The sequence below is a fragment of the Coenobita brevimanus genome, chromosome 53 (genome assembly GCF_032717465.1).
Source record: "Coenobita brevimanus isolate Jiangsu-jjx chromosome 53, ASM3271746v2, whole genome shotgun sequence".
In the NCBI taxonomy this organism is placed as follows: domain Eukaryota; kingdom Metazoa; phylum Arthropoda; class Malacostraca; order Decapoda; family Coenobitidae; genus Coenobita; species Coenobita brevimanus.
The window spans coordinates 38,850,732-38,994,910 of record NC_137006.1 but is presented as its reverse complement, the minus strand read 5'-3'; the positions used below and the strand labels follow the sequence as shown (position 1 = coordinate 38,994,910).

At 43.0% G+C, this 144,179-nt stretch overlaps 1 protein-coding gene across 1 annotated transcript; it reads right to left on the bottom strand.

Annotated features, from left to right (window-relative positions):
• Nucleotides 1-28,944: 28,944 nt before the first annotated feature.
• LOC145400662 (uncharacterized) lies at nt 28,945-134,915 on the bottom strand. The gene is made up of 8 exons (XM_080273096.1): nt 134,814-134,915; nt 120,438-120,561; nt 109,596-109,733; nt 104,237-104,345; nt 83,935-84,041; nt 79,541-79,669; nt 63,195-63,428; nt 28,945-31,308 (listed from the first exon to the last, which is right to left on the bottom strand). The coding sequence occupies exons 2-8, from the start codon at nt 120,549-120,551 to the stop codon at nt 30,277-30,279; spliced, it is 1,863 nt and encodes a 620-aa protein (XP_080129222.1). The 5' UTR covers nt 120,552-120,561; nt 134,814-134,915; the 3' UTR covers nt 28,945-30,276.
• Between the last annotated feature and the right edge of the window lie 9,264 nt (nt 134,916-144,179).

Here is a 144,179-nt window from a genome sequence, read left to right as displayed (position 1 = left end):
TTTAAGAGTGCTGTGGTGGGGCATGCAGAAGAGGTGTGTGGTGTGAGACGTGTGGGTGGTGGTGTAAGAAAAGGAAGTGAATGGTGGTGCGAGGAAGTAAGTATGGCTGTGGCTGAGAAGAGACGTGCATGTGAAGTGTGGCTGCAGAGGAAGGATGAGATGTCATATGAAAAAGGTATAAGGAGAAGAGGAATAGAGCGAGAAGGGCTGTGCGTGATGCTAAAGTGGCAGCAGATGAGAGGTGGGGTAGGCGGCTGACAGAGAATTTTCAACAGAATAGGAAAATGTTTTGGAAGGAGGTGAAAAGGGTGCGAAAGGGAGAGTCTGGGAAGGAAGAACGAGTAAAAGCAGAGGATGGAAGGATGTTAATTGAGATGGATGCAGTAAGGAAGAGATGGGCAGAGTATTTTGAAAGATTGTTAAATGTAGAGGAGGAAAGAGTGGCTGAGATTGGGGCGGATGGAAGGGTGCAAGGAATAAATGTGTTGGGAGAGTTGAATGATTCTTTGATCACGAAGGAGGAAGTGGAGAAGGCAGTAAAGGAGATGAAAACAGGGAAAGCTGCAGGTATGGATGGGTGTGCTGTGGAATGCCTGAAGGGTGGTGGAGTGACTATTGTTGACTGGTTAGTAAGATTGTTGAATGTGTGCTTTGAGAAAGGTATGGTGCCAATTGACTGGGCAAGTGCTTGTGTGGTCCCGTTGTATAAAGGCAAGGGTGATAAGTATGAATGTACTAGCTTTAGGGGTATAAGTCTGTTGAGTGTTGTAGGTAAGGTGTATGGTAGAGTGTTAATTATGAGAGTTAGAGAGGGTACAGAGGGAGTGATTGGTGATGAGCAGTGTGGCTTTAGGAGAGGGAGGGGATGCGTTGATCAGGTGTTTGCTGTGAGACAAGTGTGTGAAAAGTATTTAGCGAAAGGCAAGGATGTGTTTTGGGCATTTATGGATTCAGAGAAAGCGTATGATAGAATTGATAGGGAGGCTTTGTGGACTGTTTTAAGATTGTATGGACTTGATGGTAGGTTACTAAAAGGGGTGAAAAGTTTTTATGTAAATAGTAGAGCGTGTGTAAGAGTGGGAAATGCTGTGAGTGATTGGTTTCCCGTGAGAGTGGGGCTGCGACAGGGATGTATGATGTCACCTTGGTTGTTTAATATTTACATGGATGGTGTTGTAAGGGAGGTGAATGCAAGAGTTTTAGGTGGAGGTCTGAGTCTGGTGAATGTTGATGGTGGAGAGTGGAATCTGAAGCAGCTGCTGTTTGCAGATGATACTGCACTGGTGACTGATTCAGAGGAGAGATTGAGACAGTTGGTAGAGGAGTTTGGAAGGGTGTGTGAAAGGAGGAAATTGAAAGTAAATGAGAATAAGAGTAAAGTGATGAAGTGTACGAGGTTGATAGATGGTAGGGGGATGAATATAGTTTTGAATGGCGAGTTGCTTGAGGAGGTAGATTGTTTTAAATATCTAGGGTCACATGTTGCTGTGGATGGAAGAATAGATGCAGAAGTGAAGTTTAGAATAAATGAAGTAGGAAAGGTGCTGGGAGGAATGAAAAAAGTGTTTAAATGTCGTTCGCTTAGAATGGATGTAAAGAGAAGGCTGTATGTGGGTGTTGTGGTACCAACTGCGTTATATGGGGCTGAAACATGGAATATGGGTGTAGCAGAGAGGAAAAGTTTGAATGTAATGGAGATGAGGTGTCTGAGGAGTATGTGTGGAGTGACGCGTATGGATTGGGTGCGAAATGATGAAGTGCGAAGGAGAACTGGAGTTGTTCGAGAGATGGCTGGTAGAGTTGAGCAGAGGGTGTTGCGATGGTTTGGGCATATGGAGAGAATGGATAATGAGCGATTGGTGAAAAAGATAACTAGATCTGATGTGAGAGGTGTAAGGCTGAGAGGAAGACCACGAATAGGATGGATGGACAGTGTGAAGAGAGCACTGGATGCGAGAGGGATGTCTGTTGAGCAAGGAAGAGTGGCTGTGCGTGACAGAAATAAATGGAGAGAAATTTTGAATGAATAAGTGATGACGCAGCCCTGAGGGGATATTCTCCCGCATTTGGTCTGATCAGCTAGTCAGGTCAGGTGCGGGTAAGGGGATGGGTCTGTTATGATGTGGCAGGGGTAAACCAGTTCTGCTGTCGGGCCCTGCTGCGGATGTCACTGATTGCATTGCGCAGTTGACCCTTGTGCAGTGTGGTGCGGTGAAGATCTGTCTGTTCTCCCCTTTGGGGCTAAGATGCGAATGAATGTGTTTGAATGGATGAGTAAATGGGGAGTATATCGTCCTGTCTCGGCTACCTCCCTTTCCTTGGGGGAAGCAGCCTAGGTATATAGATAGATAGATAGATAGTATAAGTTAGTATAAGCTAGTATTGTAAGTGTAATCTTAGGTAATATTATATAGTCTGTACAGTTCATTTAACCAGTAAATCTTATATTTAAGTCCAGTCTTAGTTGATATTCATAATATGAACATGACACTGATATTGATAGCATTAAGTCAGGTATTAATGTGAGTATGATTAAATGTTAACCCTCTTGTGCACGATAAGTTTCAGGAAGTTTTCCGGCGCACGACTTTTTCTGCGAGGCCGCCGGGCCCGGCTGCCCGCGCACGGCAAATTACACGTATTCTCTCCTTATTTTCGCCACCCAAACATCAATATACTGCCATGAAACCTATGTCATCTTATTTGTCGATGTTTGTTCTAGCTGAAAAGCACCACAAAAAAACAGGAAAACACGAATAAAACAACATTAGGGGGCAGTGAATAAACATTTTCCTACGTCACGTTCACTTCCCAACATCACCATTCGAATGTATTCCATCATACAGGAAAATGTTATTAGAAGTTTTGATAGAGAATTTAATCAACTTTCTAAAGAGATAAATCCAGTTGTGATACGATTTGCAGTTTTCGAGAAAATACCCTAAAAGTGAAAGCCATTTTTGAAAAAAAATTCAAGGAGCTCAAATTCTGACATTTTCTCGCACGTTATGTTTTTATTGCATAATATTATGCAGAATTTCACCAGCTTTCTAATGACCTAAAAATTATTTCGATACGCCTCAAAGTTTTCGAGTAAATCGCCAAAAACGACTGGGAACTCACGTCCGTACGTCACTTTCGTGATGTTCGCATAGCATACGCAATATTCCCGCCTACGTAACAACGACTTCTTATCATAGATATTACATTGTTATGTCTTGTACATACGTAGAATTTACTGCTCTTTATCATGGTTCTCACAGGAAATCGATACGTCCAATAGTTTTCGAGTAATTGGCCCACAAAGTGAGATTACTCCTTCGAGCGCTTCCGACTTTACCGCTAGCGAGGAACAAAACCAAGTCTGTTTCCCCAACTTTTCCAACAGAAAATGCTCCCAAAGGCATATATTTTGCAAATGAACATACGTAGAATTTACTGCTCTTTATCATGGTTTGTACAGGAAATCGATATGTCCAATAGTTTTCGAGTAATTGGCCGACAAAGTGAGATTACTCCTCCGAGCGCTTTCGAGTTTACTGTTAGCGAGGAAAAAACCAAGTCTGTTCCCCCAACTTTTCCAACAGAAAATGCTCCCAAAGGCTTATATTCTGCATATGAACATACGTAGAATTTACTGCACTTTATCATGGTTTTTACAGAAAGTTGATACGCCCATAAGTTTTCGAGTAATAGGACGACAAAGGTAGATTACTCTTCCGGTCGGTACCTACTTTTACCGCAAGCGAAGAAAAATATATATATATTTTTTCCCCCTTTGCCTAAAGACTATGCTCTCTAAGTTTTTTTTTTTTTTTTTTTTTATGTACTGACCGTAAAATCTTCCAAGGTTGTTTTTTATGGTTGTAACCTACTACACATGAACACTATTTTTTCCAAGTTACTGGTAATGAAGCTTTACATTCTGTCATATGTGTAATATGTAGGAGAAGACGGTTATTTGCCTGAAAATTATAGGAGTAATGATAATAGGTCAATATACATATCAACAAAATTTGGAGAATTCACTTCCTCCAGGAGTGTTGCTTGAGTTGTAGGACCTTGTGGGACTGGAAGATGAGGAGGTATGTAGTATGTGTGTGTGTGTGTGTGTGTGTGTGTGTGTGTGTGTGTGTGTCTGTGTTAGTGTGTGTGTACGTGTGATAGTATGTCTGTGAGTGTCTGTGTTAGTGTGTGTGTTTGTTAGTGTGTGTGTGTGTGTGTGTGTGTTCTTACCTAATTCTTACCTAATTGTATCTTTACAGGAATGAGTCAAGCTCGTACTGTCCCGTGTCTTAAACCATATTTATTGTACATATCCTTAAATTTGTGAATTGTTTTGGCACACACTATTTCATTCGGTAGTGCATTCCATTGATCAATTGCTCTGTTTGGGAAACTGAATTTCCTTACGTCTTTATCACCTCTCTTCTTATGCAGTTTTTTGCAGTGTCCTCTTGCTGATGCTTCTCCATATGTTAAGTAATCATTTATGTCTATTTTCTCCTTCCCTGATATGCACTTATAAAGCATTATCATGTCACCTCTTTTCCTTCTCTCCTGTAGTGTTGGTAGATTCAGTTTATTTAGTCTTTCTTCGTTGTTTAGGTCCCTTAAGCTTGGTATCCATCTTGTAGCGGCCCTTTGAACTTTTTCAATCTTGTCTATGTGTTTTTTGAGATGATGACTCCAGACTACTGATGCATATTCCAGGGCTGGTCTAATGAATGATGTTATTATCCTTCTTAGCATGTCTTCATTTATGTATGTCAATGCTATTCTCATATTTGCAAACAGTGTATACATGTTCCGTACCTTCTCGCTGATGTGGTCAGCCGGCGATAGTCTGTTATTAATAATCACACCTAGGTCTTTCTCTCTTTCTGATGTGTATAGGGTTTTATTTCCTAACTTATAATCCCAATCAGGTCTTTTTCCACTTTTACCATACTTGATTACATGACACTTGTCCACATTGAATTCCATTTGCCATGTACTACTCCATTCATGAAGTTTATTTAATTCTTCTTGTAGCTCTTTACAAGAGTCTGTGTTAGTAATTCTCCTTTTGTATTTTTGCATCATCTGCAAACATATTCAGATAGCTCTCATTTCCAGTGTTACTGTTTATATCATTTATATAAACCAAAAACATGATTGGTGCCAGCACTGAACCCTGTGGTACTCCACTAGTCACTTCTTTCCATGATGAGTAGTTTCCTCTTAATACTGTTCTCATTTCTCTTTTTATGAGAAAGTCTTGCATCCAACAAAACAGTTTGCCTCGAATTCCTCCATGATGGTACAGTTTCCATAAAAGTCTTTGGTGTGGTACTGTGTCAAAAGCTTTCTTGATATCTAAATAGATACTGTCCACCCATCCTTCCCTTTCCTGTATTATGTTTGTTACTCTGTCATAGTAGCTCAACAGATTAGTAACATATGATTTTCCTTTTCTGAAACCAAACTGTCTTCCTGTTATCATACTGTGTTCTTCTAGATGATTTACCCAAGCTTTTCTTATAAGTTTTTCTAATACCTTGCTTACAACACTGGTCAGTGATACTGGTCGGTAGTTGAGTGGATTTTGTCTATTTCCTTTCTTGAATAAGGGGACAATATTTGCTTTTTTCCAAATATCAGGTAGTTTACCTTGATCAAGGATTTCTTGAAAATTAAAAATAATGGTTTACTTAACTCCTTTGCACATTCTCGTAGTACCCAACATGAAATTTCATCAGGACCACTTGGTTTTCCCCTGTCTAACCTACTTAACTCCTCCTGTATTACTTTTTCTGCTATTTGTATATCTGGTAGTATGTGTGGACATGCATATTCCACATAATCCCTCTCAAAATTTTTTTCTTCTGTAAAAACTAATTGGAAATTCTTATTTAGTGCTTCACAAATGGAGGGACAGGTTGACGAATGAAGAAGTGAAGGAACGTTGTGGAGTAGATGTGGATGTGGTTGAAAAGATTAGGAGAAATACACTGAGGTGGTTTGGACATGTGGAGAGAATGGAGAATGAAAGACTGACTAAGAGGGTGTATGTAGGTGAGGTGGAGGGAGGGAGAGGGAGGGGTAGACCGAGGATGAGGTGGAGGGATGGAGTTGAGAGGTATATGATGGAGGGGGGGGGTGAGTTGGGGGGAGGGGAGTCAAATGGTGGGTGACAGAGTGACTTGGAGGCGTTTTGTCTGCGGCCACCCTTTGCGGGATTAGGGCGTCGGGCTATAGATAGATAGATAGACAAATATCTTTCTCTTGTGTACAAGTGATTCCCTCGTCCGTAATGGATTGTATTATATCTTTTACTTTAGTTTTGCTTCTGATGTAGCTGTAAAACAGCTTTGGTTGATCACTACTTTTATATATTATATCCTCCTCAAACTGTTTTTGGGCTTCCCTCCATATTCTTGTAAAATCGTTTCTTGCCTGTTTGTAATTATTATACGCCCTTTCACTATTGTGCCTTCTGTATCTATTCCACAACAAATCTCTTCTTTCTTTACATTTTTTACATTCTGTATTGAACCATTTCTGTATTTTCTTATCTGCTTCTTTGTGCTGTGGGATGTACTTCTGGACTCCTATTTCATAAAATTCACAAAAATTTTTATATACAGCATTTAAATCTTGTCCTCTAAGCTCATTTTCCCAATCAACTTCTAAGAAATACTTCTTTAGGTCTTGATAATTTCCCTTTTTATAGTTTAGGCTCTTTTTGTAACTGTCATTGCTGTTAACTATGTCATATGCTATCCTGAAGTTATAATTTAGTACTGCATGATCGCTTTTGCCGAGTGGAGGGTGATATATTAAACTGTCAATATCATTTTCTTGCCTAGTAAATATTAGATCTAGTATTGAAGGTACATCAAGTCCTCTTTTTCTGGTGGTTTCCCTCACATGTTGCGTTAGGAAAAACTCTTGCACGAGATCCAGGAGCTTTTGGTCCCAACAGCTTTCTTGGCTAATTATATCTAGAGTATTCCAATTTATATTTGTATTAAAATCCCCAGTTAGTATAATTCTTTCAGTATCATTTTCTTGCCCAGTAAATATTAGATCTAGCATTGAAGGTACATCAAGTCCTCTTTCTCTGGTGGTTTCCCTCACATGTTGCGTTAGGAAAAACTCTTGGACGAGATCCAGGAGCTTTTGGTCCCAACAGCTTTCTTGGCTAATTATATCTAGAGTATTCCAATTTATATTTGTATTAAAATTCCCAGTTAGTATAATTCTTTCCGATTTCTCTTCCATTTTATGTAGTAATGATCTTAAACTCTGAATTGTACACTCTGCCAGGTCCTCATATTCATCTCTTTCCCATGTGTTTGATCTGGGTGGCATGTACAAATTGGCTACAATTACTTTCCCTTCAGATGTGTTGATCTCTACTGCAATCAGTTCTACTTGTGATGGTATATCTAGTTTTATTTCATTGACTTTTAGATTTTTCTTAGTTAATATTATAATTCCTCCTCCTGTTTTTAAATTTCTGTCTCTTCTCCATATATTGTATTCCTCTAAGTTTAGTATGCCATTGGATATCTTTGGTGTTAATTTTGTTTCAGTTAGGCATATTATTTGTGGTTCATTTTCTCTGACATAATCATTCATCTCTAGTAATTTAGATACCATTCCATCCACATTTGATTACATCAACTTTATCATCTTCTTTATATACTTGTCATGACATGGTTTTACTACCTTCCTCCTTTTTATTCCCTCCTGTTTGTGTACCACTTTCGTACCTGCAATCCTATTACTTTGCAAAAAAAATTTCTTCTTCTCCTCTTCTGATCTTCCCTCATTTTTTTGTTTTTGTTTCCTCCCGTTTCTCTTTCAGTAATTCCAGTTCCTCTTGTGTTAGGCATCTTTTTATCCATACATTTTTGAACTCCTCTTTTTCCATAAGATTCTTTGCATTTTTTAGTATCTCTTCCACAGTGTTTACACTCTGGAAAGTCACCTTTAGAGGTCTTGTCTTGCTTTTCTCGTATTTCCCTAACCTTTTGTGTTCCTCTGTCTTTACTACAGATTTCCTCTGATACTTCTTTCAGTAAGCTCATTACATTTGCCATCTCCTTTTTGTCTCTTATGATCTTGTTTTTTACTTCTTCCTCTTGTATACCAGTGATTACTATAAATTTGTTTATATCTACTGAATCTCTGACTACCTTTGGATTGTTTTGGATTATTCTTTTCACTTCCTGTTTAATGCTTTTTTCCTCCACCCTTGTTTCTAAGTCTTTCTTTACTTTCACCATTTCAGCATACGTGGTTTCCACATCATTTTTGTAGCTTTGCACAGCTTCATTCGCCTGTGTTATCTTCTCCTCAATATCACTGCTCTGGTCTATAAGACTGCTTACTTGCCTAATTGTGTCTGTGTCATTTTTTAACTCTTCCAATACGCTCTCGTGATTGACTATTGTACTTGCCATTTCACTAATTTTCTTCCTAAGTGTACTCAATTCCACGGTTAGTTCACTGATGGTTGTGTCTTTCTTGTTGGCCTCCCTTCCTAGTTTTTCTATTTCTTCCTTTTGCAAGTGTATCTGCTTCTTTCTTTCATCAATTTCATTTTTGAAAGCCATTTCTAGTTTGTGTACACGTTCAACCAGTCTATTGTGAGTCTCCACTTCAACCAGTTCTTGGTAGAAATCATCGTTTTGCTTTTTACCTTTATCCCTTTTCTTTTCCAAATTTGCTTTACTAAAGTATGTATCCATTTTGCAATACTAAAAGCACAGAGTATGTACTTACATTCCCCGTGCTGCTGTAGTCTAAACAAACCTCAGCTGACTCTGCGCATTCTTTCGTCTTGGTTCTCTTTTCTGTTTGAACAAGTCTTGTTTAAACTTTTTTTTTTTCTTTTAATAATGAAAAATCATTTAGTCTAACCAGGTACAGAGCTTGACTCATACAAAAATACTAATTTAGGTAATGCCACTGGCCGTGTTGGTTCGGTACGGAGCGCCGATATCGCACGTCGATTGACTCCCTGTGTGTGTGTGTGTCTGTGTTAGTGTGTTCTTACCTAAATGTTCCTACCTAATTGTATCTTTACAGGAATGAGTCAAGCTCGTACTGTCCTGTGTCTTAAACCATATTTATTGTACATATCCTTAAATTTGTGAATTGTTTTGGCACACACTATTTCATTCGGTAGTGCATTCCATTGGTCCATTGCTCTGTTTGGGAAACTGAATTTCCTTACGTCTTTATCACCTCTCTTCTTATGCAGTTTTTTGCAGTGTCCTCTTGCTGATGCTTCTCCATATGTTAAGTAATATTTATGTCTATTTTCTCCTTTCCTGATATGCACTTATATAGCATTATCATGTCACCTCTTTTCCTTCTCTCCTGTAGTGTTGGTAGATTCAGTTTATTTAGTCTTTCTTCGTAGCTTAGGTCCCTTAAGCTTGGTATCCATCTTGTAGCGGCCCTTTGAACTTTTTCAATCTTGTCTATATGCTTTTTGAGATGAGGACTCTAGACTACTGATGCATATTCCAGGGTTGGTCTAATGAATGATGTTATTATCCTTCTTAGCATGTCTTCATTTATGTATGTAAATGCTATTCTCATATTTGCAAGCAGTGTATACATGTTCCGTACCTTCTCGCTGATGTGGTCAGCCGGAGATAGTCTGTTATTGATAATCACACCTAGGTCTTTCTCTCTTTCTGATGTGTATAGGGTTTTATTTCCTAACTTATAATCCTAATCAGGTCTTTTTCCACTTTTACCAAACTTGATTACATGACACTTGTCCACATTGAATTCCATTTGCCATGTACTACTCCATTCATGAAGTTTATTTAATTCTTCTTGTAGCTCTTTACAAGAGTCTGTGTTAGTAATTCTCCTTTGTATTTTTGCATCATCTGCAAACATATTCAGATAGCTCTCATTTCCAGTGTTACTGTTTACATCATTTATATACACTAAAAACATGATTGGTGCCAGCACTGAACCCTGTGGTACTCCACTAGTCACTTCTTTCCATGATGAGTAGTTTCCTCTTAGTAGTCTCCTCATTTCTCTTTTTATGAGAAAGTCTTGCATCCAACAAAACAGTTTCCCTTGAATTCCTCCTTGATGGTACAGTTTCCATAAAAGTCTTTGGTGTGGTACTGTGTCAAAAGCTTTCTTGAAATCTAAATAGATACTGTCCACCCATCCTTCCCTTTCCTGTGTTGTGTTTGTTACTCTGTCATAGTAGCTCAACAGATTATAGTCTGACAAATCTAAACATAGGGTTTGGGTGGAGTCACCCCCTCCCTACACTAATGCCATGTTTCCTAACCCTACGATGTATAGCGCCTGTGGTTTGTGTAGTAGGAATGATACATAAACATAACTCATACTAATACAACTGTAATGAAAGTGCTGACATGTATCAAGGAAGAATAAAACTATTCTGCATACTATATTATACGATAATAGAGAAACGTGGCATAAAAATTTGGCAGTGTTGCTCTAAAAATGTTCTAATTATTATTTACTTCCCCAACACTTCTAACATTGCTAATTAATTTAGCAAGTATAATTGCAAGAAAATTTGAAGGGATAAAAGTGGGAAGAGGCGATCCTTTCATAATTAAAATAAATATATCAAACAGCTCTGGGGTGGCAGCACTCACGCGACACGTGTTTGTGTGTACGCTATGGGAGGTCACCAACCCCCTACAGGATTTAGGCCTATTGGGGAAACCTCTATAAAAAAAACGCGCCGTGACTTTTACCTCAAGGGTGGTGCGGAAATAAAGTCAAAATTGTAATCCATACATAAAAATGGAAGTAAAAAACCATGGATGACACATAACAAAATCTAGAGAGAGAGAGAGATAGAGAGAGAGAGAGAGAGATAATAATAATAATAATAATAAAACTTTATTTCCACTAAACAGTGGGTATTCTTATACATTATACAGTAGTACAGCATACAGTATGAAAGTTCTATACACAATATAATACAAGTTGATACATATGGTGGAGAATAGTGACAGAGAGGTAAATGGTTTAAAAGGTGTGGGGACACTTAGGTTAAAAATAGATTAATTAAGGGATTTAGGAACGAAGGCAGTGGGAAGGATTAAGACAGATGGGATTGTAAGATTAGGGAGTTTGAGCAATAGGGTAGAATGTATGCTCTCAATAAAAGTATAGCAATTATCAACGGCTAATTATTATACAGGTGTTGATGGTGGGGGTCTATATTTATAGGAGGTGTTGGTGGTGGAGGTATAGCGGGTGTTGTTGATGGGGGTGTTGTTGGGGGTAGGGGTATAGGGGGTGTTGGTGGCAGGGGTATAGGGGGTATTAGAAAAACGGAGATCACAAGAGGGAAACAGTGTCAAGGTCATCGCTGATGGAGAGGTCAGCTCGGAAACGTGGCAACAGTGCAGGGAGGGGGTGACTCCACCAAAACCCTACGTTTAGATTTCTCAGACTATAGTAACACATGATTTTCCTTTTCTGAAACCAAACTGTCTTCCTGTTATCATACTGTGTTCTAGATGATTTACCCAAGCTTTTCTTATAAGTTTTTCTAATACCTTGCTTACAACACTGGTCAGTGATACTGGTCGGTAGTTGAGTGGATTTTGTCTATTTCCTTTCTTGAATAAGGGGACAATATTTGCTTTTTTCCAAATATCAGGTAGTTTACCTTAACTCAAGGATTTCTTGAAAATTAAAAATAATGGTTTACTTAACTCCTTTGCACATTCTCGTAATACCAAACATGAAATTTCATCAGGACCACTTGCTTTTCCTCTGTCTAATCTACTTAACTCCTCCTGTATTACTTTTTGTGCTATTTGTATATCTGGTAGTATGTGTGGACATGCGTGTTCCACATAGCCCCCCTCAAAAATTTTTTTTCTGTAAAAACTAATTGGAAATTCTTACTTAGTGCTTCACAAATATCTTTCTCTTGTGTATAAGTGATTCCCTCGTCCATAATGGATTGTATTATATCTTTTACTTTGGTTTTGCTTCTGATATAGCTGTAAAACAGCTTTGGTTGATCACTACTTTTATTTATTATATCCTCCTCAAACTGTTTTTGGGCTTCCCTCCTTATTCTTGTATAGTCGTTTCTTGCCTGTTTCTAATTATTATACGCCCTTTCACTATTGTGTCTTCTGTATCTATTCCACAACAAATCTCTTCCTTCTTTTGATTTTTTACATTCTGTAATGAACCATTTCTGTATTTTCTTATCTGCTTCTTTGTGCTGTGGGATGTACTTCTGGACTCCTATTTCATAAAATTCACAAAATTTTTTATATACAGCATTTAAATCTTGTCCTCTAAGCTCATTTTCCCAATCAACTTCTAAGAAATACTTCTTTGGGTCTTGATAATTTCCCTTTTTATAGTTCAGGCTCTTTTTGTAACTGTCATTGCTGTTTACTATGTCATATGCTATCCTGAAGTTATAATTTAGTACTGCATGATCGCTTTTGCCGAGTGGAGGGTGATATATTAAACTGTTAATATAATTTTCTTGCCTAGTAAATATTAGATCTAGCACTGAAGGTACATCAAGTCCTCTTTTTCTGGTGGTTTCCCTCACATGTTGCGTTAAGAAAAACTCTTGTACGATATCCAGGAGATTTTGGTCCCAACAGCTTTCTTGGCTATTTGTATCTAGAGTATTCCAATTTATATTTGTATTAAAATCCCCAGTTAGTATAATTCTTTCCAATTTCTCTTCCATTTTATGTAGCAATGATCTTATACTCTGAATTGTACTCTCTGCCAGATCCTCATATTCGTCTCTTTCCCATGTGTTTGATCTGGGTGGCATGTACAAATTGGCTACAATTACTTTACCTTCAGATGTGTCGATCTCTACTGCAATCAATTCTACTTGTGATGGTATATCTAGTTTTATTTCCTTGACTTTTAGATTTTTCATAGTTAATATTATAATTCCTCCTCCTTTTTTTAAATATCTGTCTCTTCTCCATATATTGTATTCCTCTAAGTTTAGTATGTCATTGGATATCCTTGGTATTAATTTTGTTTCAGTTAAGCATATTGTTTTTGGTTCATTTTCTCTGACATAATCATTCCTCTCTAGTAATTTAGATACCATTCCATCCACATTTGAGTACATCAACTTTATCATCTTGTTTATATACTAGGTCATGACATGGTTCTACTACCTTCCTCCTTTTTCTTCCATCCTATTTGTGTACCACTTTCGTACCTGCAATCCTATTACTTTGTAAAAAAAATTTCTTCTTCTCCTCTTCTGATCTTCCCTCATTTTTTGTTTTTGCTTCGTCCCTTTTCTCTTTCAGTAATTCCAGTTCCTCTTGTGTTAGGCATCTTTTTATCCATACATTTCTGAACTCCTCTTTTTCCATAAGATTCTTTGCATTTTTTAGTATCTCTTCCACGGTGTTTACACTCTGGAAAGTTACCTTTAGAGGTCTTGTCTTGTTTTTCTCGTATTTCCCTAACCTTTTGTTTTCCTCAATGTCTTTACTACAGATTTCCTCTGATACTTCTTTCAGTAAGCTCATTACATTTGCCATCTCCTTTTTGTCTCATGTGATCTTGTTTTTAACTTCTTCCTCTTCTGTACCAGTGATTACTATTGATTTGTTTATCTCTACTGAATCTCTGACTAACTTTGGATTGTTTTGGATTCTTTTCACTTCCTTTTTAATGCTTTTTTCCTCCACCCTTGTTTCTAAGTCTTTCTTTACTTTCACCATTTCAGCATACGTGGTTTCTACATCATTTTTGTAGCTCTGCACAGCTTCATTCACCTGTGTTATCTTCTCCTCAATATCACTGCTTTGGTCCATAAGACTGCTTGCTTGCCTAATTGTCTCTGTGTCATTTTTGAACTCTTCCATAACACTCTCATGATTGACTACAGTACTTGCCATTTCACTCACTTTCTTCCTAAGCGTACTCAGTTCCACTGTTAGTTCACTGATGGTTGTGTCTTTCTTATTGGCCTCCCTTCCTAGTTTTTCTATCTCTTCCTTTTGCAAGTGCATTTGCTTCTTTATTTCATCAATTTCATTTTTGAAAGCCATTTCTAGTTTGTGTGTAAGTGTGTGTGTGTGTGTGTGTGTGTGTGTGTGTGTGTGTGTGTGTGTGAGTATCTGTGCTAGTGTGTGTGTGTGTGTGTGTGTGTGTGTGTGTGAATATCTGTGCTAGTGTGTGTGTTAGTGTGTTTGTGTGTGTGTGAGTGTGTGTGTGGGTCTGTGTTAGTGTGTGTGTAGTTGTTGTAGTGTGTGTGTGAGTGTGTGTGTGAGTGTGTGTGTGTGTGTGTGTGTGTGTTAGTGTGTGTGTGTGTTAGTGTGTGTGTGTGTTAGTGTGTGTGTGTGTTAGTGTGTGTGTGTGTGTGTGTGTGTGTGTGTGTGAATGTGTGTACACTGCACTAGGGAATACTTCGCTCAGCATGGAACCGTTCGAAGCAATCACCCACGCACAGTGCCACATCACAAACAGGACACATGTGACTTGTGTCCCTCCTGATCTTCGCCAGGGAACACAGGGTGCACTGCAGCCTCCTCCGGTTGGGGATCCTCTCCCATTGGTGGCCCAATGTCTTATCCAGCCGCACTCTGTCATCGATGAAATGACGACGTTTGGCTGGACGTCCTCCTGGCGTTCCCTGGTCCTGTTGTCCTGGAGGTGCAGCTGCAGGCCCGGGCATTGCAGTGGCAGCAGGTTCTCCCGACTGACCAGGAACCGGTGAAGGTTCTCTCAGCACATGTGCTGATCCTGCAGGCAAATATGGTGCTGACTCCTGTCCTGGCCCTCCTCCTGAAGATGGTGGTGTTGGTGCAGGAGCCAGTGGTGACGGCACCTGTGCTGATGCCGCAGTAGGTGCCACAGGTGCTTGATGTCCTGCTGGCAATCGGGTTGGAAGGTCAGGGGCATGGTGAATGATGTGCCCTGATGCAGGCCATTCTGCTTCATCAAAGTAGAGGAGCTTGTCCACTATCTCCTCCACGAATTCAAGCAGACTGACTGACCCACGTGAGCACTTCTTGTACAGGGCGAACGTGTTGAAAGTGGCCATGTGGATAAAGTAGGTGATCCTGGTCCATTTCACGGTCCGCCGCTGGATGGGATAGTATTGGACCATCTGTTCGAAGTGGTCCATCCCACCCATGTGTCGATTATAGTCATCCACCATGACGGGCTTGTCCACGGTCTTCTGGACATACAGTAGGTTGTCCTTTCGTCAGGAGCCCTGGTCTTCCTTCGAACCTGCTTCTGGATGATGCTTGTGTTGTGGAAGATGGAGACCATGTTGACAATGCGCTTGTCCCTCCACAACACCATCACATTGTCCTTGTGTATCTCTGTCATGCCCCCCATTGGCAGGTTCATGGTCCTGGCAATGTCCTGCAGCTGCTTTGGTGCTCCTCTTGCCAGGCGTAGGTTCCCACACATGTAGGTTCCTGCACTGAAGAGGCGTTTGCACAGGGATACGGAGTTATAATAGTTGTCCATGTAAACTCTGTATCCCTGATCCTTCAGCGGTTCTACGAGGCTCCACACGGTGGTCTCCAGTGCCCTCTTCTGCCCTGTATACACCTCAAAATTCCAGATGTAACCCGAGGAAGCCTTAGCCAGGATATACAGTTTGATGGAATACTTTGAGGGTGTCACTGGGAGCTTAGGCGCCCCTTCCACGGCAGGGAGCCCTCGTCCAGGCTGAGGTTCTCCTCGGGTAAGTAGGTGTTCTGGAACCGCTGAAGGAGGTACTCCATCACCGTGCGAACCCTGATGAGCCGGTCTTCATTCTCCTGGGGTATCGCAAGTGAATTGAACGCATGGAAGTGTTTCAGGATCGCCCTGAAAAGCCTTCCACTCATCATTTGTGTAAAGAGGGGGTAGTTGTGGAGGCGAGATCTCATCCAGTAGTGCCGGATACTTGAGAGATTCAACACCCCCATGAAAAAGTAAAGCCCCAGGAACTTGGCCATCTCCTCTTCATTGCAGATGAACCATGCGTCCAACGCAGTCCCCAGGAATGACGCGTAGCTGTTGGTCTCGTGGGTGAAATATGTCAACAACTCCCTCATGAGGAACAGCTGGAAGAACTGGAGAGGCATTGTTGGCGGATCCACCTTCATTCCTGGGGATCCTGTGAAGGGCCCATTAGCTGGTGTGAAAGGGCCACTGCTCCATCCTGGATCCATTGCGGCAACACCTCCCGCAGTGGTGGCAGTGGGTCGGTGTATCAACACCCTTGTTCCTCTTCGGACACCCCTTGGCCGCCCCCCATAGCCGGGCCGTGGACCACACCGGCCTCGTTGAGGTGGTGAGGGTTCCGATAATGAGGAGGACGACACTGTCTCCTGCTGCTGGAAAACGTCGGGGAGGATGAACGCTGTTAGAGAAAGCACCCTTGTCGACTGGGCAGGGGACGATGACGCATTTGCCTCCTGCACCAGTTGCGCCATAGACAATGCGCGCCGTGCAGGGGCCAGTGTCGTGTAACTAGGCCCTGCTTCCGGTGACATAGGCTCGGCCATGGGGGAACTAGAGGCTTGAGGTGGAGAGACCACGATGGCTGTAAGAGAGAGAGGTCCAAGCCAAGGCGATGTCTGTCGTCCAAGTGAAGACGATGATTGGGCCGATAGTACTGAAACTGGTGGTGGTGGTATCTGCTCCCATCGTTCTTCAAGTGTGGGCAATGCCGCCCAAGGGGAATCCTCCTGGACATCGTCCCATTCCTCCTCACTTGGAACATCGTTCAGCTCATCCTCTACTTCGCTCTCAGTCTCCTCCTCAAATAGAACCTTTTGCCACTGGTCAGAAGACAGACCTTTCTTCTCCGTCTTGGCAAGCAATGACACAGAAAGTCAAGTATGAGCTTTTTAGGTTCTCTGCCGAAAAAAAAGAGATATTATTCACTGTCACGCAACACCTTCCATTGAGAGTAGCACTACACACTTTCTGTACAGCAACTTGCTGCACCTTTTACGAACAGTTCACATAAAGGATAACTTTTCAGTGTCTTTTCACGGTCTCATAACTGTTCACTGGCGTCCGTGGGTGTGTGCCATATATATATATATATATATATATATATATATAAAAGGTTCCTCCAAACATGATATACTCTCTCTCACACACACACACACACACACACACACACACACACACACACACACAAATATATAAAATATATATATATATATATATATATATGTAATATTTTTTTTTTCAGCCCTTCTTCCCCTAAGTTTCACGACACACATAATATACTCCCTCACAATATCTGAAGGTTCCCCCACACATGATATACTCCCTCACACACACACACACACATATATATATATATATATATATATATATATATATATATATACAGACATATTTTCCCCTCCTTCCCCAAACGTTCCCCCAACACAAGATACAATATTTTCCACGAACACTCGTGGCACATATCGCAAACATTTTAGGTAAGAACCATAAATTTCAACAATTGTTTTAGAAAGGTACACTACCTGTCCACTGACGTCCGTGGTTGCCCGGCGTTGCAAGGTACAGTACCTGTTCAATGATGTCCCTCGTTCCTTGGCATCATTACCTTTCACAGCACACCTGGCGCTAAAACACCTACGCTATGCACCTAAACGAACACTTGCGGCACAGTTCGCGTATACTTTACATAAAGTATAATTTATCACTAAATGTCAGACCAAGGTACAGTACCTGTTCAATGACGTCCCTCGTTCCTTGGCATCGTTACCTTTCACAGCACACCTGCCGCTAAAGTATTGCTCACCTACGCTATGCACCTAAAGAAACACTCGTGGCACGGTTCACGTATATTTTACATAAAGTATAATTTATCACTAAATGTCAGACCAAGGTACAGTACCTGTTCAATGACGTCCCTCGTTCCTTGGCATCGTTACCTTTCACAGCACACCTGCCGCTAAAGTATCACTCACCTACGCTATGCACCTAAACGAACACTTGTGGCACAGTTCACGTATATTTTACATGAAGTATAATTTATCACTAAATGTCAGACCAAGGTACAGTACCTGTTCAATGACGTCCCTCATTCCTTGGCATCATTACCTTTCACAGCACACCTGCCGCTAAAGTATTGCTCACCTACGCTACACACCATAATTTATGCCATCATGAGGATATGTGGCACATTTCACTTACACTTCACACAATATCATACACAAATACATGACTACCACAATGATTTCACCCTAACCTCCGCAATTATTCCCTTCCTTACTACGGTTCAGTGTGACTGTGATGCAGCATCCTTCGCCGGGAGAGTACGATGCAACTCTGTTGCATTGGCACACACCACACTCCTTCACGAACACCTGCAGCATGTTTGACATATATTTCACACAATTCCATGTGCATTTTCACTATCAGAATCACAATAATTCCATCCCTAAACACCCCTAATTCTCCCTTCCCGACTATAAAAACTGTACGTGATGCCTGCTTCATTCCACACTATGGTTCATGGCATCCATAACGCACTAGTTCCATAATTTCACCAAGCCAGCCACAATATCTTTCACACAAAATACAGTTTAGGCATTGGCTTCATTATATACGTATTTGTAATCACGCCACAGGGCCTTGGGGAGGGTGAGGTGAAATCCTGCAACAGTGAACATGCACATTGCCTCAAAGCCTAATGATGGATAACGGACACAATTCCTTTTTGTGACATACCGGTATATCTATGTTCCATCGACAATATCACATACAAATATGCTCACAAATATTGGATTATCACACTGAGTCCATAGGGGCTTCGGCTCGGGCAGGAGGAGAGAATTAGTAGGAGTTTAAAGGAACAGTACACATGACGCAACCTCACCACCTGGCTGCTTGGAAGAGACTGAGGTTTATCACTACATGCTGGGCCCCATGAGGCAGCTCAGTGTTGCCAATGCCTTACCATTGGAAAGCGCTGCACTCGCTACGACATGTCAAAATTTGATGCAAATCCCCCATAAACTTAATTTTTGGCGAATTTTTTGGTGCTTAGAAACGCGATTCGAGTGACTGAACATCTTTAGAACAATCCACATGAAACGCTAATCGCGTGACCCTGTGAGGGTTAAACATGTGAACCAGCACTGGCCAACAAAGACGTGCAACCACAAAATTTTAGTAGGGATTAAAAATAGCGAATGTCTTCCTTTATATTCTAATCTAGAGATTTACCTGCCGAAATTAAAAGATTTCCCCTTTTGTACTATGCAGTAGTGAATTGAAAATGTCTGAAGTAAGAATATTGAAGATAGTCATTTGTGAAGTGCGAAATTCATGTTATTGAAACATGTTTACAGTCAAGTAGGCATATAACTGGACGTGGGTAATAAAACTATTTGAATTCCTAATTGATTTGGCTTCATTATGATAGTAGTTCCTGGATGCATATCACAAAAATTTCAACATCGCAAGTCATTTACCTACGTATGTTAACCCCTACACCGCGGGCATGTTTACTGATGTTTTGCGTGTGCCGCAGGGTTATTCGGGCTCCGACAGACTCTCAAAAAATATTTGCCAAAAATCAGTTATTAGTCCTACAATATTAAAATTAAATAAGCTTATGGCACATACCTTCAGCTTTCTCCTGAAATGTTTGTTGAGCCTTCGTCAGTTACCGTAGGACTTGTGGAGACCTCTGAAATTGGGTAACGAAGTCTCCACTTTACACTTCCCGACAACCCGTAATATGATTATCACAGCCAGATATTAACACTATAAACACTACTCTATGATTTTCAAGTAGTTTGGGATCCATACTCCAAAAAAAAAAGAACAACTGTGAAAGCAATGAAAATTATGAGCGCGTCTGTCGCACTTGCGCTAGTTCGCTCTTGGTATTCTGTCATTTATTATTCATAAAACCCCTCACACTTTATATTTCTATTACTATATAACACTTATATATATCTACAGTCTTTATCCATAAGTTTCCTTCAGTAGTATTAGTTTATTGTCACTGTAGGGATTCAATTTCTTTCAGTAAAATACGTAGCATTCACTTTTTCGTCCTGTATACTAGCATTGAGAGTGAATGTCACTTTCATCTTCACTCTCATAACTCATAGTATTCAGACATGTTAGAGTGAAACTTTCACTTTCATTACTCCTAGGGTATATACTCGTATTCTTATAATACTACTCATTTACATTTCTATTTACATTCTCTATTTTATTTACGTTATTTACATTTCTATTTTATTTTCACTGTGTTATGCACTGTCACTTGAAGTAACTTATAAAACTATTTTCCATTGTTCACGTATATTTACATTCATTACTTTCACTTGCTGTTTACACATTATATACACATTATTTACAATTCCACTTGCACTGTTTTACTCAATAGAAAGATCGTAGTCACTCTTTTATCAATTGTCAGCCCTTTACCTCCTTCCACACGAGGTTTAGTAGGGGGTAAAGGTCACAGGGCCCTTTGCATGGGGGTGAAAAAGTCCCTGAAGTCAGCAAGAGGAAACAGACGTACCTCCACTTCGGGAGATGAGAGTAAACTGATAAGGGAGGGCCGGGTGGAGGCCTACTTAGGGGATATTCAGTACTACCAATGTTAGCTCTTGAAACAGCTATGTATAGCACTGAAATGATTGGCAGGAAATCTAGCCAATACATTATAAATTAGGTAGTTCCAGGTGAATGTAAATATCACTTAGGCTTCTCCCTTCCCTCCTTATATGTATATTTATTACGAAAATAGATTGTACGGCATATTTCAAGGGGAAAAAACAGTGAAAATTAGCGAACGAGTGCACCTGAGGTGTTGTCAGGTGATAATTAGCCAATTCCAGGTGTATGGCACTCTCACTTACCTTATTTCTTTCTTGTATATATTATTTGGTATAAGAATAGGGCATAGGGCTTATTTCAATGGATGAAATCAGTGAAAAATTCCAGGGAAGATTTACTTAGCGTAGCACGGCCGGGCAGGTGAGAGGATAGGGTAATGGAGGGGGGGTAGGGAGGGGAGTCAAGAATGGGGAGAAATGGCTAAATTGTCAACAATGGATGGGAGTACAGATGAGATTAGGAGTGCTGACTAGTGTTGGACATTGGCAGTACTGATAGATGATACAAGCCCCCACTTGGAAGCCCGGGTGAATTCAAAATAACACAGAATCACAAAAGCGACGCCCCGCAGTATGATCCCTTGCTCCCAAGCATCACGAAAGTGACGCCCCACGGTTAAGGGGTTAAGTGCAAACCTATCTTTTGTATTCTTTAAAGATCCAAGTGAGTCGAAAATATTACACAGTAATTAGTTAAAGTTTTAGCTGATTCCCGGACACTCTCTTGGTTTAGTATAAAAAGGCACAAGGTGGCGACAACTGCCAGACCACCACTTCTCTTCAACGTTGCAGATAGGTGTCGAACTCTCATCCTCCCCCCCCTCCCCTGTGTAATAAGTCATCATATACGTTCGTGAATTAACTTGGTCATATTTTCCCATGATCCCTCTTGTACTGATTAACGAGACCGCCGCTTCTCTTCAACATTGCAGATTGTCCCTTTCAAACCACTGCCAGCGCCTCATACAATCACTCCCCCCCACCTTTTTCCTAGTTCACGTAGCTTATTTAAATAACGAATACAATAATCCCTCCACTATCCGATGTAATAGAGCCAAAGGCATGTCCGGAAAGTGGGCCCCAGCCTCCTGGACTTGTACCTATGGACTCATACCTAGCCTGACTCAGAAAAACACCTATACAAATCCCTACTGGACATGCATAGCACCTATTTAAACCTATTTAAGACCATTTTCACACCAATAATGGACATAAAGCATGAAATAACTGAAAAGGAACCAAAGAATGAGGAATTAGAAGTGACTGTACCTCAGCCAGGGTACTTACAGCACGTCAGTGGCCGCCTTCTCTAAGGCTTTGCCAGTGGTGAAAAAGCTCCTGAAGCACGTACAATAGTCTCGTGTTGTCTATCTATCTATCTATCTATAGCCCGACGCCCTAATCCCAAAGGGTGGCTGCAGATAAAACGCCTCCAAGTTGCAATCATTTCTACTTGTGATGGTATATCTAGTTTTACTTCATTGACTTAGATTTTTCTTAGTTAATATTATAATTCCTCCTTCTTTTTTTTTAAGTTTCTGTCTCTTCTCCATATATTGTATTCCTCTAAGTTTAATATGTCATTGGACATCCTTGGTGTTAATTTTGTTTCAGTTAGGCATATTATATGTGGTTCATTTTCTCTGACATAATCATTCATCTCTAGTAATTTAGATACCATTCCATCCACATTTGAGTACATCAACTTTATCATCTTGTTTATATACTTGTCATGACATGGTTCTACTACCTTCCTCCTTTTTATTCCCTCCTGTTTGTGTACCACTTTCGTACCTGCAATCCTATTACTTTGTAAAAAATGTGTTCTTCTCTTCTGATCTTCCCTCATTTTTTGTTTTTACTTCCTCCCTCTTCTCTTTCAGTAATTCCAGTTCCTCTTGTGTTAGGCATTTTTTTATCCATACGTTTTTGAACTCCTCTTTTTCCATAAGATTCTTTGCATTGTTTAGTATCTCCTCCACAGTGTTTACACTCTGGAAGGTTACCTTTAGAGGTCTTGTCTTGCTTTTCTCGTATTTACCTAACTATTATGCTGGTGTTTTTAAGGCGACTTCTCGTCCTAAAAACACTAGCGACTGAAGCGGGGTCCTCTTTCTTGACCGGAAGTAAAGCACCAACAAAGGAGCAGGACATAAAAGCCAGGCAGTATACCTTAACACATCAATTACCTTAATTCTAACCGTAACAATACAACACAGAGTGATATTTGAGATACAGGGGAACAGAGACACAGAGTTAATATTCAGCACCACAAAATATAGTTACACTCAGTACACACTACAATGTTCATACAGGGATATCTTGAATTATATATGGTATTGTCTATGTGTCACTTTTAAGCAGGATATACACTGAACGGATCACAAAGGGGATAAACAAGATTGGGAGTCCGTAGGGAAAATATTACTATAAATAAGGTAGGGTGCGGATAGCGACACTTGACACAGTCACTTTGTCACGGCGACACTCACACTCAGGCTTTTGACGGACCCGCGCACCCTTACCTTATGCGTTCACAGAAAGTTCTCTTACTGGGGGGACTTGGATAATTACTCTAAGGTTCATTCTCTGTCCTGTCGACACTGAGTTCTTGTGGACTATTATTAACTACACTGTTCTTCACTTAGTCACTGTTCACTGTTCTTTTCTCCGATTTGTTCTTGACACAAGGGGAGTCACTATTTTCCTATATCTCCTGGGTAATATTCACTCCGGGACAAGGGCGTGAGAGTAGAGCCCTAGGGGGACCCGGCCTGTAGAGGGCAAGGGATTACCCGTAGGGGTGTCACTGCCCGGGTCACACTCGTCGATGGGGTGCAGGGAGGCTCTCCCGTCTGGGGGCCTCGACCTGATAGGTGGCCCTCGAGTAGGGGCCGCGTCGGTGTGGTGCAGGGAGGCCCTCTCGTCTGGGGGCCTCGACCTGAATGGTGGCCCTCGGGACTGGGGCCGAACAGCCGGAGTAGTCGGGCCTGTCGTCTTTGGCTCCGTGGAGTAAGGGAGCCAGGATTGCCTTTGTCGGGAGCTGGAGGGTCTGGCCTGGGTGTCCTGGGACTGCAGGCACCAAGGGGGAGAGGCGCCGTCAGGGCTGGGCTGCGGCAGCTTCTCCTTCGGGACTCGGGCAGTAACAAGGAACTCCCGGGCGTGGGCAGTAGGTCCGATATCGGGCCTTGCCACCACTCTAGCGTCACCTCCGGGGCTATATTCCCGGGTGGTGACGAAGGGCTCCCACAGGGGAAAGAGGCTGGAGAAGGACTCACGTCACTCGTGCCCTCTCTAGTACGTCCTGAGGCCCCAGCCTTGGGTCGCCTTACCCTGGTACGTACGTTGGCTGTAGCCGTGAACTTGCCCGGCGTACAAGGAGCAACTGAAGGGCGTACAAGGCCGCCCCTTCCCCGCCATGTATAGAGACCGTCGGCGCGGTGTTGCTCCCGTAGTAGGGGACAAGCTGGAGTGAGGGGCACTGAGGCCACACTCTCTCCAGTACGAACTGAAACTGCCTTCAGGGGCTTCTCTACCCTGGTACGTGTCCCGGCCGAAGCCGGGTGCCTACCCATCTTACCAAGAGCAACTGAAGGGCGTACAAGGCCGCTCCTTCCCCGCCACATATAAAGACCGTCGGAGCGGTGTTGCTCCCGTAGTAGGGAAAAGCTACACGTACGGTAGCAGGGGCTCTTTACCCTGGTCTGTACTCTGGCTGTAGCCGGAAGCTGATCTGTCCGACCAGAAGCAACTGAAGGGCGTACAAGGCCGCTCCTTCCCCGCCACGTATAGAGACTGTTGGCGCGGTGTTGCTCCTGAAGGGGAGAACAGCAAGAGAGGGATGCAGTGGGGCAACTCTCTCTTTCTGGTGTACTAAGGCCGGAGCCTTGGGTCGCCTTACCCTTGTACACTTTCTTAGGCCGTAGCCTTGGGCCTCCTGCCCTTGGGCCTCCTGCCCTACAGGGTGTAACATTTGCCATCAATACGGTGTTACCTGGGACTGAATCTTGTTCAGTCCCACCCCTATTCTGACGACGGTTGTTCTGCCCGCAAGGTAGTTGCCTTTCCCTGGTCACCTGGTGTTGGGGCAGTTGCGGGGAACAAGGGCCCAAGACCGTAGTGTCCTGGTGACCCTCTTGATTGGGGTCACTAACTCCACCGTTGTGTCCTCCTGGGGTGGTGGTGCGGTGGTGGCCCGGTGGTGGGGTGGGAGGTCCGGCGGCGGGCACGGCGGGCATTTTACTAACTTTTGTGTTCCTCTATATCTTTACTACAGATTTCCCCTGATACTTCCTTCAGTAAGCTCATTACATTTGCCATCTCCTTTTTGTCTCTTGTGAACTTGTTTTTTACTTCTTCCTCTTCTGTACCAGTGATTACTATAGATTTGTTGATATCTACTGAATCTCTGACTAACTTTGGGTTGTTTTGGATTTTTCTTTTCACTTCCTTTTTAATGCTTTTTTCCTCTACCCTTGTTTCTAAGTCTTTCTTTACTTTCACCATTTCAGCATACATGGTTTCCACATCATTTTTGTAGCATTGCACGGCTTCATTCACCTGTGTTATCTTCTCAATATCACTGCTCTGGTCTATCAGACTGCTTACTTGCCTAATTGTCTCCGTATCATTTTTGAACTCTTCCATAATACTCTCGTGATTGACTACTGTACTTGCCATTTCACTCATTTTCTTCCTAAGTGTACTCGGTTCCACTGTTAGTTCACTGATGGTTGTGTCTCTTGTTGGCCTCCCTTCCTAGTTTTTCTGTTTCTTCTTTTTACAAGTGCATCTGCTTCTTTATTTCATCAATTTCATTTTTGAAAGCCATCTCCAGTTTGTGTACACGTTCAACCAGTCTGTTGTCTCCACTTCAACCAGTTCTTGGTAATCATCATCATCTTGCTTTCTACCTTTATCCCTTTTCTTTTCCAAATTTGCTTTACTAAAGTATGTGTCCATTTTGCAATACTAAAAGCACAGAGTACTTACTGTACATTCCCTGGGGCAGTTGTAGTCTAAACAAACCTCAGCTGACTGAGCGTATTCTTTCGCCACTCGGTCCTCTTTTCTGTTTGAACAAGTCTTGTTTAAATCTTATTTTTTTTTAAATAATAAAAAATCATTTAGTCTAACTGGAACAGAGCTTGACTCATATATACTAATTTAGGTAATGCCACTGGCCGTGCTGGCTCGGTATGGAGTGTTTTCGGCGCACGTCTGTTCTCCTTGACTCCTTGTAATTCACCGGGTCGGTCAGGATCACTTGATGGTCGTGATCGTCAGCTTTTACCCTCCCGGAAGGGAGCTGAGAGCTCATATAGTCCGATCTAAGGGCAAGGCTGTGACCTTCACACACCCGTCCCCTTGCTCAAGGGGGACAGTAACCACCCACTTTATCAGTGAAACTTTTCGCAATCTGAGCGAGGCGCGAACTCCCGTCTACCAGATGGCAAGCGAGAACACTACCACTGCGCCAGCGAACGGTGTGTGTGTGTGTGTGTTTGTGTGTGTGTGTGTTATGAAAAAATCTAAAAGTGATTAAAGTATTAGTTTTTGAGAAGAATGAATAGGGATGCTGAATAAGAGAATATAAGTGCCTCTGAACATCTTGGTAATATGATACACAAAGGCAGAAATTTAGAGGATGACGTTCATTGAATTTGGCTATCTGCTATCTTGTTTTTGTTTTCTCTTGTTGGGAACAAATTGCAGGCTCCTGGCCTTTGGTTCCTTCATTCCTGCATTAAAAAAAAAAAAAAAAAAAAAAAAAAAAAAAACGGAAGAAAGGTTCCAGGTTCACACACAGCAGTGGTAAAGAACTGGGAAACATGCACGCAAATAATCAAGTTGTTGCATGAGTTTTGTGATTTTCACTCTAATGTTTGGATGTAGAGCTCGGAATTTGTTGGTGGGTGGAAAAATCAAGGATAAGAGGAATGGAAATTAGTTATCAGAGAGGAGTATGTGATATGGAGACAAAGAAAAATGAAGTGATGGTACACTGCGTTGCTGATGTGAAGGTACTTAAAAGCATTATGAGTATCTCAAAATGGTGTATATGAGCAAGTTGGGAAACAGGATGATATGAAGGAATGGGGCGAAGTACAGGCCTCCCTTGTTATCGGCGGGGGTTACGTTCTTACAATGCTATAGATATGCAAAACTTGTCAATACAGATTTTCTAATGGATGCCATTATATATTCATTATAGAATTCTTACAATCACTCATGTTGTTTTAACATGATTTTAATGCGGTAATTAAATATGCATTTCCAGTATACATATACTACCACCATAGGCCTGTCCCATCTGCAATGAATACTTGCTCTGTTACACACACTAAAAATATTGCTATTTATTCAAAGAAAAGATGAAACGTGCAGGTGGATATAAGTAAAGCCGAAACCAAGCAACTAGTTTACGTCATATAAGGAGAAAGCCTGGCACTGCCAGCATGAATATTTGAGTACAGACTCAACACAAGAAACTAAAGGCACTAAGGAGAGTTTGTTTTGAGAAGAGCAAGTGAGATGTGCAGATCATACAAGCAGAGCTGAAAGCAGACAACTACTTTCTGTAATACAACTGAGACAGGCTGGCACTGCCTACATGAATATTTGTATAATCCATCCATCCATCATCCAATCCTATGCTGCCCCATGAGGAGCATAGAAGCCTAGGGCTAGGAAAGTTGTTTCTGACATTTGAGATGAGAGTGACCAGCCACACTCATTGCTGAATGGCATTACGTTAGCAATAAACCCTAACCACCTCTTGGATATAAACCTGCACAGGCTTAATCCGATTGCGCCACCTTAATTACCCGCTAAACCACCAGGTGCCAAAATCTGGTTATATGGTTACCACCCAGTGCGGTAAATGGTTTCCTGGTGTACAGGAAACCATTTGGCCTGTCATTCAGTGTAGAGTCACCCACAGGCAAAAGGAAGAGGAAAGAGTGAAGGAAAGAAAGACAGAAGAGGGAGTGTGAAGTCACCTGTAGGCAGAAGAAAGAATGAAGGAGAGACAGAAGAGGAAAGAAGGATGAGAGGAAAAGGCAAACATCCAAAGCAGCACTATTTCGAGTGGATGGTGAGTGAACCCCACCTACCACTAAACATTTTATGTTTTCCCCAGAAGGACTACAGGCACTCAGAATATTTTGTTACTCATTAAAAGGGAGGGTGAAATGAATACAGTTGTTGAAAATGAGGAAAGCCAAGTGCAGGAGATCAATGGGGGAAGATGCTGTGACGTCTACTGGAATGAGCGGAATAATACTGTTTTTCTCTTGTATGCCTTGGAAATGCTGTAGTTAACAATTCATGCCCCCCCCCCCCCCAAAATGTCTACAATTGAAACCAGACATCCATCCATCCATCTATCCATCATCCAATCCTATGCTGCCCCATGAGGAACATAGGAGCCTGGGGCTGGGCAAGTTGGTCCTGACATTTAAGATGAGAGTGACCAGCTTCACTCATCCCACATTGGAATTACGTGAGCAATAACCCCAACCACCCATTGGATATAAACCTTCGCTGCTTCAATCTGACCGGAGTGCCGCAATTACCCACTAAACCACCAGGTGCCACAATTTGGCTGCACGGCTACCACCCTGCACAGTAAATGGTTTCCTGGTGTACAGGAAACCATTTGGCTTGTCACTCAGTGTAGTCACCCACAGGCAGAAGGAAGAGGAAAATATGATGGAAAGAAAGACAAAAGGGGGAGTGTAAAGTCACCTGTAGGCAGAAGGACGAGGAAAGAACAAAGTAAAGAAAAACATAAGAAAAAAGAAGGAAAGGAGGAAGGAGAGGAAAGGGCAGACACTCGAAAGCAGCACTACATCGAGTGAGTGGATGGTGAGCGCCCCCACCTACCAGACATACACACACACATAATATATATCATGTTCATACGAAGGAAGTACTGTACATGAGTGAGTGGGAGTGCTAAATGGCAAGGTCAACCTGATGATGGAGGTCAGAGTAATACAGGTGATTTGTTGGTGGCCCATCCTTCCTGGAATGGGGATTCTGGCTATAGGAAGACAGACAGACTTTGCTGTTAATGCACCCTGTGGGCTAAAATTAATTAAGGATAACAAATAATTGGGTTGCTTTTTTTTTCTCTCTCTCTACCTTGTACTGTACTTGGTTTACAACAATCCCTGGGAATAATGACTGAGAATCTTTAATGAATAGTTTGGTGGTTATGTTAAGGCTCAACACACTAATAATGACATATTTTTTATTTTATTTTTTAAATTAAATGAACAGATCACTGAATTGGCTGTTATCCTGTTTTTGTCTTTTCTTGGTGTGAACAATCTGGCAAGCTCCTGGCTGTTGGGCCCTTCTTTCTTGAATTAAAAACTCTAAACCAACTTATTCTTCTTGGTAGAGATTTGTCTAAATAATGTGAGTTAGAATCAGACTTCATTAGCCTGTTCACTCAGAGGTATCTTAATAAAGTTGCATAAATTCATTTGAAGGTAGCAAGACCCAAGGAGTTAAGTACAGTATGATAATGAATTATGACTGTACTGATCAGCCAAAAATAACTGTTTATGGTCAGTTCAAGTGAGCACCATCACTTAAAACTGTGCACTTACAGTGTCTCTCTCTACCATGGAGTTCTCCAAAACAGAAACCATAGAGATCCCTATCAAACTATACAAACCAAAAGGTATTAATACGACTGGTAACAGTCAATCCCACACTATAGTCCTTCCAAAATAACAAGATCGTTTGGGCGTTGTCCCTCACGGGAATTCCCCTTCGCGCGACGCTGCCAAATCCGTACCAAAACACACCTCTCTGTCTCATGTCAGCTATTTACCACTCCTAAATGAAATTTATTTACAGTATATGTATATATAATTCTCCATTAAGGCTATATAGTGCAAGGAAATATCTATTGTTTTTAAAAATAACAATGACTTTTTATAAATACCCAAACACTTGACAACATTGCTTTCCAACGCTGTCACGCTTGTAGGTGAGTCAGTGAGGGTAGGTCAGGTGTCAATCCGCAGGTCACTTTCTCTGACCGCCATTAAACGATAACCTCCTACCCCTACTACTCGCCCTCGTCTGCTCCACAGTTGAGAAAAAGAACTTATTTATGGCGTAAATAAGTATTCTTTTTAGAAAAGAAGGGAAACAGAGGACCTATAATTCATAAAACCGTATAAACTTTTTACAGAAATAAGTCTCCATAAAATGTTGATTTTATATGCAGAGAGAGAGAGAGAGAGAGAGAGAGAGAGAAAGAGAGAGCTGGGAGTGAGGGTTGTCCCTTGAAGTTTGTCTCTAATCCAATAATTGACCCAGTACAAACTGTGGCAACGTCGCACGTAGGGGAATTCCCGTGAGGGACAACGCCCAAACGATCTTGATATTTTGAAAGGACTATAACCTCATCAAAATGTAGGGGCTTGACTCAAGGCTACAGTAGTACAGTACAAATGACAGATGACCAGCCAGTTCCCTTGATGACACTACATGTATGGTTAACCCTCAGTCACCTCCTGGATACTATGCCTATGCACATGGCTACACCACCCTCTCACTGGGATGCTCTAGCTACCTGATCACCAGGTGCGTCTTTCCATCAGACTTCATCCTACGCTGTTCTAGGAACCTTGAGTGGCATTTTCCTCTTAGGTGTTTTCTGTCCCAGGCCAGGAGTGAACACTTTCCGTTTAGGAGGAATCTTGGCTGATCCTAACTTAGTTTTCCTTGCCACTGGACTGTTCTTGGAAACTGGGGTGTGAGGACTGCTGATTTTCTTTCCACTTAAAGTCTTTGGTGATTTCTTGGAGGATTTTCCAGGCTTACTGGGTGACTGTTTGGGGGTTTGTTTCAAAGATTTACCAGACTGTTTGGGAGTACTATCAATACTATCATCATGTTTGCTTGGTGACTTTTTTGGTTTCTTTGGTATCTCTGGCATTACAGGGGCCATTTTTGTGTCCACTTTATGTTCCTCCTGGTCAGAAACTTCATGCAGGGGTTTGTCTTGTTTCACCTTCTTGGGAGTCCTCTTAGGAGCTGCAATCTGCTTAGGAGTGGGGGTTTTCACTGATGTAGGACTCTTCTTTGGAGTCTTCTTAGTAGTAGTCTTAGGGACAGGAGTCTTATTATTAAAAGTTAGACTTTCATTAGGAACAGGAATATTCTGAGGAGTCATTGATGTAGGGCTCTTCTTTGGCATCTTTTTACTACTAGTTTTAGGGAGAGGAGTCTTCTTAAAGGCTGGTGTATTACCAGGTGTAGGAGTCTTCTTATGAGTTGGAGTTTCCTTGGAAATATCAACAGATACCACCTTTGAGATTTTCTTGGGTGTTGGAGATTTCTTAAAACTATTAATTTTCACTGTTTCAGGTGACTCTTCTTGACCTGTGTTCTCAGGCTGTGTGACTTTTTTCCGCTTTAAACCTGTGGTTTTGGGGGTGGACTCAAGATCTTCAACACTTTCAGACTTCCTCTTGATGGACCCCTTAGGTGATTTGGATGAAGAGGACATCTTTACAAACTTCTTTACTGCATTTGGTGGTGTTCTGAACTGGATCTCATCATCACTCTGGTCCACCTCCAGCACCAGCTTGTCACTGCTCCCTTCATCTACTCTGGCTCTGGATAGGTTTAACTTGACCTGAAAAGTTGATATATTTAGGTTACACCTGCAGTTATGAAGGAAAAACAAAACCTCATAAGGGAACACTGACAGCTATATTCTTTTCATTTTAACTGGCCTAAAATAGCCATCTCTCCATCTTGAATACCAAGTAGTAAAAATAAATAACCACTAGAATATGGTGTTAATCACAAAGATTTACTGTGCAAAAGGATGCTGAGATATAGCACTTTCTTATTCTGCAACAGATCTACATAAAAAAAAAAATGGGCAGGGGGAGGGGGTGAATTCAGGCAAACACTGTATACATGGGAGATAGGAGTTTGAACAGCAAAGAGCCAGAAAATCACTAATAATTTTTTGTATTGACAGAGATAGGGAAAAAAAGAGAAATTAGTTGGAGAAGAACTGGGAGGTTTTAGAAAGGGATATTCATCCAAAGGTGTTCAGTGGAAAAGATTCAAGAGATGGGAATAAGTTCTATGCAGCAACCATGGATTTGGATTAAGCATATGACAGAGTGGACAGACAAGGAATGTGGACAATATTAAGAATATTTGGAGTAAATGGGAAACTGTTGAAAGCTGTGAAGAATAAGTACGTGGGCACTAGAGCTGCAGTGTGTGTGGAAGGTGAACAGTGAATTTTTTCTATCTGAATGTTGGAACGAAACAGGGATGTGTCATGTCTCCATGGTTGTTCAATCTGCGTATGGATGGAGTTACAAGGCAGAGTAGTGGATGGTGGAGCAGCCCCAATGAGAGAGGGCAGCATTTGGAAACTTCCTGTTGTGTTGCTTGTAAAGACGAAGGGAAGCTGCAAGGCTTGGTGAATGACTTTGGCAGACTGTGCATAAAACAGAGTCTAAAGGTGAATGTGGGGCAGAGTAATGTTGTGGTCTTCGAGAAAAATGAAGTCACTGAATACACAGTGAGGCTGGATGGTGAGGAAATGGAAAATGTGAATGCATTTAAGTATTTGGGTAGTGTGATGAGTACAGATGGAAGTTTAGAAGATGAAGTGCTTGACAGGGTACAACAGGGAAGAAAGGTTGCTCGTTCTTTGAAAGCTGTGATAAAAAAATAGGGAAGGAAGCATGGAGGTAAAAAAGTCGCTGCATGATATTATTACGATACCAACTCCATAACACATGAAAGCAAAACCTGAACCTTGTTGGAAGGACACAAGTCAAGTAAGAGCATTGGAAATGTGTTATTTCAGAGAAGCATGTGGAGTCACATGGAGAGACAGACTGACAAATAAGGATGTGAAGCAGCATTGTGGTGTTGATGTGGATGCGACTGAGAGCGTTAGGAGAAATACAATGAGGTGGTTTGGCCACGTGAAGATGATGGAGAGTGAGAGACTAGTGACGAGAGTGTATGTGACTGAGGTGGAGGGGGGGGAGAGGGAGGGGGAGACCAAGGATGAGATGGAGGGATGGGAGTGGAGAGGTATATGAAGGAGGGGGGGGGGAATGAGTTGGGGAGAGAGCAGCATAATGGCAGGGGACAGGGTGACATTTTTGTTTCATTTTTTAAGCTTCCAACAAGCTTGCATGAGCCGACCTTGGTCGCCTTATGGCAGCTCTCCATGTTGCTTGATCTCTGATGGCTTCCCTATTTAGTCTTTTAAAGGTCACACTCAATGACCACCTCCCAAGTCTTTTTCGGTCTCCTTCTCACTACCCTACCCCCATCATTAACATTTCTCACTTTCTGCACCCATTATTATCCCCCATCCTCTCCACATGCCCAAACCATCTAAATCTACCTCTCCTCATCACATCACCAATACACTCCAGTCCCATCCTACCTCTCAATTCTTCCATCGTAAACGTAGTCCCCTCAGGCCTTCCACTCAAGGATGCACTGCACATCCACCTGACCATTGCCATTTCTGTACATCTGAGCCTGTGAACATCCTCTTCCTTTACTGCCCAGGTCTCACTATCATACAGCATTACACTCCCAACATGCCACATATGAATATCCCCTAGAATGGAGGGAGAACTCTCTCAAAGTCAGGAGAGGCAACAGCTCCCTGAACTTCTTCCAACCACTCCTCACTCTAGCCACAGAGATAGCTCCTGCCCCATCTCCAGTACATAGCATGTTTCCCAAATAAAAAACTCTTACACACACTGAACAGACTCACTAGCAAGTTCAATCCTTTCACCCCTGGCAATATCCACAAGCTCTACACAACACACTGCACACATGAAATCAGCATTATCTCAGAGTCTGCCTCTAATACCACTACATCTCTTATGGGCTCAATTATCACAAACACTGCACAAGATGGAATTACTTCCCACGCTCTTGTGGCAAATCACACATGGTCAGTTGGTCACTCTCCCTCTTCCTTGACAATACTGCCCCCAGCCCTAGGTACCATCACTTTTGTTTTATCTGGATTTACTCTTAAGCTCTTGTGCCCTATAGCATCTCTCCACTTCCTAAATCTTTCTTCTGCCTCCCTTTCACTCACTGCAATCAACACCAAATCATCAGTATACAACATCTCCCACTGGAGTCCATTTCTGAAGTCATGTGAAAGGGCTTCAAGTACCATGGTAAACAAAAAAGGGGCTCAAGACTGATTCCTGATGCACACCAGCATCCATGGAAAACTCATCACCCAAATCTCCATTCACCCTTACCTGGGTGTGAGCACCCACATACATGGCCACAACATCCCTAACCATGCAGGCAATTTGTTTGTGGCCACCCATTACAGGATTAACGTGTTTGGCTGTTGACAGATTAATAGATAGGCTTTACTTAAAAAAAGAAAAAAAAAAGGTAAACTAAGACAACAATGTGTAGTTCAGGAGGTGAAAAATGAATACAACACTGCACACATGAGATTCTGCCCTGGTTGGTTTCAGTGGGGAGATCTTGGAAGAAAGCAACAAGCTGATGGGACAGAAAAGCAAGAGAAATTTTCAGAGCTGTAACAGCAACTACACCACAATGAAGCACAAGGATGGGAAAGGCACACTGTAAGACTGTGGTTACACTTCTGGACTGGAATAGGGAAGCTCTCAAACACCGTTTCCTTACAAGCTTATCTATGTATGTCTATCTATCTATCTATTGCCAGACGCCTCAATCCTGTTTGGGGTGGCCACAAACAAATCGCCTCCAATTTGCCCTGTCCCCCGCCATTTCACTGCCCTGCTCCCAACTCACACCCCCCTCTCTCATATACCTCTCCACCTCATCCCTCCATCTCATCCTCGGCCTCCCCCTCCCTCTTCCCCCCTCCACCTCACTTACATACACTCGCTTCGTCAGTCTTTCACCCTCCATCCTCTCCACATGGCCAAACTACCTCAGTGTGTTCCTCATAACGCTTCCTATCACATCCACATCCACACCACAACGCTCCTTTATATCCTCATTCGTCAGCCTGTCTCTCCATGTGACTCCACAGGCTCCTCTTAAATAACTCATTTCCACTGCTCTCACTCTTGACTTGTGTCCTTCCAACAACGTCCAAGCTTCACTTCCATACGTTAGAGTTGGTACCACAATGCTGTCATGCAGTAACTTTTTCACTTCCATGCTCACTTCCCTGTTTCTTATCACTGCTTTCAAAGGACCAGCAACCTTTCTTCCCTGCTGTACCCTTTCAAGCACTTCACCCTCCAAACCTCCATCCTTACTCATCACACTACCCAAGTACTTAAACGTACTCACATTTTCCAATTCCTCACCATCCAACCTCGCTGTACATTCACTGACTTCGCCTCTCTCAAAGACCATCACTTTACTCTTCCCTACATTCACCTTTAGATTCCGTTTCTTACACACTCTCACAAACTCATCCACCAAGCCTTGCAGATCCCCTTCGTCTTCACTCAACAACACAGTATCATCTGCAAACAACAGTACAGGGAGTTTCCAAACACTATCCTCTTAATATTCTCTTGTATTTTATTTATAGATTCTTTCTGACCACTACTTGGTGGTGGCCAGAATCAAGATCCAAGAAGGATGAAGAAATAGAAAAAGGGAAGGATGGGAGGAAGAAGTAGTTGCAAGGAGAGTGGAAAGGTTACAAGAGGATGAGAAAAAGGTAGAATATAAGAGAATGGAGGAACGATTGGGTAAATATGAATTGGTGCAGATGGGCGACGTGGATGGTGTGTGCAAGATATCCACAGAAGAAATAAGTGCAGCATGTGATGTGGTGTGTGGGATGAAGAGAAGATGGAAGGGGGTGCAAGGAACAGCATGGTGGAATGAAGAGGTGAGACAGGCTGTGGCACAAAAGAAGAAAGCATACAATGAATGGATGAGAAACAGGGGCGTGGAAGAAGTTGAGAGGTGGAAGAGAGAGTTATATGTCGAAAGGAAGAAAGAGGTGAAAAGATTTTTAAGAGAGAGTAAGAAGAGAGTGGATGAGGAATTTGGAAGGAATTTGAGTATAAAGTGGAGGGACTGTAAGAAAATGTTGTGGAAAGAGGTGAAGAGAGTACGACAGGGTGGCAGTGAAGTTAGTTGGGGAATGAAAGATAAAAATGGTAGACTACTAGCGGAGCAGGGAGAAAAAGTGAGCAGATGGAGAGAAAACTTTAACCCCTTAACCGCGGGGCGTCACTTTCGTGACGCTTGGGAGCAAGGGATCATACCGCGGGGCGTCGCTTTTGTGATTCTGTGTTATTTTGAATTCACCCGGGCTTTCAACTGGGGGCTTGTATCATCTATCAGTACTGACAATGTCCAACACTAGTCAGCACTCCTAATCTCATCTGTACTCCCATCCATTGTTGACAATTTAGCCATTTCTCCCCGTTCTTGACTCCCCTCCCTACCCCCCCTCCATTACCCTCTCCTCTCGCCTGCCCGGCCATGCTACGCTAAGTAAATCTTCCCTGGAATTTTTCACTGATTTCATCCATTGAAATAAGCCCTATGTCGTATTCTTATACCAAATAATATATACAAGAAAGAAATCAGGTAAGTGAGAGTGCCATACACCTGGAATTGGCTAATTATCACCTGACAACACCTCACGTGCACTCGTTCGCTAATTTTCGCTGTTTTTTTCCCCTTGAAATATGCCGTATAATCTATTTTCGTAATAAATATACATGTAAGGAGAGAAGGGAGAAGCCTAAGTGATATTTACATTCACCTGGAACTACCTAATTTATAATGTATTGTCTAGATTTCCTGCCAATCATATCAGTGCTACACAAAGCTGTTTCAAGATTTAACATTGGTAGCTCTGACTATATATCTCCTAAGTAGGCCTCTAATCTATTTTCGTAATAAATATACCTGTAAGGAGGGAAGGGAGAACCCTAAATGATATTTACATTCACCTGGAACTACCAAATTTATAATGTATTGTCTAGATTTCCTGCCAATCATATCAGTGCTAGACTTAGCTGTTTCAAGAAGTAATATTGGTAACTCTGAATAACCCCTAAAGCAGGCCTCTAGGCTAGCTGGCCTGGCAACTGCGTTATCAGTGTAGTCTCATCTTCCGAAGTGAGAGGACATATGTTTCATCTTGCTGACTTCAAGGCCTTTTTTCACCCCCATGCAAATGGCTCTGTGACCTTTACCCCCTACTAAACCTCGTGTGGAAAGAGGTAAAGGGCTGACAATTGATAAAAGAGTGACTATGATCTTTCTATTGAGTAAAACAGTGCAAGTGGAATTGTAAATAATGTGTAAATAATGTGTAAACAGCAAGTGAAAGTAATGAATGTAAATATACGTGAACAATGGAAAATAGTTTTATAAGTTATTTCAAGTGACAGTGCATAACACTGTAAATAAAATAGAAGTGTAAATAACGTAAATAAAATAGAGAACGTAAATAGAAATGTAAATGAGTAGTATTATAAGAATACGAGTATATACCCTAGGAGTAATGAAAGTGAAAGTTTCACTCTAGCATGTCTGAATGCTATGAGTTATGAGAGTGAAGATGAAAGTGACATTCACTCTCAATGCCAGTATACAGGACGAGAAAGTGAATGCTACGTATTTTACTGAAAGAAATTGAATCCCTACAGTGACAATAAACTAATACTACTGAAGGAAACTTATGGATAAAGACTGTAGATATATATAAGTGTTATATAGTAATAGAAATATAAAGTGTGAGGGGTTTTATGAATAATAAATGACAGACTACCATGAGCGAACTAGTGCCAGTGCGACGATCAGACGCGCTCGTAATTTCCATTGCTTTCACAGTGTTTTTTTTTTTTTAGTATGGATCCCAAACTACTTGAAAATTGTAGAATAGTGTTTATAGTGTTTGTATCTGGCTGTGGTAATCATATTACGGGTTGTTGGGAAGTGTAAAGTGGAGACTTCGTTACCCTACTTCAGAGGTCTCCACAAGTCCTACGGTAACCGACGAAGGCTCAACAATCATTCCAGGAGAAAGCTGAAGGTATGTGCCATAAGCATATGTAATTTTATTATTCTAGGACTAATAACTGATTTTTGGCAAATATTTTTTGAGAGTCTGTCGGAGCCCAAATAACCCCGCGGCACACGCAAGTAATTGGTAAACAAGCCCGCGGTGTAGGGGTTAAGGAATTGTTGAACATAGAGAATGGAAATAATGTGAATATAATTGGCTGGGGAATGGCTGGGAGAAGGTAGGAGGTGAGAAGACTTGAAGAAATCAGTAGGATAGAAGTTGTGGAAGCAATGAAGAAAGTCAAACTGGGGAAAGCCCCAGGAATTGATGGAGTGTGTGGTGAAATGCTGAAGCATGGGGGAGAGATAGTAGTAGAATGGATGTGGAAGATGTGCAGATTGGCCTGGGAGGAAGGTAGAGTCCCAGAGGATTAGAAGTCAGGTATCATTATTTCCTTGTACAAAGGAAAAGGGGAAAAAGAAGTGTGTGGTAATCATACGGGTATTTGTCTTCTTAGTGTAATAGGAAAAATGTATGGTAGGATACTTATTGACAGAGTTAGGGAAATAACAGAGGAATTAGTTGGAGAAGAACAGGGAGGTTTTAGGAAGGGAAGAGGTTGTGCAGATCAGATATGCATTCGTAGATCTTTAGTGGAAAAATTTCTAGAGAAGGGAAGTTTTTTTTTTTTTTTTTTTTTTTTTTTTTTTTTTTAAATAACAGAACGGAGGAAGGAAAAACAAATGGGGGAAAAAAAAATAATAGTTGTATGCAGTCTTCATGGATCTGGAGAAAGCATATGACAGGGTGGACAGACAAGGATTGTGGAAAGTATTAAGAATATATGGAGTAGATGGGAAGTTGTTGAATGCTGTGAAGAGTATGTATGATGGTGCTAAGGCTGCAGTGCGTGTGGATGGTGAACTGAGTGAATTTTTCTCTTTGAAGGTTGGGTTGAAACAGGGATGTGTCATGTCTCCATGGTTGTTCAATCTGCACATGGATGGGGTAATAAAAGAGATACAAGGTTGGGCAGTGGATGTTGGAGTGGCCCTAGTGAGAGAGGGTAGTGTTTGGAAACTCCCTGTACTGTTGTTTGCAGATGATACTGTGTTGTTAAGTGAAGACAAAGGGGAGATGAATGGCTTGGTTGATTAGTTTGGGAATCTAAAGATGAATGTAGGGAAGAGTTAAGTGATGGTCTTTGAGAGAGGTGAAGTCAGTGAATGTAAAGTGAGGTTGGATGGTGAGGAAATGGAAAATGTGAGTACGTTTAAGTACTTGGGGAGTGTGATGAATAAAGATGGAAGTTTGAGGGTGAAGTGCTTGAAAGGGTACAACAAGGAAGAAAGGTTGCTGGTTCCTTGAAAGCAGTGATAAGAAACAGGGAAGTCAGCATGGAAGTGAAAAAGTTACTGCATGACAGCATTGTGGTACCAACTCTAACGTATGGAAGTGAAGCTTGGACATTGTTGGAATGGCACAAGTCATGAGTGAAAGCAGTGGAAATGAGTTATTTAAGAGGAGCCTGTGGTGTCACATGGAGAGACAGGCTGACAAATGAGGATATAAAGAAGCATTGTGGTGCGGATATGGATGTGATAGGAACCGTTAGGAGGAACACACTGAGGTGGTTCGGCCATGTGGAGAGGATGGAGGGTGAGAGACTGACGAGGAGAGCGTGTGAGGTGGAGGGAGGGAGGGGAAGGCCGAGGATAAGATGGAGGGATGGAGTGGAGAGGTGTATGAGAGAGGGGGGTGTGAGTTGGGAGCAGGGCAATGAAATGGTGGGAGACAGGGCGATGTGGAGGCAATTTGTTTGTGGCCACCCCATACGGGATTAAGGCGTCTGGCAATAGATAGATAGATAGCATTACCACAATGTAGATACCACACAAGAAAAACATTGCAGTGCAGTAACGGAAATAAAATGCTAGGGCAGAGATGCTAGAAAGCCTCCCAAGCCAACACTGGAATACAGTAATCCTGTTATTTTTAGTGGGGGTTACCCTGCCAAAACACTGTGAAGAGCTAAAACCAAAAATACTCTTCATGATTTGGGAATACAGTCAAGTCTCCTATAATGCGGTATCGTATAGCATGAAATTACAGTATACTTATGCAGTTATTTTTGGTGTGACCAAAAAATAGATACCGCAGTCACAAACAGATACACTGTGGCAAGCTGTTGGGCGTCGGAGCTCAGACAGCCCGCTGAAAGTCAAATGTAACGCATGATGACGTCAGACAAGAAGTGCACTGTGACTGGTCTCACGACGTCGCATCCATATGTACTCCCATTGGCCACTGGGGGCATCCTCCATCTTGTTTTTGGTGGACAGTGACTACAGAGAATGGGGTCTGGGGGCACCGGGGACAGCAAGATTGGCCAGCATGGCCGGTAACGTTGGTGACCTAAAGTCTAGGAACCTTTCTTATGTATTTCTAATAACTCCTGTGTAAGAGTACCAGAATGAATGTCAACAGGGTGTTTTTTGGAGGGTTTGGGTGGGATTTGGGGTGAAAAGGGCAACTTTGGAAAATGTCCAGTCTAGGTTAGCCCTTTATAATGGAAAAATAAGGAACACATAACACGGAAAAGTATAGCGCAGCTTGTTGCCAGTCTATATTAGCTGCGTTAAAAGAAGGACGACTGTATACCCCTCATGGGGCATGATTTTCATTCACTATAAAATGGTAAGCATAGTGAAGCCAACCACCATCATTGTCTATCTATCTACTTATTGCCAGATGCCTTAATCCCGTAAGGGGTGACCACAAATCACCTCCATGTCACCCTGTCCCCCGTCATTTCACTGCCCTGCTCCCAGCTCACACCCTCCTCTCTCATATACCTCTCCACTCCATCCCTCCACCTCATCCTTGGACTCCCCCTCCCTTTCCATCCCTCCACCTCGTCCTTGGCCTCCCCCTCCCTCTCCATCCCTCCACCTCATCCTTGGCTTCCCCCTCCCTCTCCCCCCCTCCACCTCACTCACATACACTCTCCTCGTCAGTCCCTCACTCTCCATCCTCTCCACATGTCCAAACCACCTCAGTGTGTTTCTCCTAACGCTTCCTATCACATCCACATCCACACCACAACTCTCCTTCACTTTCTCATTTGTCAGTCTGTCTCTCCATGTGACTCCACATGCTCCTTTCAAATAACTCATTTCCACTGCTCTCACTCTTGACTTGTGTCTCTCCAACAAGGTCCACGCTTCACTTCCATACATTAGAGTTGGTATCACAATACTGTCATGTAGTAGCTATTTCACTTCCATGTTTCTTATCATTGCTTTCAAGGAACAAGCAACCTTTCTTCCCTGTTGCACCCATTCAAGCACTTCACCCTCTAAACTTCCATCCTTACTCATCACACTACCCAAGTACTTAAACGCACTCACATTTTCCATTTCCTCTTCATCAAGTCTCACTGTACATTCACGGACTTCACCTCTCTCACAGACCATCACTTTACTCTTCCCTACATTCACGTTTAGATTCCGCTTCTTACACACTCTCCCAAACTCATTCACCAAGCCTTGCAGCTCCCCTTCGTCTTCACTTAACAACACAGTATCATCTGCAAACAACAGTACAGGGAGTTTCCAAACACTACCCTCTCTTACTAGGGCCACTCCAACATCCATTGCCCTAACTTGTATCTTGTTTATAACCCCACCCGTGTACAGACTAAACAACCATGGCGACATGACACATCCTTGTTTCAATCCAACCTCCAAATAGAAAAATTCACTCAGTTCACTATCCACATGCACTGCAGCCTTAGCACTCTCATACATACTCTTCATGGCCTTCAACAACTTCCCATCTACTCCATATATTCTTAATACTTTCCACAATCCTTGTCTATCCACCCTGTCATATGCTTTCTCCAAATCCATGAAGGCTGCATACAATTTCCTTCCCTTCTCTAGAAACTTTTCCACTAAAGATCTAAGAATGAATATCTGCTCTACACAACCTCTTCCCTGCCTAAAACCTCCCTGTTCTTCTCCAACTAATTCCTCTGTTATTTCCCTAACTCTGTCAATGAGTATCATACCATACACTTTTACACTAAGAAGACAAATTCCCCTATGATTACCACACACTTCTTTTTCCCCTTTTCCTTTGTACAGGGGAATAATTGTACCTGACTTCCAATCCTCCGGAACTCTACCTTCCTCCCAGGCCAATCTGCACATCCTCCACATCCATTCTACTAAATATCTACCCCAGGCTTCAGCATTTCACCACACACTCCATCAATTCCTGGGGCTTTCCCCAATTTAACTCTCTTCATTGCTTCCATAACTTCCATCCTACTGATTTCTTCTTCTCTTCTCACATCCCTCCTTCTCCCAGCCATTCCCCAGCCACTTTTACTTGCATTACTTTTATTCTCTATCTTCAACAATTCCTTAAAGTGTTCTTTCCATCTACTCACTTTTTCTCCCTTCTCCACTAGTAATCTACCATTTTTATCTTTCACTCCCCAGCTAACTTCTTTGGCACCCTGTCTAACTTTCTTTACCTCTTTCCAAACATTTTCTTACATTCCCTCCACTTTACACTCAAGTTCCTTCCAAGTTCCTCATCCACTCTCTTCTTACTCTCTCTTATTAATCTTTTCACCCCTCTCATCCTCTCTACATATAACTCCCTCTCCTGTCTCTCAACATCTTCCATGCCCGTTTCTCATCCACTCACTATATGTTCTCTTCTCTTGTGCCACAGCCTGTCTCACCTCTTCAGTCCAACATGCTGTTCCCTGTACCCCGTCATCTTCTCTTCACCCCACACACCACAGCTCACATGCTGCACAGATTTCTTCTGTGAATATCTTGCACACACCTTCCATGTTCCCCATCTGCTCCAATCTGTATTTACCCAATCGCTCCTCCACTTCCCTCTTATATTCTGCCTTTTTTCCATGCTCTTGTAATTTTCCACCCTCCTTGTAAGTACTACTTCCTCCTGTCCTTCCCTTCTTTTATTTCTCCATTTTATTAATTCAGACCATCACCAAGTGGTGGCCCGAAAGTCATCTCCCCCAACCTCTATATGCTCTTGCATGCATTACATACCTTCTCATTCTTTCATCCACACACACATAATCAATCATCGCCTTCCGTTCATAAAGTTCACCACCCACCCTTGTCATCACTTGCCACGTATACCTGTGGATCATTTTGTGCCTGAAGAGGGTATTAGCTATCACCAACCCCCTCTTGGCACAAATGTCCACTAAAGCACTGCCATTCTCATCCATCTCTGCAGGCACACCCCACTCACCAACTACTTCATCCACCTTCACATTCCCTACTTTTCCATTATATCTCCAATAAAAAACACTCTCTCATTCCTTTCAAACTTTTCCATGCATCCTTCCACATTTGTCCAGAACTCTACTCTCACTCTGCTTGCATGATCTTGCGTTGGCACATACACGCCCACATTTGTAGTCCAACTTTCAATCTTACCCACACAATCCTTGAGCCAACTTATACTCTCTTATATTCTCCTCCCAAATGTTACTCACAAAAATACACACTCCTTCTTTTGCCCTTTCATTCTCATCTACTCCCACACATATACCCCATCCATACCATCATTGTACCATTGCTAAAATATAAATAACAGCTTAGAATATGAAAAGATAATGGGATAACAGAGGAACTGCTATATGGATTAGTTATGAACCGGTGTTGTTATCAAAACCAGTTTGTCTGGCTGACCAGATCCATCAACCACTGGCAAGCAACCACCACTTCAAGGTTGCCCCTGTTCAGTGGGCCAATGTTCTCCTGCAGCTGACAGTGCCTTACCAGTGAGGGGCAGGGAATAATATGGAGGTTTGGTAACAGGATGAACCAATGAAGAAAGTTAAAATTAGGAAAGCCCCAGGAATTAATGGAGTGTGTGGTGAAATGCTGAAGCATGGGGGAGAGATAGTAGTAGAATGGATGTGGAAGAAGTGCAGATTGGCCTGGGAGGAGAGAGTCCCAGAGGATTGAAAGTCAGGTATAATTATTTCCTTGTACAAAGGAAAAGAGGAAAATGAAGTGTGTGGTAATCATCGGGGCATTTGTCTTCTTAGTGTAACAGGAAAAGTATATGGTAGGATACTTACAGACAGAGTTAGGGAAATAACAGAGGAATTAGTTGGAGAAGAACAGGGAGGTTTTAGGAAGGGAAGAGGTTATGTAGATCAGATATTCAATCTTAGATCTTTAGTGGAAAAGTTTCTAAAGGGAAAGAAGTTGTATGCGGCCTTCATGGATTTGGAGAAAGCATGTGACAGGGTAGATAGACAAGGATTGTAGAATGTATTAAGAATATATGGAGTAGATGGGGAGTTGTTGAATGCTGTGAAGAGTATGTATGATGGTGCTAAGGCTGCAGTGTGTGTGGATAGTGAACAAAGTGAATTTTTCTACAGTCAAGTCGCCTATGGCGTGTGCTTCTAAGGCACGGTTTTCTGTGACATGGCAAGGTGCCAGACCCAAAAAAATAAACCATGAGCATAACCTATACCTATGGCACGGGCGCAGCAAGGTTTGAAACACGCGGGAAAATTCCCTTGGCGGCCGGAGAGTGAACCTCAGCCCTCGGCTGCCATTCAAGCTCCACTCAGTGTCTAACCAGAATGCTTGTTATCTGATCACCCTCCCATTTTTTGTGCCCTTTATTATTTATTGTTTAGTGTTTAATCTGTGTGTATTAAATGCATTGACTGCTTGATTGTGTGCGTGGTTAAAATGGGGAAAAGGGGTGAAAAGGGGGACTTTCGGAGAACGTCCAGAACCAAATTGCACTTACCCCATAGGTTTAGTTATTTGTATGATGCGGTTTTCTATGGCATGGGCGTGATCCAGAACCAAATAATCGCACCTTAGGCAACTTGACTGTATCTGAAGAGTTGGACTGAAACATGGATATGTCATGTCTCCATGGATGTTCAGTCTGTGTATGGATGGGGTAATAAAAGAGATACAAGGTAGGGCAGTGGATGTCGGAGTGGCCCTAGTGAGATAGGGCAGTGCTTGGAAACTCCCTGTACTGTTGTTTGCAGATGATACTGTATTGTTACATGAAGACAAAGGGGAGCTGCAAGGCTTGGTTGATTAGTTTGGTAGTATGTGTAAGAAACGGAATCTAAAGATGAACGTAGCGAAGAGTAAAGTTATGGTCTTCAAGAGAAGTGATGTTAGTGACTGTACAGTGAGGCTGGATGAGGAGGAAATGGAAAATGTGAGTGCATTTAAGTACTTGGGTAGTGTGAGGAGTAAGGATGGAAGTGTACAGGGTGAAGTGCTTGAAACGGTACAACAAGGAAGAAAAGTTGCTGGTTCCTTGAAAGCAGTGATAAGAAACAGGGAAGTGAGCATGGAAGTGAAAAAGCTACTACATGACAGTACTGTGATATCAACTCTAACATATGGAAGCTTGGACCTTGTTGGAGGGACACAAGTCAAGAGTGAGAGCAGTGGAAATGAGCTGTTTGAGAGGAACATGTGGGGTCACATGGAGAGACAGACTGACAAATGAGGAAGTGAAGGAGTGTTGTGGTGTGGATGTGGATGTGATAGGAAGTGTTAAGAGAAACACATTAAGGTGGCTTGGCCACATGGAGAGGATGGAGAGTGAGAGACTGATGAGGAGAGTGTTTGTGGGTGAGGCTGGAGGGGGGAGGGGGAGGGCAAGGATGAGATAGATGGATGGAGTGGAGAGGTATATGGAAGAGGGTGGTGTGAGCTGGCAGCAGGACAATGAAATGGCAGGGGACAGGGTGACATGGAGGCACTTAGTTTGTGGCCATCCCTTATGGAATTAAGGCATCTGGCAATATATAGATAGATAAGGTTCCTGGATGGACAATACATTTACCTCTCCACCCAGTTAACTGGGGTACTATAGTAGGCTCCAAGTCAAATTTGGTTATCCAATTACCACCCACCACTACAAATGGTCTCCAGAATTACAGGAAACCAATACACTTGTCACTCAGTGTACAGTCACCTGAAGTGGAAAGAAGAGAAATAACTGACAGGAAGGAAATGAAGAAATAAGAAGAGAAAAGGACAGACACAGACATCAAATGAGAACAGGGAAGGGAGATGTATGCAGTACTACATCTAGTGGATAATGGTCACCACCACCAGCCACCACTGAAATTATGCTAGTATGCAAAATAAAAATGGATATACAACTGGAGTATGGTACACTTGTACATAATATTTCGGTGTGATACTCACCATTTGAATGCTGTTGCCTCATCTCATTCCTCTTCCCCATCTCCCCAACTATTTGTGCTTTTGACCATGATAAGATGATGATATGATGTGATAATAATGTTATTATGTGAAATGATGCACATGATGCTGGTGATGATGAGTCAGAACTCCCTTCTCCCATTTAGGTATTTATAAAGAAGGTACCATATTTGCCAGTGTATAAGACTACTCCCAATATTTCAATACAAAATGTGGGTTTAGAGGTATACTCTGTGCAAAAGATGAGCCCCAAGTCTTTAGACACTGGGAGCTTGCTGCCCCAGTAACCCCAGTTCTTTCTCACTCTCCCACTGACCAGCAAAGTGATACTATTAACATGTTGCTAAGCAACACAGCCTTTGGTTGAGTTTTACTTTAAACCAGCTTCTTCTATGGGTTTTACAAGCTATCTATGCAGCATGTGCCACCTCCGATATCACAATGGATTATACATTTAATATTTAATGAAAGGGAGGCGGAGGAAAGGTTTAGGAAGTGGAGAGATGGTATGGGGCAAAAGGGTTTAAGGGTAAATGCAGATAAAACAAAAGTGATGATATCTAGGGTTGGTGGCGGTACTGTCAAAGACGAGGGAGAGTGGCCATGTGCAGTTTGCCACAAGGGTGTGGGAAGTAATTCCATCTTGTGCAGTGTGTGTGATAAATGGGTGCATAAGAGATGTAGTGGTATCAGAGGTAGACTGTGAGATAATGCTGATTTTATGTGTACGGCGTGCCGGGGTGAGCAGGTGGAGATCGTCAGACGTGAAAGGATTGAACTTGCTGGTGAATCTCTTGAGTGTGTGGAAGAGTTTTGTTATTTGGGAGACATGTTGTGTGCTGGAGGTGGGGCTGGAGCTAGCTCTGTGGCTAGGGTGAGAAGTGGTTGGAAGAAGTTCAGGGAGCTCTTGCCTCTCCTGACATTGAGAGGGCTCTCCCTACGTGCTAAGGGGTCTTTGTATGCAGCATGTGTTAGGAGTGTAATGCTGTATGGTAGTGAGACCTGGGCAGTGAAGGAGGAAGACATTCGCCGGCTCAGATGTACTGAAATGACAATAATTAGGTGGATGTGCAGTGCGTCCCTGCGTCCAAGGCCTGGAGGGGTTGGGTTTACAATGGAAGAGTTGAGAGGTAGGATGGGACTGGAGTGTATTGGTGTTGTGATGAGGAGAGGTAGATTGAGGTGGTTTGGACATGTGGAGAGGATGGGGGATGATAATTGGGTGAGGAAGGTGAGAAGTGTTAATATTGGGGGTGGGGTTGTGAGGGGTAGACCGAGAAAGACATGGGACGAGGTCATTAAGTGTGACCTTAGGGTTAAGGGACTGAACAGGGAGGCTGCAATGGATTGTGCAGCGTGGAGAGCCGCCATTAGGTGACCAAGGCCGACACATGCAAGCATGTTGGAGCCTTTAAAAACGAAACGAAACGAAACGAAAACGAAACGAAAATGAAACGAAACTCATGCTGTATTAAAAACCTTAAATCATGTTACTGTGAATTTAATACAGTACACTAAAGGGAAGTTACATTTTATTAAAGTCATCACATCAACTGTCAGTAAATAAAAACCTTCAAAATCAGTATCATCCACATCTGACATCAGTTCATCAACTTCACCCTTGGTTAACGTTTGCAGTTCGTCGTAAGGATCAAACTCTGAATTCAAAGGTGTAGCTATAGCATCAGCTTCCTCTTCCAAAAAATGTCATCATCTACGCCACTGAAATGGATAGTCCACATTTGTTGTAAAAGATGACGACTGTTTCCACAGAAATATCATTATGTCTTAATAATAAAATCATAGCTCATCCAGACCCAAAGCATGCATATGCCCACCACTTGTATATGACTGTTTACCACTGATCATCTACTTGTTCCACTGCTCATGGATGCAGTCTTTGATTGGTTTATTCACACAGACATCAAGTGGTTGTAAGACTAAATTTAATCCACCAGGAATCAAAGCAATGTCACTTTTGTTTATCACTGTTCGTAATGAGCCCTGGTTCAGATCTGGAAACCCTGTGCTCCGTGGTAAAAAAAAAAAAAAAACAGCCAGTTGTTCTCAGACTGAGACACATGATGGTGTAGATGGCGTGGGCTCAACAGGTTACTCACCTTTCTTATGTTCTCATGGCTGTATCCATGGAGATATTTCTTATAAAAAATTGCCTTCATATAGAAAACAAGTTGTGTTTGATACTGACGTTAGTAATTTCAACAGTTTTTTTACTTTATGTACTGCATTCTGGGAAACAATGATCAAGGTGAGTGTGGCGATGTTCCCTATCACATCTATAGATCCCATAACCACAGGATGTGGAGGTTAGGATATTATACCTGGTGTTTAGGAGGACCCCTAATTTTGGGCATTTTTGTATGAGGTTCAAGAGTCACCCTATACACTGGCAAATACAGTATATTTATAAATTAAATAACCTGCTAAAATGAACTTAAATACCCTGTCAAGTTCTTGGACTTAAACTTAAGTGCTACGCAAATCTTCTGTACCTATAATTGACCTTTTCTACAGTACCTGAACTAAAGTACTGCCACTGTATTTGGACCCAAGCCTGGTACTAGAATGTATGTATGGTTATGCAGTATACATAAAGTACATACATACATACCTGTACACACACACACACACACATATAAGAGATGTAGTGGTATCAGAGGTAGACTGCGAGATAATGCTGATTTTATGTGTACGGCGTGTCGGGGTGAGCAGGTGGAGATTGTCAGACGTGAAAGGATTGAACTTGCTGGTGAATCTCTTGAGTGTGTGGAAGCGTTTTGTTATTTGGGAGACATGTTGTTTGCTGGAGGTGGGGCTGGAGCTAGCTCTGTGGCTAGGGTGAGAAGTGGTTGGAAGAAGTTCAGGGAGCTCTTGCCACTCCTGATATTGAGAGGACTCTCCCTATGTGCTAAGGGGTCTTTGTATGCAGCATGTGTTAGGAGTGTAGTGCTGTATGGTAGTGAGACCTGGGCAGTGAAGGAGGAAGATATTCGCCGGCTCAGACGTACAGAAATGACAATGATTAGGTGGATGTGCAGTGCATTCCTGCATCCAAGGCCTGGAGGGACTGGGTTTACGATGGAAGAGTTGAGAGGTAGTATGGGATTGGAGTGTTTTGGTGTTGTGATGAGAAGAGGTAGATTGAGATGGTTTGGACATGTGGAGAGGATGGGGGATGATAAATGGGTGAGGAAGGTGAGAAGTGTTAACATTGGGGGTGGCGCTATGAGGGGTAGACCGAGAAAGACATGGGACGAGGTCATTAAGTGTGACCTCAGGGTTAAGGAACTGAAGAGGGAGGCTGCAATGGATCATGCAGCATGGACAGCCGCCATTAGGTGACCAAGGCTGAGACATGCAAGCAAGTTGGAGCCTTTAAAAACGAAAATGAAAACTATATCATCATCATCATCATCATCTGGACCTCCTTTCACACCCTAGGGCAGGGTGAGGAGTAGCAACATTAAGACCTAGGTTTGCCCAGTTGAATGGGTCATGCTTCCATTCACTCATCATTCAAGCCCCTGGAATCCTGGCTCCATCAGATAGGCAAAAAAAATTTCATCACGTTCTGTAGCTTCACTATGCCTATCTGATGAGTCAATTAGAACGCTGTCATATTACCCCGTTGAGTGCGGCTGTATCATATATGATCCAAATAGCTCTGACTGCAGCTGTATCATATATGATTTCCTGCTTTCAAAATTTCCGCCGTCAGAAATGGCGCAAAATAAATCAGTGAGCAACTCATGGCAACCTATAGAATACTGCCATACACAGATTGTGCATTTTTACGAGGAGGAGTGCACACTTGCCTACAATATGCCGAAGGTACCGGTATGAAATCTTCTCCAGGACGCCGCCACTAGAGGTAGCCCGAGCAAATATTGGATGAAATCTCTGGATGAGTGTCATAATGATAGTGATACATTGTCAGATGATGACAGTGATGGTTCAGATGCTGATTTAATTGACAGACTACCAGCATATGATGGTGACAACGATGATAGTGAAGAAAATGTCGATGATCCCAAGCCGAGTAAATCAAAAGGTTGCTGTCGCTCCCATTCACCATGTTCATGGCCATGGAAATTATGCAAACTTTAAGCTGGTTTGGAGGCAGCACATGACAGTCCCAGTGAAACATAGTGTAAATGACAGTGGCAGTGTAACAGACAAAGCAGATGAGTATGGTAATGAGACCGAAACAGGTGCAGCAACACATGGACGGCAGGCAACGTCGATTTGGCTATGGTGGCCATGTACGTACCCTTGAGTGGGTTTGGGAATAAACACCTTTTACACCTTTGGTTTGACTGATAATTGTGATATATCAAATGAGTCAGAAGAATTAGTTTATTTTTTGGAGTTCACTGATGAAGGTTTATTTGACATGATTGTTCTGGATACAAACAGATACTACCAGTATCTCCCAGAAACACTTTCTCCACTTTCACCCAGCAGTAGGCTTGCTAGCTTCAAGAATGTAACCTGTGATGAAATTTATTTTTTTTGTGCATAATTCAGCTGATGGCTCATACTTGCAAGCACAGAATAAATGAATATTGGTGTGTACAGGAACTTTTTGAGGTGAAAAACTTTGGAATGCTCATGTCCTGAGACTGCTTTTTGCAAATTATGCGGCTATTGCATTTCGCATACAACAGAAATCTACCTGAAAATTGTGTAGTGAGAAAAGCTAGGCCAGTGCTTGATAAGATTCGTCAGAAATTCCAAGAAAAGAGGAGCCTACGGAAGGATTCGTGCATTGATGAAAGCCTTATACTCTGGCGTGGAAGGCTCAGCTTTGCCATTATATACCATGCCAAAGACATACTGTAGGTTTGGTGTCATGTTATTTGTATTGTGTGATGTGAAATCTGGGTATATTGTTGATTTTATAATGTACACTGGCACTCAGACAGAAATCACACGTGATGACGCACTGGGCATATCCGGCTCAGTACTAAAACCATTCCTGTCGTCACATCTTGGTAAAGGTCATGTGTTATTCATAGATAATTAGTACACATGCTGACTTCTTGGTGAATACTTATTCAGTAACAATACCGAAATGTGCGATGCTGTCTGAAAAAACAGAAAAAACATGCCTAACGTGAAAAAAGGTGAACTAGAATGCCGTCATGCAAAAAAAATGTTGTGCATCAAATGGCTAGATAACAGAGATGTTCACATGTTCTCAAGCATCCATGAAGGCGTACTGGTTGATTCAGATATGTGAGATTGTCAGGGTCAGACTGTGAGAAAGCCTGCGAGCATTGTTGAGTATAACAAAAAAAAATAACAATTGTCGACAAGGGAGATATGTTGATCAGTTGTATTGAATGTATGAGGAAAACTTGTCGTTGGTATATAAAGCTGCTCACTCACAGTAAACTTATCTGTCTTGAATGCATATTACATGTATTATAAAGTCAAAATGGGCAAAAAGGTGGTACAGCTTGATTTCAGTAAGGCCTTAATTACTCAGATGGTACAGAAATTCCATGAAAACCCTTCCATTTGAGCTGCAGCAGAGGGACAAGGAGGACAACATCGTGTGGGACGACTGATTGGGCGACACTTTCTGGCACTTCTGCAAACCACTGATAAAATACAGAAACCACGTACAACGTGACATGTGTGCGCCCATACCACCAAAAGGCCAAAGAAACATCAGCTGACACAGTATAAGTGCATAAAATGTGCTGTTCCTTTGTGTGTGTGTATCCCTGCCATGTGGAGTATCATACATTACAAAAATAATGAGTGTAGTAGTAACAGTGGTTTTATGGAAAATCAGTTTTTGTTATATACCAGTGGAAACTTATTTCTTTTTTCATGAGTAATGAAAGAAAATGTTTGGTGCATTTATTTTTCACAAGTCCAAGAAAGCATGAATGCTACTTTATGTTACTGAAATAATGGAAAAACCATGTTTTATTTTTTTTATTTTATTTTATTTCTTTTTTGCTCTGAAAGTGCTCACACAATACTGTTTTACTTTTTATTTTTACTTTTTTGCTTTTTCTTTTGCCTGAACAAAAGTACTAAAATTCTTTTGTTTACAACATGTTACTACTACACTGAAAATATGTAAATATCGAAACTTCCATGTTTGCGAGTGAGAAAATGATTGTCCGGCAAGAAACAAACAAATATAGTGACGCCTTATCTGACTGCAAGATTGACACTGACGACACAGTGCGACCATAACACATCGTTTGCCTGGCACCATCGCACTGTGAATATTTATTTTGTTCATGGACCTGTTTCAGAGTTTTTTTTTTCTTGCTATATTGCATTATATACCATTGAACTCGGGACTCTCTTCTCTATCTTTTGACAATATTATTTTTTACTAATATTTTTTCTGAATATTTGAAAACTGCCACACACAGGATATGTAAACAAACACTGATGCAGTGAATGAGTTAAAAAGGGGTGCCAAATCCCTGGTTATGCGCTTCTCCCAACAAAATTCATTCAGCCAGCTTGGTCTCTTATCAGTCCCTTAGCCTCACCAACTTCCATACTTCTCTTTCTCACACACTCATCCACCATATCCCTCCACCTTCTCCTCGACCTACCTCGCCTCCTCCCTCCTTCAAATTTGCTCACATATACTTTTTTCACCACTCTCTTGTTATCCATTCTCTCCATATAACCAAACCATCTCAGTACATTCTCTTTGAGTCTGGTGTCCACAGACTTCCTAGACCCTCCATTTGCCGGACTAAAAGAGGGGGGAGGCCAGTCCAGGAACCCCAAATGTCCGGGTATCGCAAAAATCCGACCCCACATACCATTCCCCAGACTTTTATCATAATTTGTCTGAATTCTCCAATACTGTCCAGCAATTATTCAAATATTCTAGAGCATTCTGGAATGTAGGGTACCTATTCCAACACAACTAACATACACAGTACATAAAATAATATCACTGACACAATACCAATAATAACAACATTGACACAATAGCGGTGCTTTGCTCGCTACAACCCTAAGAATGGTTAGTTAGACAGCCGCTGATGAGAATGTGAAGGATATTATAGAAGATCAGAAAGCTGAGGAAAAAGAAGAAAATGAACAAGGAATGGAACACCACATGGTGAGCCAACCACTCATCAGCTGACCGAGATACAAACACACAGTCACTGAATGTGGTATCAATCTTGGACCGAATCGGCAATTTTAATTGGAAAATATTTTAATCTTTTCACCATATAGGTTTGCACACCTAATTATCTGAATTCCCGTCAAAAATTTTTGCTTAATTTAATTATTATTCGAAAACCAGGATTCAGAGCGAAAATTTCTTAAAGTTAGCAGAAGTGTTTTGCTTCTAGCCTAACAACTTGCCTTGACAGACTTTTGTTTTGTATAAATATCGATTTACAATGCAGAGTGTGAGGTGGTTTGTGGAGTGAGGAGGAGGTGTAGGGGTGTGCAAGGGACAGCATGGTGAAATGATGAGGTGAAACAAGCTGTGGAGCAAAAGAAGAAGGCATATAGTGAATTGTTAGCGAGTAGAGGTAGGGGAGAAGATGAGAGAGAGAGGAGGGAGGTATATGTGAGCAGGAGAAGGGAGGTGAAGAGATTGGTGAAGGAGAGCAAGAAGAAAGTGGATGAAGAGTTTGAGAGGAATCTAAGTGTGAAATGGAGGGAGAGTAAGAAATTGTTTTGGAAGGAGGTAAAGAAAGTAAGGCAGTGTGAAAAGGGTAATAGTAGGGGAGTGAAAGATAGGAATAATAGATTGTTGGTGGAGAAGAGAGAGAAATTGAGGAGATGGAAGGAGCACTTTGAGGATTTGTTGAATGCTGAGAGTGAAAGCAGTGTGAGTATAAGTGGTTGGGGAATGGCTGGGAGAAGGAGAGATGAGAGGAGGGAGGAAGAGATCAGTAGGGAGGAAATAGTGGAAGCAATGAAGAAGATCAAGATGGGAAAGGCCCCAGGAATTGATGGAGTGTGTGGTGAAATGCTGAGGTACAGGAGTGAGATTGTGGTGGAGTGGATATGGAAGTTATGTAGATTAGCTTGGGAAGAGAGAAGGGTTCCAGAGGACTGGAAATCAGGTATAATTGTTCCTTTATACAAAGGAAAAGGGAAGAGAGAAGTATGTGGTAACCATAGGGGTATTTGCCTTCTTAGTCTATCTATCTGTCCATTGCCAGATGCCTGAATCCTGTTTGGGGTGGCCACAAACAAATCGCCCTGTCCCCCGTCATTTCACTGCCCTGCTCCCAACTCACCCCCCTCTCTCATATACCTCTCCACCCCATACCTCCATCTCATCCTTGGCCTTCCCCCTCCCTTTTCCCCCCCACACCTCACTCACATACACTCTCTTCATCAGTCTTTCACCCTCCATCCTCTCCACATGGCCAAACCACCTCAGTGTGTTCCTCATAATGCTTCCTATCACATCCACATCCACACCACAACGCTCCTTTATGTCCACATTCGTCAGCCTGTCTCTCCATGTGACTCCACAGGCTCCTCTTAAATAACTCATTTCCACTGCTCTCACTCTTGACTTGTGTCCTTCCAACAACGTCCAAGCTTCACTTCCATACGTTAGAGTTGGTATCACAATACTGTCATGTAGTAACTTTTTCACTTCCATGCTCACTTCCCTGTTTCTTATCACTGCTTTCAAAGAACCAGCAACCTTTCTTCCCTGCTGTACCCTTTCAAGCACTTCACCCTCCAAACCTCCATCCTTACTCATCACACTACCCAAGTACTTAAACGTATTCACATTTTCCAATTCCTCACCTTCCAAGCTCGCTGTACATTCAGTGACTTCACCTCTCTCAAAGACCATCACTTTACTCTTCCCTACATTCACCTTTAGATTCTGTTTCTTACACACTCTCCCAAACTCATCCACCAAGCCTTGCAGCTCCCCTTCATCTTCACTCAACAACACAGTATCATCTGCAAACAACAGTACAGGGAGTTTCCAAACACTATCCTCTCTCACCAGGGCCACTCCAACATCCACTACCCTACCTTGTACCTCTTTTATTACCCCATCCATGTACAGATTGAACAGCCATGGAGACAAGACACATCCCTGTTTCAACCAAACTTTCAAAGAGAAAAATTCACTAGTTCACCATCAACACGCACTGCAGCCTTCGCACCATCGTACATACTCTTCACAGCATTCAACAACTTCCCATCTACTCCATATATTCTTAACACTTTCCACAATCCTTGTCTATCCACCCTGTCATATGCTTTCTCCAAATCCATGAAAGCCGCATACAACTTCTTTCCCTTCTCTAGAAACTTTTCCACTAAAGATCTAAGAATGAATATCTGCTCTACACAACCTCTTCCCTTCTAAAGCCTCCCTGTTCTTCTCCAACTAATTTCTCTGTTCTTTCTCTAACTCTGTCAATAAGTATCCTACCATACACTTTTCCTATTACACTAAGAAGACAAATGCCCCTATGATTACCACACACTTCTTTTTCCCCTTTTCCTTTGTACAAGGGAATAATTATACCTGACTTCCAATCCTCCGGGACTCTACCTTCATCCCAGGCCAATCTGCACTTCTTTCACATCCATTCTACTACTATCTCTCCCCCATGCTTCAGCATTTCACCACACACTCCATCAATTCCTTGGGCTTTCCCCGATTTAACTTTCTTCATTGCTTCCACAACTTCTATCCTACTGATTTCTTCCTGTCTTCTCACCTCCCTCCTTCTCCCAGCCATTCCCCAGCCACTTATACTCGCATTACTTCCATCCTCTATGTTCAACAATTCCTTAAAGTGTTCTCTCCATCTGCTCACTTTTTCTCCCTTCTCCACTAATAATCTACCATTTTTATCTTTCATTCCCCTGCTAACTTCACTTCCACCCTGTCTTACTCTTTTCACCTCTTTCCAGAACATTTTCTTACAGTCCCTCCACTTTACACTCAAATTCCTTCCAAATTCCTCATCCACTCTCTTCTTACTCTCTCTTACTAATCTTTTCACCTCTCTCTTTCTTTCTACATATAACTCTCTCTTCCGCCTCTCAACTTCTTCCACGCCCCTATTTCTCATCCATTCATTGTATGCCTTCTTCTTTTGTGCCACAGCCTGTCTCACCTCTTCAGTTCACCACGCTGTTCCTTGCACCCCCCTCCGTCTTCTCTTCCTTCCACACACCACATCACATGCTGCACATATTTCTTCTGTAAATATCCTACACACACCTTCCACGTCTCCCATCTGCTCCAATTCATATTTGCCCAATCGTTCCTCCACTTCTCTCTTATACTCTGCCTTTTTCTCATCCTCTTGTAACCTTTCCACTCTCCTTGCAACTACTCCTTCCTCTCGTCTTTCCCTTCTTCTATTCCTCCATCTTACTTGAATCCTAATTCTGCCCACCACCAAGTAGTGGTCAGAAAGTCCACTCCCCCAACCTCTATAAGCTCTTGCATCCATTACACATCTTCGCATCCTTTCATCCACACACACATAATCAATCATTGCCTTCCTTTCATTCAGTTCACCACCCACCCTTCTCATCACTTCTTAGTGTGACTGAAAAAATATATGGCAAAATACTCACTGATAGGGTTAGGCATATAACTGAGGAGCAAGTTGGAGAAAAACAAGAGGGATTTAAGAAGGGAAAAGGGTGTGTAGAACAGATATTTGTTCTAAGATGTTTAGTGGAGAAGTATCTAGAGAAGGGAAAGAAAGTGTATGCTGCCTTCATGGACTTGGAGAAAACTTATGACAAATTAGAAAGACAAGGTATGTGGAAGGTATTAAAAATATATGGAGTGGAAGGGAAATTGCTGAGTGCTGTGAAGAGTATATATGAAAGAGCTAGGGCTACGGTGCATGTGGATGGTGAGCTAAGTGAGTTCTTTGATCTCAATGTGGGATTGAAACAGAGTTCTGTGATGTCTCCATGGCTGTTTAATATTATCATGGATGGGGTTGTAAAGGAGGTGCAAGGTAGGGCAGTGGATGTGGGGCTGGCTCTATTGAATGAGGGTGAGATTTGGAAGATTCCAGTGTTGTTGTTTGCTGGTGATACAGTATTGTTAGGTGAAGATGAATGGGAGTTGCAAGGTTTGGTGAATGAATCTGGGACAGTGTGTATGAAGAGGAATCTGAATGTTAATGTAAACGAGAATAGAGTTACGGTGTTTGAAAGGAATGAAGTCACAGAATGCACGATGAGCCTGGATGGCGAGGATATGGAGAATGTGAGTGCATTCAAGTGCTTGGGTAGTGTGATGAGTAAGGATGGAACTTTGGGGGACAAAGTGCGTGAAAAGGTACAGCAGGGAAGGAAGGTTGTTGATTCACTGAAGGCAGTGATGAGAAATAGAGAGGTGAGTATGGACGTTAAGAAATCACTGCATGATAGTATTGTGATCCCTACCCTGACGTATGGAAGCGAGGCATGGACCTTGCACGAGGGGAACAAGTCAAGAGTGAGAGCAGTGGAAATGAATTACCTGAAAGGAGCATGTGGAGTGACAAGGAGGGACAGGTTGACGAATGAAGAAGTGAAAAAACGTTGTGGGCTGGATGTGGATGTGGCTGAGAAGATTAGGAGAAATACACTGAGGTGGTTTGGACATGTGGAGAGGATGGAGAATGAAAGACTGACTAAGAGGGTGTATGTAGGTGAGGTGGTGGGAAGGAGAGGGAGGGGAAGACCGAGGATGAGGTGAAGGGATGGAGTTGAGAGGCATATGAGGGATGGGGGAGTGAGTTGGGGAGAGGGTAGTCAAATGGTGGGTGACAGAGCGACTTGGAGGCGTTTTGTCTGCGGCCACTCTTTTTGGGATTAGGGCGTCGGGCTATAGATAGATAGATAGATAGACAATGCAGATACATTTTTTTGTACTCAAAATAAATATTTACGCAAAATAGAAGTCTGTCAAGGCGTACTGACGATCTGACGGGGAAATATCTTCTAACATTGGTGCATTTTAGCTCTGAAATCTAATTTTTAACTAAGTTATATTAAGTACAATTTTTTTTTAGCAGATTTCAGATACAGTACGCTCGCGTCCAGTACGTGTTTGTCCAGTACTATACTTGTCCAGTATGGTCAGCAAAAAAATAAAATAATTCATTACTGTAGTACGGATTTGTTGAGATAGTATGGATCGGACACGCAGTGGGCCAAATCCGATGAGTTCTTCTCTATTACTAACGTTCTGGATCCAGTACTATTACCCGCATGGGCGCAGGAAGATGACAAACACTGAGGAACGTTTCCCTAGTACCGATGCACCAGTCCAGTATGCCTTCCTCGTTTGTGTGCCAGTCACATTGCAATATTGTACTTCCCCTTGATGACGAAGACGACGATGTCAGTGTGTGACTATGAGGGATTTATGAGGGAGGTTGAGGCAGAGAGGCCTCCCCAGGATCCTGAAGGCTTGTCTGACATTATTCATTTTTCCCATAAGGTCTGCTGTTTGTCTTTTTCAAGGCTTGTCTGACATTATTCATTTTCCCCATAAGGTCTGCTGTTTGTCCAGTACGGCAGTACTGTCTGACAAAAATACCGTACTGGAAGCGAGGGTACTGTAATTATGTATGTATGAGCCTCTGTGGCAAAACAAATTAAAATATTTTCCAATGAAAAGTGCCAATTTGGTATTTAGTCACACTGAGTCAGGTGAGCTAAATAAGCCGGAATGGATACCATTGACTTTGTCCATAAGAAAATATTTTTTAAAAATTACTTATGAGCTTTCTTGTGTCCAAGTCCGGCTTAAAATTTACTGTGTTATCCAATAAATTATTTATAGTGGCACACGAAAAAGGTACGAGGCAAATGGGTTATTGCCACGAGTTAGGAACTGGTGGGGTGAAGCAGGATGGTGGCCCTGATGCTTTTCATGTATGAAAATATCTTCTTGTTTGTATTACGAATGGCCTTTATCAAGTCTAAACCTTGCTAAAATTAAACTGTGTTGTGTAGCAGACTGCTTATAGTTTTATATGAAAGAATAATGGCCGGACTTTTGTAATAATCCCAGACTTGTGTGGGTATTTGTTCGGCATTTGAAAATATTGTCCAGCCTCAGCCCATGTCCATGAAATCTGAAATCCGGGAATTCGGGGTACGGGGAATGGAGGGTCGAGTGTACTCTACATACATTCCTCAGCAGTTCCACCTCCACTGCTCTTACTCTTGACTTTTCATTTTCATGACACACCATAGTCTCACATCCAGATGTTAAAGTTGGCACTAACACAACTTCATGTAAGCCTCACACAGCTGCAGCACTCAAGCCTCTGTTTTTTGTCAAGGCCTTCATAGCACCAGCTACTTTCCTTCCTTGTGTCACTTTACTTTCCACTTCTTTTGCACATTTTTCTCTCTTCTATTACCGTACCCTGATATATGAACTCTCTCACCAATTCCAGTCTCCTTCCATTAACTGTAACATCACACTGAGAGTTACCTTCTCTCTACATAAAAATCACTACCCTTTTCTACATTTACTCTCAAGGCACGACACTCACAGACATCTACAAAACTAGTCTACCAAGCTCTTGTCTGGTATATGCAACTAGCACTGCACCATTAGCATTCAACAAATTTGAGATATTCCATCCATCACCATTCATTACCAATGCCATCCCTCTCTCATTTTCCAGTGTTTTTATTTCCCTCAACATCCCAGCCATATATATATACTGAACAACTATGGGGACATCACAACCTTGTCGCAAGCTCACATTACTCGTGAACCATTCACTTACATGCCTATTACCCTTACACATGCCTCACTGCCAACATAAAAACTACTGATGATACCTAGCAGCTTACCATCTACACTGTACATTTTTTTTTTTTTTTTTTTTTTACGTGTCCAACTCTGGGCAAAGGCTCAGGGCCTATTTCTTGGGGGCAGTGGCCTATCCCAAGGCCCAGTAGTCCTCCTACACTTCCACATGTCACCACTTCGGCACTAACACCCACCGTCCATATTGAGTACATGCTAGGGCTGTCTCATACAGGACTGGTGTACTGGTATTAGCGGGGGTACTTTTACGACATGTCGGCGGGTCATCTTGTAGATCAGGAAAGTCTGCTTTGTAGGAAAGTCAAATCCTTAAACTGTTCCCTGCCCCAGCCGGGATTCGATCCTGGGTCCATTAGGACTGCAAGCCGCCTCTCTACTGATTCAGCTACCGCCTCCCCCAAAACCTTCCACCTTCCACAATCCTTCTCTGTCTACTTTGTTGTATGCTTTTTTTCAGATCCATAAATGACACAAACACCTTACAGTCATTCTCACACACCTTCTCCACTTGCTGTCTCACTGCAAATATTTGATCCACACATCCTCTGCCACATCTAAAGCCAACCTGTTCATCACTCACTAGGACTTCTGATGTCTCTCTTACTGTCTCAGTAATAGTTCTTCCATATACCTTCCCTACAACACTCAATAAACTTATGCCATGATAATTCTTGCACTCACTTTGCTTACCTTTATTTTTGCACTGGGGTGCAATCACAGCCTTTTTCCACTCTGCTGGCACAGTTTCCCTCATCCATGCCTTCTTACATATCTCCAACAAGCACTTCATTCCCCTCTCTTCACTACACTTAATTATCTATGCATACACCTCATCAACCCCAGCTGCTTCCCCCTTCTTCAGCCACTTCAAAGCATTCTTCACCTGTGAGAGTGTCACGTTTCCTGGCACTGCATTCCTTCTCTGCATTCCCCCCGAACCAAACATGCTTACAGCAGCTCTGCTCTCTCTATTCCCATTCATCAGACTTTCAAAACATTCTTTCCATCTGGTCCTTACTTCATCCCCATGGGTTAATAATCAACTTCCATCCTTCACACTTTCACATTTCTTTCTGCTGTCATTTCTACACTTCCGCACCTCTTTCAAGAATAACTTCCTATTTTCAGAGTAATTTGCATTAATTTTTTTTCCTAGATCATCAATTACCTTATTTTTCCTCTTCATTAGTCTCTTTATGTGCTTCTTGCTCTCAATATACTCAGTTTTTATTTCAACTGAACCCCTGTCCTGTAACCACTCTAGTCACTTCTTCCTCTTTTTCCTACACTGCTCTCTTAACCTCTTCATCCCACCATGCCATACTTTTCTGCTTTGTCATTACTCTTGCCACATCATACACCACTTTAGCATTCCTAACTAAGCAACCCCTATATGCATTCCATAGGATGCCCAGATCCATTTCATTCCCATTCACTGATTCCAACTCCTCCTCTACTTTGGTCCTGCATTCATCTGCCATTTCTTAAAGCCTCAGCTTCTTGACTTTCAGTCTTTCTCCTGGACTGCTCCTTTCTCTCCTGGTACACCTCACTCCTCTCAGCTTGATCTTGCACACCACAATCATATGATCAGACAGACCTCCACATCATCCCCTCATGGCCCTTGTATCAGCAACCATTCCCAGCACTGACCTCTCAACGAGCAAAAAATCAAGGCTCCTTTCAACATGATCCCTATTCCCTTTATACCATGCATATTTATGTGCATCTTTGTGTTTGAAATATGAGTTACAAATGCACAATCTCCTTTCCTGACACACGTCCTTCAGTTGCTTCCCATTTTCTCCTGGTACTCCATTACAATCCGTTATGTCATCCTCAGGACCAGTGCCTACTCTTCCATTCATATCACTCATAATGATCACTTCCTAGCTCCTGGGCATTTCTCCCACTGCTTCATCCAGCTCATCCTAAAACCTGCCTTTCTCTCTCTCACTCCTGTCATCAACCGGGGCATACGCTACAATCTAACACCTTCTCAAACTTGAACCTGACACACATTCACCTCAAGCTGACACATTTGTAATCTCTCATTCCACTCTGCCATACCTCATTCATCAACAAACCAACTCCTTCCTTGCATCTTCCTCGCCCATTCATGACTGATCTTACACATTTCACACTCTCCCACTTCTCCACTTCACACCCTTTCAGCTTTGTTTCACACAATGCCATCACAATATATTTTGCACTTTTGAACACATGCACAACTTTCACCCTCTTGCTCTCCTCATTAACACCTCTCACATTCCACATGGCCAGGCAAATCTGCCCATTTGGTTGGGGCCCTGAGGAGGTACTGGGCCCTCAGTGGCTCACTGAAACGTTTGCCATGATTAAGTAACTTTAGATGGGGGTATCTGGGGAACACTTAACCTGGCCAAAAACCCCAGTTATATGGTTACCACCCAGCAGAGTACATGGTTTCCTAGGTACAGGAAACCATTTGGCTTGTCACTCTGTGTAGAGACCATATGGCATCCCTACATTGAGTGAGTGGATGACGGGTGCCCCCACCTACCACAGGGGCATTTAATATGGATGAGATTATTTTTAGCAGAGCAAAGAACAGACTTAGCATGATTCTAGGCAGAAACATAAAAAAAAGATGAAAATCAGGGGTGGGTTGGCTCCGGTACCATTTGTAGGTTTTCTGCTTGTTGTGGACAGCATTAGAACAAGTGTGATTAAACCAACGTATCTTTCGATTACTCAGAGGATATGAGACAGGAATGTATGCTTCCATGCCCGAGAGAATAAACTCCGTAATGCGCATGGCACACTCAGATGGCTCCCAGCCATGGAAGCAATAATCATTCCAGGGAAAATCAATGAAGTACTGTTTGAGGGCCTCCCAATCAGCAGCTCCAAAGTGCCACAACCGATGTTTTTTTGGAGGGTCCACAGGCCATACTGGAGCAACAGGACAGGTAAAGGTGATAAGGATGTGGTCAGAGGAGCCCAACAGAGAGGAAAGATTAGCAGTGTATGCAAAAGAATTAGCTGTAAGGAAGAGGTCAAGTATTTTGGAATTCTCTCCACGGCAGTCAGGGATACTGGTAGGGCACTGTACAAGCTGCTCTAGGTCATTATGGATAGAAAAGATGTGGGCTTGTTCACCTGGTGGATCAGTGAAAGGAGAGGAGAGTCAAAGATGGTGGTGAACATTGAAATCTCCTAGAATAGAGATTTCAGAGAAAGGAGAAATGGATAGGATGTGTTCCATCGTAGAAGTAAGGTAGTCAAAGATTTTTTCACTGTCAGTAGAATTGGGGGATAAGTAAACAGCACAGATACATTTAGTCAGAGAATGACTGGAATGCTGAAGACAGAGAGTCGAGAAATAAGAAGAATCAAGTTCAGGAACACTAAGTCACCTTTGCAGCCAATTCTGCTTTGGCATACTTCAATTTCTCCTGGTATTCTTCAGTCATTTCCTCCTCTTGCTCACTATCCTCCTGGTATTCTTCAGCCATCTCCTCCTCTTGCACACTATCTTCCTGGCATGCTTCAGCCATCTCCTCCTCCTGCACACTATCTTCCATTTCTTCATCAGTGACTGCCAAGTTGGCCATTTCAGAGGCAGGTTTTTTCTTACCCTTTCCACGTCTCTACAGAAATGGACACAAAGTGGTTAAACAGAATATCAATCTGGGTGCATTATGGATTGGAAAGTAAAGTAGGTGCTAAAACCTGCGACAGTCCAAACAGTGGTTGGAAACTTTTTTTTTGGGTGGGTGGGGAGGGGGAATCCATGATATGTAGTATAATCTGAAACAATGTTATCAGCTTGGTGTCTAACTCTAAGGCTAGATATCTTGCCTGTGGCCACATTTTGCTCACATGGTAGTACCCCCCAGAGATGATTAACCAGACTAAAATAACATTACGCCTAGACCAGTAAAAGAGGTACAGTAAGACCCCACAATAACGGACTAATTGGGGCCCAAACCATTCCGAAAAATGCGAAATTCCAATAAAAACGATATCCAGACTTTCCCCTGCTAATCCGGACTTTTTCTGATATATCAGACATTAGTCCGGATCACATGAACAGTTTTTAAACTGTTCTGACTTACTGGGTTATAACTTCACTACATTAATCAAATGGTATAATATATTTAATAATAATGTACTGCACACTGATAAACTTGTCTTTTATTTGCCTTATTGTGGTGAACACAGCTGAAGTGGTCAGGCAGTTCGTACTGCTCCTGGCTTTATCAGACTTTTTCCAATATAGAGGAATTTAGTCCGGTAGCTCCCCGAGTCCGATAAAAGCGAATTCCGGTCTATTGAATCTATTATATCGAGGTTTTACTGTACTATGCTCTCTTAACTCTCACTTGGTCTACAATTGTCATCTCTCTATCTTGAATGCTAGGTTGTAGCAATTGATTAACACTAGAATATGATGCTTATCATGAACAAGTGCCATGGAAAAGATGCAGAGTCATAGCACTGCATTTTTCTGTCACTGAAGTTTGTGTAATAAGCCACAAACGACAAAAATCTGGGCCACGTTAATGCAAAACCTATACCATCAGATGGGGCAATCAGGTCCCCCCCCCCCCTTTTAGTAATGACACATACACACCGTTTCGTTTCGTTTTTAAAAGCTCCAACACGCTTGCATGCTTTGGCCTTGGTTACTTAATGGCGGCTCTCCATGCTGCTTGATTTCCGTCAGTCTACCTATTCAGTCCCTTATCCCTGAGGTCAGACTCAATGACGCCCAGGTCTTTTACAGACTACCTTTCGCAACCCTACCCTTAACACTTCTCACTTTCTGCACCCAACTGTCATCCACTATCTTCTCCACATGCTCAAACCACCTCAAAATACCACTTGTTATCACATCACCTATACACTCCAATCCCATCCTACCTCTTAACTCTTCCATCGTAAACCTAGCCCTCACAGGCCTCGCACTCAAGGATGCACTGCACTTCCACCAAATCACTGTCACTTCTGTATGTCTGAGCCTGCGAATATCCTCTTCCTTTACTGCCCAGGTCTCATTGCTATTCAGCATTACACTCCTAACACATTCTGCATGCAAAGATTCTTTAGCATGGAGGGAGAGCCCTCTCAGTGTCAGGAGAAACAATAGCTCCCTGAACTTCTTCCAACCACTCCTCACTCTAGCCACAGAGCTAGCTCCAGCCCTACCTCGAACACGTAACATGTGTCCCAAACAACAAAACTGTTCCACATATCAGAGAGACTCACCAACAAGATAAATCCATTTACCCCTGACAATCTCCACATGCTCTCTCTCCAACATACAGCACACATGAAATCAGCATTATCTCACAGTCTACCACTATATCTGTTATGCACCCACTTATCACAGACACTGTACAAGATGAAATTACTTTCTATGCCCTTATGGCAAACTGCACATGGCCACTCTCCCTTTTCTTTGACAGTACCATCACCAACCTAGATACCATCACCTTTGTTTTATCTGCATTTACTCTCAAGCTCTTGTGCCCCACACCAACCCTCTGCTTCCTAAATCTTTCCTCCGCCTCCCTTTCGATCTCTGCAATTAACACCAAATCATCGGCATACAACATATCCCACAGCAGTCCATTTCTGAAGTCATGTGGGAGGGCTTCAAGTACCATGATAAACAACAAGTGGCTCAAGACTGACTCCTGATGCACACCAACATTCACGGACAACTCATCACTCAAATCTCAAGTCACCCTTACTTGGATGCCAGCACCCACTTACATGGCCATAACCACCCTGACCAGCCACTCCTTGATCCCAAGCTTTCTCACTGCCCATTTCACCACCTCCCTAGGAACTGTCAAAGGCATTCTCTGAATCAACAAAAACAAAGTATAGATCCCTTTTCTTTCCGAAATATATTTCCTGAAAACACTGAATATGGCATCAGTGGTCCCTTTGCTGGGCATAAACCCAAAAACATCCTACCTATGTTCACTCTTTCTCTAATCATACCTTCTAGAACTCTCTCCAATAACTTCATTATCTGGTCCAAAAGCTTTATATCTCTATAATTTCCTCTTTCCAGAGCATCACCCTTCCCCTTGTACACGTTTACAATCACACTCTTCAGCCAATCATCTGGGACAACACGCTCATATATAATCGTATTCATCAAGTCAGTAACTAACTGAGTGCTTTATCTCCTGAGGCCTTCAGGATTTCAGCAGTCAACTCAGACACACCTGCTGCCTTCCCCACCTGCTTCTTCCTACTGCCCTGCTCACAGTAGCAGCGTCCATCAAAGGCCAAGGGCCAACACTGGATCTGCTGGCTTCAAACTTTCCCCCTTCCAGTCAAATTCCTAATTCAACAACCATTTATAATGCTCTCTCCAGGCGTCTTTAATATCCCCACTGTTCACCACCACCTTGCCTTCACCATTCTTCACACACTGTTCACCTATGATATCCCCCTTTTCCCTCTTCATCTGATTTGACATCTTAAATATCATATTCTTCTTTTCCAAACCATTTAGGTTATCCAGTAAAAGTCCCTGAGACTCAGATATTCCCCTGTAAACCTCTCTTCTAGCTCTATGCTTGGCAGCCAAGTATTCCTCTTTGTTAGCACCCCTTTTCCATTCCCAGAAAAGACTTTTTCCTCCTTAATTGCAGCTTCTGGATCCTCATCCCACCACCAAGTTACACTATATCTTGGGGGGGCCCCTTGTTCATCCACACCCTGAATCAGTCTCCCAAGAGATTGTTCTTGAGAACTCTGTGCTCCCTGTTCAGCCACCACTCTACTCATCTCCTTATAGGAGGCAGCCTTTACTGCTTGGTTTTCCTACTTCCACATTTTCTTCCCAGGTGCATTGGTCCTGCTTTTCATCCCCTGCTCCTTAACCCATGGATTGCGAGCCACAGCTCAGGCTGTGCTGGCCGTGCATCACCGTAAACAACTTGACCCCTATGCAAAATTAAACATGGCGCTACGCAAAGACGGAGAGAGAGAGATTTCTTTCTTTTCACCAGATGATGCCCTGGATGTTTATCTTCAAGTTTATAATAAACAAAAACCAAAAAAAAATGTTTTTGATTTTTTTTTTTTCATTTTTTCATTACACCTGCACATATTCTTATGCATGGCCCTATGCAAAGACGGAGAGAAAGAGATTTTTTTTTTTCACCAGATGATGCCCTGGATGTTTATCTTCAAGTTTATAATAAAAAACTAAAAAAAAAAAAAAAATTTCCTTAATTTTTTGCACACCATGGGGTGAGATAAAAAAAAAAAAAAAAGGTAACTGCACAATCCATGGGTTAAGCACAATGTCACATATTAACAACTTGTGTTGCTGCACACACACCTTGCTCCCTATAACTTTAACATCCAAAATATATACATGATTTATATTACCTGATTGTACATCAGTGGTACAGTATTATATGACCTAAAGTTGCACACTTATTCTATTAAAGTAATTCTGTGATATGTCATGACATATGGGGACCTGTTTGCCCTTTGGCTTTGGGGTAACTTGGCCCTCTTTAAATAAAATCAGACAATTTACAAATCATACTTATATAAGATAGTATTTTACATCATCATCATCATCATCCGGACCTCCTTTCCCACCCAAGGGGAGGGTGAGGAGTAGCAATGTCCAGACAGCACAAAACTTGCCCAATCCAAATAGGCCACACTTCCATTCACTCATTATTCAAGCCCCCAGAATCCTGGCTCTACCGGATACGCCAAAAACATTTACCACATTCTGCAGCTTCACACAAACGTATACGATTGAGTCAATCCGGATGCTGCCATGCTCATGAGGGGTGCCAAAATCCTTGATCATGCATTTCTCCTCACAACATTCATCCAACCAGTTCGATCTCTTGTCAGTTCCCTAGCCTCACTGACTTCCAAACCTCTCTTCCTCAAACACTTATCCACCATATCTCTCCACCTTCTCCTTGGCCTACCTCGCTTCCTCCCTCCTTCAAATTCGCTCAGGTATACCTTTTTCACCACTTTTTTGTTATCCATTCTTTCCACATGACCATACCATCTCAGGACACTCTTCAATTCTGGTATCCACTGACTTCCTCACTCCACACCTTTCACGAGTCACATTATTTCGTATCCTATCCACCCTCTGTACTCCACATACATTCCTCAGCAGTCCCATCTCCACTGTTCTTACTCTTGACTTTTCATTTTCATGCCACACAATAGTCTCACACCCATATGTCAGCGTTGGCACTAACACTCTCTCATGTGAGCCTCGTGCAGCTGCAACACTCAAGCCTGTTTCTTACCAGGGCCTTCATTGCACCAGCTACTTTTCTTCCTTGTGTCACTCTGCTTTCAACTTCTTTTGCACATTTTCCTCTCTTTTCTATCACTGTACCCAAGTATTTGAACTCTCTCACCAATTCCAGTCTCTCTCCATTCACTGTGACATCACACTGGGAGTCACCTTCTCTCTCAATAACCTTCACTTTACTCTTCTCTCAAGGCACAACGCTCACAGACATCAGCAAAACTCTGTACTAGCCAAGCAAGTTCTTGTCCGGTACTTGCAAGCAGTACTGCATCATCAGCATACAACAAATTTGAGATATTCCATGTATCACCATTCATTACCAGCGCCATCCCTCTCTCCATTACTCATGTTTTTACTTTTCTCATCACCCCATCCATATATATATTGAACAACCATGGGGACATCACACAACCTTGTTGCACGCCCACACCGATCATGAACCATTCACTTATACGCCCATATTGAACAACCATGGGGACATCACACAACCTTGTCGCACGCCCACACCGAACGTGAACCATTCACTTAGATGCCCATTAACCCTTACACATGCTTCGCTACCATCATAAAAACTCGTGACAGCACCTAGCAGCTTACCATCTACACCATACATGCGCAAAACTTTCCACAATCCCTCTCTGTCTACTTTGTAGTATGCTTTTTCCAGATCCATGAATGCCATAAACACCTCATGGTCCTTCTCACAAGTTCTGCCACTCCTAAAGCCACCCTGTTCATCACTCACTAGGACTTATGATATCTCTCTTACTTTCTCTGTAATAATTCTTCCATATACCTTCCTTACCATACTCATTAAACTTATGCCATGAGAGTGGTAGGGAAAGTATATGTAAGAATTATTACTGAGAAAGTAAGAGAGATTTCAGAAGTCCTGGTGAGTGATGAACAGGGTGGCTTTAGGAGTGGCAGAGGATGTATGGATCAAGTATTTGCAGTGAGTATTTTACATCCTATGATATTTCGTTAGATTATGACATTTGTATTACAACAGACCCACGCTTCAATGAACCTCGATAGAATGGATATTGGATTTAATGGACATTATGAAGGCCACCAAACTTCCGTCGGCTATAACGAACAACGTCTGTTAAATGGGGCACAATGGGTTACAGTAAAAATATTTCCTACTTTCTACTCCAACCTGGCCTGAAACAGCCCTTCCCAACTGTGACTGCTAAGTTGTAATAATTAATACATTACAGTAAATGGGGCACAAGGGCTTAAGGGTAAATGCAGATAAAATAAAAGTGATGATATCTAGGGTTGGTGGAGGTACTGTCAAACACGAGGGAGAGTGGCCATGTGCAGTTTGCCACAAGGGTGTGGGAAGGAATTCCATCTTGTGCGGTGTTTGTGATAAATGGGTGCATAAGAGATGTAGTGGTATCAGAGGTAGACTGCGAGATAATGCTGATTTTATGTGTACGGCGTGTCGGGGAGAGCAGGTGGAGATTGTCAGACGTGAAAGAATTGAACTTGCTGGTGAATCTCTTGAGTGTGTGGAAGAGTTTTGTTATTTGGGAGACATGTTGTGTGCTGGAGGTGGGGCTGGAGCTAGCTCTGTGGCTAGGGTGAGAAGTGGTTGGAAGAAGTTCAGGGAGCTCTTGCCTCTCCTGACATTGAGAGGACTCTCCCTACATGTTAAGGGGTCTTTGTATGCAGCATGTGTTAGGAGTGTAATGCTGTATGGTAGTGAGACCTGGGCAGTGAAGGAGGAGGTTATTCGCTGGCTCAGACATACAGAAATGACAATGATAAGGTGGATGTGTAGTGCGTCCCTGCGTGCAAGGTTTGGGGGGGGCTGGGTTCACGATGGAAGAGTTGAGAGGTAGGATGGGACTGGAGTGTATTGGTGTTGTGATGGGGAGGGGTAGATTGAGATGGTTTGGACATGTGGAGAGGATGGGGGATGATAATTGGGTAAGGAAGGTGAGAAGTGTTAATATTGGGGGTGGGGTTATGAGGGGTAGACCGAGAAAGACATGGGACGAGGTCATTAAGGGTGACCTCAAGGTTAAGGGAGTGAACAGGGAGGTTGCAATGGATCGTGCAGCATGAAGAGCCACCATTAGGTGACCAAGGCCGACGCATGCAAGCATGTTGGAGCCTTTAAAAACGAAACTAAACAAAACGAGTAATATGTACTGAGTGGTAGGTGGGGGCACTCACCATTCACTCACTCGATGTAGTGCTGCTCTCAGTTGTCTACCCTTTCCTCTCCTCCCTCTTTTCCTTCCTTCCTCTTCTGTCTTTCTTTACTTCATGCTTTCCTCATCCTTCTGCCTACAGATGACTTTACACTCCCTCTTTTGTGTTTCTTTCCTTCATTCTTTCCTGTTCCTTCTGCCTATGGGTGACTCTACACTGAGTGACAAGCCAAATGGTATCCTGTTCAACAGGAAACCATTTACTATGCTGGGTGGTAACCATATAACCAAATTATGGCGCCTGGTGGTTTAGTGGGTAATTGCTGCACTCCAATCGAATTTAGCTGGTGAAGGTTTATATCCAAGGGATGGTTGGGGTTATTGCTCACATATGCCACTCAGGGATGGGTGAGGCTGGTCACTCTCATCTTAAATGTCAGGACCAACTTGCCTAGCCCCGAGATCTTACGCTCCTCATGGGGCAACGTAGGATTGGATGATGGATGGATGGATGAATACTGTACTGTACTAGTCAGGAAGAAGTGCTATGACAATGATGCGAAATAAGTGTAAAAGTGTGAAATTACTGGCCAAGTTAGTGTGAAATGGGTAGAGTTAATTTTAGTACTAAAATATGCTGCTTTACTCAATTTCAAACATGTGCTTGACATCCCACTTCAGGTGGGGGAGAATTGGATATAATGGGCTATCTCCTTTATCGAATAAGGTTTCCCCTAATTACATCATTATAGAGAGGGCCAACTGTATATTTTCAGGTGGAATATTATCATGACAGCTGCTGAAAAAAAAAAAAAAAAAAAAAAAAAAAAAAAAAAAATTGGGGGGGGGTCGACTGTACCTGTTAGCTGCTTGGTGCTGCATGCTGACGTGATATGTTCTGACAAATGCGCAGCAACAAAATATTTTTGTGCCTATCTATGAATGAGCACACCCTTTCAGTACCTGGTATGCTGTCATTGAACTGTGGGGCTCACCCAAACTTGTCAAGAAATGGCTTGACAAAGTCATAATTCGTACACATGACATGCATATCTGTAATCAACCAAGATGGTTGCATGCTGTCCAATACGTGTTCTTCTTTGGGAAGAAGGGTTCTCCTCCTTCCCGCAACTTGTTTGTCATGTACTACATAATGCTTCTTGAAAGTCCTATGGGCAAACTTGTCATCCTACAAACACCTTTTAGTGTCAGACCTTCACCCACTACCTCAACAGAGCAGCATGTTCCAGTTTAACATCTGTGTAACTCTTTTTCAGTTCACTGGCCTCAGATGTGCTTGCAGTGACACACAATGCTGTTCTTGGTCCTAAAGTCAGTCACAGATTAATGCACAGAAATGTACGCTACTTAGCACATGCTGTTACAGTGGAATATGTGCACAGAGAATCATATTAAAAATATGGGCACAATTTCCCCATCTGATGGGGCCCAATTACCCCACAAAAGGTTTTTAATCCCCAGCTGACTCACTAATCCCTACTTTAATTTAGTTACTCTGCCAAATATAACTTATCATACAGTAAAAGTACAATTATTTGGCAGCTGATTATTCGGTAGATCCGATACTTCAGTAGTTTTGAGAAATAGTCCCATATATGAAAGTCTTTGTTCGGCTGATATTCCGAATCATCTCGGCAGTCCAGGAAGTGTTATCTGTGACTTGTAAACCTACAGCTACCGCAAACTGACTCAGGATCTCCCCCTACAAGGTATTAAAAAACACAGAAATAATAGTATTTCACAATGGTTGTTGTTCATGAAATGCCATTCATTAATATGAAATCATGTTTCCCTTGTTTTTCAGGACCAGTTGCAAGCGTTTTGACATGGAATCACTAGATATCTAAAGTAATACAAGAACATTTCTTTGCACAAAACATTTGTCAGTTCAGTTTTGAGGTTGTCCAGAATGGGTGTCTTCTTCTCTGCCATGATTTTCTTCATCTTTGCCCAGCAGTTTTCTATCAGGTTTAGATTCGGACTGTTGCCAGGCCAGTCGAGGACTTCAATCCGATTATCCTGAAGCCATTTTGTCACCTTTCTTGACCTATGACATGGAGCTGAATTGTGCATGAAAAAGTTGCACCCACGAATAGCAAAAAAGTTTAACAAATGGTCTTTCAGAACTTGAATGTACCAGCCACCATTCATCATCATGCTCTTATGAAGAAAGTAGAGGCCTCCCATTCTCATTTCACCCAAGAAAGACCCCCATACCATTACTGATTGTGGGCGCTTAACCCCTTAAGTCCTAATCACATCAATTGATGCGATTTGAGTTTTATGCCAAAATGCCTATCGCATCAATTGAATGCGGCCTGTAAAAAATTGCAGAGCGGTTGCTCCACCACGATTATGACGTACATGGCTTCAGGCCAATGAGAACTCGTCCCTGCTGTGGCGTGAGGGGGGATCGGACCAACCTGGGCGGTGGGGGGACACCCCCCTCTCGGCTGCCTCCATGCCACCCTCTACTCCGCTCCCTCATGCCCTCCTTGTCCCCCATCACCCACCCCTCAACACAACTGCATCTCTCCTCCCACAACAACCTGCGTCCCTTCCCACCCTCTCTTGCCCCTCCTCCCTCCCTGCTAGCCTCATCCCTCCCCCCAAACTCCACCCCATCTCTCCCTCCTTGTCCCTCACTACCCTTCCAAGCCCCAACAGGCCCCCGAGTGTCTGGCCTGATGTATGTACCTGTTTCATATTATTTCTACTTCTCAAATTTTTACACCTCACTCTGTTCATTTCTCACTTCGTACCTACCAGTTTCTGTACATACGTAGTTGGAGAATGCTGTACGTTGTACTACATACGACGCATCTTATTATTTATTTATTTTTTTCATATTCCCTATCTGCCCAGATTAGCACCTCTGAGTAGTGTCCATCTGTGTTAGTTTTCGAAAGACTATGAGGCCTTGTAGGGCTACTCCCCACACCTGTTTTATTTCCCCACACGTGCAAACACACCTGTTTTCATGGCTGGTGTGATATATTCCAATGAAATGGAGAGTTTCCACAAGAGAATTTGGTTGTTGCCGAAACTGTAATGATAAGTGTGATGAAGTGTAATGATAATGTGATAATTGTAATGGTGTGATAAATGTGTAAAGTGGAGTTGGGACAGTAAAAAGAGAAATCGAAAACAAATTATTGCTTTTTTTTCTTTCTTATGCATGCATTTATAGCATTATTCAATTTTATTTTGATGTCCTTGATGGTTATAAACATTTCTATGCGTCTGTGTTAGTTTTGGAATGACTATGAGGCCTTGTAGGGCTACTCCCCACACCTGTTTTATCTCCTCACACCTACTTACACACCTGTTTTTATGGCTGGTATGACAAATCCCACTGAAATGGAGGGTTTCCTCAAGAGAATTTGGTTGTTGCCAAAACTTTTCTCCCCAAATACCACCAAGGTCTTGTAGCCCTACTCCCCACACTAGTTATCTCCCCACACCTACATACGCACCTGTTTTCCTGGTAGATATTACAGAACACAATGAAGTGCTTTCTTTTCATGTGAAAAGCTGGTTATTTCCAACCCCTTTACCTACAGTATAGGCCTACTCTCCACAGCCTACTTTATCTCCCCACAGTCTAGTAATCTCCCCACACCTACATACACCTGTTTTCATGGTTGGTGCGACAAAATATTTTGAAATGACCTGTTTCAATAAGAAAAATAGGTAGTTATCAACATTTTCATGTTTTCGATTGTTTTCAAGGGGTAACTATCATAAACTTTTTTTTAACTTTAACGCGCGATTGTGCGGTAACCATTAGGCCTATGGGGGTACGAATTGCATTGTCAGGTGTGTAAATTCTTCCTCTTTAGCCAAAACACAGTCAATTTGCCCTTGGTGAAAGTCGCCAAAACACTCCCGAATTGCGGTTGTGGGAGGTACCCTGCCTGAAACAATTGCAGTCTTAAGAGGTTAACAGTCAGCGCTGTGTAAGCAGGGTCACATTGACTACAGCAGGCATGGCTTTCATCGGAAAACATAACTTTTCTTCACTCATCCGATGTCCATTGAGCATACTTCTTGGCAAACCGAATGCCCTGCTTCTTCATGCGGTTAGTGAGAAGCGGTTTCTTGGCTGCCGTGCAGCTTGGCAAACCCAGCTCCTTCTACAAGTGGTGTTGAATAGTTCAAATTGAGACGTCTTATAACAGCTGGAAATGCATCCTCTTCAATTCTGCTGCTGTCAGTCAAGGAATCTTGATTACTTCCCTCTTCAGAAGCGTATCTGTACCTCTGGAAGTCATCCTCTTCTTTCCACCACCATGCTTGCGCTCTAGTATGACATCAGGTAGCAGGCTGCGCGCTGCAGCAAGAATCATCATGACGGTCAACTTTGCGCATCCAGTACGTTTACAAATCGTGTTGATAGGGACAGTATCCTGCCTCCATGCAATGATAGGGACCCTCTTATCCCTTGAGCAGTACGTTCCAGATATGACAACTCGACTCTAGGAAAATAGCAGGGCAAACAGTAATGCATACGAAAAAGGAGGGAGGTGCAAGCTTGGTGCGAAGGGAACATATACTGTACTCCCACTCTCGCTTCTGGGCAAGCACTGACATGCTGAGTGTTTCACCACCTCCTGCCAACACCAGAGGAGTTGCCAGTTACTTCTTCCCCCAGAAATTTACTTGGTAGAGGTGGAAACACAAAGACAAACAACTCTCCCACAGCAATTCCGTGTGTAGGTCCTAAGTTAATTTGCGGTGGGTGTGCTGTCTCATTACACTTGTATATGCTCACTAATTTCTATATTTTTCAGTACTGCATTGATTACGGTATTGTACTGTACTGGTTACAGTATCATACAGTACAGGAACCTCCCCCCTCCCCAAACTAGCAAAGGTTACATTCCAAGCCCCCTCACTAATTCCTGACGCTTCCCTGAAAATGACAATTTCCAGTAACCACGTAGCCTACGAACCACTGTTACTGTAATGCATTACCAATAAATAAGCGTTTCTTGTTAAATCTTTTTCCCTGTTGTTTTAGCTATCCAGCTGTGACGACTCGTTTGATTCGTCAGCGTAATGGTGAGAGGGACTGTCCAAAGTGTTTAACTAAATCTAACCTTAACCTAGCTTAACTGTACCTAATAATTTAACCACTCCTAACCTAACCTACATCTGGGAAACTGGGATGCAAAATCCATCTTTGTGTACGCAGAGTAAGTTTCTTCATTGCGCCGAAAACAAACAATTGTAGGCACGACTTAATGGCTTAACGTCTCAATGGTTGTGGGTTCAGAAATTTGCGTGCACCCCTAGTTGGCCCCGGAACAATTTTTTAACAGTTTCTAACATCAATGTATTTTTTTTTAAGATGTGAAGAGAATCATCTGGTGCACCAAGCAATGTGTGTTTTTTAGCTTCCTATGATTTGCCATAATTCACAGAAGAATTCTTAAAATTACAGTGCATATTTGCCATATAGGTGAAAACATCTGAGATTAAGTGACTGCCTGACTGCTTGGGATGGTAGTGCTGAGTCATGTAAACATACCAGTGAGCTTCGCTCCCTTCCCACATTCACAGTTTTTTGTAGCTCGCGCTAGCTCAACGTCACTGACACCGGTACTGTACAGCGTTGTTCAACGCTGGGGGTTATTAAGGGGTTAATGGAATACATTACTGTTGCATCAACACTATCTTTCACATATACACACAAATTAAACTTTCAGAAGAAACACCTTACCAATTCAATTCATATTCCTCCAGTTTATTTTCTGTATTTTTCCAACTATTTTTTTGGAAGAAATTGCTAACTAGTGAAATTATTAATTATGAGCTCGGCAATCATGGGGTTCTACACCATACAGTACTCTCTCCAAACACATTAGTAATAATATAAGTGGTGATGACAGTGTTCACCAATACATAAGGTACTGAGTGAGTAGGTAATATTCTGTATCAACTCAGCAGTCCAGAGTGTTATCTGTGACTTGTAGGCCTACTGTGTCATTACACTTGTATATGTTCACTAATTTCTATATTTTTCAGAATCAGGCATAGTACTGTATTGTACGGTATCATAATTATGGTATACTGTATAGTACTCTCTCCACAAACACATTTGTAGTAATGATATAAGTAGTGATGACAGTGTTCACCAATACATATGAGGTACTGAGTGGGTAGGTCTTTCGATAAATCAGCAAATCTGATTACTTGGTATCAGCACGGTCCCGCAGATGCCGAATAATTGGACTTTTACTGTATATGCTGTTTACAGGCAGTAAAAGTTGTCAATAAATATTTAATCAGTCTACTGATCTTCAGTGTTCCCCTATACTTGAGGCCAAATCACCTCGCAAAAGGCCCGATTTCCCCATCTTACGGCAACTATTTAACCAACAAGTTAAGTAATCATTATACATTGCCTTTTTTGTCTGTTGTTGCAGTTAAGTCCATAATATATTATAATTAGTTTAACAATTAAAGTTACATTCTTACCTTTAAAGCCTAAACACTGACTTGCCGCAGTATACAGTACTGATTAAATGAAAAACACATACCGGTATTTTGGAAAACATCTGATATATAACAAGGCCTTACACTAGTGCTAGGCAGGGACACTTTCATATGGTGGCACTGATATAACCAGGCGGTTCAACTAGCTGGTTATACAAAAGTCCCTTTACTATCCCTGAAAAGAGGAAGATGTTCTGCAAGAGAAGGGTAACTTAAGTCTGTCATTCACTGGATTCACATGAAGATGAACCTCAGACCACAACAACAATAAAAGGCTTACTATATTATACAGTATATTAACTACAGTAGTCCCTCATTTATCCGGACACTCAGTATCCAGGCGTGTTCATTATCCGGATGCTGGGCCATGGCTCTATTATATCATTATCCGAATTTACTAGCTATTATCCGGATGTAAAAGTCCCCAAGAACTTTGGTCAGCAAGCTGAAATGTTCGAACATTCAGTATCATGGCTGCTGGGCTCGACCCGTGAGCTGGAAGTAGTCTGTAACCCACTACCTGAGCTAAAATGTCCATCCACCCCTGTACCGAGTGGTCAAAGTCGCGCACTCATCCTATCACCCCCAACGAACCTCCAGCATCCAAGTAATATGACTGTAACCCATAAGCAGTGTCAAAACATCTGCATGCATTCTCCACTGAATGTCTAACATCACGCGGCCACAGCCCCACGGGGGCTAAGTCTTTCCCAACTGCCACCTCCATCAAACACAGACCACAAACCACGATTACATGTTCGGCAACAGCGGGTGTCCGCCTCTTTACAGGTCAAAAATCCCTCGTTCATGGTGAGTTGTGTTTCTGTGTGGCCACTCAGCGTCTAACATACTGCAAGCCACAAGTAAATGTACGGCAAAAGCGCCCTTCCGTCTGTTGACAGAAGAGGGAGAATCCTGCCCACAGCCTCCCTTCTCTCCCCCTTTCGTCCCTCCTCTATACCCTCCCCGCTCCCCCAGTCCCTACCCTCCTCTGTGGTGATGACACCGAATCGTGAGTTTACAAAGTTTTTTTCTGCAGTTTACTTGACTACTATTGGTCGTATCGAAATTCCACAGTAACAGCGAGAAAACTCATGAAATTCTGCACCTAGACATATGCTGAGCTCTTGGAAGGTGTTGGTAAAATTTTGAACTAGGATGGTGGGAAGTTATATGAAGGTGAGTTTTACTCCTGAACACTATGCCTATTACCATTGCATTTCTGGAACTTTATTTATCAGTTTTGTGTGTTTTTATTAGCTTATAATATAGTATAAACACAAGCGAAGACGATGGTATACAATTTATACCAATATAATCAATTTACGGCGGTACATTTGGCCATGGATTGTGGTAGGTGGGGGCGCTCACCATCCACTCACTCGATGTAGTGCTGCTCTCGGGTGTCTGCCCTTTCCTCTCCATTATTCTTTCCTTCCATTCTCTTCTGCCTTTCTTTCCTTCATTCTTTCCATGTCCTTCTGCCTACAGGTGACTTTACACTCCCTCTTCTGTCCTTCTTTCTTTCCTCTTCCTTCAGCCTGTGGGTGACTCTACATTGAGTGACAAGCCAAATGGTTTCCTGTACACCAGGAAACCATTTAGTACGCTGGGTGGTAACCATATAACCAGATTTTGGGGCCTGGTGGTTTTAGTGGGTAATTATTGCGCTCCAGTCGGATTGAGCTGGTGAAGGTTTATATCCAAGGGATGGTTGGTGTTGATTGCTCATGTAATATCACCCAGGGATGAGTGAGGCTGGTCATTCTCATCTTAAATGTCGGGAACAACTGCCTAGCCCCGGGCTCCTATGCTCCTCATGGGGCAATGTAGGATTGGATGATGGATGGATGGATGGATGGAATTTTTTTTGAGCCCCAGGAGCAATCACTCATCATAGACAACAGCTATCAAACCGTAGTCAGTTTTTTTGTGGTTTTTGTTGTTTATGCATTGTTTTCAAGTTTAGCATTAATATGGATAATCTTGTGTGTGTTTTGATGTCAAAAAATGGTAGAGTGACCTGAAAACAGTGCCATAATTAGGAGGGGTACTGTACATAGTTCTGTATAGCTTGGGTGCTTTTTTGTTTTTGTTTTTTGTTTTACTTTTCATGGTTTTCTTGGTGTTTTGCATTACTTTGGATATTCCTATGTGTGTTTTGATGTCTAAATATGGCAGACTGACCTGAAAACAGTGCCCAAATTAGGAGGGGTACTGTACATACAGTGGTGTATATGTAGGGTATTTTTTGGTTTTCAGTATTTTTTTGCATGGTTTTCTTGCTGGTGAAAATTATTCTGCATAACTTTAAGTATGTTTTGATGTCAAAATATAGCAGAATGACTGGAAAACACTGCCAAAATTAGGAGGGGTACCGTACATACAGTAGTGTTTAAATGTTTTTTGGTTTTCTGTGTTTTTTCTGCTTGGCTTTCTTGGTGTTTAGCATTACTTTGGATATTCCTATGTATATTCTGATGTCTAAATATGCCTGAATGACAGGAAAACACTGCCACATTATGCATCGGTACTGTCCAAATAAGTAAGGTATAGGTTGGAGGTGGGTACAAGTAGGGTCTGGGTGTGGTAGGGAAATAACGTTCATTATCTGGATGTTGTCACTACCCGGACATGCCTTTAGCTCTATTATGTCTGGATAAATGAGGGATCACTGTACATAACTCTATTTACCACTGTACCCAAGTATAATGGGGGTAATATGTGAGATATACTGTACCGTTTTCTTTTGTCCAAAGATGTCCACTCTGATGCCAATTTTATTGAGAAGCTTCAATTTTCTCCTGTATGTTTTTTTCAGTCGCTGTAAGCGCTTCTCTTCTGCCGCAGTGCTTCGCTGTCGGTTCAGCTGTGAAAAAATATTGGGAGGTGATTATATTAAAGACTGCTACTGTAGCTGAATACTATAATTACTTTGGTTCTGGTGCAGTATGCACTAAGAGCATGTGTCCAGCTCAGGGAAGATGGATGCCCTCATCCTACATAGTGCCTAGTCACCCTAGGCCAAAGTGTAGCACCCATTGGCCTGCCAAAAGGTAGCAGGTAGATGGTTTCCATCTTCCCAAGTGTTACCGTGGAAGTGACATGAGGCCAAGGCCCATCAGCCAGTCTTGCACAACATTCCCAAACAGGGAACTTAATCACATTTACCATGTAGTTAAAAAAGTCTGTGCTAAAATTCCCACACATACACATCTCCTATATTATATGTTGGTGCAGCCTGGGAGGATATTTGCTTGGAAGCATATGGGCTTGAAAGCTATGGCACATTCTTCTTTACTGATTTTCTTTTGTACAGTTTCTATTTGCCATACAATTTTTCAGTGATCTTGAAGATTCTTTAGGAGTCTCCCAAAAGACAATGACATTCTGGAACTACTGTATCTTGTTCCATCTTCAGGCTGGATTTGATGGTTTTGTCATGGGTGGCTGCTTATCTAAGATTCAGGAGAATCAGGTGGACAGAGCTGATCAGCTAAACTGATCACTCATTGGCTGCTTCGTTGGCTAACGAAGCAGCCAGTGAGTGATCAACTTAGCTGATCCGCTCCGTCCACCTGTCTCCACCTGATTCCTATGTAAGCAACCACCCATGACAGAACCATCAGATCCAGCCTGAAAATGGAACAAGATAGTTCCAAAACATTGCTGCCCTTTGGGGAACTCCTGAAGAAACTTCTATATCATTGATAAATTGTACTGCAAATAGAAACCGTACATAAGAAAATCAATAAAGGAGAATGTGACATAGCTTTCAACCTTATATGCCTCCAAGAAAATCTATACTGTACACAGCTCATCCTCTTGGGCAATACACCTCCACCTTCCCTGCACCTCACCCTGAGGGAAAACCCTGTTCTGACCCTGGTTAAATTGCTGTCTGACAGGAAGGCAGCTGCATGCTTGTGGTCAATGGGTTAGCTCAGCTAGACAAATGTGGGTGGGGAAACAACAACTATGGTTCTGGATGCTAGAGGATACCTTCACTTGGTGGCACTGATGTGAAAATGCAGTGGAGCTGCCCGATCAACAAACATCCTTTTATCCTCTACATATCCCCCAAAAGGAGCAAAGTGGACTGCAACTTCAACCTGTGGTCAAATGGGTTCCTGTCCAGATGGGCCTGAGGCTGCAACTAATACTACTTACTACTGCTACTAGTTCTCATGCTGGAGATGGATGCCTTCATGTGATGACACAGATACAACCATGTGGTTCCACTGCCTCGATATACAAATATTTCTCAACCCCCTGCCTATCCCCTGAATGGATGATGATGGACAGCATAAGGGTAGCTTCAGCCTGCAGCAGACCTTAACTTGGCCAAGGGTTTTCTCCTTTTGCAGCTTATTTCACACAGCTCAGTTGCAGGAAAATACAATGCTATATATGGGGTAAAAATAATCTTGTTGTTTTTAATGCATCAATGACTCAGTTTTTGCACCTATCAACCCAACAAAATCTTCCACAGGTATACCCATTAATGTTTGATAATAATCAGCTTAATCCAGCATCATCCTTGAACATGCTTGGGGTTTCATTTACTCGGGACTTGTCTTGGAAAGATCATATTACATCTCTTGTAAAATCTGCTTCCAAGAGATTGGGTGTGCTGAGCCGACTCCGTTCCTTCTTTACCCCTGCACAATTGTTGACTCTATACAGGGGTTTTATCCACCCCTGTGTAGAGTACAACTCTCATGTGTGGGGAGGCTCCCCACATACAGCTCTTCTCAATAGGGTGGAGTCAAAGGCTTTTCGCCTCATTAACTCTCCTCCTCTTACTGACTCCCTTCAACCTTTGTCTCTTCGCCGCACTGTTGCATCTTTATCTCTTTTCTATCGCTACTTCAATGGTCACTGCTCCTCTGAACTGTCTGCATGCATTCCTCCACCCCTACGATGGGCGCATAGCACCCGTCTAGCAGCAAACTCTCATCCCTTTTCTGTCCAACTCCCTGATGCAAGAGTTAACCGTTACTCCCAGTCCTTCATTTATGCAACAGGTCAACTCTGGAACTGTCTCCCTCTGTCTGTATTTCCTACTTCCTATGATCTCCAGTTCTTCAAACACAGTGTGTCCAGGCATCTGGAAATGATCGGATCTTGAATTTGGCTCTCTCTTATATTTTGTTTTTCTCTTGGAAGGAACAGTTTTGCAGGCTTGTTGCCTTTGGTTCCTTCTTCCTCAAAAAAAAAAAAAAAAAAAAAAAAAAAAAAAAAAAATACTTTCCATTGCAATGCTTCGTGACTAGCACTGCATTTCTCTGTTAATCTCTTGTTACAGCTCAGCATTCATGAGAGGTGGAAAATTCTGGCCAAGTTAAAGCAAAAAGATTACAGTATTCTATTATAACAGCCATCATCATCATCATCCGGACCTTCCTTCCCATCACAGGGCAGGGTGAGAAGTAACAACGTCCAGAGAGCCTAAGTTTGCCCAATCCAATGGGCCATGCTTCCATTCACTCATCATTCAATCCAATGGAATCCTGGCTCTATCTAATACACCAAAACATTCATCACATTCTGTGGCTTCACATAAGCATATCCAACAAAGTCAATTTGGACGCTGTCACGTTAAAATGGGGTGCCAAATCCCTGATCATGCACTACTCCTCAGATCATTCATCCATCCAGTCCGATCTCTTGTCAGTCCCTTAGCCTCATCGACTTCCATACCACTCTTCCTCACACTTACTTCTTTGTTTCTTGGCTTCTCCAGTCTCAATCTTTCATTCTAACTGCTCCTCTCTCTAGCCATCTCATTCCTCTCAGCTTATCCTTGCATATGTTGATCAGCGAGACCTGACACAATCCTCTCACCAACACTGCATTCATAAAACTCCTAAGCTGGGTTGTGGAGTTGGTGATAATATTTCCTGACTCAGACTCTGACTCCAGAAATGTTACAAGTACGACTCCAACTCCGACTTTAGTATAAACTGTATTAATAATACGGCACATAGACATCATCCAGGTAAATGAATAATATTCATGAATTTTGACAGATGTAATTCTTACATCTTTAATTTAAATTCTCTACCTACAATGCTTGCATGCTGACAAATAAAACGTCATACATGGTCATAAAATAAACTGAATAAAGTACTGAAAAGATATGACTGATACCATTTCAGAACCAAAACGCTCAGAGTTGGAGTTGAGGAAACTTTACCGACTCCGACTCCAACCAAAGACTCTTACTCCACAACCCTGTTCCTAAGCATCATTCTCTCTGCAAGCATGTAATCAATCAGGCTCCCTTCAGCACTGTCTCCATTCCCTCTGTACCATAAACATATGTGCAAGTTTATGTTTTAAATCAGTTACAAATGCAAAAGCTCCTTTCCTAACACATGACTTTCGGTCATTCTCTATCAAAATTCTCCTCTGGTACTCCAAAACAACCCATTATCTTCAGGATCAATGTCACCTCTCCCATTGATGTCATCCATCACACTATTACTCCTGAGCATCTACATCAACACTCCATCCAGCTGATCCGTGAACCAATCTATCTCTACCTTACCCAAATAATCTCAAATGCAAATGCAACACCCATCATCATCATGACCTGTTTTCCCCCCTAAGAATGGGGTGAGTGGAATGCCTTTTTGCTGTGGCACTGATATAACCAACGAGCTACACGAATGTTGTTCAACTACCTTTCTATATTTTGAATCCAAGAGAGTGGACTGCATATGACCAATTTCAGCCTGCAGTCCAATGGTCCAAAAATCAGTTGAGCTTGGGGCTGCAACATGAACAAAGGTGGGGAAGTCGGGGTCCATAAAAGAAAGAACGAGAATGCATGAGGAAGAACTTTCAACAGCATGACCAATCAAATGAACCAAACACTCGTTCATTCATCACCCAGTAAAAAAAAAAAAAAAAAAAAAAAAAAAAAAAAACTATGGCTTCCCAACACTGCTAAGGCTTCAGCTTCAGTTAAGACATGAAATCTGTTTCAGTCCTAAGGTTTACAATACAGTATGCAAAAACAAATGCAGCATGACATGAATCTGCAGACATGTGCCTTTATTAAGTGTGCAAACCATAAGAGATGGGGCATAATACAGCTAACATGTCATTAAAATATGCCAAACAAACCTTGTGTATGGCCTTCTTGCGTTGGATGAGAGATGGATATTCATCCTTGGTGATCTTTGATTTGGTGAACAACCTACGTGGCACTTGTCTTTCCTCCAGCAACCGACCTGTGTGCAGCAGAGTGGAAACAGCTTATATGTATGTATGTATATATATATATATATATATATATATATATATATATATAAAGTCAAACTCAAGACCATGGCTCTGACTGTAACATACTGTACTTCAACTGAAGAAAATTAAAACAGAATTTCCCATTATTTTTTAATATGGCATTCATCACTACTAAAGTATTGGAAATACTGACCTGGGAACTATTTAATTAGTGTTCATCTAATATCCATACTTATGATCTCTAATTGTGTAAAACAATGATTTTTCTGTATATAAAAAAGGTAACTTCACAAGGTTCTAACACATAAATTATGGCATACATGTCTATGAAAATTTACATACAAATACTTCATCACATTCTCTGTGAGACAATATTGTTGGAACGGCAACTGTCACATGGTAGGTGATGCGGACCACACTGACACCACCATCAGTGATGCCGCGAATTGTGACGCCATTAAGGGAATGGGCAAACCGTGCTTCCACTCCACGTCATCATCTTACCTGCATGGCCATCTAGGACAGAGGCCTGGACAGAGAGGAAGTAGAGGAGAAGGAGAAGCAAATAAAAGAAGAAGGAATGAGAAGAGGACATGATTGCCATGGACAGGGAAAGGCACAAGCTGCTTAACCCGCCCCATCCCGACGTTTTCTGGGCAGTGGTACGCCCCAGTCCCGACATTTTTGGACCTTTTTTTTTTTGGCTCAAACATCCGCTTTTGGTGAGAAACATCGAAAATTCATAGAGAAATCGCTCACCTGAGGTTTAAAATACTCGATTTAGATACGAGTACTTCCTTACCTGACTGGGTTTTCTAACAGGCTGGCACCAAAGAAAACGAGTTCTATGGGAGGGTATATTTTATCCACTCATAAACAGTACTTATTTTATTTACCTGGTACGAATTTATATGTAGTACAAGAGTATATTGGTTTTCAAAAAGTAATATAGGCATTATAAGCATTGTTTCACTCACTAACTCATCACCATTCCTGACCTTTTTTTTCCCACATTACCTGATCATCATTTCTGACTGTTTCTTCCTCTAATGTTTGTCCTCCACATTGTCATCGATTGGGGAATCACTCTGGCCCTGAATTTCATACCGTGACATGACATGGCTTTACTGGCCAGGTCACTGATAACAGGTGAATTGCTGAGAAAAGGGCATGCAGGGGGGGGGAGGAGGTCATGCTGGGTAAGGCATTGTCCTTGCCTGGCATCTTGTAGAGGACGGTGTCCCGTGTATACGAGCCAAAAATCACTCGCGAAAATTGAAAATTGTGCAAATTAGGGACCTTGCAATGTTGCCGTGTTAATTTACATCTCCGGGATATGAGTGCACATCATGTGAGGACGTAAATTCAAGTCTCCGGGACGGGGCGGGTTAAAGAAGCATTCCAAAACCCTCCGACATAAGCATCGTGTAGAGATTAGAACAAGAGCACATGACGCATGGGAAGCTGCAAACAGGGCTGGAGGATGGTGGCTGGGGATGAACAGAACTGTAGAGGAAGTAGTAGTTTCTCTCTGTCTATAGCCAGACACCATAAGCCCGTAAGGGGTAGTCGTTTGTCTCTAAGTTAGTTGTTTTATGGGGAGGCACACTAACCCTCCGCCAAGCCACTTGCTGACACGTAGGGAACATGTAAAGTACAGTAGGGCACCAGGTTTTGCACCTAACAGGGAACGTGGAAAGTGCCGCCAAAGTTTATTTCGCCAAAGAAATAAGCTAATAGGGACTGGGCCCGTACGAAATCTCATCCCCTAGTGTACTTCCTAGTTCAAATACATCCTGAGGTTACCTGAAAAGTTTCCATTAACACATTAAATCACAAAGAAACTAACAATAAAACATAAAGACATCGCAAAATACAGTACAGTACATTTAAATACAATATGTATTGACAATATTACTTACCATACACTGTAACACACACTCCCTCAAAACATAACACTCACTATAACGACTAGGGTGAAAAGCTTAATGGACTCTGTGCTAAAGGGGTATCCGAGGCTTTGGGCAGAGCTACTGGGCCCCACCACTGTCTCCAACACCATCTTCATCACCACCACTCCTTTCTTGTTGCACCCTTTAACGCAGCAAATTCACTTTGTTATGCCTCTCCCTTGAAGGTTGCCTCCCATGCTCCTCCAAAAAGCCTCAGGTTTCTTTCATTTCCGCCACAATTTTATTTCTTAACTCGTCATCATAGTTGTATTTTTCACCCCTTTGCAGTGGTCAGGCTTGACCTTTCCTTTACTGCCTGCTGTTCCAGGTTCATGCCTGCTTACACCATTTCCACTATCATCCAATTCACCTCTGGCTCCATTTGAAGCACAAGATGACATTTCCATCAATTACTAATCAAGGACGGGAGAGTGTAACAGCCGACCTGAGGACACAAAGAACACGTGTGGGAAGCAGGCAGAAAATGACTGTTGGCACTGGCATCGCAGTGGAGAGAATCCAAAACTTGTGGTGCTAGAGGGCGTGAAAATGCGTTTTTTGTTGTGAATGTTCAGTCACAGGAATATCTGATGGCTGCTGCAAAAGTGCATTTTGCCAATCTGGATGTCATGAAACCTGGTGCCCTACACTATAATAATAGGTGAAAACATGAGAAAACAGGAAGAAGGAGATAGAATAATGATGCGTAGAAATGTAAGAAGGTAAGCGAGAGTAATCTGCATGTGTCTGTGGATGACCATGGATCCTTTGTGGGATGTGGGATGAGAAAAAGTAGGCACGAGGGAGAGAGTATTAAGTTAAGTGTCAGTGATTCATGAGAGGGAGCTGTCATGAGGGAGTATAAGAATTCATTAATGTACAGTACAGTACTTAATACTGATGACTCAAGCATGAAGCATGAAAGTGCTCCATGAAGGATGATCAAAAGGATGACAGAGTAGAAGAACCTTGTAACTTGTGCAGGGCAAACGAACAAGAGCCGTGTCCAAGCAACGCAGCCATTCTGCTAAGGGAGGCAGACATTCACGATCATGGGCTACGCGGTAATGGCGTGGAAGTCACTGAAATCATGAGACTTGTGAAAGTGTAAGGCAAGGTAAACACACACATGCCCTAAGTGTAAAGCAAAGTGCCGATGAACTTCTGCTCAGAATCTAGCAATTTGCTGTGTGCGTCCCTGCTCGAAGGGGTAATGTAAACATCGGACTTACCTCAGGGATACTCCTTATAGTAAGTTAACATAAAATACTAAACGAGTGAGTTAAGTTAAATAACTGAGTTGCATTTATGGCATTTGTACTTAAGTATGATCAACAAGTGTTTAACAAATGGATGAGTTGTATTTAGTATGTTTTGCTTGTGACTGAGTTAAATCTCCATGAATCAGGTGACTTGTTAACCCCTCCGCACACGATGATGCATTTGTCGTCATATGGGTGTGGCTGCGACTATACTCATTGATGGTTTTGTCATCATTAACCCTTTAACCGTGGGCTTGATTCGCTTTTTCTTGCGGCACCCGTGGGCATATTCGCGCTCCGACAGACTCTCCAAAAATATTTGCCAAAAATCAGTTATTAGTCCAAGAACATTAAAATCACATATGCTCATGGCCCATACCTTCAGCTTTCTCCTGGGGTGTTTGTTGAGCCTTCGTCGAGTACCATAGGACTTGTGGAGACCTCTGAAGTTGGGTAACGAAGTCTCCACTTTACACTTCCCGACAACCCGTAATATGATTACCACAGCCTGATATTATCACTAGAAACACTATTCAATGATTCTCAAATAGTTTGGAATCCATATTAAAAAAAAAAAAAAAAAAAAACACTGAAAGCAATGAAAATTACGAGGGCGTATGACCTTACTTGAGCTAGTTTGCCGCTGGTGTTGTCATTTATTATTCATAAAAACACTCACAGTTTATATTTCTATTGCTATACAGTATAACACTTATATATATCTACAGTCTTTATCCATAAGTTTCCTTCAGTAATAGTAGTTTATTGTCACTGTAGGGATTCAATTTCTTTCACTAAAATACGTAGCATTAACTTTCTCGTCCTGTATACTAGCATTGAGAGTGAATGTCACTTTCACCTTCACTCTCATAACTCATAGTATTCATACATGCTATAGTGAAACTTTCACTTTCATTACTCCTAGTATATATACTCGTATTCTTATAATACTACTCATTTACATTTTTATTTACATTCTCTATTTTATTTACATTTACATTTCTATTTTATTTACACTGTGTTATGCACTGTCACTTGAAGTAACTTATAAAACTATTTTCCACTGTTCACTTATATTTACATTCATTGCTTTACTTGCTGTTTACACATTATTTACAATTCCACTTGCACTGTTTTACTCAACAGAAAGATCGTAGTCACTCCCTTTCAACTGTCAGTCCTTTACCTCTTTCCCCACGAGGTTTAATAGGGGGCAAAGGTCACAGGGCCCTTTGCATGGGGGTAAAAAGTGGCTGAAGTTAGCAGGAGCAAACAGACGTACTTTCACCTTGGAAGATGACAGTGAACTGATAGGGGTGGGCCGGGGTGGCCTACCTAGGGAAATGCATTACTGCCGTCAGCCTCTTGACAGCTGCTAATATATAGCAGTGAAATGACTGGCAGGAAATCTAGACAATACATTATAAATTTAGTAGTTCCAGGTGAATGTAAATATCACTTAGGCTTCTCCCTTCCCTCCTTATATATATTTTTAGTACGAGAATAGATTATACGGCATATTTCAAGGGGAAATAAACAGCGAAAATTACCGAACGAGTGCACGTGAGGTGTTGTCAGGTGATAATTAGCCAATTCCAGGTGTATGGCACTCTCACTTACCTTATTTCTTTTTGGTATATATTATTTGGTATAAGAATAGGGCATAGAGCTTATTTCAATGGATGAAATCAGTGGAAAATTCAAGGGAAGATTTACTTAGTGTAGCACGGCCGGGCAGGCGAGAGGAGAGGGTAACGGAGGGAAGGTAGGGAGGGGAGTCAAGAACGGGGAGAAATGGCTAAATTGTCAACAATGGATGGGAGTACAGATGAGATTAGGAGTGCTGACTAGTGTTGGACATTGGCAGTACTGATAGATGATACAAGCTACCACTTGAAAGCCCCAGGGAATTCAAAATAACACAGAATCGCAAAAGTGACGCCCCGCTGTATGATCCCTTGCTCCCAAGCGTCACGAAAGTGATGCCCCGCGGTTAAGGGGTTAAAGCATAGAAACTTTCATCAGAGAAAAAGCTTTCGGCCAATCGGCGTCATTTTTGGAGGTGTCATAGTTTCCCTGCTCCTCATCAAAAGTAATGAGTTGGCAACTGTGGGTCCCAATACCAGCAAGAAAGCGGACAGGTTATTCAGTACCAAATGGGCTGTGAGTGGGGAAGGTACTCTGCGGTTCTATCCCTTTAAATTTCCACTCCTACCCCCGTCCAGCCATGCAACATATTTCACTACACCAGTAATGCTTGTGTGTAGTGTTTGGGCACTGTTGTGATTAGATTTGGTGTTTGCAATAGGAAATTTGGTGTTTGTGAAGCATTCCTGGTCGTTATTAGCTGTTGGACCAAAGAAAGATTGTGTTACTGTTTCTAATCAACTACACTGCCTCTACTCTGCACCATATGTGAGTATTCAACTATAAAAAATAGTGACAGTGAATCATGTGAATATAGTGTGCATATCTAGCATACAAAGAATTGGTGAAATACGTGCAGTAGCTTAGAGGAAGGCAGGAAACTGCCCTCAGTCACAACATGGCATGGGTACACCGTAGTTTTTTGCATTTTCCTTGAAAACTATGAGGCCTAGGATCACCGTTGTTGGCTCAAATGAAAGCCAATGAAATTCTGCATAGGATGGTAAAATAAAAACATAACAGTGGCGAGAAAAGTTTTTCGCTAGAGCTCCCCAAATAAAAATTCTGTTGTCTCGCAGAAATGGGTTTTACTTTTTCGCTTATTACTCGAACACCATAACTCATATCAAACTGGGACCTCCAGCACTCAAAAGCTAAAAAAATTCTCTTTCGAATGATGGTATAACATGTAGAGAGTGATTAGTAAACATTCAACTTACGATGTTGGGAAGTGAAATCTATGATCCCGAATGTTTAATCCGAGGGCCCTAAACATATGTATAGTGTTTTTTTTTCTTGCTTATCGTGTAGAACAAACGTCAACAAATAGGAATGTGTGGGTTTTGTGGCAAAATAAATAGGTTTGGGTGGTGAAAATAAGCCGAGAATACACATTTTTGGCGAGCACGGCGGCCGGGAGGGGAGGGGAGAAAAGCCAGCGCATCACAGCACAAAAAACTTATTAACTTATCTGCACGGGAAGGGATTAATATTTATGTTGTTAAAGCAACATAACTGTTGTGTGTAACTTGTTAACTTGTGCACAAATTTGCTGATGTGTAAATATCTTGTACATATTTGTTAATATAAAACAAAGTTACCTTATCTTTGTGTTTTGGAACCTCAGTGTGTGGATCAGTTATTCTTTGTAGTCCACAAGGGAACTGGGACATAAATGGATGCACAATATCTTGTTGTTGTAACTTTAATGTTATAGATTCTCTCTGGACTTACTTCCACACTCCCCACTGCTGTTTTCATGCAACCAACCACTATTAACAGCAAACAGTCATCATGTTTAGTAAGACTGTGTGCGAAGTATACAATTACTGTAGTTACTGAAGGAGTGTAGGCTACAACAATATGCTAAAAAGAAAAGAAAAAAAAAAAAATCAATTGGAGAAACTATTTTTTACAGTAAACATATTACCTTTTTGGTACAGTACATGGGGGTCGGCAGTTTACAGGCTGCTGCTGATGTTGAGTAACTATGGTCTGTCTGGTCGAGCAGACCCATCAAACATAATCAAGCAACCACCACTGCAGGGCTGTTCCATGCAATGAACTGATATTCCCTACTGGTGGACACTGCTTTGACACAGTAAGGTGTGGTTCCCAGCAGGGTTGGCATTGATGAAATCCAATTGATTTGATCATATGATTAAATCATTATTTTGCTAAAATAAAATAAAATAAAAAAAAATTATCCAAAAGTTAGCAAAAATAAAGTCTGAAGATTTATAAAGTTGTGTACAACTCCGTGTTGATATTCATTTATTCAGATACTTAAGCATTAAGTTAGCAGATTTTGGAGAATGGTGCAATTAGAAATTGCTACATTGTATGACAGAAAAAATATTTTTACATTTGTGTAACTAAGTCCTAAAATTATTTGTACATCTGAAATAATGAGCCATAAATCAAAAACCAAAGCCATAAGACTAGGTAGGCTATGCTTGGTCACTTAAGGCCATGTCATAATAATATCAGGTTAAGATTTTTCTCTGTGGTAATATAATCAGCTTTGGAATATGCTGTCTTGATTACCACTGGCAACTCGGCCTTAACCAGTACTGTACAGACAGGACTTGAACAGAGTATCTGGATTCTGGCCAGTGGCCTTCAGCCTGACCAGTTAACAGTATTCAATATACTAAAAAAAAGGTAAAAAAACCACTAACCCTGGTTTCCAGCTGGAGGACGCTTTTGCGCCTCTCCACCTAGTTAATAGGGGCACTAATAAGTCCCATTGCTGGGTTACCTTCCAGCAATGTCTATCTATCTATCCATCTACTGCCAGACACCATAATCCCATAAGGGGTGGCCATTTGACTTTGAGTTACTTGTTTTACGGGGAGGGGCATTAACCCTCCAACAACCCACTTGTTGACACATAGGGAGCACGTATGGTTTGGTTATATGGTTACCACCCAGCATTGTAAATGGTTTCTTGGCTTGCAGGAAACCATTTGGCTTGTCACTCAATGTAAAGCCAACTATAAAGGAAAGAAAAGCAATAGGAAGTGACAGGAAAGATGGAAGAAATGTGAAGAGAGGAGGGCAGGGACAAAGAAAGAATGATAAAGGCTAAGGAAGAAGTAGGCAACACTACATCAGGTGAGTGGATGATGGTCGCCACCACCTACCACACTCAAGCAATGTGCGGTAAACTTTTCCTGGATTACAGGAAACCATTAGGTTTGTCAATTAGTGTAGAGCTACTCAATGTAAAGCCAACTATAAAGGAAACAAAAGCAATAGGAAGTGACAGGAAAGATGGAAGAAATGTGAAGAGAGGAGGGCAGGGACAAAGAAAGAATGATAAAGGCTAAGGAAGAAGTAGGCAACACTACATCAGGTGAGTGGATGATGGTCGCCACCACCTACCACACTCAAGCAATGTGCGGTAAACTTTTCCTGGATTACAGGAAACCATTAGGTTTGTCAATTAGTGTAGAGCTACCTAAAGTAGAAAGAAGAGTACTAAAAAGTAACTGGAAGGCTAGGAGATTTAGGAAAGGAGTAGGAGAGACAAAAAAGAATAATAAAGGTGATGGAAGAAGTAGGCAGCACTACATAACGTGAATGGATGATGGTTGCCTAAACCTCTCCATACAGTGGTGACGAGGGATGTCTTCATATATTGGCCCCAATATAAATAGATGACTTCACTGTCCATTTATATTAACCCATTTGCTTTCTAGCTTTCTCCCTATTCCCAAAATGGAGAGTGGTGGACTGCAAAGGGACAAGTTCACTTTGCACTCCATCAAGCTGACATTCAGATGAGCCTGGAGCTATAACAACAACTATACGATGCTTTGTTTTCACAACGTATTCTAACTGTAGTGCGTGTGGATAGTGAACTGAGTGGATTTTTCTATTTGAAGGTTAAACTGAAACTGGGATGTGTCATGTCTCCATGCTTGTTCAATCTGTACATGGATGGGGTTATAAAAGAGATACAAGGTAGGGCAGTGGATGTTGGAGCGGCCCTAGTGAGAGAGGGCAGTGTTTGGAAACTCCCTGTACTGTTGTTTGCAGATGATACTGTGTCATTAAGTGAAGACGAAGGGGAGCTGCAAGGCTTGGTGGATGAGTTTGGGAGAGTACGTAAGAAATGGAATCTAAAGGTGAATGTAAGGTAAAGTTATGGTCTTTGAGAGAGGTGAAGTCAGTGAATGTACAGTGAGGTTGGATGGTGAGGAAATGGAAAATGTGAGTGCATTTAAGTACCTGGGTAGTGTGATGAGTAAGGATGGAAGTTTAGAGGATTAAGTGCTTGAATGGGTACAACAAGGAAGAAAGGTTGTTGGTTCCTTGAATGCAGTGATAAGAAACAGGGAAGCGAACATGGAAGTGAAAAAGTTACTACATGACAGTATTAAGATACCAACTCTAACGTATTGCAGTGAAGCTAGGACCTTGCTGGAGGGACAGAAGTCAAGAGTTAGAGCTGTGGAAATGAGTTATTTGAGAGGAGCATGTGGAGTCACATGGAGAGACAGACTGACAATGAGGAAGTGAACGATCGTTGTGGTGTGGATGTGGATGTCGTAGGAAGCAATAGGAGAAAACACACTGACGTGGTTTGGCATGTGGAGAGGATAGAGAGTGTGAGACTAACGAGAAGAGTGTATTAGTGCAATGGAGGGGGGGAGAGGGAGGGGGAGTTCAAGGATGAGATGGAGGGATGGGGTGGAGAGTTCCGGGTATATGAGAGAGGGAGGTGTGAGCTGGAAGCAGGGCAGTGAAATGGCAGAGGGCAGGGTGACATAGAGGCGATATGTTTGTGGCCACCCCTTACGGGATTAAGGCGTTTGGTAATAGACAGATAGATAGTATTTTAACTACTCTACATGATTCTTGTCATCATAGAAAAGGTTTCCCACACTGAAAGGATTAATAAAATCTGTTTCTAACACTTCTTGTCTGAAAAGTTCATCCTAGCCTAACTAAGACTGTCTGTGGTACCGTGGTTAGAATTTAAGTTATCCGAGAGACAGGGTTAACAGCTGACTCACTGCTCGACACAGTGCTTTTTGGAGCAGCACACACACAACCTGACCAGAAAAGTAATTATAAATATTCATCTATCTATAGCCAGATGCCTTAATCTTTGAAGGGGTAGTCACAGATAAAGAGCCTCCATATCACCCTATCTTTAGGTCACCCTTCCTCCAGCTCAAAAACACCTTCCATTTGCCTTTCAATCACATCCTTCTTATCACTGAACTCCACCCTCCCCTATCCCCCTTCCACTTAACTCACATACATTCTCCCTGTTAGTCTCATGGCCTCCATTCTCTCCATATTGCCATATCATATTAAGGTGCTTCTCCTGATACTTGTATCATATTGTTTATAAAGGCACCAACATGCTTGCATGCGTCGGCCTTGGTCACCTAATGGTGGCTCTCCACACTGCTTGATCTCTGGCAACCTCCCTATTCAGTCCCTTAGCTCCCTCTCCCTCTCTCTCTCTCTGCCTCTCATAACCCTATCCCTGAAGTTCACACTTCTCACCTTCCACACCCAATTGCTATTCTAAATTCTCTCAGCATGCCCAAAACATCAAAATCTACCTCTCCTCATCACAACACCAATGCATTCAAGTCCTACCCTTTCTGTCAACTTGTCAACTGCAATCCTAGCCCCCCAGAGCTCGGATTCAAGGATGCACTAAGCATCCATCTAATCACTGACATTTCTGTACATTTGAGCCTATGAATATCCTCTTCCTTTACTGCCTGTCTCACTACCATAAAGCTTTACACTCCTAACACATGCCACATACAAAGATCCCTTATCACAGAGGAAGAGAAAGTTCATAATATTCAATAATGATGTAAATGTATGGCCTCAAGTATTACTGAATTTTAGTTTACAAGCTTTTTGGTCACTGACCAACTCCTGGGGCCAAGTACAGTACAATCCCGGTTAACCGGGAGGCTTGGGGGATTAACCTTCCCGGTTACAGATTTTTCCCGAATTTCTGATATGCAAATCAAGTCTATACAAAGGCTATAATTCTTACAGCAGTAAATACAATTCAGGTACTCAACACTCACATCAAGGGCCACACTAAGAGATTCCACCTGAGAAATTGCCTCGTAACACACACCATGGTCATAACGCACGTGCATGCAATACCTAGCAAAATGCACAGCTCTTCTGTTAATTACCGAATTATTTGGTGTATGTACTGAAGTCATAGAAATGGAAAAATAAAGAAAACCTTGAACATTTATTGGTGAACTGAAAATCTTGAACATTTATTAGTGAACCGATGTTATGTTAAGACTGCACTGTAGAATTATCACGACACTTGTTTCCCCACGTGAGCTTTGTTTACGGTCCCGGCCCCAACTGATTGCCACCTTTCCACCCCTCACCTACCAGTCAGCTGTTTTGCACCATTCTGTTAACTACCGAAGTATTCGTTGTATGTTCTGTACTCATGAAAATGGAAAAATAAAGAAATAAAATCTTGAACATTTATTGGTGAACTGATGTTAAGACTGCACTGTAGAATTATCACAACACCTGTGCCCCCACATGAGCATTGTTTATAGTCCCAGCTCCGACTGTTCTTCCTAACTTGACCGCCACCATTCCACCCCTCACCAGCCAATCAGGAGTTTTGCACAAAATAAAATAAATGATGTACAAAGTGCAAGCATATTATTTTTTTTTTCTTCCAACAAAGTAACCATTCATTCTTATTAACATTTTGTTTTTCAACTCTATCTATCTATCTATTGCCAGACACCACGATCCCATAAGGGGTGGCCATTTGACTTTGAGTTATTTGTTTTACGGGGAGGGGCACTAACCCTCCACCAACCCACTTGCTGACACGTAGGGAGCAAGTATGGTTTGGTTATATGGTTACCACCCAGTGGTGTAAATGGTTTTTTGGCTTACAGGAAACCATTTGGCTTGTCACTCAATGTAAGGCCACCTGAAAAGGAAAGAAAAGCAATAAGAAGTGACAGGAAAGATGGGAGAAATAGGAACAGAGGAGGGAAGACACAGAAAAAGAATGATACAGGCTAAGGAAGAAGTAGGCAGCACTACATCAATAAAAATTGTAATAATTTTCAACTCTGCCAGTGCAAATAAGTTCTAACATGAATTAATGCGGTGCAAGTTAGAGTCGGTCGGTTAGGTTAGGAAGAAAAACGCACCAGCATTTGCTGTTTGTTGATTTGCTCTCCCAAGGTGTCTGGTTTACGAATTCCATGCCTGTCTTTGAGACGATTTAACCATCCAATACTGAAATCACACTCGACTTCTATATTCATTTTACTGTGAAACTCTCTTGCTTTTTCTTGTATGAGGGCCAGAAATAATGTGCTTCCTTAGATCTTGCTAAGCAAAACCACTCGTACAATGAAGAGTATGCCATTTTTTCAATGGACTTACTTTTTTCGCTTTTCATGAAAAATTCATTAAGCTTGGATGCTTGGATCATGACATCATAAATCACCGAATTTCCTACATTATATTCAGTCATCAGTGTTTTATAATGTTCGCCATTTTCAAGTCTATTGCATATGTCCAGCTTCTGTTTCAAGGTAAGCATGACACGCTTACGTTTAGTTTGCTCTTTAGGCATTTTGGTGTAGAAATTACCGTCCATCAGAGCAACACAACAGCAAGAGAGCTTGTTTACTGTCTGGTGGTAAAAAGCAGACTGGTGATTTGTAGAGGGTGTGGAGGATTACTGGGAAAGAGGGGGAGAGGAGGGGTGGTTGAGGATTTAGCCGAAAATGCCTTCACCTCGCTTTGTCCAACTTCACCCAGCCTCGCATGACACGATAAAATGGCAGTTTGGCGGTCCATTCAAATTGGCGTACAGTTATAACTTACTGACACATTCACCAGCCCTTGAATTTTCCCGTTTTTCTGAGTATTCCGTTTGTCTGGATACCGGATAGCTGGGATTGTACTGTATATTCATAAGCAAAAAAATTATTCACCAGAAAACATGATCAGTCTGTGAAAAAGATAAAGGCTGTGAATGCTATTGTATAACAGTACTGACCTATTATAGAAGGCAACAGATGTTGCCTTTACTTCAATAATAGGTCAATAAGTCTGCCATGAATTGTAGTAAAATATATGAATTCATTGTAAAATATATGAACTGTAGTAAAATACAGTATATGGAAGAAGAGTGAGAGTGAGTGTGGAACTGTGTGGCTTCCATAACAGCCAGTGATGTATGTCGGCGGACCAAATATCTGCGGCAACATGGACAGCAATGCAAATGCTTCCAAGGCTGTCAAGAGGCTAAGTTTAATCTTTATAATCCAGTGATGTGGTTTAAGGTCTATTCTTGCCATTACCACATGATACTGTTCAGGTACAAATAGTAACAGGAAGACCATGCTGGACAAAAAAAAAAAAAAAATCATCAGTGTGTGCGTGTGTGTGGTTCTCATTTCGTTTTTGAAGGCTCCAACATGCTTTCATGCATCGGCCTTGGTCACCTAATGGCAGCCCTCCATGCTGCTCGACCTCTGGCAACGTTCCTCTTCAATCCTTTATCCCTCAGGTCACACTCAGTGACTCCATCCCAGGTCTTTTTTGGTCTACCTCTCTCTATCCTACCCCTAACATTAATACTCCTCACTTTCTGGACCCAATCATCCCCCATCCCCTCCACATGCCCAAACTATCTCAATGTACCTCTCCTCATCACAACACCAATACACTCTAGTCCCATCCTACCTCTAAATTCTTCCATTGTAAACCTAGCCCCCCAAGGCCTCACATTCAGGGACGCAAAGCACATCCACCTAATCATCGCTATTTCTGTATGTTTGAGCTGGCAAATATCCTCTTCCTTTGCCGCCCAGGTCTCACTACCATACAGCATTACTCTCCTAACATACGAGGCATACAAAGATCCCTTACCATGGAGGCAGAGCGCTCTCAATGTCAGGAGAGGTAACAGCTCCCCGAACTTCTTCCAACCACTCCTCACTCTAGCCACAGAGCTAGCTCCAGCCCCACCTCCACCACATAAAATGTCTCCCAAATAACAATACTCTTCCACACTCAAGAGACTCACCAGCAAGTTCAATCCTTTCACACCTGGCAAGCTCCACATGCACTCCCCGACAGACTGCACACATGATAGCAGCATTATTTCGCAGTCTACCTCTAATACCACTACATCTCATATGCATCCACTTATCATAAACACTGCACAAGAAGGAATTTCTTCCCACGCCTTTGTGGCAAATCGCACATGGTCACTCCCCCTCTTCTTTGACAGGACCACCCCCATCCCTAGATACCATCACTTTTGTTTCATCTGCATTTACTCTTAAGCCTTTGTGCCCCATACCATCTCTACATTTCCTAAATCTTTCCTCTGCCTTCCTTTCATTCTCTGCAATCAACACCAAATCATCGGCATATGACATCTCCCACAGGAGTCCATTTCTGAAGTCACATGAGAGGGCTTCAAGTACCATAATAAACAGAGGCCTCAAGACTGACCCCTGATGCACACCAACATTCACGGAAAACTCCCAACTCAAATCTCCGCTCATTCTTACCTGGGTGCATGTACCCACACACATGGCCATAACCACCCTAACCAGCCACTCCTCGATCTCAAGTTTTCTCACTGCCCACTTCACCACTTCTTTAGGGACTCTGTCAAAGGCCTTCTCCAAATCAACAAAAACAAAGTAAAGTTCTCTTTTCCTTCCTATATATTTTGCCCGAAGCTGTCAACAATGAATAGGGCATCAATGGTCCTTTAGCCTAGCATAAACCCAAATTGCATCTCATCAATATTCACTCTTTCTCTAATCATACCTTTCAGAACTCTCTACATTACCTTCATTATCTGGTCCAAAAGCTTTATGCATCTATAATTTCATCTTCCCAGGCCATCACTCTTCTCACTGTACACCTTTCCCCTTGTAGGTGTGTGTATGTGTGTGTGTGTGTGTGTGTGTTCTTACCTAATTGTATCTTTACAGGAATGAGTCAAGCTCGTACTGTCCCGTGTCTTAAACCATATTTATTGTACATATCCTTAAATTTGTGAATTGTTTTGGCACACACTATTTCATTCGGTAGTGCATTCCACTGATCAATTGCTCTGTTTGGGAAACTGAATTTCCTTACGTCTTTATCACCTCTCTTCTTATGCAGTTTTTTGCAGTGTCCTCTTGCTGATGCTTCTCCTTATGTTAAGTACCGTATTTCGCGGCATGTAAGACGCAGCATTGTGAAAGACGCACCCTAATTCTGGCAGGGCAGTTCTGTGAAAAAAAAGTTTGCCCCAACCAAGACTGCAGTAAGGTTTCTTGATAAGAGCCATTACCACACAGATACACACTCACCTTTCAGAATCTATTCATTACTGATCATCAGCCTTTGGTTTCTTTTTTTATATACAAAGAATGGTACAGGAAAAGAAAACAAATGCCCTTCTTGACAAACGTGACTGATATGAGCCACTATCACTTAGATACAACACTCACCTTTCAGAATCTATTCAGTACTGCTCATCATCCTTTAGTTTCTTCTTTTATGTACAAAGAATGATACAGGAAAAGAGAACACAAAACCCATCTTAACAAAACGTGACTTCAAACCACGAGGCCATCTCAACTTTGTTGATAAAAATGTATCAGTAAACTGATCTAAACACTGTTTTTAATATTTTATGAATTTAAAACCACAAATGAAGTCAATAAACTCTATTCTTTTCATTCACTGACGAAAAACATAAAGTACAATGAATGTTCACATCAGTTCATTTATCCTAAAAGAACCCCGTCATATTCCACACCTGTTACTTGAATTTCCCTCACATTGCCTTGACTCAAGCACAATATCAGACGACTACCATCATTAATCATGCACTCTAACTAACCTGTAATTACCTCCACAAATAATATAAAAAGGTAGCACTTGTAAATACACAAATTACAATGTTTTACAACCGAAGTTCAATATAGCAAGGCTGCTTGGGAACAGGATAGACAGCTGTTTTTACTCTCTTCTCTCAGTATCACTCCTTCACTGTCAGCTATGTTTGCCTTGCAGCATCAACAAATAAAAATGTATGCTTCACTGATCATAATTTACTATAAACATTCATTTCAAAACATACTATGGTGAAAACATCCATTGTTACACCTTAGTAACACTGCTGCCTCCCAGTCGCTAGACAGCAGTCTCTACCCCTTCCTCTCAGTATCACTTCCTCACTGTCAGCGATGTTTCCCTTGCAGCATCAACAGTTAAAAATACGTTCTTCACTGATCACAATTTACTAAAAACAGACATTCATCTCAAAACATGTCGAGAATGGTGAAACTATCTCTTAGCAACACTGCTGCATCCCAAGCGCTAGACAACTGGCTCAACCCTCTTCTCGTCAGCTGTTTTCCTTGCAGCATCAACAATTAAAAATGCATATTTCTCTTACCAGAATTTGCTAAAAACTGACATCCATCTCAAAACATTCGAGTACTGTGAAAACATCCATTTTTGGTCTTGACACTGCTGCCTCCTAGTCGCTATGGTACACACACACACACGCACACATGTACACACCACATGCAACATTCGCTCACCTCTGAAACATTTACATCAGTCCGTTTTGGAGTACCCAGTGGCTTTATTATATGCCAAAAACATCAAAATGTATTTGGTTGTTCAATATAAATATCATCACTTAAGGACATGAAACATCTCAAACAATTTATTCATCCAAACATCGTCAGTGCAAGACTAAAGGTGTACAGCACCATTGATCCTAAATTTTCCATGGTTGCATCTGTCATGATCACCTAAAACCTATATTCACTTCATATTACTGACATGGTGAAAATTTCACTGCCTTCAAATCCTGAGAATTCATCACTACTTCCCCGAGTCCTGAAGCATCACTGGAAGTCATCACCTCAGTCATCATCACTGTTTCACTGTCACTTTCATACAGTAAATGGTCCTCAGTACCATCCATTGAATTGCTTATACCACACTTCATACGATTTTAACTTGGCAATCGTTTTAACTGAGCACAGGCGATATTCAGACTTGGGGCATTTGATACAGCCCACATTAACCTCCTCAGTACGTTTCCTGAACTGAATAAAATCATATGGCGAGCATGAATAAACTACCCTATAAAATACATTGCTGGGCTGAAGGGATTATAATAAGCGGATTATCAGTTCCCTAGCCTGACTCTTCCCACTTCTACTTCCTTAACTACACCCACACCAAACTCTCACACCTACACCTTAGGATTCTGTCAAAGGCCGTAACGTCCAAAATGGCAAACGATTTTACAACCTAACCTAACAAATTTGGACGTTACGGCCTAAATGATCCCCATTGCCGATCATGAGAGCTTTGCTTAGGCAGCAGAGATGCAGAGAGTGAACGTTGTCAATCATTCTGATCGCTTCGTCTGCTAAGAATACAGCAGAAATGGCGGACGCTGATATGAATGCCCGTCAGGCACTGCTATTTCAGATATTGCATCAGTTATGCTACTCAGTGAATTTTATCCTATTTTCATAACAAAATACTGTAATTGGGTGTGCCCTGAGTTGCATAGACATTGCTAAAGTACTTCACTTAGCTGAAAAAGTGAAGCTGTAACTTCGTTAGCTTGCTAGAGTAGGGTGTACGCTAGACACTAAACTGCTAAGTTGCTAAATTGCTAAACCCCTTGACGGTACTGGCCAGTTGAGCTGAAAACAATCCCGTGAATGCTTTGTGTTCTTGAACTTGCATGTTTTAATATCTGCTGCATATATACACTCACAAAATATCACAAAAGTAACTGACCTAATTAGGGTTACTGAATTTCCATACGTGACGAAAGTCTGTTTTGATGACTTGGCAGTTTCACTAGCCAGCATCTCTCCAGCATGATTGCTTTGCTAGTTAGTGAATGGATGGCAAGCAAAGTGGTCATGATTGCCTTTCAGAAGGTTAGCAGACAGTTCACCAGTGATCATGTACGTTAGCTTGCTGGAATAGTGCGGATGCTAAACTGTTAAATTGCTAAACCGCTAAATATCTTCACGATGTTAGCCAGTTGAGCTGTAAACAAACCCGCGAAAGTTTTATGTGTTTCTGATCTCGGGTGTTTCTTAAATCTGCTGCATACACACACTAGTGTATATTATTTTTAAAAATAAAATAAAGTCTGCATACTGTAGAAAACACCTGTGGTTGCTAAGCATTGAGATGATCATCTTTATAAGAGTTTCTTCTCAGTGAAGCCTAACTAACCTGCCTTAGTCTAACGTGCAGGACGCATGGGGATATTTAAAGGTAACTTTGAGACAAAAAAGTGCGTCTTATATGCCGCGAATTACGGTAATCATTTATGTCTATTTTCTCCTTCCCTGATTTGCACTTATATAGCATTATCATGTCACCTCTTTTCCTTCTCTCCAGTAGTGTTGGTAGATTCAGTTTATTTAGTCTTTCTTCATAGCTTAGGTCCCTTAAGCTTGGTATCCATCTTGTAGCGGCCCTTTGAACTTTTTCAATCTTGTCTAAGTGTTTTTTGAGATGAGGACTCCAGACTACTGATGCATATTCCAGGGTTGGTCTAATGAATGATGTTATTATCCTTCTTAGCATGTCTTCATTTATGTATGTGAATGCTATTCTCATATTTGCAAGCAGTGTATACATGTTCCGTACCTTCTCGCTAATGTGGTCAGCCAGAGATGGTCCATTATTGATAATCACACCTACTAAGGATTTCAGGGGCAGTGTCCAACTGTTTTTTTTAAATAACGTCTCAACAAAGCGTCGGACAAGGATTTAACTTTGGCAGTGCATGTTTGAGACCCCGACCTAATTTGTAAAATTATGCTTTTGTACCAAATGTGTATGATTAAGGCATTTATAAGAGTAAATGTAGGGTAAACTTAGCTAAAATCGTCAGAGGCATGTAGCGAGGCTAGCTTCGGTCACGATACAAGCCCCGCCCACAATTCGGAACGTGACGTCGGTGTGACGTAATAGTAATCACCGACGCAAGTGGCATTTCTATCTTTCTAACCCCCCCCCCCACATACTGTACTCTCTCTCTCTCTCTCTCACACACACACACACACACACACACACCGAAGTAATATTTCACCCCTACTATACATTCAGTATGGTCCTTATATGAGAAGAATGTTTGCGAAATCTATCTATGCTCGCCATTGCTGAAGTATCGGTTTGGTAATGTCTCGCCTGTCGGCGGCCGCCACATCACCTCGCCCAGCGGTGCCGGCTCAGGCAGTGATTACTACCCTTCAGAAGTGAATAAGTCATATTGACGTCACAATATGTGTAAGAGGGCGATGCATATACTATGTACTAATAGGGAGTCTGGAGGGATGTACAGTCACTCTAAAAATCAGCCGCAGCTCAGAAATATGAGTAACCCTGAGGCATTGAATCTGAAGCAGCTTACATAAAGACAGAACTGCCACTTGCGTCGGTGATTACTACTACGTCACACCGACGTCACGTTCCGAATTGTGGGCGGGGCTTGTATCGTGACCGAAGCTAGCCTCGCTACATGCCTCTGACGATTTTAGCTAAGTTTACCCTACATTTACTCTTATAAATGCCTTAATCATACACATTTGGTACAAAAGCATAATTTTACAAATTAGGTCGGGGTCTCAAACATGCACTGCCAAAGTTAAATCCTTGTCCGACGCTTTGTTGAGACGTTATTTAAAAAAAACAGTTGGACACTGCCCCTGAAATCCTTAGTAGGTCCTTCTCTCTTTCTGATGTGTATAGGGTTTTATTTCCTAACTTATAATCCCAATCAGGTCTTTTTCCACTTTTACCAAACTTGATTACATGACACTTGTCCACATTGAATTCCATTTGCCACGTATTACTCCATTCATGAAGTTTATTTAATTCTTCTTGTAGCTCTTTACAAGAGTCTGTGTTAGTAATTCTCCTTTGTATTTTTGCATCATCTGCAAACATATTCAGATAGCTCTCATTTCCAGTGTTAGTGTATACATCATTTAAATACACTAAAAACATGATTGGTGCCAGCACTGAACCCTGTGGTACTCCACTAGTCACTTCTTTCCATGATGAGTAGTTTCCTCTTGGTACTGTGTGTGTGTGTGTGTGTGTGTGTGTGTGTGTGTGTTTATTTAGAGCAAAAGCAAAAATATTAGCTGATTCAACATGACACCCCAAAACAATCATAAACTACATATGTGTGTGTGTGTGTGTGTGTGCGTGTGTGTGTGTGTGTGTGAGAGAGAGAGAGAGAGAGAGACTTACATTTCATAATCTTGCCAAATGTAAGGTATCCATCCATTGTCTTGGCCACTATGGCAGCCACCTCCCTAAAATAAAACTCCACAAAACCATAGCCGCAGCTGCGTCCAGTCTGTGGGATAATGATAAAAATAATCATTACAAACCAATTTATGTACCCAATAAAAAATGTTCCCAATCATATATTATGCCCCTGTTGGGCAAGCAACGGTTAGAGCTTCTGGTGTTCTATCAGCATAAATCTGATATAAAAGGCTTCACCACAACATGCACTTTCTACTATAAAGTGATCCCTCAATTATCCATGGTAATAGAGCCATCGGTATGTTCGGATACGGATGATGTCCACATATGGAGCATTACCGTACCTATATGTACAGTACCCCTCCTAATTGTGGCAGTGATCTTCAGTCTTTCAGTTATTCAGACATCAAAACACACATGGGAATATCCAATGTAATGCTAGACACTACAAAAGCAATGCATAAACAACAGATATCCATAAAATAAAATAAATGAAGAATCGATGTAGTGCTACTGTTGGGTGTCTGCCCTTTCCTCTCCTCCATCTTTCTTTCCTTCCATTCTCTTCTGTCTTCCTTTCCTTCATTCTTTCCTTGTCCTTCTGCCTACGGGTAACTTTACACTCCCTCTTCTGTCATTCTTTCCTTCAGTCTTTCCTCTTCCTTCTGCCTGTGGGTGACTACACTTAGTGACAAGCCAAATGGTTTCCTGTACACCAGGAAACCATTTACTATGCTGGGTAGTAACCATATAACCAAATTTTGGCACCTGGTGGTTTAGTGGGTAATTATTGCACTCCAATCGGATTGAGCCAGTGAAGGTTTATATCCAAGGAGTGGTTGGGGTTGACGGCTCATGTAATGCCACTCAGGGATGAGTGAGGCTGGTCACTCTCATCTTAAATGTCTGGACCAACTGCCTAGCCCCGGGCTCCTACGCTCCTCATGAAGCAATGTAGGACTGGATGACGGATGGACAGATGAAGACGACGAAGGTCTTCTTCCGCCCCAAATTGTAATCAATTCTTTCTTGGTCCATGGCCCATCTTTCCACAAAATATTCAAAATTTCATTGAAATTCACTGAGAACTTTTCGAGATACTGTGCAGGATACTCCGGATCTGGATCTGGATCCGTCCCAAAATGTAAATAATTTTCTCCTTGTCCCATGGCCAACCCTTCCACAAAATTTCATCAAAATCCGTTCATGACTTTTTGAGTAATCCTGCTAACAGATATGTGGATATAAGATCTGGATCCAGATCTGGATCTGCCCCCAAATTTAATCAATTCTTTCTTGGTCTACCGTTCCACAAAATTTCACTGAGAACATTAAAATTTCACTGGGAACATTTGGTGATATTGTATGGGATACCCAGGATTTGGATCCGGATCAGTCCCCAAAATTTAATTTCTTCCTTGGCCCATGGCCCACCCTTCTACACAAAATTTCATCAAAATCTGTTCCCAAATTTTGGAGTAATCCTGCTAACAGACAGACACACAAAAAAACAAACCAATGCCTCCAAAAACATAAGCTCCTTGGCAAAGGTAATAATAATCCATCCATCCATCATCCAATCCTACGTTGCCCCATGAGGAGCGTAGGAGCCCAGGGCTAGGCAAGTTGGTCCTGACATACAGTACCCTCGCGTCCAACACGCGTTAGTCCAGCACGATTCACGTCCAGCACGGAGAGCAAATAATTACTGTAGTATTATTTAGTACAATTTAATTACTGCAACACGAGTGTGTTACCATAACACGCACAGAGCTCCGAGAAGTGGGCGAAATCCGCAGAGTTCACCTCAAGCACGATCACCCCTGGTCCAACACGGTCATACTGGACATTCCCATGATGATGATAGCCAATGAAAACTTCTGATCAAGTAGCCTTCCCCACCCTCTATCGTGACGTGATCGTGATGCCACCCAATTGAAAACGCTTCTGCTGTCACATGATGTTTTGTTTAAATTTCTCCTGCCACAGTGCCACTCAGTCGCATAATTCACATTGGAAGGTGCTTTTTTGTTGCTGCATTTTCTGCCCTCGTTACTGCATTTTACCCTGCTCACGATGCCTAGGAAGCCTTCTGAGAACCCCAAGAAGTGTCGGCACCTCCCTCAGGCCACCAAGCTAGAAAGCATCGAGAGGAAGAAGGAAGGGGAAAGTTGACATTGCCAAGGCCTACGACATGAATGAAGCCAACGTGAGGACCATAATAAAAAACCAAGACAAGATCCTGGCAGCCGAAGGCTATCACACAGCACTTCATACCAGGTTTGCCGAGGATACGATGGTAAATTGGAACGGTAACGTGGTAAAATTGCCGACGATACCACGGGCATTTGGAATTCATCTGGATGGATTCCTGCCGAGGATACGACTGGCAAAACAGTGTGACCAAAACCCAGGCGACTCGACAGAGAATGTATCGTACTACAGCATTGAACATTTAGCCTGACACTGAATACATATTAATATTTTAGAATAAATATCAATCGTTTTGAAACCCTTCTCATCAGCGTGTGTACCAGTTTATAAACAAAGTTGCTTCTCCTTATTCTCTACCGAGTCAGCGACAGCGATCATTTCCACAGTCACGAGACGGGGCTCCAGCAACAGTGTGAGAAGTATGCCCTTTGCCGAGGATTACAGAGTGCTAGGACAGGCAGAAGCAGGACCTTCCATGGCTGTGGACGAAGATAGTGATTCTGAGTGTGATTTCGAAGGATTTATGAGGGAGGTTGAGGAGGAGCAACAGCTATTACCCGCTAGTGACGCCAGCAGCCATCCTCCGGGGACCCAGTAGGACTACCTACAGCCTTGGATACCACCTTCCATTCCCAGCAAGCCCAGCAACACTATCCTAAAAGGTCAGTTATCATTCATAGTACAGTACCATTTATTATAATTACAATAGTACCAATATATGTATAGGTATATGGTAGGTATTTAGGGTGACTTTTCCTAGGGTTGCTGACATAATTAATTTTCCCCCATAAGCTCTATTGTTAGTCCAACACGTTTTTGGTCCAACACGTGACCCATGCATGACAATATTACCATGTTGGACGCGAGGGTACTGTATAAGATAAGAGTGGCTAATAATAATAATAATAATAATAATAATGGTAATAATGATAACAGAAAGTGCTCAGAGAGTGCATACTTCCACCTTCCCACAAAATTTCACGGACGTTCACTGGGAACTTCTGGAGATATTGTGCAGGATACTCCGGATCTGGATCTACCCCAAAATTTAATAATTATTTCCTTGGCTCACGGCCCACCCTTCCACAAAATTTCATCAAAAACTGTTCATAACTTTTTTAGTAATACCGGATCCGGATCCGTGGATATGGGATCCGCATCCAGATCTGCCCCCCAAAGTTTAATAAACTCTTTCTTGGTCCATGGTCCACCTTTCCACAAAATTTCATTGAAATTGATCGAGAACTTTGGAAATACAGTACTGTCCAGGATACTTCTGATCCAGATCTGGCCCAAAATTTAATATTTTCTTCCTTGGCCCATGGCCCACCCTTTCATAAAATTTCATCAAAATCCATTCACAAATTTTTGGGTAATCCTGCTAACAAACACACAAACAAAGCAATGCAGGGTAAAACATAACCTCCTTGGCAGAGGTAAAGAATGCTGAAAGAAATGGAGGACCAAGTTGCATGTTGTTTAGGTATAGGAACAGTCATGTAGATGACTGAAGCAAGCTGCAAAATATAGAAACCCAATGTCTATCTATCTATCTATTGCCAGATGCCATAATCCCGTAAGGGGTGGCCATTTGACTCTGAATTATTTGTTTTACAGGGAGGGGCACTAACCCTCCACCAACCCACTTGACACTTAAGGAGCACGTATGGTTTGGTCATATGGTTACCACCCAGCGTTGTAAATGGTTTCTTGGCTTACAGGAAACCATTTGGCTTGTCACTCGATGTAAAGCCACCTGTAATAATGTCAGGGATTAAATGACAGAGTGGATAGACAAGGATTGTGGAAAGTATTAAGAATATATGGAGTAGATGGAAAGTTGTTGAATGCTGTGAAGAGTATGTATGATGGTGCTAAGGCTGCAGTGCATGTGGATGGTGAACTAAGTGAATTTTTCTCTTTGGAGGTTGGGTTGAAACAGGGATGTGTCATGTCTTCATGGTTGTTCAATCTGTTCATGGATGGGGTAATAAAAAAGGCACAAGGTAGGGTAGTGGATGTTGGAGTGGCCCTGGTGAGAGAGGATAGTGTTTGGAAATTCCCTGTACTGTTGTTTGCAGATGATACTGTGTTGTTGAGTGAAGACGAAGGGGAGCTGCATGGCTTGGTGGATGAGTTTGGGAGAGTGTGCAAGAAACGGAATCTAAAGGTGAATGTAGGGAAGAGTAAAGTGATGGTCTTTGAGAGAGGTGAAGTAAGTGAATGTACTATGAGGTTAGATGGTGAGGAATTGGAAAATGTGAGTACGTTTAAGTACTTGGGTAGTGTGATGAGTAAGGATGGAGGTTTGGAGGGTGAAGTACTTGAAAGGGTTCGGCAGGGAAGAAAGGTTGCTGGTTCTTTGAAAGCAGTGATAAGAAACAGGGAAGTGAGCATGGAAGTGAAAAAGTTACGACATGACAGTATTGTGATACCAACTCTAACATATGGAAGTGAAGCTTGGACATTGTTGGAAGGACACAAGTCAAGAGCGAGAGCAGTGGAAATGAGTTATTTAAGAGGAGCCTGTGGAGTCACATGGAGAGACAGGCTGACAAATGAGGATATAAAGGAGCATTGTGGTGTGGATGTGGATGTGATAGGAAGTGTTATGAGGCACACTGAGGTGGTTTGGCCATGTGGAGGGGATGGAGGGTGAAAGACTGACGAAGAGAGTGTGTGTGTGTGAGGTGGAGGGGGGAAGAGGGAGGGGGAGGCCGAGGATGAGATGGAGGGATGGGGTGGAGAGGTATATGAGAGAGGGGGGTGTGAGTTGGGAGCAGGGCAGTGAAATGGCGGGGACGACGTGGAGGTGATTTGTTTATGGCCACCCCAAAAGGGATTGAGGCATCTGTCAATAGATAGATAGATAGATTAAATTAAACATTTTTTTCTACTCATCTGAAATAATATGACTATACTTAAAAGGACTGAACTAAAAATTCTTACCTTCTTACTACACTTAAATGGATTTACCTAAATGATCAAATCCTCTTACTACACTAGAATGGACATAACTTCTCACTACATTTAAATGGACAGACTTACTTACTACATTCAAATTGATACCATAATACATATGGTAACACATCTTGACCTCAAATGCAAAGACAATATACCTCACCTTCTTACTACGGGCAAGCAGAACATTCTTCACATCACCAAACTGGGAGAAGTACTCATTCATTTCATTTTCAAAGAATCCATAGGGAATGCACCCCAAATATATTACACCTCCCTTTTTTTGCTTTTGCTTCTCATCCTGTGGGGAAAAAAAAAAAAAAAAGACATAAAAATTAATAAAAAATATCACAAGAATCTTCATTCACTCATCATCTAATCCTGTGTTGTCTCATGAGGAGCATAGGAGGGGTAGGCAAGTTGGTTATGACATTTAAGATGAGAGTGACCAGCCTCACTCAACCCTAAATGGCCTTACGTGAGCAATAAACACCAATCATCCCTTGGATATGAACCTGCCCAGTCTCAATCCAATTGGAGCACCTAAATTACCCACTAAACCACCAAGCGCCATAATCTGGTTACATGGTTACCATTCAGCGTAGTATATGGTTTCCTGGTGTACAGGAAATCATTTTACTTGTCACTCAGTGTACAGCCACCCTTAGACACAAGGAAGAAGAAAGAATGAAGGAAAGAAAGACAGAATGGGAAGGAAGGAAAGAGGGAAGGAAGAGAGGAAAGGGCAGTCACCCGAGAGCTGCACTATATCGAGTGAGTGGATGGTGAGTGCCCCCCACCTACTTGTTCCCTTACTTACCAACTTTCAGGGATACAGACTTTTCTGAGATACTTTATAGCATACAGTACAGTTATACAGTAGGTACATGGTGGTAGGTCAGGGCACCCATCATCCACTCATTCAAGGTAGCTAGTGCAACTTTTCACCCTCTGTCTCTCACCTCAGTGACAGCACTAGGTAACATACCAAATGGTTTTCCTTACCCCCAGAAACCCATTTACTACACTGGGTGGTAACCATATACCATAATCATATAACTCCTGGTGATTTTGTGAGCTAAGACACTTCAGCCAAATATCAAAACTCTTCTACACACTCAAGAGACTCACCAGCAAGTTCAGTCCTTTCACACCTGACATTCTCCATCTGCTCTACCTGGCACACTGAACACATGAAATCAGCATTATCTTGCAGTCTACCTCTAATACCACTACATCTCTCATGCACCCACTTATCACAGACACTGCACAAGATGGAATTACTTCCTACACTCTTGCGGCAAATCGCATATGGCCACTCTCCCTCTTCTTTAACAGTACCACCACCAGCCCTAGGTACCATCACTTTTGTTTTATCTGCATTTACTCTTAAGCCCTTCTGCCCCATACCATCTCTCCACTTCCTAAATCTTTCTTCTGCCTCTTTAATTCTCTGTAACCAACACCAAAGCATCAGCATACAACATCTCCACAGGAGTCCATTTCTGAAGTCATGTGAGAAGGTTTCAAGTACCATAATAGAAAACATAGGGATCAAAACTGACCTCTGGTGCACACCAACATTCAAGGAAAACTCCTCAATCAAATCTCCATTCACCCTTACCTGGGTGCAAACATCCACATACGTGGCCTTAACCACCCCAATCAGCCACTCCTCGATCCCAAGCTTTCTCATTGCCCACTTCACCAGCTCTGTAGGGACTCTGTCAAAGGCCTTCTCCAAATCAACAAAAAACACAGTTCCTTTTTCTTTCCTACATATTTTTTGTGATGCTGTCGAACAATGAATATAGCATCAGTGGTCCCTCTACCTGGCATAAACCCAAACTGCAACTCATCAATATTCACTCTTTCTCTAATCATACCTTCCAGAACTCTCTCTCTCTTACCTTTATTATCTGGTCAAAAAGCTTTATGCCTCTATAATTTCCTCTTTCCAGGGCATCACCCTTCCCCTTGTACACAAAACAATTACACTCTTCAGCCAATCATCTGGGACAACACACTCATATAAAATCATATTTATCTGGTCAGTGACTAACTTCACTCCCATATTTCCTGAGGCTTTTAACATTTCAGCAGTCAACCCAGACACACATGTTACCTTCCCCACCTGCATCCTGCCTATTGTCCCGCTCACAATAACAATGTCAATTAAAGTCCATGCGCCAAACACTGGATCTGCTGGCTCCAAACCTTCCCTGTCCTAGTAAAATTCCTCATTCAATAAATGGCTGTAAAGCTCTCTCCATGCATCTTTAACCCGTGGACGCTGGGCTAAAATCTGCTCAAGCCTGAACCCAGTAAAAAAGAGATTTACAAGTAATCCCTCTACTATCCGACGTAACAGAGCCAAAGGCATGTCCGGAAAGTGGTCCCATCCGGATAGTGAGCCCCAGCCTTCTGGACTTGTATTTATGGACCCTAACCTAGCCTGACTCAGAAAAACACCTACACAACTCCCTACTGTACATGCATAGCACCTATTTAAGACCCAATTCACACCAATACAGGACATAAAAGACTGAAATAGATGCAAAGGAACCAGAGAATGAGGTTTTAGAGGTGAGTATATACAATATTAAACATTCTGGGTACTTACAACAAGTCCCTGGCTCCTGGACTAGTACTTATGGACCCTAACCTAGCCTAACTCAGAAAAACACCTCCCTACTGGACATGCATAGCATCTAAGACCATGTTCACACCAATAAGGGACATAAAAGAGTGAAATGAGGTTTTAGAGGTATGTATGGAAAATCTATCTATCTATCTATTGCCAGATGCCTCAATCCTGTTTGGGGTGGCCACAAACAAATCGCCTCCAAGTCGCCCTGTCCCCCGCCATTTCACTGCCCTGCTCCCAACTCACACCCCCCTCTCTCATATACCTCTCCACCCCATCCCTCCATCTCATCCTCGGCCTCCCCCTCCCTCTTCCCCCCTCCACCTCACTCACATACACTCTCTTCGTCAGTCTTTCACCCTCCATCCTCTCCACATGGCCAAACCACCTCAGTGTGTTCCCCATAACGCTTCCTATCACATCCACATCCACACCACAACGCTCCATTATATCCTCATTCGTCAGCCTGTCTCTCCACGTGACTCCACAGGCTCCTCTTAAATACGGTAACTCATTTCCACTGCTCTCACTCTTGACTTGTGTCCTTCCAACAATGTCCAAGTTTCACTTCCGTACGTTAGAGTTGGTATCACAATACTGTCATGTAGTAACTTTTTCACTTCCATGCTCACTTCCCTGTTTCTTATCACTGCTTTCAAAGAACCAGCAACCTTTCTTCCCGGCTGTACCCTTTCATGTACTTCACCCTCCAAACCTCCATCCTTACTCATCACACTACCCAAGTACTTAAACGTACTCACATTTTCCAATTCCTCACCATCCAACCTCGCTGTACATTCACTAACTTCACCTCTCTCAAAGACCATCACTTTACTCTTCCCTACATTCACCTTTAGATTCCGTTTCTTACACACTGGAAAATACAGTACAATATGAATCATTCTGGGTACTTACAACAAGTCCCTGGCCATCTTGATGAATAACCCACCTCCTCTCAGACTCTGACAGTAAAAAGGAGTACCTGAAGAGCCTGCAGTATACTGTACATGAAGTCTTGCACTGAACTTAGTCATTTGCACTCATAATTCCATTTTCTTAACACTGCGCACTCTAGTCTTACTTGCGCTCCACTGTACCTTAATGAAATCAGTGTTGCACTCTGCACTTACGTTTACGCACTCAAAATTCCATTTTCTTAACACTACACACTCTAGTCTAATTTGCACTCCATTGTACGTTAATAAAATCAGAGTTGCACTCTGCATTGAAGTCTTTGCACTCAGAATTCTCATTTCTTATCCCTGTGCACTGTTTTTTTCACTGCACAATACTGTAAATTCTCATGTGGTCTAGTGGCGAGTTCTTGCTGTTTATTCACTGTCAGAGTTTGAGAGTAGCTGATGCAGGTGGCCTAGAGGTGCATCGCTGGGACATGGTGATGGACTACCCACTGCAGACGACTCTGAAGAGAGGCGCAAACTCACGTCCTGTGGCGACTCCACTGTGCCTGATGTGCTGGGCTGTGGCTCGGAGGATAAGGGCCTGCCTTGGGGAGGCAATGGTGTGGAGCCAGGGCTGGGCACAGCAGGGATCATGGGTCTGAAAAAGTTGTCAATGGTTGATTTATGCAAGGAATGACGATTTTGGCAATTAATGATGCGCTGCCTGAAAGTGTGCACTTCTTCCACAAGTCCCAAGGGCCCCATCTCCCTGTCACAGTCTGGGTGTTCCAGGTAGTCGAGAATGAACTCTACATGTTCCCAGAATGCACTCAGCTTGGGGATGGCTGGAGTAGTGTCACGCTGAGAGGAGTCTGCATCACTGTCGCCATCCTCATCGAAATCTTCAGACTGGGTACTGACACCTGCACCTGAAGATGTGATCTTGATATCAGACATGGTCTGATATCCAGGATCGCCCTCGTCGTCATCCAACCACTCGCGCACTTCGTCCACATCAACATTGTCGCCATGCGCACGTAGACGTGCATGGAAGTCATCCACGTCGAAACCTAGAAAATCGTGCTCCACATCAGTTCCGAGAAGCAGACGAGGCCAACCATTTTCTAGAGTCTTGACAGGGACTTCCTTCCATGCATTGGCCTGCAGACTTGATGTTGTAGTGGCAAGGTTTTCCAAAGTCCGCTGGCCTCAAGTGTCCTGTCCCTCCCTGCGCTCGTCTTCGTCCTCGAGAACAACCATCACCTCGTCCAGGAACTTCCTTCGGTACAGCCTCTTCATTGCCACGATCACTCCTTGGTCCACTGGTTGGATGAGAGCAGTCATATTAGGTGGCATAAACATGCACCTAATGCAGCCATTCTCAGCCAACAAGTCCTTGTCGCACAGGTGGGCAGGTGCATTATCCAAGAGGAGGGCCTTTACCTGGTTGCGCGGGATTCCCAGTGTGTTCGTCTGGTAATGGATGATCTTGACGAAATGGAGGTGCAACCAGTCTTTGAAGATCTGGGCAGTGAACCAAGCCTTCGAAGAATGGTACCAAACAACAGGAAGAACATCCATCACCCCACGAAGACACCAAGGCTGCTTTGCATGGCCAACAATAACGGGCTTGAGCCGGAGCATGCCATTAGCAATGGCACAACACAAAGCAGATATCCGTTGCTTGGAGAGCTTGCGGCCAGGTACATGCTTCTCCGTCTCCTCGGCTAGAGTGTTCGTTGGCACAGAGTGATAGAATAAACCAGTTTCGTCAGCGTTGTAGACTTGACCGAGAGTGAGGCCCTCCCTGTTGATCAAGCCCTTCACCTTGTGCCAAAACTCTACTCCATCCTCGTTGGTGTCCAAAGCTTCGCCATGGGACTTACGGTTGGTAAGGCCATGTCGTAACTTGAACCTGAAGAGCCAGCCCTTGGATGCCTTGAAGTCAAAGGCATTGTGAAGCCTTGCGAAGTTCTCAGCAGCAGCCGTCAGCTCTGTGCCATGCACCAGCACGCTGTTGTCGATACCAAATCAATGTGGAGCGGTCGACTTCAGCATACCATGGAGTAAACATCATCTTCCTCTCCACGTTGCATTTGTTCTTCGACAAAAAGTCAGCCATGTACTGCATGAGTTTGTCACAGGATCTCTTGATATCAAACAAAGTAGATCAGGCCAGGTTGAATTCACAGAGGATGCATGAGGTTGACCAGCCTGCATCCACCTTGTCCAATATCTCCCTCTTCTTCTCTAGAGTCAAAACCACTCTCTTCCTCTTCTCGGGCAGTGGGGCCATCATCACACACACTAACAAGAGGCAGGAGAGCTGCAGAAGAGCCTGCAGCAGGTAGGGCACCACCACAAAAGCGAGCATGTAGGCAGCCATGACGACGAGCGTGCACTCACAACAAGAGACGGGCGGTAAGTGGAGGATGTAGGGGTGCTCTAGTGGACGGCGGCGGAACTACACACCAAAACACAGCTGGTCCGAGTTCAAATTACCGGGGGGGAGGGGGGGGGGGGGGGATTTTTGGGAATATTAAATCCCGGGACCAAATGTCTGGTAAGTGGGGTGTCCAGAAAGTGGGCATCCCGATAATACAGAAATTACTGTACTTCTAACCTAACATCTAAGAAACTATGGCAGTTGGGAAATTAATTAGTGTAATAGGAAAAGTATATGGTAGGATACTTATTGACAGTGTTAGGGAAATAACAAAGGAATTAATTGGAGAAGAACTGGGAGGTTTTAGGAAGGGAAGAGGTTCTGTAGATCAGATATTCTATCTTAGATCTTTAGTGGAAAAGTTTCTAGAGAAGAGAAAGAAGTTGCATGCGGCCTTCATGGATTTGGAGAAAGCATATGATACACAAGGATTGTGGAAAGTATTAAGAATATACAGAGTAGATGGGAAGTTGTTGAATACTGTGAAGAATATGCATGAGGGTGCAAAGGCTGCAGTGCGTGTGGATAGTGAACTAAGTGAATTTTTCTATTTGAAGGTTAGACTGAAATAGGGATGTGTCATGTCTCCATGGTTGTTCAATCTGTATATGGATGGGGTTATAAGACATACAAAGTAGGGGAGTGGATGTTGGAGCAGCCCTAATCAGAGAGGACAGTGTTTGGAAACTCCCTGTACTGTTGTTTACAAATGATACTATGTTGTTAAGTGAAGACGAAGGGGGGCTGCAAGGCTTGGTGGATGAGTCCGGGAGAGTATGTAAGAAATGGAATCTAAAGGTGAATGTAGGGAAGAGAAAAGTTATGGTCTTCGAGCAAGGTGAAGTCAGTGAATGAACACTGAGCTTGGATGAAGAAATGGAAAATGTGAGTGCATTTAAGTACTTGGGTAGTGTGATGACTGGGGATGGAAGTTTAGAGGGTGTCAGGTGAAGTGCTTGAAAGGGTACAAGGAAGAAAGGTTGCTGGTTCTTGAAACCAGTGATAAGAAGCAGGGAAGAGAGCATGGAAGTGAAGCTTGGACCTTGTTGGAGGGACAGAAGTCAAGAGTAAGAGCTGTGGAAATGAGTTATTTGAGAGAAGCATGTGGAGTCACACAGAGAGACAGACTGACAAATGAGGAAGTGAAGGATCATTGTGGTGTGGATGTGATAAGAAGCGTTAAGAGAAACACACTGGTTTGGCATGTGGAGAGGATGGACATTGAGAGACCAATGAGGAGTGTGTCTGTGAGTGAGGTGGAGGGGGGGAGAGGGAGGGGGGGAGAGGGAGGGGGAGGCCAAGGATGAGATGGAGGGATGGAGTGGAGAGGCATATGAGAGAGGGGGGTGTGAGCTGGGAGCAGGGCAGTGAAATGGCAGGGGACAGGGCGACATGGAGGCGATTTGTTCGTGGCCACCCCATACAGGATTAAGGCGTCTGGTAATAGACAGATAGATTACCTGTACTCACCAACTCCTCTTCTTGCAAATGAAAGTATCCCCGGGTCTGTAGGTTGTGTAATGATGAGGAATGACAAGAGGAAGAGGACCAATTTTTGCCACAAAAACAATGTGTTTGTGTGTCTGCCCACGGACCCGACTATGGCTTTGCTGTCAACGTGATAACTTCTCCATTACTAGATAAACTAGAAACAGTAGTGTCCAAGGCAAGCCATATGGCAACATCACGAGTTTTTTCCTAGTATCCTTGGAAAGAGGCTTGGCAGGGGTGGATGAGGCAAAAGTCGACATGAGGTGGGAATGAAACTGGTTGAGAAAGGTTAAGAAATTATTATCCTATACCTGGTAGAGTCACAGAGACGACTGAGGTGTGGTTAGGCGGGCTGGTGGAGTCTCCCCTGAGCTTTAGGTGAGGAGATAAAGTGGCAGCCACTTCAAACTGTGCCGGGAAAACAAGTGTGGTTCTTACTGAAACCTAGCGCCACCGTGTCACCAATTTTTTGACAGTTCTGACAAACACCCAGCGGTTAGTGGTTAATATCTCCACTGTTCATCACTACCCTTCCCTCATTATTCTTTACACACTGTTCACCTATGATATCCCTATCCTCCCTCTTCATCTGATTTGCCACCTTAAATGTCATATTCTTCCTTTTCACATGATTTAGGTTATCAAGTAAAAGTTTGTGTGACTCAGACTTCACCCTGCAAACCTCTTTCCTAGCTCTATGCTTGGCAAACAAAATTGCTGGATTATCCAATCTGGACTGGTTCTTGTCTTACCACTGATGGTTTATACTCAGGACATGGATGGTTGTTCAGGGCTGATCACATCAAGAGTGTGAAAAACCTTTAATGGATTGCCACCAATCTAATCTTGATATTTTTGAGCTTCTAAGGACATTTACTTACGATACTTCAACCTCATGTTCAAAGTGAGATGTGCAGGAGATTCTTGTCAGTGATCGGTTTCTAGAATAGTCCGCCTTCAGCAGCTGTGTCATCTCTTACTTTGTCATATTTCAAGAAGAGATTAGCTGAACATTTTGACAGGAGACTTTATGAAGCGTAACTTGGACAAAGGCTAACTTCCTTACTTCTGACTACTAGTTTGCTTGCACTAAGGGCTTGGGTGTTGTCCAGACCACAAGATTTGTGTACAGCAAGGCACCAGGTTTCATGCCTAATAGGGACTGTGAAAAGTGCCGTCAAAGTTGGGGCACTGACCTTAAGCCTATGGGAAATTAGTTAATAAGGACCAGGCTCATTAGAAAACTCATCCCCCTAGTGTATTTTCTACTTAAAATACATCCTAAAGTTACTTGAAATGTTCCTATTAACCTGATTTTAAATCTCTGTAGCCTATCCTGTGAAGCAGTGAACTCTAGGGGTGACACTATGTTATGTTTCTTTGCAACTTCATCATAAAACAGGTGGGCCTAGTCTTGAATTTCAGGCCCTGAAGCACTAATGCCTTCCCGGGTCCTCCTGTTCAACCACTGTAAAAAAAATAATGTTTAACCACTAGCATAACTGAGCTGTACTCAGTCACTGTTTTCATTCGTCTACCTCCGGTGCCTGGTTCAAAATACTTCTTCGCAAGGGCTAGATTGGCAGTTAATATTTGGCTGTCCTGTACCAATCTGCCAACTGAAATGCATTTTTCCTGAAGTTATATTTGCCCAGTGATCAGGGAAAACAGAAACATCTTAAATGCTGGGACCAACTGCCTAGCCCCAGGCTCCTACGCTCCTCATGGGGCAATGTAGGATTGGATGATGGATGGATGGATGGATCAAGAAATTTAATTTTGTATTGCAATTTATGCTTTTTATATATTATAATGAACTCTATTTCTTATAGAAATTTTCAGAGTGGTAGTCACGGAGTGTGACCTTTACCCTACGACCACCAAAACAAAAAAAAGGAATAGGTTAGGTATGGAATTACATTAACCTAACCTAACCTAATAATTTTTTTTTCCAGCAACCATAGAGTAAAGGCACGTGAATACCACCCTGCAAATTTCGACAGGAAATTGAATTTGGAATAAAAAAATATAAATTACACAATGAAATTATACTTTTTCTTGATCATTGGACCAATACAACTTTAGGAAAAATACATTAAAATTGGCTGATCAAAGTACAGGCATACCCCAAGATCCGGCGCATTGCTAAACGATGATTCGCTAGACCGAACAAAAGAAATGGGGGAACATTCCCACAATCCGAATGGCCATCGATTCGCTAGTCTGAACATTATGCTCCTCCCTAGGTTTAAAATAAGCGCATCAGAATGCAAATGGCGCAGAAGGCTATCCTGGTCCTCCCTCCATTCCCTCTCTTCTCCTCCAACCCCTGGTACCTCCTCCATCTCCCACCACACTCAGCACTGCCAGGCATGTTCCCTCCCCATCCCGCCACCCTCCCCCATCCCCACTTGTCTCCTGTGTGTGTGTGAGTGAGTAAGCGAGACTGGGAGGGAAGGTAGTAGGGTAGTCTGGCTTTCTTGTCCTCCTTCCCATCCCCCCCACCCCTGCTAGTCTCCCTCACCATCCCCAAACCTCACCCACCCCCACTTGTCTCCCTTCCCCACCTCCATTTGTCTCCCACCCAATCCCCCTGCCCTCCTCCACCCTTATTTGTCTCCTTCCCTGTCCCCCTACCCTCCCCCACACCAGCTTATCTCCCCCCTGTCTTCCCCCACCCCTTCTTACACCATTTCCACTATCACCTGGTCCACCTCCAGATCCAATTGAAGCACAAGATGACATATTTCCGCCAATTATTCTAATAAAGGATGCTAGAGTGTGACACTCAACTTGCAGACACACTGAACACATGCGGGAAAACAGGCCAAAATTGAGTGTTGGAGCTGGCGTCGACGTGGTGAGAAATCAAAACTTGTAAAATTTGTTGTGCCGGAAGGTGCGAAAATGCATTTCTTGTAGCAAATGCTCAATCACAGGAATATTTGATGGCTGCCGCAAAAATGCATTTCGTCAAACTGGATGCCACGAAACCTGGTGCCCTGTTGTTTACCAGAGTACTGTAATTATCGTCATATGTGAAACAGCACACTTTCCAGCAGTTGTCTGGTAGCTAGTTTTTCTTCTTAATTAATGTTATAATATACTGCTGGCATGTTGGCATGTTTGGGGCTCCCTCAACTGAAACTCATCCTGGCATGTAAGTACTGTAGTTTTAAAAAATGATGCTACGGCAATACACTGACACATAATTCATTTCGCCCATTAAAAAAAAAAAAAAAACTACAAAGCAACCACGTGTTAAAGAGCATCTAGAGACACACAAGTATTTTTTTTTTTTTTAAACACATCATGCAAGGTCAAGTTTCCTATAAAATGAACCTGCTCTACTCAAAGATACCGTACTATCTAGCTCTACTCAAAGATACCGTACTATCTATACTGGCTCAGCTGACCATGCCTGCACCTATCCAGCCTAGTTTTAAAAGAATATTTTTTACAAACCCACTCCTTATTGGTAATAATTCAGAAAACATAAGATCACTCACACATTCTCACCTTCAAAACTTTCCTTCGTTTCAACTCTTTCTTTCTGAAATGAGAGTCCTTGGACTTGTCCAGTGCCAGCAGGCTGGCTCCTCCTCTCACTTTCTTGACTGGCTTTGTCTTCATAATTACTGTTCTGTAAAGGCAATAACAGGTCAATATTAATACCATAACATCTTCATATTAATAATACTGCAATATACTATAATACAATATTATTATTGTACAATCATGGACATCAGGTATCCAGATAACTGGGATTATCAGACAACTGGGAGAATTCAAGGACTGGTAAATATATAAGTAAAAATACAACAGTATGCGTCCATATTAAACCTGCATAAGAAAGGATGGTGATTGGGACGTGAGCAATCAATGAGACCTTACACTATGTATTCATGAAGGCCTAGGGAGGGCTTGGCTCCCCAACCTTCCCCAACAATTATATTTCACACTGAGAAACTGTAAACTAGCATCTACGCTTACATAAAACTTCTTCGTTGTATGGAGAAGGTTCCAGTAATACAGTAATCCCTCCACTATCCGATGTAATAGAGCGAAAGGCATGTCTGGAAAGTGGGTCCGTCCAGATAGTGGGCCCCTTCCTCCTGGACTGGTACTTATGGACCCTAACCCAGCCTAACTCAGAAAACCACCTACATAACTCTCTACCGGACATGCATAGCACCTATTTAAGACCCTATTGACTCAAATAAGGGAGAGAAAGTATGAAATAAATGAAAAGGAACCAGAGAATGAGGAATTAGGAGTATGGAAAATATTTAGCAGTGTACAGGGTACTTACAACACGTCTGTGGCCGTTCGTTACAAAAGTTAACCCGCCTCCTCTAAGGCTCTGGCAGTGGTGAAAAAGTTCTTGAAGCACATATGGTAATCCAGTGTTGTGCTGCACTTAATCCTTTGCACTATGAGTTATAATTAACACTGCACATTCTGTTCTTGATTGCACCATGCAAGTTTCAACTGCCAGTTTACACTTTGTACTTAATCTTTGTACAGTACCCTTGCGTCCAACACGGTAATGCTGTCATGCACAGGTCCCGTGTTGGACCAAAAACGTGTTGGAAAAACAACAGAGCTTATGGGGAAAAATGAATTATGTCAGCAACCCTAGGAAAAGTCACTCTAAATACCTACCATATACCTTTACATATATTGGTACTACTGTAATTATAATAAATGGTGCTGTACTATGAATGATAACTAACCTTTTAGGATACCGGTAGTGTTGGTGGGCTTGCTGGGAATGGAAGGTGGTATCCAAGGCTGTAGGTAGTCCTACTGGGTCCCCAGAGGATGGCTACTGGCGTCACTAGCGGGTAATGGCTGCTGCTCCTCCTGAACCTCCCTCATAAATCCTGCGAAATCACACTCAGAATCACTATCCTCATCCACATCCATGGAAGGTCCTGCTTCTGCCTGTCCTAGCACTCCGTAAGTCTTCACTGCTGCCAGGATCTTGTCTTGGTTTTTTATTATGGTCCTCACGCTGGCTTCATTCATGTCGTAGGCCTTGGCGATGTCCACTTTCCTCTCCCTTTTCTTCTTCCTCTCGATGATTTCTAGCTTGGTGGCCTGAGGGAGGTGCCGCCGCTTCTTGGGGTTCTCAGAAGGCTTCCTAGGCATCGTGAGCAGGGTAAAATGCAGTAGCAAGGGCAGAAAATGCAGCGAGAAAAAAGCACCTTCCAATGCGAATTATGCGACTGAGTGGCACTGTGGCAGAAGAAATTTAAACAAAACATCACGTGAGAGCAGAAGCATTTTTGACTAGGTGACATCACGATCACATCATGATAGCAGGTGGGGGAAGCAACTTGATCAGAAGTTTTGATTGGCTGTCAGCATCACAGGAACGTCCAGTATGACCGTGTTGGACCAAGGGTGATCGTGCTAGAGGCGAACTCTGCGGATTTCGCCCACTTCTCGGTGCTCCGTGCATGTTATGCTAATGCACGCATGTTATTAAATCGTACTAATTTTTTGCTCTCCGTGCTGGAATTGAATCGTGCTGGACAAACGCGTGTTGGACGCGAGGGTACTGTACTCTGAATTCTGATTTCATAACACTGCACAACACTGTAAATTCCCATGTGGTCTAGTGGTGAGGTACTGCAGTTTATACACTGTTAATTTACAAAAACGGGCACTTGCAGCATCCACTGAATGAGCGTCTAGTCAGGATGGTAGTTAGGTGGTAACTGGGGAGGGATGGGGGAAAGTGGGAAGCAAGCAGTGAAAGTAAACACAGGTGTTCGGCGCTGCGCGCAAATTTCAAAGTACAGTCGAAAAAAAAAAAAAGTCAGATTTTTTTTGTTTTGTTTGTTTTTTTGGCCATTTCTGGGTTCAAAAGGCCCGGGCCCAAAATGTCCGGTAAGTGGGGAGTCCAGATAGCATAGGGATTACTGTATATGCAATGCGACAGCCATGACTGCACCTATTTCAAATCCCTGCTGTATTTTGGTACAAGTTAGCTAACTCATCTGGTTGAAAATTCAAGCAAGTTTCAAGTTTGTGGTCAGTGGGGGTGTCCATCATCCACTCACTCAATGTAGTGCTACTCAAGGATGACTACACGGAGTGACAAGCCAAATGATCTCCTGCATGCCAGGAAATAATTTAATATGCTGGGTTAGGCAACCTTATAATCAACCCATATGCATTCCCTGTGTGTCAACAAGTGGGTTGGCAGAGGGTTAGTGCTCCTCCTTGGAAGAAAACTAACTAAAAAGACACACAAAATGCCTCAGACCTGGACTGACCCACAGGTGACAACCAAGGACCAGACATAGGACATGTTGCAGATTTCAACATGGAGTTGAGAGGAAGAATGAGACTGGAGTGTATTGGTGCTGTGATGAGATGAGGCAGATTGAGATGGTTTGGGCACGTGGAGGGGAAGGGGAATGACAAATGAGTGCAGAAAGTGAGAAGTGTTAAAGCTGGGGGCAGGGTTGCGAGAAGCAGATCGAGAACGACCTGGGACAAGGCCATAGAGTGTGACCTCAAGGCAGAGTTGTGGCGTTGGTAATATTTCCTGACCCCGACTCCAGAAATTTTAAAGTACGACTCCGACCCCTGAAATTTTACAAGTACGATTCTGACTCCAACTCCAAAAATTTTAAAAGTACAACGCCGACTCCTACTTAATTACATACTGTGCTAAAAATACGGCACATGGATATGATGCAGGGAAATGAACAATATTCATAAATTTTGATAGATGTAATTCTTAAATCTTTATTTTAAATTTTCTACTTATAGTGCCTGTGTAATAACAAATAGGCTAAAGAGTTATACATGGTTGTAAAATAAACTCAATCAATAATTGAAAAGATATGATAGACACCATTTCAGAACCAAAAAGCTTGGAGTCAGAGTCGTAGGAATTTTTCTGACTGCAACCAAAAACAGACAACTCCATGACTTCGACTCCACAACCCTGCCTCAAGGATAAGCAACTGAATAGGGAGGCTGCCAGAGATCGAGTAGCATTGAGAGTCACCATTAGATGTCTAAGGCCAACATATGCAAGCATGTTGGAGCCTTTGTAAATGAAACAAAACTAAATGAAAGGGGGGGGGGAGCTGAATGATGAAGCAAAACAGGGAGAGATTTGCCAGGTACTTGAGGATGCAAAAGTGGACATTCGTGAATTGACTAAGACTGAATGGAGTGTAAGAGTGGGAGTATGGATTGAGTATACGTTCGGGAGTAGGTGAGAATAAGAAGGCAAAAGAGGGTGTATGTACTGTTGTGTGCAAGTGGTGGAAGAAGAATTTAAGAGTATGGCTCAATTGGTTAAAGGATTGTGTGGGCACAACTGAAAGCAGGAATGCAAGCATGGATGATTGTGTGTGTATACTGTACTCGTATATATGCGCTGACAGAAGATCATGCAAGCAGAGTGTCAGAAGGGATTTGGGCAAGTGTGGAAGCATGCATAGAGAGTGTTTTTGACTGAAGATATCAATGGACATGCAGGGAATGTCATGGTGGATGGAGTACCGTAGTTCATGAGCGGGGTGTGCCTGCAGCAATGGATGAGACCGGTAGTACTCTAGCAGACATTTGTGCAGGGAGGGGATTTGAGACAGCCCATACCCTCTCTGGACACATAGGTGTATATGGTGAGTAACAAGAAGGGTGGGTGGTAAGCTGAATGAAGGGAAGGCAATGGCTGTTTATACGTATGTGCATGAGAGAATGAGGTTGGGGATATGGACTCTGATCACGACTTGGTGGTGGTGAAAGCAAACGTACAAATGTGATGGATGAATAGAAGAAGAAGGCAGGAGGAAGCAGTTCAAAGAGAGAGGGTAGAAGCATTGCAGGGGGGGGGGGGAAGTAGAATCTAAGCAAGAAGTGGGAAAGCGATTAGGTTAATATGATTTGAAGCAGATGGGGTAGATGGGAGGCGTATACAAGGTATTCACAGAAGAAATCTGGGCAGCATGTGAGGTGGTGTGTGGGGTGAAGAAAAGACAAAAGGGGGTGCATGGAACAGCATGGTGGAACAGTGGTGAACCAAGCTGTGGTGCAGAAAAAGAAAGCACATAGTGAGTGAATGGGAAGCAGCAGTATGGAGGAAGTTGAGAGATGGAAAAAGAGCTATATGTAGTGAAGAAGAGAGGTGAAAAGATAAGTGAGAGTAATAACAGAGTGGATGAGAAGTTTGGAAGGAATCTGAATGTAAAGTGAAGGGAATATACAAAAATGTTTTAGAAAGCGGAAAGGAGAGTAAGAAGGGTAGTAAGAAGACAGTAGGGGCATGAAAAATAAAAATGACAAACTGCTAGTGGAGAAGGGAAAAAAGGTGAGTAGATGTAGGGAACACTTTAAGGAATTATTACATACCGGTACTGAGAAAGTTATCGGAGCATAAGTGGCTGACAGAATGAGGGAGGTGAGAAGGGAGGAAGACATCAGTAGGACAGAAGTAGTGGAAGCAATGAAGAAAGTCAGAATGGGGAAATCCCTAGGACAGAGTGTGTGGTGAAATGCTGATGCCTGGGGGAGAGATAGTTGTAGAATGGAATGGAAGCCGTGCAGATTGTCCCGGGAGGAAGGCAGAGTCCCGGAGGATTGAAGGTCAGGTATAATTATTCCCCTGTACAAAGGAAAGGGGTAAAATGAAATGTGTGGTAATCAGAAGCATTTGCCTTCTTAGTGTAGGTATATGCTACTTAGCAACTGAGTTAGGGAAATAACTGAATTAGTTGGAGAAGAACAGGGAGGTTTTCAGGAAAGGAAGAGGTTGTGTAGTTCAGATATTCATTCCAAGGTCCTCAGTGGAAAAATGTCTTGAGAAAGAAAAGTTGTATACAACCTTCATGGTGGAGAAAGCATATGACAGACTGGACAGACAAGGAAAATACAGTATTAGGAATATATGGAGTAAATGGGAAACTAGTGAATGCCATGAAGACTATGTATGATGGTGTTAGGGCTGCAGTGTGTGTGGACGGTGAATTGAGTGTATCTGAATGTTGGATTGAAACACAAATGTGTCAAGTCTTCATGGTTGTTAAGTTTGTATATGGATAAGTTATAAGAGATACAAGAAATTGCAGTGGATGTTGGAGTGATCCTAATGAGAGAGGGCAATGTCTGGAAGCTTCCTGTTCTGTTGTTTGCTGATGATACTCTATTGTTAAGTGAAGACAAAGGGGAACTGCAAGGCTTAGTGAGTGAGTCTGGCAGAGTTTGTAAGAAATGGAATCTAATGGTGAATGCAGGGAAGAGTTTAGCGGTGGTCCTTGAGAGAAATGAAGTTACTGAATGTAGAGTGAGGCTGGATAGTGAGGAGATGGAAAATGTGAGTGCATTTAAATACCGTACTTGGGTGGTGTGACAATGAAAAATTGGAAGTTTCATTGATGAAGTGCTGAAAGGGTACAAGAGGGAAGAAAGGTTGCTGGTTCACTGAAAGCTGTAGCTAATAAGAAATTGGGTAGTGAGCATGGAGTAAAAAGGTCACTGCATGATAGTACTGTGATACCCACTTAACCTATGGAAGCGAAGCTTGGACCTTGCTGGAAGGACACTCATCAAGAGTGAGAGCAGTGGAAATGAGTTTTTTGAGAGAAGCATCTGGAGATAGGCCTACATGAAGAGGGAGACTGACAACTGAGGAAATGAAGAAGCATTGTGAAGCAGATGTGGATGTGACAGAATGCATTAGGAGAAATATATTATGGTGGTTTGTCCATGTGGAGAGGAGGGAGAGTGAGCAACTAATGAGGAGACTGTATGCGAATAAGGTGGCGGGGGGAAGGAGATCGAGGATGAGATAGAGGGACAGAGTGGAGATGTGAGATGGGGATGTGAGCTTGTGAGTTGGGGGGAGGCAGTGAATTGACAGGGGAAAGGGCGACATGGAGACGATTTGGTTGTGGCCATCCTTTACGAGATTAAGGCATCTGGCTAAAGACTGATGGTAAATTCAAGTCAAGCACTCATTAATTCTGTCGAGATCTGAGGGAGACCCCTAGGGGGAGAGCACACAAAGAAACAGATTAACAACTCTTTTGTTACGGTACTTAATTGCACAAGAAGCGCTACAGTAGAGTTATACAGTAATCCCTCCATTATCTGATGTAACAGAGCCAAAGGCATGTCCGGAAAGTGGGCCCCTGCCTCCTGGACTGGTAGTGTACTTATGGACACTAACCCAGCCTAACCCAGAAAACCACCTACATAACTCTCTACCGGACATGCATAGCACCTATTTAAGACTGTATTCACTCAAATAAAGAACAGAAAGTATGAAATAAATGAAAAGGAACCAGCGAATGAGGAATTAGAAGTGAGCATGGAAAATATTTAGCAGTGTACAGGGTACTTACAACACGTCCATGGCCGTTCGTTTAGAAGGTTAACCCGCCTCCTCTAAGGCCCTGGCAGTGGTGAAAATGCTCTTGAAGCATGTACAGTAATCCAGTGTTGTGCTGCATTTAATCCTTTGCACTATGAGTTATAATTGTTTAACACTGCACATTCTATTCACCAGGCCAGTTTCAACTGCCAGTTTACACTCTGTACTTAATCTCTGCACTCTGAATTCTAATTTCATAACACTACACAACACTGTAAATTCCCATGTGGTCTAGTGGTGAGGTATTTAGTTTATTCACTGTGTATTCACAAAAACGAGCACGTGCAGCATCCATTGCGATGAGCGTCTAGTCAGGATGGTAGTTAGGTGGTAACTGGGTAGGGGGAAGCAAGGGGCGAGCGTAAACACAACTGTTTGGCACTGCGTGCTAAAATTCAAAGTACCGGTACAGTTGATTTTTTTTTTTTAAACGTTTTTGGCCATATTGGGGTTCCAAAGGCCCGGGCCTTAAATGTCCGGGTGGTGAGGAGTCCGGATAATAAAGGGATTACTGTATTTCCAAATACTGTGACATAACATAGAGCACCTCAATCCATGAAATCCAGTTGTGGCTTCTGCTAAATATTATACAGTATATCACTTAATTTCCTCAACTAGCTAAATGGTTTCCTGTAAGCCAGGAAACCATTTACAATGCTGAGTGGTAACCACACCTGTATATAACCAACCTATACGTGTTCCTTTTGTATCAAAAAGAGGGTTGGTGAAGGGTTAATGCCCCTCCCCGCAAAACAACTACCTACCGTAACTCAAAGACAAACAGGATTATGGCACCCGGCTATAAATAGGACCAGTACGATTTAAAGCCGAACGACTTTCGAGTCTAACTCACTGCAGTCTGTAAGATGCCAAAATCAGTGTCAATAAACCTGACTTGGTGCTAAATACATGTTGGTTATGTGAAAAGTAATCTTTAAGACGACATAAGAATACCACATTTTGCAGTTTCCTACTATTCTTCATTTTAACCCTTCCTGGGCTTCTCTGAATATTTTCTGAGTATGTTTTCAAGTTTAAATGTTTTTTATTCTTTAAAAAGTGGTGGAAAGCATTTAAAATGAAGTGTTTGGTTACAATCCCTACTGGTGCCAAAGACCGACGGCCGCCACCTTGTGGTGTGCAAAGACAGACAGATGCCATCTTAGAAGGGAACAACGAAATAGCGAATTGGCGGTCATTTATCAAATCGGCACATTTAATTGGAAAATACTGTATCATAGTATGTTACTGTATAGTATACAGGAATGCAGTGCCAGGAAACATGACACTAACACAGGTGAAGAATGCTGTGAAGCGGCTGAAAAATGGGAAAGCAGCCAGGGTTAATGAGGTGTATGCAGAGATGATTAATGCTAGTGGAGATAGCAACATGAAGTGCTTGCTGGAGATATTTAAAAAGGCACGGATGAGTGAAACTGTGCCAGCAAAGTGGAAAATGGCTGTGATTATACCCTTATATATCCATGGAATGGTTGGGGTTGATTGCTCATGTAATGCCACTCAGGGACGAGTGAGGCTGATTTCACTCTCATCTTAAATGTCGGGACCAACTGCCTAGCCCTGGCTCCTATGCTCCTCATGGGGCAATGTAGGATTGGATGATGTATGGATGGATGGATAAAAATGAAGGTGAGCGAAGTGAGTGTAAGAATTATTGTGGCATAAGTTTATTGAGTGTGGGAGGAAAGGTATATGGAGGAATTATTACTGAGAAAGTCAAAGAGATATCAAAAGTCCTAGTGAGTGATGAACAGGGTAGCTTTAGGAGTGGTAGAGGATGGGTGAATCAAATATTTGCCTTAAGACAGATGGTGGAGAAGGCTTGTGAGAAGGACCACAAGGTGTTTATGGCATTCATGGATCTGGAAAAAGAATATAACAAAGCAGATAGCGAAGGATTGTGGAAGGTTCTGAGCATGTACGGTGTAGCTGGTAAGCTGCTAGGTGCAGTCAAAGAGTTTTTATAATGGTGCCAAAGTATGTGTAAGGGTAAATGTGCATCTAAGTGAATGGCTCACAATTGGCGTGGGCGTGCGAAAAGGTTGTGTGATGTCCCCATGGTTGTTCAATACTGTATATATGTGGATGGGGTGATGAGAGAAGTAAAAACATGAGTAATGGAGAGAGGGATGGCACTGGTAATGAATGGTGATGGATGGAATGTCTCAAATTTGTTGTACGCTGATGATGCAGTACTACTAGCAAATACCACACATGAACTTGGTAGACTAGTGCAGAGTTTTGCTAATGTCTGTGAGTGGTGTGCCTCAAGGGTAAATGCTGAAAAGAGTAAAGGGATGGTTATTGAGAGAGAAGGTGAATCCCAGTGTGATGTTACAGTGAATGGAGAGAGACTGGAACTGATGACAGAGTTCAAATACCTGGGTACAGTAAGAGAAAAGAGAGGAAAATGTGCAAAAGACGTGGAAAGTAGAGTGATACAGGGAAGGAAAGTAGCTGGTGCTATCAAAGCCTTAATAAGAAACAGAGGCTTGTGTATTGCAGCTGCACAAGGCTTACATGAAGGAGTGTTAGTGCCAACTTTCACATATGGATGTGAGACTATGGTGTGGCATGAAAATGAAAAGTCAAGAGTAAGAGCAGTGGAGACGGGAATGCTGAGGAATGTACTGTATGTGGAGTACAGAGAGTAGACAGGATATGAAATACAGTAATGCAATTCGTGAAAGATGTGGAGCAAGGAAGTCTGTGGACACCAGAATCGAAGAGTGTACTGAGATAGTATGGTCATATGGAGAGAATGGATAACAACAGAGTGGTGAAAAAGGTATATCTTAGCAAATAAGGAGGAAGGAGGCAAGGTAGGCCATGGAGAAGGTGGAAGGATATGGTGGATGAGTGTGTGAAGAGAGGTATGGAAGTCAGTGAGGCTAGGGGACTGACAAGGGATTGAGCTGGCTGGATGAATGTTGTGAGAAGAAGTGCATGATCAGAGATTTGGCACCCCATTTTAATGTGACAGCACCTAGACTGACTCTATCGGATACGTTTATGTGAAGCTACAGTAAGTGGTGAATGTTTTTGGTTTATCAGATAGAACCAGGATTCCGGGGGCTTGAATGATGAGTGCTTGAAAGTGTGGCCCATTGGACTGGGCAAACTTAAGGCTGTCTGGACGTGCTACTCCTCACTCTCCCCTAGGGTGGGAAAGGAGGTCTAGATGATGATGATGATAATGATATCTTGAATCACCATACAGGTTCATACACACCTAATTATATGAAATCCAGTCAAAAATTTGTATCTAACTACTATATTAACTAATATAAAGTCAAGATTCAGGGCAAAACATTGCTAAAGGTGGCGGAAGTGTTTTGCCTTTAGCTCAACAACTCGCCTTTGCAGACTTTTAGTTGGTACAAATATTGATTTAACATGCAAATACATTTAATTCCACACTAAATCAATATTTATGCAAATCATACGTCTATCAAGGCGTGCTGGCAATCTAAAAAAGAAATATCCGCTTACTTTAGCAAGTCTTCGCTTTGACTCTTACTTTTTATTAAGTTAAATTAAGCACACATTTTTTGACTGGATTTCAGATACTGTACTTAGGTAAGTATGTGCCTATATGGTGATACAAATTTTAATGTTTTCCAATTAAAGTGGCAATTCGGTAAATGAACACCGATTCAATATTTCGTCGCACCATCTTAGAAGGCCAATTTTGAATGAAATTACCATTATAAGTACCAGGTACCAACGTATCCAAATCTAACCTAGATTATTGTAACTTAACTTTATTTACCCTAACCTAACCTAACTGAATGTTAGGGTTGGACCGATTAATCGACAGGCAATCGGTAATTGCCCACTTTGCTGATTAATTGGTAATCTGCATTTTGACCAATTAATCAAGGCCTATTAGTTGAAAAAGCTTATTTCTGTCTTTCCAACTAACCTGAATAACGTATTAATGTCAGTATGTGAGTACAGCAGGATCTCACCAATAACACTTAATTGGTGCCACAAAAATGCCGTTATTAGCGAAAACGTTATTTGCGTGACATTAAAATACATGTATAAAGGGTTTATTGGTGCCACCACTCCAGGACTTTTATCCATTTTTCCCACCTGGAGTCCTCCTATCACTACTTTTTTTTAGCTGAAATAATAAGATTAGTTATTAAATAATCATGAGTAATATAAAACTCACCTTAACGGAGTTATGAGATGTTTGGTATGATGATTGTTTCGAGGTTTGTGCATGGATGCTACTGCATCGTACCCCCTGACCCCTTGCTGGCGTCATCCCCACTCCTGCCTCTCACGCCAAGGTCACCCACTTCCATCAACACTTCATCAAACTTCATAAAGTCAAAATCTTCAGAAAAGTCCACAATGTCATCATCTACTCAACCCTTCTCTGTTGTTCTTCCTCAACTGGCTAGCTTTGTGAAAGAAAGTGAGTGATGAGTGACTGCTGGTGGGCATTCACTCGATCATGATACTGTTTCTGGTATTTAATTGAAATCTGATTTACAAGTCCAATCATTAGTCATTAATTCTGATGGCTGTTCTCTCTCTGTCTCAGCAGACTTGAGTTGTGGCTGGAGTGCCGACCAGGCATGTTTAATGGTTGCCAATGTTATATCATTCCAGGCATTGATGAAGAAATTTACAGGCTGTTGAATGTTACATTTCTTCCAGAATGCAGCAACAGTCATTATGTTTGGGGTTGCAGGTACGCCAGGTGGAGCAGGTGAGTCATGTGGGGCTGTGGAGGTGGAGGGGGAGGCGGATTGTGAGTCAGGTAGGGCAGTGGAGGTGGAGGGGACGGCAGTGGGCGAGTCTGGGGAGGTGGCGAGGGGAGGTTCCTCCATCTCCTTGCTACTGCTCACATTTTCAGCGATTTCCTTCATCTTTTCTTGTTTGTTTGTTTCATTCCTCATCTTTATATGGACATATTTGCACTATAACAACTTGGCATTCACAAAATAACTGTTATTCAAGTGAATCCAAACGTTATTATAGAAACTGGGTATCTATTCTAACTTACCGTTATTGCTGAAAACGTTATTGTCGAAATCGTTATTGGTGATATCCTACTGTGGGGTGATGTTATGGTACCATAATTCTGATACTCTTTCCAAAGCAATTATTTCAAGCAAGTTCCTCTATCTATCTATCTATTGCCAGATGCCTTAGTCCCATAATGGGTGGCCACAAACAAATTGCCTCCATATCGTCCTGTCCCTTGCCATTTCACTGTCCTGCTTCCAGCTCACACCCCCCTCCCTCATATGCCTCTCTCCACCCCCATACAAATGTACATTAGTTATCGTACATTAATTATGTGAGTGCGTTTAAGTACTTGGGTAGTGTGATGGGTAAGCATGGAAGTTTAGAGGGTGAAGTGCTTCAATGAGTACAACAGTGAATGAAACTTGCTGGTCATTTGAAAGCAGTGATAAGGAACAGGGAAGTGTGCATGGATGTAAACGTCACTGCATGACAGTACTGTGATACCAACTCTAATGTACAGAAGTGAAGACTGGACCTTGCTGGAAGGACACACGTCATGAGTGAGAGCTGTGGAAATGAGTTGAGAGGAGAATGTGGAGTACACGGACAGACTGACTGACATAAGGAAGTGAAAGAGCGCTGTGGTGTGGACGTGGATGTGATAGAATGCGTTAGGAAAAATACACTGAGGTCGTCTGGCCATGTGGAGAGGTTGGAGAGCAAGAGTAACGGGTAGAGTGTATACGAGTGAGGTGGAAAGGGGGGACGGAAGGAGAGGCCAAGGATGAGATGGTGGGATGGAGTGGAGGTATATGAGAGGGGTGTGTGAGCTGGGAGCAAGGCAGTGATGTGGCACTGGACAGGGCAACATGGAGATGATTTGTCTGTGGCCACCCCTTACGGGATTGAGGTGTCTGGCAATTAATAGATAGAGAGATCTCCATTAGTTTTATGTGCTCCTGCTTAGTTTTATCATTTCCTACATTACGGAACAGACAGACAGATAATGAAAATAAAAGAACCAAGTTTTTCATCTTGTTATAAATCTTCAGAAAGATCGATACATTTTCTGTACACTACCTGGTACCGTACCATTACCAGTAGCATCTAGTATCACCACATGAACAAGAAAAATGGCAAATTCTAACAAATTACAACCAAGATACACAGAACGAGATATTGCAACAAAGCAAAACTAGACTATAGAAGAGTGGCAAATGACTAAAACTACAGTATCTGCTCTCCATACAGATGGCAGTTGGGCAGTAAACAAAGTCGAAAATAACATTAGGGTGATGTCTTTGTGGTACCAACAATATCATTAAGATTAATCACATTTAACATTTCTTAATTGGCAAAATTGCTATCAGCCCAACCCTACTTAACCTGTCCCACTATACAATCATATTTCCATATTTATTGACCAATCCTCATACTTGAAAACACACGTCTATATACCTTTTCACTCAACTAATTCAAAGATAGGCAAGTATATTTGTTAATTTTAAAGGTGGTCCTGTCTCCTTTGATAAGAATATTATTAAATATTAAATATACAATAATGAAAGTGAATCCCTTTCATAAAATTTTCAATTTGTGTTTATGGGAGATATGCAGCTTGTACAATAATGGAACTGAGTGAAATATAAGCCATTTTTGGTATTAACCTACCCAGACCATACTTATACCCATGCAATTTAACCCAAATCATTACTTATTTTGGAGAAGTACCATTGGCCACCATGTCCATGGGCTGCATACATACACACTTGCCACGGAGTGAAATACAAGTCACTTTAGGCATTAACCTACCCAGACCACACTTAACCAAACTTATACCTATACATTTCAACCCTAACCATGACTTTCTTCAAGCAACATCATTGAGCACCATGTCCATGGGCTATCTACAGTATATAAACACACGCCATATGTGCAACATGATTGTATATATATATATATATATATATATATATATATACCCTACCAGTAACCAAACCAACTAATCTTGGTGGTGGGTAAACCAGGTGAGGCAGACTACCAGATCTAGCCAGACTAAACTACTCATAACTACCATAATCTAACCTTAACTTATTTATCCAAGATGCAACATTAAAACTTCAAAAATACCAAAATCTACGCTAATGACGTACAAATGCTGTGCCTTCGTAAAACTTCACCATGAAGTTCACTGAAAATCATCAATAAACGATGTTGTCTTCACGTTCAGCCCCTACTGCGGTGGGTTTTTCACCTAACAAAGTTAGCTACTACTCCCACTGCTCGGTTACAATGCCGTCGCTGTATGAAATTTGTTGAGCCTTAGCAATGAGAATCCTTATTATCAAATCAATGCTCCATTAGACATCACCATCAAACACACCCAAATAACAATTCATTATCTAACTTCCTACCCAATGTAAACCGCAACGTGTGCCAGTCTGAAACTGCAAAAATACCATAAAAGTCACTTCACGACTTACTTGATCACCTGAAACTGCGATAAAGCTGCCGCAGATCAACGACTGGCGTGTGATGGGTACAGTCCGCAACACCGTCACCACACCGCAGGTTTTACACTCGACACACGTGTTGTGTTTGCCTGAGCAGCAGTGTTGCCAAATGAAAACTCGGTAAATATTTAGCAGAAGCCACAAAGTAGTTTTCATTTATTTCTCACCATTTGCTAACTGTTTTTCTACGACACTTCCGTAAGATATTAATTCATCCAACCCTCCTTTCGAGGCCATTAATCCTCTTGGGGGTCATTAATAACCCCAAGGGGTCTTGGCGCCGGTGTAGAAGAAAAGTTAGCAAATGATGAGACAGAAATAAATTCCAACTAAAATATCCTTTGGAAATTCTTAAGATCCGCTTGGTTGGTCATAAAAGTGTTGAAAACCGACAGATTAGGGGAAAATCAAGCAAAGAAAATAAACGCTAGAGAATGACAAAAAAAAAGTATATTAATTATCTACCAAATGGATGCGGTTGCATATCTTCTATTGAAATCAGTCTTTTAAAGGTTACTTGTTATTATTCCTGGATTACCATAGCTACTGGGGTTTTTAAAAACTTACCTCTGAAAGCCATAAATGAGGATTTAGAATGAGTAAAGATTCTGCCGATGTCTGCCAACGAGCGTTTTTAAATTTAAGAGCTGGCTGTAAAACGCAAGTGAGGTTAGGTTGGAGTAGAATTGGTTTGTTAAATCATTAAGTTTCCCTTTGCTTTGACACCGAATACTCTAGCGCGTCCAGTCGGAGCGATGGTTGGTAAACAACGCGGCCAAAGTCGACTGAACGCGGCCAGTTGGGCAGGTTGTCGGTAAACATTGCCTGGCCGCTTCCTTAAAGACCCCAAAATAGGTATAATTTGTCTTTTTCCAATCACTTCCTGCAGTCACAGTGGAACAGTTAACACTCTGTGTTACTTATGTACCAAAAGTACTTACCCTGATATCGTGAGTTGGTTATAATAGAGGTAGAATAGTCCGAGAATATTTTTTTTCGCTAAACTGGTTAAATTTGCTAGATCTATCGAAACAGCCTTTAGGTTGGCAATACTGCTGAACAGCTGAGCCACCAGCGTTGCCAGCACCAAATTCACGGTAAGAGCAATTAAAAAAAAAAAAAAAAAAGTAAAATTAAGGAGCTAGTGTTGATGAATAATGAAATAAGAGAGATTAAGGAAAGGAAGCTAAACTTGCTATCATCTGTTCTATCCTGCATTGCTGATAAGCACTTTTTGTGAGCTAAACTTGTTTAAATTGCTAGAGCTATCGAAAAAGCCTTCATGTTGGCAATATTGCTGAACAGCTGAGCCACCAGCGTTGCCAGCACCAAATTCACGGTAAGAGATATAAAATACGCCCCTCCGCCGCCGGGCCCTCCACCCCGCTGCCGAGCCGCAGCCCTAATAAAATGCCCGTCGTGCTCGCCGCAGGACCTCCCACCTCACCACCCCCCACACCACTACCGAGCCGCCACCCCACCACCACCCCAGGAGGACACACTGGTGAGGTTAGTAGTTCCAGGCAAGAGGGTCATCGGGGCATCCCGACCCTGAGCCCCTATTCCCCGCAAGTGCCCCAACCCCAGGCGTTCAGGGAAACTGAACTACTGTGCGGGCGGGGTAGTGATCGTCAGACCAGGGGTGGGACTGAAAAGAGTTCAGTCCCAGGTAACACCGTATTGACGGTCTTGTTACACCCTCTAGGGCAGGAGGCCCAAGGCTACGGCCTAAAGAAAGAGAAAGTGATAGACATAGGCTACGGCCTAACAGAGTGTGTAGAGGGGAAGGTGACCCCAGGCTCCGGCCTTAACACACTGAGGAGAGAGTTGCCTGTGTGCATCCCTCTCCAGTTGCTCTTTGGCTACGGCCAGAATACGGTCCAGGGTAGAGAGACCCTGCTACCGTACGTGTAGTGCTACCCAATTACGGAAGCGGCGTCCCGGGGTCGGTACCTTGCCGCAACGGACGGGCGAACCAGTTCACCCGTTAGTCGCTTTCCGTACGGGCAGGCACTCGGCTCTGGCCGGGGCACGTACCAGGGTGAAGAATTCCCTGCAGGTAGGATCTGTCCGTATTGGAGAGAGTGCGGATTCCGAGCCCCTCACTCCGGCTTGTCTCCTACTGTGGGAGGAACACCACGCCGGCGGTACCTTGCCACGGCGAAAGGGCGACCTCGATCACCCTATAGGTGTCCCCCGTACGCCGGGCAAGTTCACGGCTACAGCCAAGGTGCACAACAGGGGAAGGAGAGCCCCGACTCAGACCTATAGACACACTCAAGGGACCACGAAGAGCATGAGTCTCCCTTTAGCCTCTTTCCCTTCGGGGAGCCCTTCATCACCATCAAGGCTTATAGGCCCGGAAGAGACACTAGAGTGGTGGCAAGGCCCGATAACAGACCTACCGCCCACACCCGGGAGTTCTTTGACCCTGCCGGAGCCCTACAGGAGACACTGCCGCAACCCAGCCCTGACGGCGCCTCTCCCCCTGAGCACCCGCAGTCCCAGGACGCCCAGGCCCGCCGCCGCAGTCTACAACGACGGAGATCCAGGCTCCCTCACTCCCCGGAGGCAGAGGAAGCAGGCCCGACTGCTCCGGCTGTTCGGCCCTAGTCCCGAGGGCCCCCGATCAGGTCGAGGCCCCCAGACCACAGGGCCTCCCTGCACCCCACCGGCGCGGCCCTAAGATAGGAGCCGCCCCTCAGGTCGAGGCCCCAGACAGGTGAGCCTCCCTGGCAGTAAGTGAAACAGTGATCTAACAACCCAGGAAACAAGGGTAAGATGGTGACAGTGACAGTGATCCAGAGTACAGTGACAGTGCTTACACGGAAAATATATTAAACAGTGGCCTAACAGAAACTCGTGCAATCAGGGTAATAAGTGTCTATTGATAAATAATTCAGTCCCCCCCCGCATCAAGGAACCAGGGAGTTTTCTGTGAATCTAGAGGTAGGTGCGCGAGTGAGCCGAAAGGCAAGTGTATGTGTTCCCACGACCTGGTGACAGTGTCGAGTGTCGCTATCCGCACCCTACCTCTATTATGGTAATATCCCCGAAACAGACTCCCAATCTCAGTGATCTAAAGTGAACAGCCCCAGTTTATTATTATCTTGAAGTGACATAATAATTCAAACGAACAACCCCCATTGCATAATTTCCCTCCAGGTGACATTAAAGAATATCCGCGATCTCCCTGTGCCATAGTGTTACTATATATGTGATCATTCTGTGAAGCCGAGTGTAATCCTGTATCTCTGTTCCCCTATATGTTAAATATCATTGTATGTACACTGTAATGAGTAGGACCTAAGCAATAGATGTGATACGGTATACTGCCTATTTTTATGCCCTGTTCCTTTGTTAGTGCATTACATCCGGTCTAGTAAAAGGACCCCGTTCCAGTGCTCGTGTTTTTACGACGAGAAGTCGCCTTAAAAACACAGCATTACACTGGTGGCAAGCGGTGGTTCTAGATACGAGTAACGCACGGAGGAACGCAGAAAGGGAACTTACAATGGCAGCCAAACCACACATCCAATTGCCGAGGTTCAACCCGGACCAGTGCGACATAGATGTATATTTAGACATGGTCAAACCCCTCCTGGACATAGGGTTCGACTCAGACAGAGAAAAGATCGCAGTCACACTACCTAACCTGGGTAAAATAATCACTAGTGTCGCACCAAAAATCGTCCCAGAACTGTCATGGGACCAATTCTCACAAATAGTGAGACAGGCATTCACGCCATCAATAGGCCGAGTTGTCGCTCTCTCTCAACTCGACGCCCTCACCTAAGACGGAAACCTGGATGACACATTCACCCAGGCTCGGCGCCTCGTCAGCGCTGCCTATCCTGAGGCACCTCCAAATGCCTGGGATATCCATACATTCAATGCTCTATTGAGGATCATCCCCAGCATAGTCAGGGAGCATTTCTCAATCTACGACCCCTCAGGGGACATGGAAAATGACCTACAACTCGTCAGATGTCTGCTCGCTGCCCGCCCCGCACCACAGCCACTCCACGCGGTGACACATTTTCCAACAAAGCAACACCCCCCCTCCAAACCTAAGCTGCCGCCTCACCAGCCAACTACTGAGCCGCCTCCCACAGTCCCTAGAGCTTACCCGCAGAAGAAGCGACCAAACCCCAGGGAACAAGGAAACCTCATCATTATTAATCCCTGGGAATTCACGGCTTGCAGCCACACCTGCCCTCTACACGACATTAGGGAGCAGCTTAAAGCTAGCAGGCGCAGAACCTTTCAACAAGGGCACAAGAAAGTCTCCTCCTTTGACGATGATGCCCCGGAAGATGACGCACCGCCACAACTTTACTCGGGAACAGACGACGACGACCAAGAAGACACCACTCCACAACAGATGGATTTTTAGGCCCGCCCCCGCACCTCCCCATGGTGGCAGGGGCCACCTCACAGAACTACAGACCCCCAGTTTACAGGGTCAAGGCACGTCTACTAGTGGATACGGGAGCAGCCAGATCGTGCCTCTACTCCCACTTCTACTCCCGCCACATGGGTGCATTCGGCCCTCTCTTCCCCACCTCAGCCAACCTCGTCGACGCGGGGGATGGCCCCCAGCCTATCCGTGGGGAAGCTCGGATCCTTCAAACCCGCACCCACCAGCAAATATCCACTAGCCACCCATTCATCATATTCGACTCGACATGCAGTAAATATGATGGATATTTAGGGCTGGACCTCCTCCAGAAATAACACGCCACCATTGACTGCCATCAACGCCACCTCCACTTCAGTCCAGCCCACCCCAACCAACCAGCAGTCAAGAAGAAAGAAGAAGAAAAAATAAAAAACCAACATCGAAGGCACAACAAGAACACCCACCCTCACACACTACCATCAAACACTCACCTGTCCCATACCACAAACACACCTAAACCCAACCCAACCCCTCACACCACTAGACCCCCGTCACCACCACCCACCACACATCATCTGCATCCCTCCCCATCTTTTCCTGCCACTGTCGCCTCCTCTATCACCATTCCACCACACCATGAAGCTTGGGTAAAACTAAACAAACCTTCCCATACCTCCGTTCTCTTCTCACCATCCATCCCCACCGGACCACTCTCTTCCTGTTTAGTAAGCCCCACCTTCCTCCCCCCACATGCCCATGAAATCCGTATCGCCAACCTCGCTACTACACCACTAACCCTACCAAGAGAACTCATCATCGGCGATACTGAAGAAGCCGAACCATGCCAAACGCCACCCCCAGACCCACCCACTCTCCCCGCCCTACCATCACACCTATCCCCGACCCAAACCAACAGCCTCCGACAACTCCTCCTGGATTTTCAAGACCTATTCTCCTCCGGCCCAACCGACCTTGGCCATACCACCTATCTCAGCCATGAGATACACACAACCGGACCTCCAATTCGCCAACCATCGCGACAGAAGAATCCTAAGCAACAAGAGGAAGAAGACCGGCAGGTCCAGGACATGCTAGATGCCGGCGTAATCTCCAACTCTACTAGCCCATGGTCCTCTCTGGTGGTACTCGTAAGGAAAAAAGACGGGACAATGCGTTTCTGGTTGACTGCCGCCGAGTCAATGATGTCACAATCAAAGATGCCACTCCCCTACCATGCATCGACGACTCACTAGACTCGTTACATGGCTCGACATGGTTCTCCACCTTAGACCTGCAGTCAGGTTACTGGCAAGTCCCTGTACATCCCGACGACAAACACAAAACCGCCTTCTCCACATCGAATGGCAAACATTATGAATTCAATGTCCTCCCTTTCGGACTCTGCAACACCCCTGCCACATTCTCCCGTTTGATGGAGTCCGTCCTTAGTGGATTAACCTGGGAGACTTGCTTGGCGTACCTCAACGACGTCATCGTTTTTAGTCGTACATGGACCGACCACCTTCATTGCCTCAAGCAAGTGTTTCACCGCATATGCCAAGCAGGACTAAAGCTGAAACCAACGAAATGCGTATTGGCGGAGAGATCCGTGTCTTTCCTGGGACATCTTATTAATGCCGAAGGCATCTCACCAGACCCAGATAAACTTCGAGCCATCGCAGACATCCCACTGCCCCGCGACGTGCACGAAATCAGAGCCTTCCTGGGGTTAACATCGTACTACAGGCGATTCGTCAAAGGATTCGCTGACATCGCAAAACCCCTTCACGAGCTAACAAAAAAAGATGAGCCTTTTGTGTTGACCGAGACAAGAAAAACGGCCTTTACCACCCTCAAATCAAAATTAACCACCGCCCCAGTAGTCGCGTTTCCAGACTACAACCTCCCATTCCGCCTGTATACTGACGTGTCCCTCATCGCCATAGGAGCTGTCCTGGCACAAGTACAAAATGGGAGAGAACACATCATCGCCTGTGCCAGTCGCACCCTGAACACGGCAGAGCGAAACTACGTGGCCACAAAGCGTGAGTGCCTAGGGATCATCTGGTCCCTAGAATATTTCAAGTCCTACATCTCAGGCACCCACGTAGTAGTCATTACGGATCACCAATCCCTACAATGGCTACGGCAATCAAACACCAACAATGCCCAACTGATATGCTGGCGAGAAACCCTCGAAGAGTATGACTTCGAAATCGCATACCGACCAGGCAAGCTACACACCAACGCCGATGCCCTATCCCGCCTCCCAATCAACGCCATCAAGACAGAACCCGACCTGGTCCAAATGTGGAACAATAAACAACGCCCCACCTGGATTCCACAGACCACATTCACCAAACTCCACCCACATGGCGAACATCTCTTTGACCCAAACGGACACATTGTCCTCAGCCTAGCTACGGCCCACGACACCATGCTCCACCTCCATGCCCACAACGGCATCCACCTAGGAACGAAGAAGCTGCTACAAGTCTTTAACGATATGTACTGGACCCCAAACCCATCCACCATCGCAAAGAAGATCATACAATCATGCCGAGCATGCGCCCTTGGAAAGGACATCACCCGAACACCAGGCCCTACAGGAAAACTCACAGCACAAAAACCGTAGCAACTACTCTCCCTAGACGTCGTCGGCCCCCTCACACCAAAAGCAGGCTACAAGTACATAATTACCTTCGTGGATGTATATTCTAAGTTCATCATCACCTGCCCCGCCAAGGATCACACCGCACTATCAGTCGCCGACGCCCTCACCCGACATGTTTTCCCTTATTTTAGGATTCCACAGGCCCTTCATTCGGATAATGCTCCAGAATTTACGGGAATATTCTGGGAAGAACTAGCTAGCATATTCGGATACAACATCTCTCACTCATCCCCCTACTGGCCCCAAAGCAACAGCATATGCGAGAGAAGCCATCGCTCCCTTATGAATCAGGTCCGCACACGCATTATGCAAACGGGGAACGAAGACTGGCCTGCACACGTCAAGATCATACAATGGGGACTAAATACGTGCCCAAGAGAAGATGGAATAACCCCGCACGAGAGAGTCTTCGGAGAATCACCCCTACTCCTACCACTCCGCCACCACCTACAACCGCCCACTCCACCCTCCACCACCGACCCTCTCCACCACCTCAAACGCCGCCTCCACCACCTACACTCAAAACAAGACTTAGCACCTGACACAACCCACTCCAACCCATACACACCTGGCCAGTCTGTTGTGGTTGCAAACCTGCCTACCCCACCGAAGACCTCCCCCCGATTCAACGGACCTTACAAAATTGTGCGAGTACCCAACCCATACCAAGTCACTGTGGATCAACAAGGACAACACCGCACATATAGAAACCGCCACGTGCGCCCCTTCCACCCACCCGACACCACCCACCCCCGCACTAAGCCTACCTCCACCCCAGCCCGCACACCTGGCCACCCTGACCTTTCTCAGCATCACCCCCCAGACTCCTACTCCTACTCCTTCTCACCCCCCTCCTCAAACTCTCCAGCAACCAGCCCACCCCCCGGTACACCACCACCACAGCCTGAAACCACCACCACTACTTCACAACCTGACATTCACCCACCGAACACCCCTCCACCCACCACCTCTCAACCCACTCCACTCAGGCCGCCCTCATCACCACAGCCCCCCCCCCCAAAGTCACACCACCCCCACACCCACCACCGCCCTTCCTCATGACCACTCCCATTATACGTGCCACGCCGCACCACCAACCATCCCCCCCCCCTCACCACCGTACACCCTCACCACCACCACGCACTCAACCAGCCTCACCACCCACACCCACCATAACCACTACCACCACCAGATCAGGACGACTCTCACGCCCACCCTCAAGATACACCCCAACACCTCCACCCAGCACACACCCACCCCAAAACCCACCCTCCCCACCCACCCCCAACACCTCCCCCATAACCCTACCCCTCCACCAAGCACGTTGGAACTTTCCCAATTCCCAATTCCCCAAAGGACAACGCTCCTCCCACCAAATTAGCCCAAATAAAAGCATCAACCTCCCATCACTCTCCAGCATTCAAATTTCATCTCCCCTCCAGGCACCATTCCCCGAGATGAAGGTGACGAAAGTCCGATGGCAACCGTACAACCACCCACCAACCAGAGTCAGAGGCACCGACCACCTGCTATGCCTCCTACGCCGGACCAACCAGCCGTCCTCCCTCCACTTCACGCTCAACCCCCACCAGGAGCCCAACCAATTCACCACTCACTGGGTCAGTTTCACCCAACACCTTACCCCAGCCTACCAGACAGCCACCTCTACCACCTACCACCTCCAGTCACGGGGCCGTGACTTCAACGACGCGGAGGGTGGTAAAATGCCCGCCGTGCCTGCCGCAGGACCTCCCACCTCACCACCCCCCACACCACCACTGAGCCGCCACCCCACCACCACCCCAGGAGGACACACTGGTGAGGTTAGTAGTTCCGGGCAAGAGGGTCATCGGGGCATCCCGACCCTGAGCCCCTATTCCCCGCAAGTGCCCCAACCCCAGGCATTCAGTGAAACTGAACTACTGTGCGGGCGGGGTAGTGATCGTCAGACCAGGGGTGGGACTGAAAAGAGTTCAGTCCCAGGTAACACCGTATTGACGGTCTTGTTACACCCTCTAGGGCAGGAGGCCCAAGGACAGGAGGCCCAAGGCTACGGCCTAAAGAAAGAGAAAGTGATAGACATAGGCTACGGCCTAACAGAGTGTGTAGAGGGGAAGGTGACCCCAGGCTCCGGCCTTAACACAAAGAGGAGAGAGAGTTGCCTGTGTGCATCCCTCTCCAGTTGCTCTTTGGCTATGGCCAGAATACGGTCCAGAGTAGAGAGACCCTGCTACCGTATGTGTAGCGTTACCCAATTACG

What these genes read in the sequence shown, in the direction of transcription:
- LOC145400662 (XM_080273096.1), bottom strand. Translation starts at nt 120,551, where the DNA reads ATGAAGACAAAGCCAGTCAAGAAAGTGAGAGGAGGAGCCAGCCTGCTG. An exon ending in TGCTTGCCCGTAGTAAGAAG is followed by an intron (nt 104,346 to 109,595) that starts GTGAGGTATATT and finishes ATTATCCCACAG; the next exon opens with ACTGGACGCAGCTGCGGCTA. An exon ending in AAGCAGAATTGGCTGCAAAG is followed by an intron (nt 31,309 to 63,194) that starts GTGACTTAGTGT and finishes TCAACTTTTCAG; the next exon opens with GTCAAGTTAAACCTATCCAG.